The sequence below is a fragment of the Xenopus laevis genome, chromosome 5L, assembly GCF_017654675.1.
Source record: "Xenopus laevis strain J_2021 chromosome 5L, Xenopus_laevis_v10.1, whole genome shotgun sequence".
In the NCBI taxonomy this organism is placed as follows: domain Eukaryota; kingdom Metazoa; phylum Chordata; class Amphibia; order Anura; family Pipidae; genus Xenopus; species Xenopus laevis.
In genome coordinates, this window is record NC_054379.1 from 82,110,470 (window position 1) to 82,254,648 (window position 144,179).

The 144,179-nt window shown below is 37.6% G+C and overlaps 2 protein-coding genes across 4 annotated transcripts; both read left to right on the top strand.

The window, feature by feature from the left end:
• The first annotated feature begins 19,685 nt into the window (after nucleotides 1-19,685).
• On the top strand, nucleotides 19,686-46,595 carry sec63.L (SEC63 homolog, protein translocation regulator L homeolog). Its single transcript, NM_001095073.1, is given in 21 exon segments — nucleotides 19,686-19,864; nucleotides 28,340-28,439; nucleotides 28,897-29,011; nucleotides 29,450-29,562; nucleotides 32,165-32,226; nucleotides 33,191-33,249; nucleotides 33,975-34,025; nucleotides 35,712-35,820; nucleotides 37,839-37,933; nucleotides 38,021-38,153; nucleotides 38,259-38,351; nucleotides 38,457-38,611; nucleotides 39,238-39,385; nucleotides 40,089-40,171; nucleotides 40,683-40,742; nucleotides 41,164-41,331; nucleotides 41,722-41,871; nucleotides 42,516-42,617; nucleotides 42,819-42,917; nucleotides 43,372-43,476; nucleotides 45,073-46,595. Coding segments are annotated over 21 exon segments (2,265 nt in total). The 5' UTR covers nucleotides 19,686-19,740; the 3' UTR covers nucleotides 45,214-46,595.
• Nucleotides 46,596-62,072: 15,477 nt separating this feature from the next.
• On the top strand, nucleotides 62,073-120,581 carry scml4.L (Scm polycomb group protein like 4 L homeolog). Of its 3 annotated transcripts, none has more exons than XM_041562999.1 (9): nucleotides 62,073-62,374; nucleotides 86,245-86,439; nucleotides 96,445-96,564; nucleotides 99,458-99,587; nucleotides 100,517-100,717; nucleotides 108,155-108,349; nucleotides 117,105-117,350; nucleotides 117,854-117,999; nucleotides 119,508-120,581. In XM_041562999.1, exons 2-9 carry the CDS (start codon nucleotides 86,284-86,286, stop codon nucleotides 119,631-119,633), a joined length of 1,320 nt encoding a protein of 439 aa, XP_041418933.1. In that variant the 5' UTR covers nucleotides 62,073-62,374; nucleotides 86,245-86,283; the 3' UTR covers nucleotides 119,634-120,581. The 3 variants fall into 3 exon arrangements, with proteins under 3 accessions (XP_041418933.1, XP_041418932.1, XP_018118821.1); XM_041562998.1 differs by having other exon boundaries at nucleotides 62,074-62,374; nucleotides 117,102-117,350; XM_018263332.2 differs by lacking the exon at nucleotides 96,445-96,564 and having other exon boundaries at nucleotides 62,078-62,374; nucleotides 117,102-117,350.
• The last annotated feature ends 23,598 nt before the right edge of the window (nucleotides 120,582-144,179 follow it).

Consider the following 144,179-nt stretch of genomic DNA (forward strand, 5'->3'; position numbering starts at 1 on the left):
AGTAGAATTACAACAAAATTCTAGCATATTTTGAAAGTTAAGGTTGTCCTAAAAAAAAATATTGTGTTCCTGGGTAAACTTAAAGACCCCCACCAGAAAAGGCCCTTAAAGGGTACCCAAATGTGTAAATTTCCGCACTTCCCTCGCCTTTCCTATGACAATTCCTGCTAGATGGTGCAAAAAACTCTCTAGACGGTCGGCACACGTCAATCATAGTAATCACAGTTGAATGGAAGAGAGCAGCACAACACCAATTTGTTGCAGGTGGGGAGCTTCCCCATTTATTTTTCACCACCAAAAAATCAACGTTTCGGGGGGGTTTTCACCCACCCTTCATCAGGATAAACACACAGTGCACACCATAACCTTATAAAGCCCATTAGGCCACACCCACCAACCACATGTTCCCAAGTTCCTGTGTGGATCCAAATTGAGGCTTGGTACTCAGTCCTGTCCCACCCTCATATGAGGGTCTATTTTGAAGTGTCACGAAAAAGTAAGAATTTTCCTGTTCCTTCGCATGGCAGTGGGCAACCAATGGGATTCATTCCCGTCACGTGACCTAAATTAGCAAGCAATCAATAAATTTGGCTCCCCGCCCCCAAGCATCCATCTCATTTCCTGTCACGCGAGCTCACCCGATGTGCCAGCAGGGTCTCTGGGCTCTACCTGCTGAAGCTCCAGGTCCAGGTACTTTTGCCTGTGTGAGGCCTGTGAGGGTCCAAGGAGGACCATGGCCATGTGTGCCTATCACCACAGTCAGTCACAAAACCTTTGGGTGTGTGCAATAAGTTGGTGTTTGCATCCAAACAGAAAGTGTGGGGCTCTCCTCACTGTGCACTCTGCACTCTGCCAGATAGCGTTCAGTGAAAAATGAGGACTGCAGGTGTATGATACAGAGCACTATTACAATAGATACGTAAATGTTTCTGCAGTCCATTGATATGGCCTTACAGCTGTGTAAGTACTATCATGATGGATATTCTACATTTTATGGTTCATGCACAATTTTAACATGGTGATTCAGGTCTTCATATTCCCTTCAAATACCTCTCCAGGTTAATCCAGCTATTGTCACATCACAACTTCTGAAGTCATTATGATATATCATTCATTACATTGCTGAAGCTCTTCATGGCGGTTCGATAAATTGTACTGGGTTTGTGGCCTTTTTCCATGATTCTATCCTACAGTGTACTCTGTAGGTTATCTCAACTATGCTCAATAGCAAAGTATACCAACACTAATTGTACTGCACTCATGGGTGCAGGTCTCGGCAGGTTATATATATATTAATTCCAAAATATATGAATACTGGATAGATAATGCTGTGTCTTATTATAATGATACAATTAATTATACAACCCAGTTGTACATGGCTAGCCTAAAGTGACATATAGCTTCGTAACGTATAGATTACAGAGCACCTTTGCTGTACTTTTACTAATGTGTTTAGATATTGGGTTATTAATGTATTTATAATCCCTATAATATGACTTCTCGCCATGCAAGGGTTTGGGTGCATATTCGCAGCTAGTGGTATCTTGTCCATTACGCAGTATTATTTTATACAGCACTGCAGTTCACCACCATTATATCATGACCTTGTAAAGTACAAGGCTTATGCATTCAGGAAACTTTGAAATTATAGTCCATACTATGAACCAACCTTGTTGCACAGTTGGTAAAGCGCTGGTCGTTCCCCCGAGGAGTCCAGGGTTCAGAACCCAGTGTGGATACTTTCCCCGACTTTTTGAGTGTTGTCATTTTAGGTATAGGATTTGCAAATATCCTATTACTCCTCTACAGTTATTAATTACTCCCATGATGCAGCTCATTATTATATTATAACGGTATTGCATCTGCAGTTAACCATTTCAAATGTGTACTTAGAAATCTGTTTGTAACGTGGTATTCAAATGATTGCAATTCTTCATTGGTGTTTCAATTCCTAGGCTATCCTACATTCTATTATCTTTACCAGCATTCAACTGGTACTGGCCAGGGAGTATCATTGATCCCACATGATAGCAATGCAGCTTTTAAAAAAGCAGGCATGCAAAAAATGGTGAGTATGGGGAGTTTAAGCGATTAGCAGGAGACTCTGAGAAGCAGACAGTTATTCATTTAGCAAAAATGTTCCTTCCCGTTAATATGTATAAAAATACACAATGCAGTAGGATACTATGATAGTGGGACATATGGTGTCAGGCTAATTAAATTGAGGGTGGTTCACCTAATAGTTAGATATGCATTCTGGAGCATTACAGCAGTATCTTTTCCACAAGTACCAGGTCCATGCTATGCTTGGTCTCCTTCCACGTGGAATGTCTACCATATATTCAGCACTTTATCTTAATTTTCTGTTATGGTATTTGTCACCATACGGCCCTCCTAAAGTGGCTATAAGCTTTCTATGCTATTTTTGATACAATATGTATGGCTACAGCTTTGCTAAGTGAGACCGTTCAAATGTACATGATATACAACATGAAACAAGAAATCTTCATCAGCTATAGTCTGGCTTTCAGTAAGTTAATAATGAGGGTTTTGTCGCAAATTATTGCTGTTCCACAATATTCTCCATTGTAATACTGTGTGTATTTTATTTTACAGCTCACCATCAGAGCGGCGAAGTCTTGATACTAATTGGCAAACTAATAGAATATAAACGATATATCCATTTGCGATGTCATTCTCTTGCAATAACTTTAAATAGTCGGTATGGTACTATTGCGGTATTTCTTGGTAATGCCTACTATTGAGACGTTTGTATATTAATACATTATTATACATTAAGGATAATGAATTACTATTAGATTAATTAATCAAAGGATCATACTACATAATCCTGCCATAGGTCTACCTGGATTTATCCGGTACATATTGGGCTTCTGCATGAACTTGTTAGTATATTGAACTAATAATCTATCTTTATAACAGGTTTAACCAGGGTTCACCTCTCGAAAACTGTAAGTATATAAATGTATTATCCATAAAACGGAGCCCTATAGTACTACAAATATAAGTGGAGTGGTGAGTATGCTACAAGATGGAGTAACATTCTAAGGTATCCTCATATCATGCAACTGTATTGCCATGTCCCTTTTCAATGTTTAATCTCAATGGGAAAACCTATTAACGCTTCTGCAACTGCATGGTATTCTATTGAATATTGTTGAATGTGATTGCCTTCGGTCAATATATTATTGAGTTGAAGTTGCAGCTATCCACAGTACCAAAGTTGATCTTTGAAATAAATACTCTAGTTGGAGGGTGCAGTGGCCTGTATCAGTTAGCTCTCTTGGTTATACCCTCCCTATATATGATGCTTTTGTACATCCCATTGGTTGCCCACTGCCATGCGAAGGAACAGGAAAAGTGAAAATCCTATCATACTTACCGAGATTTTCCTTTCCTGGACTGTAGCATGGCAGTGGGCATGGCTTCCCGACCCTAGTGGGGAGAGCTCTCTGTTTTTAGTCAATGAGATGGATGCTTGGGGGTGGGGAGCCAAATTTATTGATTGCTTGCTAATTTAGGTCACGTGACGGGAATGAATCCCATTGGTTGCCCACTGCCATGCTACAGTCCAGGAAAGGAAAATCTCGGTAAGTATGATAGGATTTTCACTTTTCTTCTCAATAAATCCATTCACGAATGTCCATGTCAAGCATCAGTTAAACATCAGTTAAACAAAAAAAATCACAGTGTAGAAAGTAATGCACTTAGACTACATGGTATACATGATTATATAACATCTTGTGGTATAATTACTCACAGCCAGCGGGGTTTTTTATCATTAGCTCTATCATTTCTCTTCACCCTCTGGCCAGTTTATCTGTGAAAAGTAAAACAGTGTTACAAACTTTTTTTTAAAAAAATACATATTATAAGAAACAATTTAGACTGAAATGTTCATTAAGACCTTTAGGATACAATGTTTCCAGTTTCCAGATCCAGAAAGCCTCCCTCTTCAGTAAAGCTAATTTTTTATCAGTTACATTACTTGGAGACACCCAAACCTCTTCCAAAATTTGCCATCGTATTTGTGAAACTGTGTGTCTTTTCTCAAAAAAATGTTTAGCAAGGATGGTCTCTTTTTTTTACCTTATCCTTAATCTTATTGTCCTCCATTTTCTCTTCCGGCTTATAATTTCTTATGACACTTTTGTGCTCATTAAGTCTTAGCCTAAATGCCCTTTTTGTTTGCCCTATGTAGCCTAAGCCACAGGGGCATTTTAACAGGTAAATCACCCCTTCTGTATTACAGGTTGCGAAGCCTCTAAGTGTAATGGGATTCCCTCTGCTTGGATGGGTGCAGACTTCCCCCTTTATGATCCCATTGCAATGGCTACAATTCATACATGGAAATGTACCCACCCTTTTCGTTTGTTTTTTTGTAATTAGAGGGTTCCTAACATCTGTCCTGGTTAGATGATCACCAATACTTTTGCCTTTTTTGTAAGAGAATAATGGGGCCTCAGTGAAAAGTTTCCCAAATGTTTTGTCATTCTGCAAAATGGGCCAATGTTTTTTTATCACCTTTTTAATCAGGGCACTATGGGGACCATAGGTTGTAACACAAGGAATCCCTATGTTTTTCTGTTTGTCTTTTTTCTTTTCAAGTAAATCATCCCTTTTAAGGGTCGCTACTTCCTGTGTGTAACCTTCCAGTTCTGCCTTACCGTACCCCCTTTGTGTAAACTTTTCAACCAATTCTTTTGCCTGGTTTCTATAAAGGTCATCCGACGACGTCATGCGTCTTGCTCTCATAAACTGGCTTTTGGGGAGCCCCTTGACTGTGCCAATGGGATGGAAACTATCCCTCCGTAGTGTGTTGTTTCTATCCGTTGGTTTCTTGTATACATCTGTGATGAAATTACCATCACAGAAAGTTACCTGTACATCAAGGTAACTTACACTTTGGGGGCCAATGCACATTGTGAACTTTATGGTGTTGTGTACATCATTGAGATATGTAAGAAATTCAGATAAATCATTTTGGGAGCCTGTCCATATCAAAAACATATCGTCCACATAACGTTTCCATAATGCTATATGTTTCCCGAAATGGATATTATTGAGAATATACATGTGTTCAAATTTGTGCATAAATATGTTAGCATAGGCCGGAGCCATTTAGCACCCATACTTGTCCCCTGGATTTGTAGAAAGAATTCTGTGTCAAACCTGAAGTAGTTTTTCTTTTTAGGACAAATTCAAGGCAATCGCAAACAAAATTACTTTCATGTGTTGGTAGATTTTCATTGAGTAAATACTCTCTAGTGCATTCAATTCCTTCCTCATGTGGTATAGAGGTGTAAAGGTCTTTTACGTCTATAGTACACAGTATGGGTGATTGTGACCTGTTTTCAAAAGATTTAATTGTCTGTAAAAATTGTGTAGTGTCTTTTAGACATGTGTCAAGTTTTGGAAGAATATCTTGGAGGTAGGTGTCCACAAAAAGTGCCAATGGTTGTAGTAATGAATTAACACCCGAAACTATAGGTCTCCCCGGGGGATTTTCTAATGTCTTGTGTATATCCTTTTTCTGTCCAGGTTGAGATGTTTAAATTCCTAAGGTCTATTAAGCTTAAGATGCTGTATATGGACAATACTAAACGCATATTCCCAAGGGACAGGAAAGATATAATTGCCAGCAAACTAAAGGGGCATAGCACGTTTAACCCTACGTACACCAGTTCATCACTAGACACCTTTACTAATATGCTCCACATAGACATTGACAAAGGTTTGAACAAAGTCATGAAGCCCAAGAAAAATAATTTAAATTATAAAGAAAGAATAGCCCTACAGAAATTGGAAAAAGATAAAGATTTAATTATACAGAAAGCTGATAAAGGGGGCAGTATTGTCATTATGGATAGAATTAACTATATGAATGAGGCATATAGACAATTGGATAACACTGCACATTACATGAAATTGGATAGTGATCCAACCATGAAGTTAAAAATGGATATTAAATTATTCTTGGAAGATGCATGGCTTTCTGGTATAATCACCACTGATATACAAGAATTGTTGCTTAAAGATAACCCCAGGGTCCCCATTTTTTATATGCTACCGAAAATACACAAGACATTAGAAAATCCCCCGGGGAGACCTATAGTTTCGGGTGTTAATTCATTACTACAACCATTGGCACTTTTTGTGGACACCTACCTCCAAGATATTCTTCCAAAACTTGACACATGTCTAAAAGACACTACACAATTTTTACAGACAATTAAATCTTTTGAAAACAGGTCACAATCACCCATACTGTGTACTATAGACGTAAAAGACCTTTACACCTCTATACCACATGAGGAAGGAATTGAATGCACTAGAGAGTATTTACTCAATGAAAATCTACCAATACATGAAAGTAATTTTGTTTGCGATTGCCTTGAATTTGTCCAAAAAAAAAACTACTTCAGGTTTGACACAGAATTCTTTCTACAAATCCAGGGGACAAGTATGGGTGCTAACATGGCTCCGGCCTATGCTAACATATTTATGCACAAATTTGAACACATGTATATTCTCAATAATATCCATTTCGGGAAACATATAGCATTATGGAAACGTTATGTGGACGATATGTTTTTGATATGGACAGGTTCCCAAAATGATTTATCTGAATTTCTTACATATCTCAATGATGTACACAACACCATAAAGTTCACAATGTGCATTGGCCCCCAAAGTGTAAGTTACCTTGATGTACAGGTAACTTTCTGTGATGGTAATTTCATCACAGATGTATACAAGAAACCAACGGATAGAAACAACACACTACGGAGGGATAGTTTCCATCCCATTGGCACAGTCAAGGGGCTCCCCAAAAGCCAGTTTATGAGAGCAAGACGCATAACGTCGTCGGATGACCTTTATAGAAACCAGGCAAAAGAATTGGTTGAAAAGTTTACACAAAGGGGGTACGGTAAGGCAGAACTGGAAGGTTACACACAGGAAGTAGCGACCCTTAAAAGGGATGATTTACTTGAAAAGAAAAAAGACAAACAGAAAAACATAGGGATTCCTTGTGTTACAACCTATGGTCCCCATAGTGCCCTGATTAAAAAGGTGATAAAAAAACATTGGCCCATTTTGCAGAATGAAAAAACATTTGGGAAACTTTTCACTGAGGCCCCATTATTCTCTTACAAAAAAGGCAAAAGTATTGGTGATCATCTAACCAGGACAGATGTTAGGAACCCTCTAATTACAAAAAAACAAACGAAAAGGGTGGGTACATTTCCATGTATGAATTGTAGCCATTGCAATGGGATCATAAAGGGGGAAGTCTGCACCCATCCAAGCAGAGGGAATCCCATTACACTTAGAGGCTTCGCAACCTGTAATACAGAAGGGGTGATTTACCTGTTAAAATGCCCCTGTGGCTTAGGCTACATAGGGCAAACAAAAAGGGCATTTAGGCTAAGACTTAATGAGCACAAAAGTGTCATAAGAAATTATAAGCCGGAAGAGAAAATGGAGGACGATAAGATTAAGGATAAGGTAAAAAAAGAGACTATCCTTGCTAAACATTTTTTTGAGAAAAGACACACAGTTTCACAAATACGATGGCAAATTTTGAAAGAGGTTTGGGTGTCTCCAAGTAATGTAACTGATAAAAAATTAGCTTTACTGAAGAGGGAGGCTTTCTGGATCTGGAAACTGGAAACATTGTATCCTAAAGGTCTTAATGAACATTTCAGTCTAAATTGTTTCTTATAATATGTATTTTTTTTAAAAAAAAAAGTTTGTAACACTGTTTTACTTTTCACAGATAAACTGGCCAGAGGGTGAAGAGAAATGATAGAGCTAATGATAAAAAACCCCGCTGGCTGTGAGTAATTATACCACAAGATGTTATATAATCATGTATACCATGTAGTCTAAGTGCATTACTTTCTACACTGTGATTTTTTTGTTTAACTGATGTTTAACTGATGCTTGACACGGACATTCGTGAATGGATTTATTGAGAAGAAAATTCTTTTTCGTGACACTACAAAATGGACCCTCATATGAGGGTGGGACAGGACTGAGTACCAAGCTTCAATTTGGATCCACACAGGAACTTGGGAACATGTGGTTGGTGGGTGTGGCCTAATGGGCTTTATAAGGTTATGGTGTGCACTGTGTGTTTATCCTGATGAAGGGTGGGTGAAAACCCCCCGAAACGTTGATTTTTTGGTGGTGAAAAATAAATGGGGAAGCTCCCCACCTGCAACAAATTGGTGTTGTGCTGCTCTCTTCCATTCAACTGTAATTACCTTAAAGGGTACCCGTCACCCAAAAGAAGAATCCTATTTTATCATGTTAGTCAAGCAAAATGAACTTTACTTTACACTGTCTCAGTCTGGGAATTCATAATTATAGCAATTTTATGGACACTGTAATTAAGGCAAGCCTTGCATCATCTCAGAATCTTGTTTGTGCACCAGAATTGGCAGGCCCGGACTTGCGGCGAGGCCGCAAAGGCCCGGGCCTAGGGCGGCATCAATTAAGGGGCAGCATAAGCAATTCTCTTGCCGGAGCACTAGCTCCGAACGGCTAGTGTGCTGTCTTTCGAGAGGGAGGGGGCATAGGAGGACGCCGGCCTCTGGGTGCCCTCAGGGCAAATCCGGCCCTTAGAATAGGGGGCCTAATGTCCATCCCCATGCACTGGCTACACAATTAAATGGTTAAGAGAACTGGGGGAATGTGTGGAGAGCAGTGACATCTAGGAAGTGCTGAATGGAAAGTGAAAGAAATTGCTTGCCCTGCCTCTATGCCTAAGGCATAGAGAAGGGGCAGGCAATATTTGATTGACAGCTGATATTTTTAAATGAGTTTAAAACAGCTATGAATGCTTTAATAAAATAAAGAATTTGGATTTCATGTTTAATTTGAAAAGGACTTTATTTTATTTTATTATACAGCGTTTTATGTCTGGGTGGCAGGTCCACTTTAAAGTGAAAGAATGGTCCAGCAAAAATGAAAGTGAAAGGGTTATACTTTAATTTTGGAAAAACTGTAAAAAATAAAAACTGGAAGTAATTGAAAAAAGTCTTTATTTCTGTTGAACAATCTGAAAACAATTGAATGGAAAAAAAAAGAATTTTGAAGGTGAACAGCCCTTTTATAAAGCACTAATGTGAAAGTTGGGCTGTGTTCACTTTCCACTTTATTTTATAAACAGGGTAATTTGTTTAGAGTTCCCTATCTACCTTTAAACAAACAAACATTTCCCTTATCTAAGCAGCCTTTGAGCAGCTCATTATCGGGGGGCTTCACAGTGGATTGGTAATTAGTTTTATCAGCTGCTCTGCTGTTCTGTGGGACCAGAGGAGACAGGAAGTACTAAAGTGAAACTGGCATCATATTATTCTTTGGTGCTAGAAATAACAGAAACCATAAATATTTCTTAATTAAAACAATATGCAAAAAGTATGTTTAGCACAAGCTCTATTCATTCAGCTAATGTTGCAGAGGGGTGCATACTGTCCCCTGCATGCTTTTAAATATTATCTATTAAGGCTGCAAAGCAAAAGCACAGACAATTACTTTGAAGATGATATATTATACAAATGTGCTTGTATTAGACATCATCCATGCCATGATATTTTTATCAGATATAACGTTGTTTTTGATAAGGTCAGGAAAAGTCGATCATGTTTTTAGATTTCTGCATGAAAGCTTCTAGTTATTTTGGTTATAAAAAAAAAAAATAGAAAAAGCAGTACTCAGCTCTGGTTGAAAGCCTTCTTCTCCAGCTGTTACTGTATAGCTGCTCTGCCTCTCCATCAAAAGCATGGGGGAAAAGGGTCTGAGAGAGGTCATATGGCGGATAAGTGGTTTGCTTTTTACTTTCATTAGCACAAGTGATGGCTACCCATGGATTTCAAATTTGTTTCAATTTGTGCTGCAAGCTCTTTTCAACCAGGAAAAGAGGCTGATTGTCATTGAAGAGCTGCTGCAGTAACAAAGACAGAAGTCATGTAAAAACAGTTTTGACATGTGATCCTCCAGGGCTGATGTCACTAACAGCTGACCTATCATAAGACCTAAACAAGCATGCCAAAAAGACTATTATTGTGCAGTAGCCCCCTGCTAGTTTCTGCATGGAAACAAGCTTTCTAACATAATGGAGTGATTTTGTAATCTGTCATAATACGATAAGCTCCTGAGCCAGAGACTTTGACCCCTCACAGGTATAATAACCCTTTTATTCCTTGCTTTATGATCTTCAGCTTCATAAGTGGAAGAAAAAAAATAATTTCTGCAGCTAATTAGATTGGCTAGATCAAATGGGTGTTTTGTTGTACACAATCGCCAGGCATTATATTCAGCAGTAAAATCTCTAGAGCAAGATTCCTCAGTAAACCCAAATGACTATTTATAGTTAAGAAATTTTGGGATTCTAGCATAAGCCTTGAATTTTTACATAAACTCATTAATTTGAATACATTGTTAAGGATTGTGCAACCATATTAGGATTTAAAAATAAAAAGGTACTGTTGTATCATATTGTTATACAGTTGGCCAAAGATTTGCTTATTCTTTAAACTGCTGGTTTCATTATATATATATTCAGTCTAGACATGGAATGTTGTCTGTATTTGGAATCATTGGAAATGTTGAATTGAATTGAATTTAACAGTGCAAGGAATTAGAGGGATTATTTATTATAGTGAGGCAAAATACAAAAACTTGTGAAAATAGCAATGAATTTCCTATATTTAGTAGGGATGCACTGAATTTCACTCTTTTGCACATACTTTTATGGGGCACACATGTGGACAGCCCATAGGCATCAAAATGCAGGCATCATTTCTAAAAACTGTTCCACTCCATCCGCTAGCTCCCCATCCCAAACAAAATAAGTTACAGGTGCAAGAGGATGCCTGGTTCTGTCATTTTGTTTTATTAACACAAAGATATTACTATGTAATTTAGACTTTGCATTTTTTTTTATATAATCATGTCCACATAACAATAATAAACCTAGTGCGCTTTAGATATTTGGTACCAGACAATAATACAACTGTGATTGGGGGATATGCAAAGAACAGGCAGGTTTCAAACTTCTACATACTCTAGTCTAGAGAAAACTATTTATTAGTGTTGTTGCAATATGATTTCAGCCCCGAGTTGCTGGACTACTGCGTCCAGGATACTTTATCCCTTGGTAATAAATTGGAGTGTTATGGTTGTAGCCTTGCAACATTTTGATTAAGCTACAGCCTTTACACCACCTTAAAAAAGAATAGCAATCTGTTTCATGGATAAATATCCAGTTTGTTTAATGTCAATGCATAGTTCATCGTGTTTATTGTGTTTTCTAATGTTGACATTGGTGTTCTTGTTCAGTGAAATATATAGGAGTATCTTTTAGCACTTTGTTTAACTGGAGTTATGTATTATGTATGTCTTAGCCCAATGTTACAAGGAGCGTTTACATGGCTAACTTAGCAGCAAAGGCTGCAGGACAAATCTGCAAGGAGTAGCCTATCTTGAGAGTTTGCTTTGTACCTTTCTACACAGTAGGAAGGTTGGTGTGAATTTACAAAAATCTGTTGGGCCCTTAGAGCCGCATACACAAATCACTTGCACCTAGCTTTTGATGCTTTCCCTGTACTTAAAGAAACAGTAACACCAAAAGATTAAACTGTATTTAAGTAATTAAAATTGAATGTACTGTTGGGCTGCACTGGTAAACCTGTTGTGTTTGCTTCAGAAAGACTCCTATAGTTTATATAAAAACACTGTTGTGTAGCCATTGGGACAGCCATTCAAAGCTGAAAAAGAAGAAAAGGCACAGGATACCTAGCAGATAACAGATAAGTCCTGTAATATACAATGGGATTCTTCAAATGTATCTGTTATCTACTGTGTATCCTGTGCTTGAATAGCTGCCCCCATGGCTACATAGGAGCTTCTTTATATTACCATATTAGTGTTTCTGAAGCAAACACACAAGTTTGCTTTCTGAAGCAAACACACAAGTGTTGCCCTGCATTATAAACACACAAGTTTATAATGCAGGGCAACACTGCATTATATTGTCATTCCTTTAATGCCTGCCATAAGCAGACAGTGGAAGTGGGCTAACTGTGCAAGTCAGAGTCAGATAGATGCTTAGGCCTCTTCCCATGCCAGGATGAAAAAAACCAAAGCAAAAGGGGCTGCACCCAAATGGATTAAGGTGCTCTTGACACATACTGTTTTGGAAAAGTAGTATGCCCTTCCTCAATTAATGAATGAGTATATGGCTCCCTAGCTGCCAGGGTAGGAACTAGGGGTAGGCAGAGTAGGCACGTGCCTAGGGCGCAAAGCTGAGGGGGCGCCAGGCACGTACCTGCTCTGTCGCCTACCCCGTGTCCGGTCCCGTCTCTCCCCGACTGCCACTGGCGTCTTCCGTGTAAATGCGCTTCTGTGCATGTGCGCACTTTCGCGCATGCTCGCTGGAGTGCACTTTCGCGCATGCGCAGTCGAGCGCGCACAGAACCGGCGCCTTGGGCCAGCCAGGCTGCCTAGGGCGCCTGGCCGGGTTGGCCCGGCTCTGCTAGCTGCTGTTCTAGAGAGAAGCTCAGCTGCTGCTGTTCTAGAGAGTAGCTCAGCTGCTGCTGAGAGACGTTAAATAAATTTATTTGGAAAGTAACAGTTGTAATAAAAGCTAAATACAGGCATCTAATAACACAAATAATGGCTACAGTCAGCAGCTGAAATATTGATTGTGTATGCAATAAGAACACTTGTATTGCTAAACATACTCAAGTTGTGGATTGATTTTAATATAAAAGTGTACAAATATCAGGCTAGTGTGAGCTCCCTGACCAGGGGAGTTTGGACTGTTAGGGGGAGATTTGGGAATAATACCTATTTGCTCTTCAAGATAACGCTGGAAAGTCAGGAAAGTGAGATTTTGTGTGAACAATTGCTATCTTAAATATTCTTAGAACGATAGCTGAATGTCTGATACGTCAATGTTTTCCTAGATCTGTAACCTAGTTACGTTTTTAGGGGAAGGCCTGTCAAAGGTTAGTTCTGCAACATTGGCTTGAACCCAAAAAGACTAACAACCACTGGTCCACAGTATTCAGAGTAATAAAAGTAACTATATATATATACTTCTTATCAAAACAGTATTACATCTATGGAAAGAACCTCTTTTTTGGGGGGAGATCACAAACCCAAACCTATAGAAAAACTGAATCTATAACGTATTTTAAAGGATATGTAAATCAACAAAAAAAAATGGAACAACAAACAGTGAACAACCTCTTTGAATTTTTTAAACCTTCTACTCTGGTTATTAAAAAGTTAATAGTAAAGCTCCAGCATCCACTAATTTACTTAGGATTCCTGTTCCTCCTCTAACCCACGGAGCCCCTCCCTCGAGAATTATTTTTGGCTGTTGGCTACTGGGCATGCTCAGTTCTTCTCAACTCAGCTTACTTAAATGACCCCCAGTCTAGCAGCCAATGAAGAGATGGCATTGCTGGTTCCCATAAAAATTCTACTCTAGCTGTCTACCCCTATTTTTTCACCTAACCTCCTCTCCTGAGCAGAGCTTAACCAATACACTGTACAAGTCAGGCTTGAACTTTGTGCCTGTGTTTTGCACTTTGTTTCTTGCCCTGCCACAAATAATTACCCACTTGCTATAGTATGATACTATAAGTATTTATTCAATCAATTTAAAGTGTTTTATTTTTATTGTAAAAAGTACTATATTGTGTTTGCAGATCAAAAACTCCTAGGCTTTGGGGCCACCACTGCTTATGTGTCACTGCCCTCTCCTGGTCACTTGCACAGAAAACACAATATTTTTAGCTACCACATTTCATTTTATTTGCACTTCTCTCCTAACATCTGTCATTTATCTAAGTACATTGTTTTTCAAAAATGGATGATACATTTTACAATGTATTTTGAACTAAGGCCAAAAGTGAAATGCTTATTGTTTTATTGTTGTTTTTCCTTCATGCATAAATCGAAGACCTATGAAATGTAGCTACATACAGGCTTGCACTTTAATATGCAGACTATTATGATTGGTAACATATACACTACTTATAATATAGAAATATGCATGCATCTTTTTTTTGATTTTTCACAAGAATCTCTGTGTTGCTGGTCTTATTTGGTATAACTTTGGAATATTTACAGTGCACTTGAGGCTATTGTTGAAGCGGAGTGCTGTTCCTGGAGGGAAGCTAGTATTATTAGTCAAGCTGGCACTGTAATACCTACCATATCAGTGCCATATCTTGGAAGCTGGAGTATTCTGGAAGAAACAGGCAAGCCCCCCAATGAAGTATCGTGATTACAGGGATGACCCCAACCTATGTTTCCTTATTGGTAGCCCACAAGGGGCCCAGTTTAGTGAGGGAACTCATCAAACTTGTGAAGGTAGCGCCAAGTGGGCAGGATTCATATTTATGTTTTATATGCTAAAATGTTCACCCCTGTATATAAATAAACTGATGTATATAAATAGACTGCTGAGCTGACTAATACAGTAAACTTCAAAATAACTGATTTTGGGTTCTATTGCAGAGCAAATAATACAAAATATTTCAACTTAAATCAGTAACATGACAACACAAAAAGGGGAAAACAAAAAAAAAAAGAATCAAAGTCATATTTTCCCCGTCAGGTGACCTCCGTTGATCCATCATTTAGACAAGTTTGTTTGAGAATATGGTGAATTATAATATGACTATTTGTGGATAGTATATCACTAACAATGAGCTCCCCTCAGACTACCTTACCAAATGTATTTAAACCCCTTAAAAAAAAGATTGTAAATTGCTGTTCTAAGCACTTTTACAATTTTCAATAATTTTTTCTTTTCATTTCAAGTTTTTTTTAAACTTCTAATACAATGAATTTTCTAACAACAGCACCATCTGCTGGTAAGTTTAGAAGAGAACATCAACTTTTCATTCATTTGTTTTTATGGTTTACATTTCCTTTAACTCTTCTAAATACCTTACTCTTACTCTCAATATATCACTAGAGCAGAAATTAATTGAGATTAACTTTGATTTCCATTGGTCACAAAAGTCAATCAAATATCTATGTATCAAATTTGCCCAATTGCTTGATATCCTGTACGCAGCTAACTATCCTGTTCTAATTACTAAGTTAAAATATCCTCAAATTCATATAAGTTATTATGGTTTGGCTGCATAGCTTCAGTGAAGATAACCCTCTAACATAAAATATGTTTCCCAGATCCACCAATTCACTTAAAAAAAAAAAAAAGACAATCTAACTTCATAAGGAAAAGAAAGCACCCATAGCAGCATAAGGACCACTATTATTACAAACCTGAGAGAGATTAGTGGAATAACAGCACATATCTTTCTCGAATGACAGAGTCCAAAGCTTTTACCAGCCTGTATATGGCCATCTTTAGAAAGCAATTTCACCCCCCCCCCACTACAGCAACAGACCTATTTTGGATCCTGATGCACACCTCCTAACTGCCCCATTTTTATGATTTTGACATCTCAGCCGGCAGTTCCAAATTGTTACTGGAATGTCCTGACTTTCTCTTTGATCTCCTGCACTGAAAAGCCAGAAAAAGATTTAAAATTTCTAAAACTTAATTAGGAGGCATTTGGCACACAACCCAGACTACTCAGTGCCTGCACTTAGATACATTTGTAACTATTTAAGATAAGCAAAGATACAATTGTAACTATTTAAAATAAGCAAGTCTATTGAGGAAACTGTGACTTGCAGCTTAAAGGCCAATTCAACTTCAACTAAAATAACACATAAAACCCGACCCTAAAACTCCCAGAAATTTGTTCAAGCTTTCCAAAGCCTGCCAATTTTTGTAAAATGGATGTGGTATTTAGAGTGTGTGACCATAAACTAGGCTTAGTTCCTAAAATTTCCACCACGATCTGCGCAGCAAATCCTTTTGTTCCTCTTTCTATTCCACAAATGTTGGGAGGTATGCCTATGCAACAAAGGGCCAAACTCAGTTTTATGAAACACTAACTCTACAACTGAAATAAATTCTAATCAGTTATGCAACACAAGCACTTCTAGTGAAATTGAAACATTTAAGCCCTGGATTCAGACAAATTTGACATTGCTGACAATGTTGGCTCCCAGCCATAAGTAGCCATTGTAAAGAAAGTTATAAAATACCTATTAACTAGTTATTTCCGTTCCTGCAAGTTAAACACATTTGGACAAATTTTCACCTGCGAAGGATTCGCCACATTTCACGCTACATTGCCAGCAGTTAATTTGCTACCACTTCACTAATTCACTAAAATGTGAAGCTTCGTCTAGGCAGCCAAACCCTGACGAAGTTTCGCTATCGTAAATTCATCAGTGCGAGCATTTCATAACGAGCCTTCATTAACGTTCGTTTCTGCCTAGCAAAACTTTGTTAGTACACTTACGCTTAGGTCAATGTGAATAGGGCAGGTATGTATAGGTCGTATATATGTCTTTATAAGAGATGTTAGTGCAAATGCTTGAAGTGGCCATTAATTATTAAAAATGTCAGAGGAAGCAAAATAAAGACAAAAGAGATCCTCTAATGTCCTAGACATGAGTCCACTCTAAAACAAATGTGGTATGACCTTTAAATGGTTAAAAAAAAATAATATTTTTATATATATACATACTGTATATATATATATATATATATACACATTTACACACATCTATCTATCTATCTATCTATCTATCTATCTATCTATCTATCTATCTATCTATCTATCTATCTATATCTATATATCTATATATATATATATATATATATATATATATATATATATATTTATATTTAACAGTTACAACTTTTAAACATAATCCCATTTAAAAATATAAAAAAAGGCAGCCTTTTAACTTTTTAAATTACTATTCGGCACACAGTATATGATGTCACTGACATAAGATTGAGGAGGATGTAGCTTCATCTTATCAGTTCACCAGGTATAAACCTGGAGAAGCAGACTCTGGCGAAAGGGGTAACGTAATGGAAAATTCACTTTCGCCTAAGCGAAAAGGGGCGTGAAACTTCGTTATTGATGTACTCTTTCTCTAGCAAACTGTCCTCCATGCCTGTTAGTAAATGAGCGATGTCCCTGCAGATTGAATTTTTGTCGAATTTTCGCTAGCGGAGGTAGGGTTGCCTGTCCGGTTTTGGCCTGGGTCATCATCATCATCATCATCATCATTTATTTATATAGCGCTGTCAAGACGCTCAAAACTTCCTGCCCGGTTTTCCAAATAAGGAAAACCGGCAGGATTCCCTTGATTGACACGGCGATCAGCCAATTGCTGCATCGTTGCCCTGCCCCCTGGTATCACCAACATCACGGCCCTACCCTCTGTCACAGCCCCGCCCCCCTGCCCGCTTCAAAAGGTGGCAACCCTAAGCGACAGCCACTTCACCCTTTAGTAAGTTTGCCCCATAGACTGTTAGAAGGAGCATGTATTTGTGTAGTTTGTCTGTGGTCGGTGGGAGAACTAAAGCAGGGCTAAAATGGATTGGAGCTGGATTGTTTATATGGTGTGATCCCACATCTGTATTGCACCTTTAGCAGTTTTGTGATAAGTTTTGGTAGATCGCATGGATTTTTACTGGAGTTCAGTACTATCTGTATACTAGTTTGATTACCGTTTCTTCATGGTTCAGAGATTTGCATATTTGGCAGAGATTTTATCCCATAGTTGTCTGTCAATATATATATATATATAGATAGATAGATAGATAGATAGATAGATAGATAGATAGATAGATAGATAGATATATATATCATACCTCCCAACATTTTGGAAGTAAAAAGAGGGCCAAAAATTTTTTTTCCGCATGTAGCGCAGCAAATTTTTGACCACACCCCTTTCTGTGGCCACACCCCCTAATTACCATGTTTGTTTTACAAAATTTGGCAGGTTATGAAAGTTTGAAAATATTTCTCCTTATCTAAACTGTATTTTTGTGTCTCAAAATTGTTACAAAGTATCTTATTTGCACCTGTTAACTGTTCTGGGCTCTCTGTTAAAAGCCAATTAAGTGAGAAACTTTGTTTCTTTTTCTGGCGGTTCAGTGCAGAGAAAAGAGGGACTTTCCAGTACAAATGAGGGACTGCGGGTTGAGCTGTCAAAAGAGGGACTGTCCCTCCAAAAAAGGGACAGTTGGGAAGTACGATATATATATATAAAATACACAAAAGCCATTGTAAATTATATCCTTATAAACGGTGAGTTCTGATGTCATCAGTTATAAACGGTGAGTTCTGATGTCATTTCTGTCACGACTCACTGAAATTTGTGTATTGTGTAGCGCACCCGTAGGTGTAGCTTTTGCTGTGTATTAAGTCTGTATGTGACCAGGCTAACACTGCTTGTAGTGTGCCCCAGACCCCCAGTGTACCCGTGCAACTCCCGGTACCTGGAGTAGATCAATGCAGCAGGATATTCAGCCAGACAGTTTCTTTGCAGTAAACTATAACTTGTTTATTAATAGAGAACAATGGCAAGGTCGTAGTTCACAAGCACTTTGATGTTCACAGTAAACATAGAGTAGCTTCAAACAGTAGTATTCCCTCCAGGGGGGCAAGGTGCAGCAGACGGCTAATATTCAATATATATCAAAGTTACAGCAACAATAGACTTGGGGAATAGTTACCACTCTCACTGGGCACTATCCCTCTGGTGAAGCACTAAGGCATGGGTTTCTCAGCCTGAGGTCTTGTATCTTGGCACCGGACTTGATCCTCACCTCACCCACTGTATTCAGCCTGGGGTCTTGGGTCTTGGTATCCTATCTGGTCCTCAACTCACCCACTGTAGTCCCTGCGCTAGTGCTTCAAATACCACGGGGTCCTAACCCCACTATTTCTCCTCGTTGGAGCCACATCTGCTCACTAGCTACCCTGTGCTGACTTTCACTCCTAGAGCGACTATTACTGTAATACTATCACTATCTTACACTTAATTACTTTCCTGGCAGACCTGGACCTGTAGTACCTCACACTGAGGCAAAGTCCCATGACAGACCCAGACCGCATGGTGCTAAACCCTTTTATATTGACAAACAGTGCCATCTAGTGGACAAACTCCATGAACTAATGTGGACCCAGCAAGGGACATAGCTGCCTGAGTTACTAAAGGGCCCTTAAGTGTCCTTTTACCAAGGGGAAATGCCTGAGATAAATACACCCAAATCTCAGGGTCTCTACAATTGTAATAAATAAAGTACCCCCAGTTGCAAAATATAAGAATATTAGAAGTTACCTCGGAGTTCCATGACCTGCATAAAAATACGAGGCCTTCGGCACAAGTCATTATCTCCCTCTGTGACATTTTACTTAAACATACCTCTGTGAGTTTTAGGGCTTGGAAAGAACACAACACAACTACAAAGAAGACAATGTCAGGACAGAGCAGGGATTAACTGTTGAGTAACACGGGGAGAATTGTTTGGCACAGTATATCATTACCCCTCCCAACCCCGAATGCAATAAACGTGAGCTTTGTCTGTTTAATAAAGCTTATACAAAACAGATACACGTCTTCCAAAACGGTTATCGCGAGAAATTCTCGACGTGTGGGCGGAACCCCACTGGAAGCGGTGGGCGGGCCTTTGGCCGTGTAACGGCCTTTGGTAAGTCTGTGACCGGGTGAATCAGTGTTCTGTCTCCCTACAGGCTTCTCGGCATTGCGCCCCGCAAGGAGGTGCCGGGAAGTCGGTGAGACATGGCCGGGCAGCAGTTCCAGTATGACGACAGTGGAAACACGTTCTTTTACTTCCTGACTTCTTTCGTGGGGCTCATCGTCATCCCGGCTACATATTACCTGTGGCCACAGGACAAGAACTCTGGTGAGTGCTGAGCAAGTGCTTTGGGCACAATGGAACGTTCTTTGCTGACCGCGCGTCATAATTGCCTACAGTTCGTTGAATTTCCATTGTACTTGTACAGCTGCAGTTGCCAGCATCTGCTAATGTTCATAGGCTCCGAGGGGATGCTGGGAAATTCATCAATACTTCCTGCTTGTGCCAAAGCATCTCTCCCCAGTCTCTTTATCTATACTCATCCCCTCATACTGGTATCTGTGGCTCTACACAAACAAACTATTTCATTCTTTTTGCCTTAGAATCAGCTACAGATTTGATTTATTTCTCTTCAGAAAACTTGAGCTTTTTGGCAGTTAAAGTTAATGGGATTTGAGATGCCCACTTGCCAACCCTGCTTTGTTGGCTGTTATTCGGTGAACTATTTGCTCCCTGTAATGGAGTTGGCATGTTCAGGGGAATGAAATGACTGGCAAAGGCCATCATTAGGACTCCAGTGTGGTAGACTTTTTATCTATATCTATAGGATATGAAATTGACCAACTGCAGATAAGAAATTATTATTCTGTATCAATACTGGCTGATGCCAGAGTGAAAGGGGCCACTGCTCAATAGAGCTTACAATCCTAAATTAATATTTAATGATAATGGACAGTAAGGCGTCCGCTTGCAGGGAAAGGGCTTAGTAGCTGTCAAGTTCCAGTATACCAGCAGGTTTCAGTAAGGTTAGTAGAACATAGAATTCTTCACTAGTGACTGCAGGGGCAGAAACAATATTGCACTGTTCAACTTAGAGCAACGTTTTAATAGGAAATGGATTAACACAATAAATATAATATTCTGACAATAAAATCATTAAATATATACTTGTTTCATGAATAATTTCGTATGGGCTTTTTCATCCCAGTGTTTTTTTCCTGCTGCCAGAGACACCCCTACCCCCCCCACCCCACCCCACCCCACCAACTTCTTTTCATGGCAGTCGCATGCCAAATGAACATGAAAGGCTCAGCTTATTGAATTATATGTGTAGGCTTACTGCTGTTATTGGAGGGTCCGTTGCTCATGCCCCAGACCTTCAGCAAAGGGGAGTAAATCACTGGAAATTATAGCGACAGGCAGGCACCAATCCAGAACATCAGAAGTAGAATCCAGGTGGCCGTTGTTTAAATATACAAAATGTTATTTTACATTATGTTTAAAAACAGTCGCCTGACGCGTTTCATGTCACCAAGAGACAATCATAGGCTAACTTTCTTTCAACAAACACACAATATTTTGAAGAGGAGGAGCCGATTAGAAGCTACATAAGAGGAGTTTCCAATTATAGGCCAACCAATAGGCTTTCATATATATCATGAACTCTTTTAGCTCCACATAGTATATACACTATGTATAAATACAATATATACAATAAATTACATGATGCAAAATACACACATTGTGAAAAAGGTTTCTTATAATAGACACATTGCAAAATGAGCAAATCTGTTCATATATGGAGACATATTTTGTAAAGAATAAGAATGTGCCAGTGCGTTTAACTCTTTTAGATATAGAAGGAATGTGCGTTAAATTGTTTTGTTTCTGGTTGCTTCATTGAAAATTACTGCAAAAACCCTACTAGTCCCACCCATGTGTTTCACTTCCTTCTGCCACTTTTCCCAGGCTGTGCAGGGCAGCTAGCGGCGCTCCTCACACTGCACTGTAGGATAGGAGCCAATCAGCAGCTAGCCTGACCTGATAGGGAACTGAAGTCTGTCTTTGCTTGTGTGACTGCAGGGCTGTGATTGATTATCCCCCTCCTACTGTGCTTCTGCCAATGACCATGTATATGAGTATACTTTAGAATTTTTTTGGTCTTGATATGCGATGAGAAAGAGTCAAGACAGAAGTACTTTAATGAGCAAAGTTAAAAACTTTGTGTGCCTGAAAGCAGTATGTAATGTTTTGTTAGAAAGACTTGTCTAGAGCAGGTTTACTAAACATTTTAAAATGTTTGAGGTTTTTTGCTTACTGGGGTCGCTATGTCTGTTTCACTCTTGTTAAAAAAAAAATAAAAAGTCAGTGTCATTCTCCATGTCTGACATTTCATCTAACCTTAGGTCGGTGCCTTACGTTATGAGTCACAGTATATCTGTTCTAGTCGAAACACCCTTTATAATTGCCGCTTGGAGCAGTCTCAGTAGGATTTGCTAGGAGAGTTAGAATAATGAAAACCGTTAATACGAATGTGGTATCTTGAGACCAAATGTTCACTAAATCATATAGTGGTTAATACAGTATGATTCATCCTGCTCTTTGTTGCTAGAAGGTTGGAAATACCTTACAATCTTCAATGCTATAGAAATGCAAGGCATACACTTGCTTTTACCTCTTGAATGCTTTATTACATTGACTAATTTCACTTCCTGGTGGAAAGGTCCTGACACCCACAGTATGGATGACAGGACAATGTGTTAATGAATACTCTCAGGTTGTATTCCCACCAAATAAATTATCCTATAGTTGCATCATGTTACTTGCAGACCTCATGCTTTGCTGCAAATGCTTGATCCAGGACATATATCAAATGTTTTATGATTCTTATTCTTCATAACAAAGCTGTGTTCTTATGTACTGTACATAATAAGTATTGTATATGTGGAAACTAGACAAAAGTGGAACGATAGACTGCCCAAGTCTCCATTGCTTAACTTTTGGGGCTTGCAAGCGGGTGATTTTGGCTAAAACTGCATAGATGGCTAGTAGTGGCTACCAGTAAGTATATTATTAATTTTAAACCAGGACTAATTTAAATATAGGGAACTCCATACTGGAGACATATTGAAACTATTGCTTCTTTAGCCATACCTAATTGACTACAGCCAATAGTGTATTTGTTGCTGTTTTTACTACTCTGGAGTAAAGTGACTCTTGTTTTGTGAAATTTCCACATAGTAGTCATAGGTCGTAAACCTACATTGCTGTGAAGCATGGAAATAAAATACTGCTTGTTTGAGCTCTTTGCTTTCCACAATAATGATTAAAAATACAAAATGAGGCGCATAGATGTAAGTGTGGGTGGTTGTAAAACTGTAGAATTTTTTCTTTATAAAGCCAGAGACCTGCCCCATTTTCCTTCTGCGCATGAACTAGATAGTGTACCAGAATAGTTATATCAGGTTTCAGGGATTCTATTTTTATTCTGTGGAGACAATAAACAATATATAACGTCACTGTCATGAAAACGGGACTCTCAACCACACATAACTCTTAGGTTTGGCTGTAAGGGGTTACACTCAGTCTCTCAATCAGTTTACACGCAGGCTAGACTAACATCAGACACCCTAAAACACACCAACACCCACAAAATTAATTCGCTGCCACCATCTATCATTAACTGGCGATAGAAACCTAATGTGACTATCCCCCTGTCTTCTATAACAGGTAATAACTCACACTACAGAAATGCATCAAACACTCTCTCCTATGGTAGATCGTCAGGGTTAGAGCCTACTAGTTCCATAAGCACTCCAGCAGCCAAAGGGTTAATTTACATTCAAACAGTTTCCTGCTAGCCGTACTAGTTATTAAATGTATAAATAGGCAACTTTCCCTTTCCACACGTACAAAGCGTTAATACACTTAGGCACAAGAATTCATATGGGCAATGAGTTCCTTAGAGCACAAGGACAAAACGTTTTAAAATGTATTATATTTAATATTAACAGTAACAGTGCATGTATATAAAAGAATATATAACAAAGAAGACATTCATTAAAAAAGAATTGCAAAAACAGTAAATAAAATAAAATGGAGTAAAAACACGAAGACCCTAGGTATTGTACCAAGTTTCTTGCTGTGTCCTCTGAGGCAAGAGTTAGGAAACACTGGGCATACAATCCACGGGTATGGAGCCTCTTTTGCATGACATTGGGTACTGGGTTTATCACCTTTTTATTGCCTGCTGGGACATTCTCTTCAATACCTTATGCATGAGGTAGGAGTCATTTACAACCCCCTGTAGGGGGGCAAGATTCCCCAATATAATATTGGTACTTGCCAGTACCCAATATTATAATAAAATCATGGGCAGGCTGTGATCCATATGTGGGCGATCTGATTGATACCAAACACTAATGGGGTTGCATGTTCCAGTCCCCCAGGAACCATCCCTCCTAACTGGTGGATATAGGCTGGCCCTGTTTGGTATCATTAGGAAGCATGTGACCTCTTCATAACCAATATGTAAGTTATGAGGATGAGAATCCTATGACACAGGAGATATGGATCCTTTCCTATAATCCATATTTTTCTACTAACTATCCCCCCTGCTGCTCTAGGTCCACAGCTCTGTTCTTTGATCAACTGATCAAAGAACTGACTGGCCCAGCCTCCTTGCCCAAATAGTGTGACTCCAAATTGTCTCAGAAGGCAGATATGGATGTCGCCTTTCCACAGCCCTCTGGTGGGATATGCAGTCAAGTGTCTCTTTGTGAGCATGACAAAAAGTATTTCCTGTGTTAACTCTTGTAATGCCAGAGCAATACTGCCCTGGCATGACCGTCACCTGTAATCTTAATAGCAGTTTCAGCAGTTATAATTAAAAAGGTGAAGGCCAGGTAGTGAGAACTATACTAACTACATAAAATAAAATTACTCACACTTGTAAGTTTGTAGTATGTTTACCTTGATCACAATGGATTGTTTGAACTGTTTGATTTTAATCCTGATGAGGGAGGTATTACAAAAACCTGTGACCTGAGCTGTTATGTGAGTGCTCTTCCAGAGATCTATATAGATGAAAGACCAGCAACGCCAGGATTTCACTTTTCATCTGTGTATTAAAGATGTATATAAGGTATGGGACCTGTTACCCAGAATACTCAGGACCTGGAGTTTTCTGGATAACTGATCTTTCTGTAATTTGGATCATACCTTAAATCTAGTAGAAAATAATTTTCTACTAGAAAATCATGTAAACATTAAATTAACCGAATAAACTGGATTTGCTTCCAGAGTGGATTAATTATATCTTAGTTTGGATCAAGTACAAGGTACTGTTTTATTATTACAGTAAAAAAGGAAATACTTTTTAAAATTTGGATTATTTCATTATAATGGAATCTATGGGAGATGGCCTTTTCATAATTCGGGGCTTTCTGGATTATGGGTTTCATACTTGTAAAACATACCTCTTTAATACACAGATGAATTTCTGGTGTTGCTGTTCAATATATTTCTACTATAACCTTGCACCAGGGCATTGATGAAAGATGGTGTGCTGTCAATTGGACTGATATATATATATATATATCTATATCTATATCTATATCTATATCCTGAATCAGACGCTTGCACTCTGAACCAGTCTTCCACAAACGTCGGTGCAGGGTCAAAGTATTTATGTAAAGTTCAAGAGGACCCACACTCCTTGGTTAGTGAACCAAAAATGTCTTTATTTTTCAAACTTGTGCATCCAACGTTTCGACCCACATTAGGGTCGAAGCAACCAAGTGACAGGAAACAGTGAGAAGTTAGGTGAGTATACAGAGAAGAAGAGACCCTCTGTCCCCCCGGCAATCACCCTTACCTGAAAGCGCACCTTTTGTAGCACAGTTGGAGGGTAAAGTGACCAGAGCGTGAGAGTGCACCAGTCCTTCGTTCCTTTTGCGGTGAGTCATCAGCGCAGCAGCGCCGGTCTGATCACGTGGGTTATGCGTCCTGGTTGCTACGCAACCCCAGCTGTTCCCCGACCTGCATACAGCTCCGGATCAGAAGCGCACGGAGTCAGTGTCAGCACCTCTGCGCAAAGCGCTGAGGGCTGGGCATGGCTCAACAATGCTCGCACTTGCGGTAAACTGCAGAGGGATAGCTAAAGGCTACAAACCAACCGTCCACCATCAGTGCAAAGCACCGACGATGTGGGATGGTTCCACCATGGGGGGCGTAAATCAACCCAGGGGGAAAAAACGCACCAATAGTCCCACTGCCCATTAGACTGGAGGCTCACATCGCGGAACAGGGGTGTCACGCATCACATATAGTTGGCCATTTGGTCGCACAGCGAAACATCAACATACTGCCGGGTACTCTTGCTACCCAATAGGCAGGCAGGGTACTCCTGCTACCCTCTAGGTATACGGGGGCCGATATGGAGGACAGGGAAAACTAGAGAGGAAAGAAAAGGATAAAAGCAAAGTCTGTGTGTGCAGACAGAGTACTGTGTAAGAGATACAGTAGGTAGTACGGTACAGATAATACAGAGTAAAAATACAGAGTAAAAATACAAGTACTGCAACAGGTCTATACATCCAGGGGCCCTAAACCCCCGTCCATAGAGTCCAAGATCCCAGATGTGGGCTATATCAGTTGTGCTTTAATAAGTCATATTCAAGCCAGGGAGGGGAGAATTGAAACTAGAGACTTATATAAAACAACCAAGAGGAAGTGTTTCGTTAAGTCCACGTGGGGCCACTGTATCTAATTTGAAAATCCATCTTGCTTCCATCCTGAGTAGTGCTAAGTCTCTGTCACCACCTCTGTCCAGGGTGGGTTGGTGGTCAATGGCCATGCATCTAAGCATCGGTAGCGAGTGGCCTTTAATTAAGAAATGTTTTGCCACTGGTTGCTGTGCTTTTCCTTCCTTCAAGGCTTTGCTGATGGCAGATCTATGATTTGCGATCCGTTCTTTTAGAGTGGTGCTGGTTTTTCCTACGTAGTATAAACCACATGGACAAGTTATTAAATACACTACAAAAGAAGATGAACAGCTCAGGCGGTGTAAGATCTTGTATCTTTTTCCTGTGTGTGGGTGGGTGGGGAAAATCAGGGCCAGTAAGCAGGCTGCGGCATGTTATGCAGTTCGGGCATTTAAAGCATCCCAGTTTCTTTTGACCAGTAAGCCAGTTAGGTTCACTGCGGGGACCACGAAAAAAATCGGTGCGTACTAATAGGTCTCTGAGATTCCTATCCCGTCTATAACCCACCATGGGTTTGGGCATGTGGTGGAACGTAAGTGAGTCGTCCATGTTAAGCATGGGCCAATGGTTGTTGATAATTGTATTCAAGTTTGAGGAGGATTTTGAGTACATAGTAGAGAACACCAGTGGTGCATTCTTGTCTTCCTTAGGGTTTTTTACCGTCAAAAGGTCAGCCTGTGTGAATTTCAGTGCTCTTTCGAGTTGTTGGCATAGTAGCTGCTCTGAGTATCCTCTCTGTAGGAATCTCTCAAACATTTCTCTTAACTGGGTTATAGCAGTAGTTCGTGAGCTGTTATTTCTTATCACTCGGAGAAACTGTGAGTAGGGAATGCCCCTAATCGTGGCCGGGGGATGATTGCTACTTGCTTGTAGGATGGAATTACGGTCAGTGGATTTTCTGAACAATCTGGTCCCAATCTTGGAATCTTCCAGGTAGATATTGAGGTCAAGAAAGTCAATATTGTTATCGCAGCAGTTTAATGTGCTGACACTGACTCCGTGCGCTTCTGATCCGGAGCTGTATGCAGGTCGGGGAACAGCTGGGGTTGCGTAGCAACCAGGACGCATAACCCACGTGATCAGACCGGCGCTGCTGCGCTGATGACTCACCGCAAAAGGAACGAAGGACGGGTGCGCTCTCACGCTCTGGTCACTTTACCCTCGAACTGTGCTACAAGAGGTGCGCTTTCAGGTAAGGGTGATTGCCGGGGGGACAGTGGGTCTCTTCTTCTCTGTATACTCACCTAACTTCTCACTGTTTCCTGTCACTTGGTTGCTAAGGCCCCTTAGCAACGACTATTTGGCGCCATTTTGTGTGTTTAAAATGGCAGTCTGTGTTTGACACTCTCACCCTGACGAAGATACCTGTGTGGTATCGAAACGTTGGTCCACCTAAATAAACCTTTATGATCGATATCTACTGACCCAAGTGTGATTACTTCTGGAGTGCCGTCATTGGAGGGATTCTGCATGTGTTTAAAGACTGGCACCCGGCCCTTACAGCATTTATGGTTGTGCGTTCCTGCTCGTGTTTATATATATATATATATGTATATGTATATATGTATATATGTATATGTCCCAGAATGTGCCCTACAGCTGTCCGATTCACTCTTTAGTGTATAACAGCTCTAACTTCTTGCTCAGAGACGGATGACAGATGGACATACCCCATCCAATATTAGGAGTTCTACAGCGGATTGCCCCACCAGCCAAATACTAATATATTCTTTTGTAATTATTGTAAAAAGATTTTAAGCTGATAAGTCATCTATGTTTTTATATCCATTATTTTTGCATGTGCTAAAATCTCCATTTATATTAACGGTAATATGTTGTCATTTTATAAAAAGGTTTGAAGTTGACAAGCCATCTCTGTTTTGTTTATTGTTAACATACTGACTTTCATTTCCTGTTTAAATAAACTGATTTTCAGTGTTACAAGCAGTAAGTGCAAGAATGTAATTTAAACTCGATTTCCCTTTAAAGTTCACTAAGTATTTTCTATACTTGTAATTTTTTGTTTTTGTTTTTCTAGAGCAAGCTCGTCTGAAAAATATAAGACATGTCTATAGAAGCTGTTCGTGGTACCAGCTTAAATTAGTCAAGCCACAGAAGAATATAGTTCCCACTATAAAGTAAGTTCTCGTTTGCAAATAATGTTTTGCCATATGGTAATGATTTACATATTAAAGTTATGGTTTACATATTAAAGTTACATTTATGCTCTATATGAAGTCATGTGTGGCTGCCAGGCCAATTAATGTGTTAAAATGGGGGCCTGAGCAGATCCATTGGGAAAGGATCACAAACAGGCCATGACCCAACCTGCCTGATAGACCTCATACAGCATGCATTTGTTCATCCTGTAAGCCAACATATTGTATAGGAAGACATAAAACATCTGTGGTCGCATTTTATACACTGCACTTGTTTTGATGTCTTTACCTCCATACAGTAAACTCCTTCAAGGCTGCCACCAGAAGGGACTCCATGCTTTTGCAACATTTTGAGGTTTACTACCCCATACTAAGCAGCACTGTATTGGTTTTTATATTGTACATTTTTAAATGAATTACTTTGTTTTTCCAACAGGAAAATCATTTTGCTTCTGGGATGGGTCTTATTTCTTTTTCTTGCCTACAAAGTTTCCAAAACTGACAGAGAATATCAGGAGTACAACCCATATGAAGTGTTAGGTTTGGATGCAGTGAGTAATAATTTTCATGATCAAAGTGTTGTATGTTTACGTAGCTATAAAATGGGTAATAATGTAATACTGCCATCAAAATAAAAAATGTTTTACTTTAGCTAAAACAATGTCTAATATTGTGTAAAGTGGGGTAGATGTGGTACAATATGTTTTACTGCTGGAAAGGTTTTATATACTAGTTTATGAGTTTGTTCTGGCATCCTTAATTATGCGCAAAATAAGGAAGTTTCCAGTGCTGCATACATTAAGACCTATTGGCATATCATACAAATTGCAGAAGGGCAAAGTGCAAAACAACAGGGCACATTGCACCTTGCCCTACCAATGTAAATAAACCCAAATATTTTTCAATTCTGTTGACACCATGTTAAAAATTAAGAAAAATTAGGTGCTCCTCACAATTGCTTTTTCTAATGTATAGCTTTTATTTCTAAGGGGGCAACTGTCTCAGAAATCAAGAAACAATATCGTCATCTGTCTCTTAAATTTCATCCAGATAAAGGAGGAGATGAAGTAATGTTTATGAGGATAGCCAAAGCTTATGCAGCGTAAGTAATGTAATGCAGCGCTCTGTGTAAACGTTCAAATACCAAGTTTCTGTCTATGTGGATTTATGTAAGAATATGAACCCTGGGCCACATAGGTGACAGGTAAACAGATTGTTAATAGTGTAGTGTGTGCAACATTTGGCTTTGTCCACCTACCACCACGGACATCCTGGATAGACCAGTTTCCACAGAAGATGGTGTTTGTCAGTGTCAGTTTTCTCGTCCACCAAATAAGAAGGGGGGCGAGATGGCATGTCTGTCATTGCCCATAATGCTACAAGAAATTCTAACTGCTTGACATTTTACTTGATTCCACCAAACTTGATAATACATTTTGAGATTAGTTGGTACAATGAACATATATTTGTAATCACACTTGCACTGAGCCTGTATAGATCGAAAAGATGCTTTCCAATGATAGACTGTCCATTAATATTTAGAGGAAGTTACCAGAGCTCCAAAAAACTGCTGGATCATTTTACATTTTTACAGCAAGATGGAAGTTATCTATTCCCTTAGATCAGTACTGTTAAACTATTGTGGTACAGAGGGACGGAATATTTCTGGCCTACGTGGTGGAGGGCTGATAATGGAAGCCAGTGTTGACCACTCCCCTTTTAAACCACACCCATGTTACCACACAAACTTTTAAGACCATATCCACATTAATGGTGGTGGTACACTTAAAAAAGCAAATGGTTGGTGCTCACTGCAGAGATGTGTGAAAAATGTTAAACCATACCCTTAAATCCACATGCCTCCTCCTTTCCTGTAGATAGCACAGCACCCCCCAGAACATGATTAAACATCTTAGGGGCCCCTAACAACAATTTTCAAATTCTAACAAACCCCCAAAACAAAACCTACCAGGCTCACATCCAGGAAAGAGTATGGCACACAGGCAGCATAGGGCAGGTAGAGTATGGTACACACAAGGACCATAGGGTAGGCAGAGAATGGTACACAAAAGGAGCATAGGACAGGCAGAGTATGTCACACATAGGGAGCATAGGGCAGGCAGAGTATGGCACACACACAGGGAGCGTAGGGCCGGCAGAATACAGCAGGAGACAGGGAAAACTATCAGGACCTTAAGTTGAACAGTTTTTACTGTGCTACATACAGTGGCATCAGCATTGTGTCCCTGTATGTAGCACAGTAGTATGAACTGTTCAACTGAGGTGTGAACAGTGTGGGCACTTTCAATCTGGGTCTGAGGTGTGAAAAATATTGCTGTTCCAGGGTTGAACAATTCAGGAGGATTACAGTTTACTGTCTGAATTTGAGGTGTAAACAATGCAAGGGCCAGTTAATCTCTGTACTGATACCTTTTAAATCTTACACAAGGTAAGCAGACACAGCAGGCAGACTTTCATGTGGGGGGTCACACAAGGGGGGTATCACCAGTTGGACAGCACTGCCTTAGATTAATGGCACACCAGAGTGTTTTCTGTCTGAAATCTGGTGTGTTTCAACATGTATCTGCTGTTTTTTTTGCATGGTGTGCTAATATTGCGTGATAGGGTTCCTTGCGCATTTTATACCACAGGTATTCTAAATGCTTTTTTTGAGTATTTTATCCACATAATGTATATTCTATGTTCTTTGGCATTTCAATGTACTACAGATCATAGACTCTACATTCTGCAACAAGGAGTGGCTATAAACGCCAATAATTAATTCTCCCTTTGTCCCTCCACCCCTAGGTAAGGAACACAAGCATGTAGCACGAGAGCCCCTAGATAGCAGTAGACATATAGAAACAACTTGTTTGCTGCTGTGTTTTCTTCCTGTGTCATTCCCCCCCCCTTGCAGTGTTCACCATTATGGCGACACTGCATCCTATCCTGACTGCATGTCTGCTTGTCTTCTAAAAGTAAGCACAACACACACACACACACTTTTTACACTTGCACACACACAAGTTTTGCACACTCTCAACGCAGGGGTCCCCAATCTTTTTTACGCGAGAGCCACTTTCATGCAACACAAGCATGAAAAAGTTCCTGGAGGTGCCAAATAAGGGCCTTGAGAGCTATATGAACTGGCAACCTATAGGAAGCTCTGTTTGGTAGTAAACCAAAACTTGATACCAAAACTTGCCTCCAAACCAGGAATTAAAAGTATAAAATAAGAACCTGCTTTGAGGCCACTGGGAGCAACATCCAATTGGTTTGTGAGCAACATGTTACTCGAGAGCCACTGGTTGAAGATAACTGCTCTCGGGCATAGTCATACTTGCATACATGCACATAGCACACAATTTTCACAAGTGTCAAAGTGTACACGCACAATTTCTTAGCTCAGGTTGTTCTGAAAAACAATGCATAGTTTTCCTAGATAATCCGAAAAGCCCTCCAGGAAATGCAAGAGCACAAAATCTGTCTCTGCCTATAAACGAAATGTAAAATTCTGCTAGCATTTACACGGTTAATGTATGAATAAGTCTTGATATGGCCTTTTTTGTACTTTTGTGAAAAACAGGAACGACTTGAAGGTTGCTATATCTGTGTGTTTATTCTAGTTATATGTTGCTTTTGTTTGCAATCACCGCTATTATATCCGGTGACATATGTCAAGCTTTTGTAATTTTGTATTGTAGCTTAACAGATGACGAGTCCAGAAAAAACTGGGAAGAGCATGGTAACCCTGATGGCCCACAAGGTAGTGTATGAAATTGCTTTTTTTTTCTTTTTTCTCTAGCTACAATTTATAAGCTTTCATTAGCTATTACATATATATATCTGTTTGTTGACAGTAGTATGCTTATTAAAGAGATGGCTCACTGTCACAGGAAAAAAGCATCAGTTAATAGTGCTTTTAGAATGTTATAGCAATGGCTAATTCTGAGTAACTTTTCAATTGCCTTTTATTTTTCATTTTTTTTTATTTATTTTTTTTATAGTTTTTCAATTATCCACCTTCTTCTGACTTTTCTTTTTCAAATGGAGGTCATTGATCCCATCTTAAAAACAAATGCTCTATAAGGCTGAAACTCCATTAATATTGCTAGTTTTAATTACTCATCTTTTTATTTAGTCCCTCTCCTATTCAATTCCAATCTCTTATTCAAATCAGTGCATGGTTGCTAGGGTAATTTTGGACCCTATCAGCCAGATGCCAAAATTGCAAACTGGAATAAATACTAAAAAATCATCATCATTTATTTATATAGCGCTGTCAAGAGTTTTTAAAGGGGAAACATTGATTTTTTTTAGAGATTTATTATACCCCAAAGCTGCTAAAATTCCAAATCCAAAAATGCTCCCTTCTCAAACCTGTCCAGGACATATAAAACTCAATGGCAGGTGTCCTTGAAGTTGTTTCTTGACATTGTGATCTGCGCTGGATAATTCAGTAAAGTGGAGTTTTTGCATTGACAATTTGATAAAGTCGAGTTTTTGGCGTGGTAATCATTTGACTCGAATTAACGTTCAATTTTGTTGCAACGTCTTTTCACCACTACTTGATAAAATAGTTAAATTTGTAAATGGGAGTTTGGTCGACTTTGTTTTAATAAAAAACTGAGATAAAATTAATTTTTTTAAACCTTTAATTTAAAGGTGAACAACCCATTTTTAAATATGAAGATTATAAAATTGTAAAATATTTTATTCCTGTTCTACAGCTACAACCTTTGGCATAGCACTACCAGCGTGGATTGTGGACCAGAAAAATTCTATGCTGGTAAGAAATTTTAAAGTGCTGTAAACAGGCAACCTACATCCTAAAATGGGCATAGGGTGTTTGGTGAATTGAGAGGACCTTATTTGCACAAAGAATAAGTTTGCCACAGATTAACCAACAAAATGTAGTATGACTGGGCTGTACGTGTTTGGGTAGCAAGGAGTATGGCCAGCACAATTTATTTTTCTCTTTTTGCACAGGGGCCTGTAGATAAACTAGAAATACAATATAAGATTAATGATACAAGGCTTATTAGTAATTACTTAAACTAAAGAAATCTGCATCAAACTTAATTATTTATCAGCCCTGTAGCATTAGCTTTGTGGTAAATTGAACCACCTTTTTGCTATAGATTTTTCCCAACAGGCCCTAGGTCCCTAAGTTATCATTTTATCGGCAGCCCAGAGCAAAGGTAGCCTTATTATGTGGAGCTGCTGTGGCAAATATACACATGGATTATAACTTTTATAGCGCTTATGAATTTGTGGACTGGTACAATAGGTTCAGCTGTTCTAGCCATGTTGTTTTATTCATTGGTTCTTTTTGAATTGAGCAAAAGACCTGGTTATGTGGCTACTTGTAACATAGCAGTGGTATCATTAAATCATTTTTATATTCATATATGTTTTATGTTACTGGTTAAAGCTTTCTCATTTGTATGTATGTGCCCAAATACTTTACTTTTTATCTTAGTTTTTTAATTTTGTTTGATTTTGTATTTGTAGGTCTTACTTGTGTATGGATTAGCCTTCATGGTTATTCTACCAGTTGTTGTGGTACGTATTTGCGAATTCATATATATATATACACACACAAACATCAAATGGAGTCTCTCAGGACTTAAAATAAACTTTTTATATTTAGTAAATGCTACAAGCTGAAGTTTTCGGCCTCTCTGAGGCCTTTCTCAAAGCATAAAAATACACAGCGGAATATGCCTTATATTAACACACTGACGGGAAATAGCTTAGATAATAATGACATGTAACCCTCGTCAGGTGTGAGCGTCGTTGTTACGAATATCACTCAAGCTGCGTCTATCACAGCATCAATTTACATTATGCCTGCATATCTAAAATGCTTGTCAGTTTTTAAACATAAAATAACTACACAACTCCGAAGGAACATATACTATGTAAAATAAATATTACTATAATAAAATAATAAATACAAACTGACACTGTTCTGATTGTAACATATGCTTACTCCTATCTTCTCTAAGTCAGATCATCACTTGTTACAACATCTGTCAAAATGTATCAAACTTGAGAATGGCTCAAAGTGTATACTGGTTGGTCATTGGATCAATTTCTATCAATAAAAATCTAATCTTGTATTACGGGACAAGTGTTTATCCGCCCAACAATCTATCGACATACGCTAAAAAACTTGTTTGTTCCTCTAACTTAATTAACTGCTTAAGTTAGCAAAAATGAAAGCCCAGTTACTGAAACCACCCCATAGGTGAGGAGTGTTATTAGAAGCTTTAAGACCCTTATTAACTGCAACCTCATTGGCCGCTTATAGTCGCTGGGGTGGATAGACCGGTATGGTAACCCCCACCTTTTGCTAATGTGGTTATTGGAAACTCATTTTGACTGCAATGATGAGTGATGTTCAAATAAACTGCCCTGCTAATTCAATCTCTAAAGGAAGTGATGATTCCAATGCCAGTAGTTGTTTTAGTGGAAATAAGAAAACCCTCCCTATAGGTTCACTCAATTCATTTACGGTGATGTAACCAAGACAATAAATGATTTAAGCTGTTCACCCCGTGTAATCACAAATAAAAAAAAATATATATATATATATATATATATATATATATATATATATATATATATAATATATAATATATTTTGTGTAATATGTCGAAATTATAGTAAAACTGCAACCCTCTGCGATGCGTCATGAATACATAAAAAATCAATGAATGTTTACTGAGTCTGCACCCAGACTTTTTTCGAGAGTGCTGGTATTCTCTTGGAAAATATATCTATATCTATCTATCTATCTATCTATCTATCTATCTATCTATCTATCTATCTATCTATCTATCTATACACACATACATATATATATAGATATATATAGATATAAAGATATAGTTAAGAGCACTCACGGGTATTGTGCAAAAGGCTTTTATTGGAGTATTACAATCTACCCCGATGTGGGGGTAGATTGTAATACTCCAATAAAAGCCTTTTGCACAATACCCGTGAGTGCTCTTAACTATATCTCTATGCTATTTCTTGAAGAAGCACCAGGGACTTGATTGATCGATGGTGAGTGCCGGTTTAACAAACTGACTGATATATAGATATATATATATATATATATATATATATATATATATACACACACATACACACATATACATATACGTATGTTTGTTTTTTGTTTTTTTCAGTTGTCCAAGCATAATTTTTTTATATTTTATTTATTTATTGCAATATTTTCAGGGTTCTTGGTGGTACAAATCCATCCGCTATAGTGGAGACCAGATCCTTATTCGCACTACACAAATATATACCTATTTTGTATATAAAACCCGCAACATGGATATGAAACGTAAGTAATGGTGCTAGCAGCAGTTGGAGCTGTGAAGTGGTATTTCCTCACTGAACTGGCATAATATACATTGCTTCAAGATGGCTTTTTAATAACAATCAATATGAGCTGGCACTCACAAAAATTCCAATGTACAGGCCAAGTGTAAATTGTAGAAAAACATTTTATTACACAAAAAATTTAAATAATAAGCCCAGCTCATTTTTTATTCCTGTTAGTCCATTGGCCCTCTAGGAGTCAGGAAACAATTGCCTCCTTCTCTGAGGCAAATTTGAGGGGGTTTTCACCACCTTTCGGAGCAGTTCACATACTTTAAAGGGCATATATTATATCAAAATTGTTTCCCCAATAATAATAATCATATTAATAAAGCCTGCACTTTACCCCCAACATGGTTGACTAGACTGGGAGATCCTTTCCAGTACATGCAGCATAGCACTGGCTTGGGGTAGTTTCTACAAAAAAAAATGGCTTCCCCCATCCAGAGTTGTGGATTGTATTAAGTCGCATCTCCAGTGGAGTAAACAATTGTTCTATGATAGGTGCCATTTAACTCTTTCAAAAATTGCATGGTTAAGAAATCACATAATCTAAGTAATATTACATGATACATTTTGCAGATCATTGAAATATGTTGTTTTACCTTCAGAGAGGGTAGTTGTCAAGCAGGGTTTTAAGCAGGGTATGTAAGGATTTTATCTAGGTTGAGCACAAGAAATTATGTTGCCTGTATTCAGTACACTTAGAGAATTTGCATGTTACCCATTTGGAATCTGTTTTGAAAAGCCCTTCCTGTCAATAATATATTATGTATGTAACTTTATACCAATCTCACATTGTACTCTTCATTGTATTGTATGCGCTGTTAATCAAGCCTTCCCTAACCTTGATCTTTGTCAAAAGGCAACGGCATTCCTTCTCCCCACTGGCTATGTACTTCTGTATACATTTTGGCACATAAGACGATGAATACCAATTCTCCACCAAATTCACTAAAATATTTGAAAAGCCTGTATATATTAAAATGGATGACTTGAGTGTGTGTACATTTCTCAGAATAAAACTTGCCAGAACTTGCTATTTCATTCTTCAAAAGGTCGAGTTTTGCTCATTTTAAGTCCTTGTTGCAACACTCCGATCTGTTAAAGGCAAAGGCTGTTTTGCTTTGTTTTATTAGACACTGTGTTAGGCAGAAAGTGAACGGTGAGAAAATCTTCTGAAAATGGCACTACTTGTATTCCAGTATCAGAACTGTGAGCAAACAGTCCTTGTCTTTATCAGGATAAACATTTTCATTGAACAGGATGCTGTGTTTTTAAGTTCTATAGTTAAGTTAAATCACAGAGTTTGCAGATATTTGATAAACAGTCACACACAAATACATACAGTATGTATTTTCTAATTGTGAAACAGTCACAATTGCCATAACTTCAGTTATAACAAAAAACCCTTCAAAATGTAGGTTATGTCATAAGATGCATGGCCAATTAAACCCTTAACAGAGACATAATAGAATGGTTTTTCTTTTCAAAATAAGTCTTTTGGGCTGATTTATTGAAAATTTCTGCAAAAACCATACTAGTCCCACCCATCTGTTCCACTTTGCGCTGCCTCAGTTTTCAGGCTATGCAGGGTAGCCGGCTGCACTTTACACTGTAGGATAGGAACCAATCAGCAGCTAGGCTGACCTGACAGGGAACTGAAGCCTGTCTTTTCTGGTGTGACTGCATGATTGTGATTGGTTGTACCCCTCCTACTGTGGAAGGGACCGTTAGGACATGCCCACCCTTCATTTAGTTATTGGTCTTGGAAACTGGCTACCAGTGACCCCATTAGACAGCTGGATATAGGAAAGCAAATAATTAAATCATAAACTATAAAAAATGGAGACCTGTAATATACTAAAAGTTAAGTTAAAGGTAAACTACCTTTTAATATGTTTTACTGTACCATTAAAGACGGTGTTGAAAAAGTTCTAAATATGGGTTTAGGTGCTTATTTCGCTTTGTTTTTTGTAGGCCTGATCATGGTGTTGGCTGGGGCATCAGAATTTGATCCACAGTATAATAAGGATGCTACAAGTCGGCCAGCTGATAATATACTTATACCGCAGGTAAGGGATTCAAATCTTCTTTTCTTTGGGTGCAAAGAAAAGTAAGTTATAAAGCAAGGATATTAATGGCCTCTTTTACTTTTCAAGCTAATAAGAGAGATTGGAAGCATCAATCTAAAAAAGAATGAACCTCCTTTGACTTGTCCGTACAGCCTCAAGACTAGAGTTCTGCTTCTGGCACACCTTTCAAGGATGCAGATTCCTGAAACATTAAAAGAAGGTAATGTGATTTTATTTTAAAACAGCAATGACTTGAATTACTTAACTGTGTAGTTTTACCAAATTCATGGGTATGAAGGCTAAAATGTACATCCTGATTTTATAGATCAGCAGTTTATGTTGAAGAAATGCTCTGCTTTACTCCAAGAAATGGTTAATGTAATTTGTCAGCTCATTATCATGGCTCGTAGTCGTGAAGGTAAGAACATTTATTTATTTATTTTTTAAATCAAACATTTTACACACACAACCAAAATCAGTAGAAAAGAAGATATTGCTGACATGTATTTTTCTATATCTCAAGAAAGGGAGCTTAGGCCTCCTTCTTTGTCCTCATTGGAGAACTGCATGAAGCTCTCTCAGATGACTGTACAAGGACTTCAACAGTTTAAATCTCCTCTCCTGCAACTACCATTCATTGAAGAAGACCATTTGAGAAGAGTGTCCAGCCATAAGAAGGTGCAGAACATTTTGTAAAACTTGTAGGAATTTAATTGAAGTTTTAAAATGGGGTCTCCACATTCTGGTAATTTCAGCAGAATATTCTAAAACTAATGGTTGGTAGGATAAAATGATCATTTACCAGCTTGTGATTCATTACATCATATCAGTACTTTTAATGTCTTTTTTCCATTATTAATATGAAGGTAATCACATTTAACAATTGGAAATACTCTTGTTTGTTGAATACTCTCATTTGTTGAACTGAGATATGATTAGTCTTCTACTTATAACACAAGTCTATTTGTATAGCTGAAGAATGAGTCCATAAATTGCTGGTGCTCTATTTGGAACTTCAGCTGCTTTTTGAAGGAAAGTTTCTGCAAATCAAAAAATTACAAGGTGGTACTCACACACCACTGTACTGTAGTATGTGCACTAGCAGACTGAGGGTCCAGAACTGTAGCTCAGATTTTTCTCAGGGAACTAAGATTACTAATGAAGACTTGGTCTGTCAGCAGCTTTTATTGTTCCCTGTATGGCCGCCTTTAAGAAATGGCAAAAGCTTTTTTCAGGAAGTTGTGCATGTTTGTTTATTGCATACTACAGTTCATCACAGAAATAATTTTTCCTGTGATCAACAGTTCAAAATCAAGTCCATTCGAGATCTTGTCAGCATGAAGGAGTCTGATCGCCGCACCCTTTTTAATTTCTTAGAGGACAATAGTTATGAAGAGTTATTGGCTGTGCTTGGCAGCTTTCCACACATAAATATGGAGATAAAGACTCATGGTATGTTTATTTACTAATTGGATTCTCTTTTCCTTTGTATAACTGGCCCTCACCCCAAAATTATTTGCAAATATGTAGTATTTGTGTTTCCTTTTTTTTGTGTTCTTTATCTGAATTTCTGGGTTTGTATTTTGTAGCTGAAGTCATTTTTCCAGGTCTGTCCATTAACTGGCTTTTGCTAGATTCTTTCAGCAGTCAGAACCAGAAGGGCAGCAAATATAAACAGTTGTACTGTACGTATACTGCTGTTAATAGTATTTAATTGTATGAATATCCACTGAAAATGTTTAGTGTATATTAGAAATTTACAGTGAATTACATTTTCTTTAATTACACAAATATTTTTTTCACATAAATTTACTATCTCAGTCATGGTTATTTCTCCATAAAATGTCCCCCATATTTGTAACCTCAGGCTAAGGAAGCACAAAATAACTTATATTCCACTTTTTTTTTTTGTTGGTGTATAATTGATTGTTTTCTGTAGCTACTTTTTTAGTTTTTAACACTTGATATACATATCAATATATCTTTATTAAACATTTCCTTGCTAGTTGCTTCTAAGAGCAGTTACGAGTGAGATAAAACATGAATTGACTTTTCAGTTTGTCATTTTCTACTATTTCCAAGAAGTGAAGCCTAATTATATAGTATTTACTAATATTTACGTCTAATCACTATATTGGCTTTTGTTTTGTTTCAGTGCTAGATGATGAGGATAGTAATAAAATCACAGTGGGTTCTCTTGTCACTGTTTTAGTGGTATTGAAAAGACAGACTATGGCTGTAAGTATGAGCTATATGCTTTTGTACCATTTATCTGTAATTAGTTGGTTTACATGAATTGTTATGTTTTATATTATGTAAAAAAATCTAAGTGGGCATTTTTCCCTTCAGTTTAAAGTGACTTTGGCTAACTCATAATCTGTTACAACATTTACCTGAATGTTTTGAGTACATACCACACAATGTTTCCATGTGGACATTATACTCCTCTCTCTGACTTAAAGATGAATTGTTTATTGGAATGAATTACTTGTGATGTACACAGTGTAATTTAGTTATAAAAACTGTACCATAAACATTATGACAGAATCCCTTTAAGGGAAAAATGCTTTTTAGTGCTATAGAGGATATTTATTTCTCCAACAGGTAATAATTGTAGCTGATAACTTTGTGGCTTAGGGAAGCTATATTTCATACATTGTATAAATTCTAGATAATGTATATTACAGTTTTGTTTGCATATTGCTGAATAGTGTACATAATTGCTGATATTTTTTCTTTTTAAATATAGGAGGTGTTTGAGAAAGAACAATCAACTTGCTCTGCAGAAGATCAGCCTGTTGATGAAAATGTAAGAAATATGGCTCATACATAATCAATGCCTAGGGCATGGCAATAGAGTGAAAAATGAGAGTGTGCAATTTAAGAATAAAGGGAAACTTCATGTTTGTTATTGAGAAATTGTATAACAACAAAAAGAAGTGAAAGAGCTTACCCATCCAACTTTATTGAGAAATTGGTTGTGATGTGCCATCTTTTCTCGAAGTATAATCCCTCTCTATGTACTATGTAAAGTGCTACTTCTGTAGTGCTCAAATAACTAGATTATTTTAATTCCAGATGGTCCAGATGCTTTAGATTTATCTCTTCAAGATACGATATATAATTAATTGGATGAATGAATACATTCATAGGCATACTCCCTTAATGTATTTACTAAGTAGGTAGACTCCTGTTATTGATTTGTTTTTTGTTTTTTTTAAACAATCCAGCAGGTGGAGGGTTGCAAAACGAAAAAGGGATGGCAACAAAAAAATAAAACTGCCAAAAAGTCTTCCAAATCGAAGAAAAAAAAACCGCCAAAAAAGAAACCAGCAGCCCAACCTTTACCCCAGCAAAAGCAAATCAAACAAAAGCAAGCAAATGGAGCTGTTTTAAACGTCAGTGATTTCTGCTTAATCTCTTTACAAATTAGCGTTTATTCATAATATTCATTTTTCTAAACATGAATAGGAGATGAGGGAAAGGCTAACACACACCCCTCTTTCATTTTGAAATGCACTAGTGTCTCTAAAATAGCCCCCATGCATCCATACCTGCACTCTGTGGCAAGCTATCATAGCTGCAGAGAGTTTTAGTTCAACTAGGACCCCTGCATCTACAGATTATTTTTTCAATATTCATTTGAAAAGTTCAAGTTCTGCAGTATTCTTTGTCATGGACATCCTCTCTCTTCACTGCTTTCCTTCTATTGCATGCCATCTTGTCTACCTTTCTTTCTTTAGAGTAAAATTGTGATTTTTTTTTTTTGCCCCCAAAATATTTTTAAGGATGTCTCAGTAAAAGATGATGAAGACGAGGGTTCTGATAAAGGCAGTGATTCTGAAGATGAAGATCAGAACAGGGACTCTCAAAGCGATGGAAGCGATAAAGATTCGGACAGAGAAACGGATGAGAAACATGGAAAAGATGATGAAGCTGTATGCTCTGTTCCTATCATGTGTCTTCTATAAGTTAAAATTTTGGTTAATTATAACTGTACCAGGCAGTATTTTAAAAGTTTGAAATACCATTGCTTGCAGTTTCTTGTTTAAGCAAACTTATTTTTTTTTTAAGGTTTTTCTCGTTCCTGATGGTATTTAGCTTAAATGTATTTAGGATTTTGGTGGCAAAATAAGATTTACATTTTGCTTAGTGGAAAAATCCAGATAATTGTTAATTTACCGGTAGTATATGCAATTCATTGCTAGAAAGGCATGTAATCCATTTTTCGACCCAACAATTTATTACTCGTGACCAGCTCTCTTATCAGGAGGTTACATAACCTGTGTCTCCAGTTCTGATCAGGAAGCCTCCTTACGGTAACTGAAATGTTCGATAATCCATTTCTTTAATGTGATTGCCCTTCAAAGATGTTGTGTTACTGATGTATCAGGCACAGGGAATGCCTGGGACACTGAGACAATATGGTGGCACAGCACTCAAGGGAAATGTAAATGAAGTGCCTAACTACATGCCTCCACCCCAAGTGATTGTGCTGTTTCTTCTCTAACCACTACACAAATGTGATGCTGAATATAGCAGCTTCTGGCTGACCAGCTTATTGATAATCCTTTTTATACAGGAATGGCAAGAGTTGCAACAAAGTATTCAGCGTAAAGATCGAGCACTCCTGGAAACCAAATCAAAGATAACTCATCCAGTCTACAGTCTTTATTTTCCAGAGGTAAATGTTATATTCACAAATTTTAAAATACTCTATCACAATTTATACCTCATATAAACAGTTATAAACTTTCATCAAGCGTAATATATATATATATATATATATATATATATATATATATATATATATATATATATATATATATATATATATATATATATATATATATATAGTTAACAAATTGTTTTTTTTTTTTTTTAGGAAAAACAGGAGTGGTGGTGGATTTACATTGCAGATAGAAAAGACCAAACATTAATATCTATGCCCTATCATTTGTGTACACTTAAGGATCAGGAAGAGGTGACTTGTTCTTTTCATTAAGACTAACTGGATTTTTAATTGTCTGTTAATCTGCCACTTACAATTTTCTAGTTATTTTATAATGGTAATAATCATCAATAACACTTGTTATAAGATCAGTCCGCTTACTTGTGTTGGATCTCTACATATGAACAGATATACAGTTTGGATGTAAAAAGCGTTTCATTTTCCTCACCACCCTTGCTGTAATAGAATAAATTTCACAGAAGCCAATGGGAAATACACGTCACAGACCTACTGGCTCTTGTAGCTTTTTTGTTAAAGTGAGTGAGATGCAGACACAATGCCCAGCAAAAAAAAAAAAAAAAAAACTGTTCTGAAGGGGGAAAACTGTTTGCTTTTGTGTTTAAGATTAAGAAATGCAAGAATGTATGTGCTACCCTTTTATAGATACATGCTTATGTTAAGTTTTTATATGTTCACTTTGTTTTAGGTGGAGCTTAAGTTTCCAGCACCGAATAAACCAGGAAATTATCAATATACTGTGTTTTTAAGGTCAGATTCGTATATGGGTTTGGATCAGATAAAACCATTGAAGGTAATATATGTTATTATAACTTTATAAAATCTAAAATAAAAAAATAAGTATCTTCAGACGTTTCACAAACTCTAGGCAATGGCTTTTGGAAGTTAAAGGGGTTGTTCACCTTTAAATTAATTTGATGTAGGCTGTGATATTCTCAGACAATTTGCAGTTGGTTTTCATATTTTATTTGTGGTTTTTGAGTTATTTCGCTTTTTATTCTGCAGCTTTCCAGTTTGCTGCTTTTAGCAATCTGGTTGCTATGGGCCAAATTGGATAAGAGACTGAAATATGAACAGGAGAGTAATAAAAAATAGTAATAACAATACATTTGTAGCCTTACAGAACATTTGCTTTTTAGATGAAGTCAGTGACCTCCATTTGAAAGCTGGAAAGAGTCAGAAGAAAAAAGCAAATAATTCAAAAACTTTAAAAAAAAAAAAAAAGTCCTAATGAAAAGTTGCTTAAAATTGGCCATTCTATAATATACTAAAAGTTAAGTGAAAGGTGAACCACACCATCAATGTTATCATGGTTTGAACATAAAAATTGTAAAATAAAACAGGCTATAGCTTACAAATTGGAATATAAAATGTTTTTGGTTTTGTATTGGAACCTTTAAAGGAGAAGGAAAGGCTTGCAGCATTTGGGGTGCCAAATGTTAGGCACCCCAAGTGATTGTATTGACTTACCTGAAACCCCCGGGGCGGTGCTCCTATTAGCAGAAAACTGCACCGGCCCGGGGTTATACCAGTGAGCACCACGGAGCGATCCGCTTCTGGCTTCTTCTTTCTTCAAATTTCCAGGGGTAAACGCATGTGCAGTTGAACGAAATAGCTGACTTTTTAGTTAAAGTTCATGTTCTCGTTCTACTGCGCATGCGCAGCCGTGCAAAGAAGGAGGAAGACGGAAGAAGATAGATCCGTGGTGCTGACTGGTGTAGTAGCGGCCCGGGGTTTCAGGTAAGTCAATGGAATCACTTGGGGATGCCTAACATTTGGCACACCCAAGTGCTGCAAGCCTTTACTTCTCCTTTAATAGGGAATAAGGTTGTATATTTTTCCTTGCTTCGTTGAAAATGAACTGTACTAAAATAGAGGTATGAACAATTTGTATATATTATGTATGTAATATACAGCTGTAAACGTTATGAACAGGAAATGCCTCCATTTACTATAAAAGTAAAAAATGCAATAATGATAATATGCCTAGTATTAGATAATCACATGGAAATGAGTCAAAAGGGTCATATAAACTGCAGAGCTCTCTGTTATTATAAGGGCTTGTAAAAGGATTTTTAAAACATAAATATTTTCTTAAGGACTGTTTAGGTTTCAATAAATATTTATATATTATTGCCAAATCAGTTAAAATAGCTTAACAGTACAAATACATATGAAACCGCCTAGACGTGTGCCTTTTGTTAGAATGATCACATCAAAAACCACAAAAAGAAAGGTTAATTTATTGTCCGGGTGAAGACTAACAGTTGGAAAACAGTCTTTGATAGTCTTTAAATTGACTTAAATTTTTCCAAAGTACAAAACGTGGGGTAATTATTTTGCACATAATACATACATAATTTCCATGTATGTATTGTGTTCTTTACAGCTGGAGGTTCATGAAGCTAAACCAATCCCAGAAAATCATCCACAGTGGGACACCACTATAGAAGGGGATGATGATCAGGGAGACAGTGATGGCTTTGAAGAAAGCTATGATGAGGAAGATGATGAAGATGAGGATGATTAAACGGCAGTACAAAGAGACTTGGAAACCTTCATGGTTGTTGTCCTGATATCGGGTTACTCCATCTTACAGAGCCACAGTGTAGACGTACCTGAGGACAATTATTTTAGCTACTGTACCTGTACCGAGTGCTTTGTGTAACATGCTTTTGGAGGTCAAACAAACCTTTGCCATTGGTACTAACCTGGAATGCCCGCTGGCCATGTAATCACTTTGGATAATGAGCGATGCATTTATTCCATCTTAAAAACTTTTTTAAAACCAATTCAATAAAACTGTCCATCTTTGTGCAAAATGAAGAGTACAATGGAAGGTGTTGAATCCTAAACTAGCATCTCCTGAGCTCATTTTGAGTTTGATTAAAATTGTACGACTCCTTTTCTATCATGTTGTTTCCTTTTAAACTGACATATTGCCTTTCAGTTGTTTACTTTTAGCTCCTTGAAGCATGAGGCATTTTTTTTCTTCTGCATTTTGTAAAACAAGTCACATTCCACTTCATTTTAAGAGTAATATTGTACCCCACAACTCAAGTGCTTGAACCTCTCCACCCTCTTTTATTTTCCCTTAAGAAAAGAAACCTTTTATGAAATGACCCATGACTAGTACTAGCAAATCAATGCAAATGATTTGAAGCAAAGGCTCTGAAAGCGGTGGGACCACAAGTAGCCGTATGTTTGTGGATTGAGACCTTTTAGGTTCACACTAAGAGCTAGACGTGCACTTTTGGATATTTTAATGTAATTTAAAATAGAAGGGTCTGTTCTTCGTGGCTAGAAAAGGGGGCGAACATTGCACACAGCCATGAAATATATATTTTGTAATATTATTTATCTACACTACAATTTAGTCTTCAGAACAGTGCCAAGCTACTCTTCTTTTACCAATGTTTTGTATGCGTTGCAACATATGGAACAGTTGTGCTTTCATTTGTGTTGGCTCATTTTGGCATTCTGCAGATGAAACAATACAGGCTGAACAAAAAAAAAACCCTCAAACTGAGAGCTGTGGCTTTGTGTATTCGACCTATGACAGAATCTGCGATATTCCTTATTCTAATGACTGTTTTGCATATGTAAGTGTTCTTTTTGTACCCTTCCAAACATCAGTAAAATGGGAAAAAAAGCAAATTTTTTAACAACTGTACATACCAGGCATTTGAAGTTGCTATACAAAGACAGATGGACCTTGGGTGATTTTTGAGATTACAGAACACATTCATTACACTATAGTTCTCACTAAATGTAGAAATAAGTATAAAACAAGATAACCATGTATAGTGGGAACCTGTTGTTAACTGTGTAATGCTGAGGTGACCTTCACGTGGCAATTCTTCAAATATTTTTAAATTCCTTTAAGCCACTCAATGTAAAAAAAAAAAAAAAACATTTTTGAAAACGGGTCATCACTTTAAATACAAAATTACATTGATAAATTCTTTGTAATGCAATAGTTGCAAATAAACATCAGAAATCAGAATTGGTATCGTGCATCTGTAAGTCGTCTTCCTTTACTTTATTTATTTAGAATGTGCTCCATTAATTAAAGAATTGATTTTATAAAATCAATTCTTTATTGATCTTTATCATTATATATTTTATGGTTCGATTTATATCAAATCATTTGTCGGCTTCCAAGATTCAGAACAACTATCGAACCTAGCGATAAATCTGCAGGGAATCCATCTGCTTTGCCAACCTGACTGTCTCTTTTCAACCTGTCAGAGTCTCTAATGCATGGATGAATTTTCACTAAGGCTAGGGATGGCTAAGCCTTCCCAAACCTGGCTGATAAGAAAGATTCAAGAGGAGAGCAAAAAAAAGAGCTTCACATCCTTTTTCCTCCTCAATGTGTACTGTAGTGATGTGCGGGTTGAGAATTTCTCGACCTAACCCGCCCGCCCGCTCCCGACCCGGGCCCGCTGCTCCCCTTTATTTATAGGCCCGCGCCTGACCCACCCCGCAGTGACGTTACAAAAGGGGCGGGGCAGGCGGAAGTCTATAAATTCCGGCGCTGGAAGCCGGCAGTACTAGGTCGCGGATGAAGCAGGAGAAGAACTCCGCCCGTGACCCGTGCATTTTATCCAGGGTTCAGCCCGAACCCGCGGGCCTCGGGTCAGCCCGCACATCGCTCGTGTACTGCAAGTCCCGGTACAGCCTTAAGCTAGGCTGTTGGAAGAAATTTGAAGCTTCCTGCAGCCTAGCCAATCCCCTAGTGGCAGGACTGGGACTTGCACTTTGAGAGAGAAAAAGCTGCATTTTAGTCTGTGAAAAGACAATGTTATGATACATGTAAAAGGTTTCATTTCTGGTGTCAGTATCTCTTTAAGGTAGGGATGCACCGAATCCAGGATTCAGCCGAATCCTTCTGCCTGGCTGAACCGAATCCAAATCCTAATTTGCATATGCAAATTAGGGGTGGGCGGGAAATCGCTTAACATTTTGTCACAAAACAAAATAGTAAAAAATGTTTTCCCCTTCCCACCCCTAATTTGCATATGCCGATTCGGCCAAATCTTTCAAGAAGGATTCGGGGGTTCAGCCGAATCCAAAATAGTGGATTCGGTGCATCCCTACTTTAAGGGTTGTAATGTTTCATTCAATAAGTGTTGTCCATACATTACATACTGTCTCTAAAAAAGCTACAGAAAAGTCTTACACTCTCTGTGCAAAGTAATATTTTTATGCAGAAATATGGAACCGTGATATCCAGACTAATTTATTTGGAAGTAAAGCATTAAGAGGGTTTAAAATGCTTCCCAGTAAGTTTAGAGAGTCTGAAATAACCCGATTTGGTAAATATATAAAGCAATGCTTCAGTAGCACTGGCCACCCTAGTTCCAACACGCCTGAAATTAAAGTGATCACCCCCATGGGCACCAGTGTTCATGGAGATAAATGTGATGTCTCTTTAACCACCATGTACATTAATTTCCAATTGGATACTGCTTCCAAATGCAGACAAACATAGCAATATCACTAAAGGGTGAATTTTCGCCAGCAAACGATTCCTCGATACTCTGGGCCACTTCGTCCGGTGCAAATTCGCTACCACTACGCTAATTCACTTAAATGTGAAATTGCATTTCAGCAGCCGAAGTTTCGTTATGGTTAATTCGTCCGCACGAGCATTTCATAGCGATTTTCCTCTAGCGTTCAGTTCTGCCTCGCGAAACATTGTTAGTACTCTTAGGTCAATTTGAATAGGACAGGTACATATAGGTCATATAGACATCTTTATTAGATTATGGTGCAAACACTTGAAGTAGCCACTTATAACAAATGTCCAAGGAGGCATAATAAAGACAAAAGAGATCCTCTAATGCCCTAGACATGAGGCCACCCTAAAACAAATGTGCCTCAAATGGTTGGGAAAAAATGTTAACACAAAAATCTTTTGAAGGCAATCCTGCTTTAAAATATGAAAAAACTCCAGCAAAACTGCACTAGTGGCAGTCTCTTTACTTAGTGAATTGTCATCTACGCCTGTTAGTAAATTGCCGATGTCCCTGCGATGGGATTTCTGGTGAATTTTCGCCCTTTAGTAAATCTGCCCCTACAGTATGTCTCCTACTCCACTGTACACATTGTACAAAAGGAAGGTGTGTAGTTTTCCACAATTCTTTGTTTAACCACAGGTATGGGACCTGTTATCCGGAATGCTTGGTACCTGGGGGTTTCCAGATAAGGGCTATTTCTGTAATTTGGATCTCAATACATTATCTACTAAAAATTATTTAAACATAATAAACCCAATAGAATTGTTTTGCCTCCAATAAGGATTAATTATATCTTATTTGGGATGAAGTATAAGGTATTATCATACGATAATCTGTACGTGTATGACCCTCTTTAGTCCATGGAGATTGGCTTTAAGGCCATGGGCCTCAGACTTCTTGTTAATATTATGTATGGTGGACACATGGTGCTATGTTATTTGTGTGTTTTAGCAAAGACAGTTCTCAGGATTGTCTAAGGCAGTCTTTTCTGGCTTTTTGCAGTTGCGACAAATAGAACCATGTGTCATTGCTCTAAGGTCTTTTGGGATGGACTTGTAGCCTTGAGATTGTATGTGCTTTTTTACAAGTTTCCGTCTCATCTTCTCAGACATCTGATTTTTTTCTTGTTCAATGAAGAGCAGACATTTAAAATTGAGCAGAACGAGAAACAAATGAAATTGGATGAATGTGGTTTCAAATATATAAAACAAGGGACCTTAACAGTAGACCCACTTTTTCAACATGGATTCAATGGACTAATGCTTTTTTTTCCACCTTTTCCTAAGGTCACTTACTACAGATGTACTGTATATTGGTATGAAAACCGGTATTCCTTGTCTTTAGCAGTGTTTGCACACCTTTTTGGTATTACTTGCTCATGGGACAGTCCAATGTGCTTGCATTACACAACCTTTTACTAATTAGGAAGAAGCCAAACATGTTTGACCGAACAGAGTCAGTGACTGACAGAATCCAGTCATTAAAATGCATTTCAATAGCTCAGTATGGAAATTGTCAGCCTGCATCGTTTAGTGAAATGTACCCACAGCTGTCTATATGAATACTCGCTGAACAGGTTACAACACTGCTGGGTACCCCACCTATTGCAAGCAGTAGATGGGACACTGCCTGAAGGCCAATTAGGGCAAGATTCAGGGGTTAAAGGGTTGCTGTGGGTGCATGTTTAAGCACTGCTCAGTGATGAGGGAAGCCAAACGAAATCTTTTTGGACACATGGAGCATCACTGTCAGAGGGTTTCTGTTTCTGGCTTTAATATGTAATTGTTAGTGAGGCTGAACTAGATTAAAACATCAGGACTGTTCAGAGACCTTGCTAGATACTACAAGGAATTATCCTTGGGGGTTTTTACTCCAGGATCTGCCCAGGAAGGTGACATTGTTTTGATCAAAAATGAACCACGAAATTGCCTGTACCTTATCACCTTATTTAAACACGACACTGTCTCAGTCAGTTTACTGAGATTAAATTGATGCCTCCTCCTAGACATGGAGAGAACAGACAACTAATAGCTAATATAAATCCATGGTGACAAAGAAATGCTGTTTTTAATGTTTTTTTTAGTAGCTTTAAGGCACAGTTCTACACATGGCTCTTCAGCCTGTGCCCATAGGTGGCACGAAACAAGCAAAGCTATTAAATATGATTGTTTGAGACATAAAACAATAAACTAGATATGTTTTACACTACAAGAACTGTCATTGATCTCTCTACACTAACTGGGATCCAGATACTGTGCCAGCCTGCAATTTCTGCTGTGATTATTTTCTCCCCTTTGCTGAAGGTCTGGGACATGTGCAACTGAACCCAACGTCATTGGTGCTAAGCTTACACCCTACTCCTACACCCTGCTGGAATAAATTCACATATGCTTTAAAGAAAAACAATTGCCAACATGCTAGGAAATCCCTACCTTTCTTATCTTTAGCAAAAATCTTTATTTTTTTTATTTATAAGTCCTGCACTTGCACAATGCAGTGTTACTCCTGTTTTGATGACACTACTAGTGATCATTGGTGGAAAATCATTTACAGTAATGTTTCATTCTCCTCCAAAAAGCAAATTTAACTTTTGTTTTCCCTTTTTTTGTATAACAAAATGCCACATTTAAGCTTTCTGTTCTTTGAAAATAAAATATCCCAAACAAAAAAAATGTCAGCACAGGAGTTGCTGTTTGTTGGTCAAGGGTCTGAACACTTTTTGCATAGTGCTTTAGATAAACTTGATGCAAGAATGCATATTATCACTACTTGCACCATTGCATCAGACTTTTTCTGGCAGTCTGATGTGATGGTGCAAGTGGACGCTTGATTAACTGCACTATTCAATTTTATATACTTACATTGATGCATGCAAATACTTATTTTATATATGAGAGGTTGTTCCAACTGTGCACCACTAGGGTTAACCAGTCCCTTTCTCTTTTACCTTTTCACTTCTTGTACTGGTATCGAGCTAAGGTAGATGGTTACACAATTGTACAAATTGTCATTATTATAGTAACTGAACATACGATTTACTACAATGGGGAATTCTTTTGAGTGACAAATATCAGTTCCGGATTGGGATTCAAATTACTTAACAGAGTCCCAAATAGACCCCCCCCCAACAGCCAAATAGATAGTGACTGTCTATGGCATCTTACACCAAGCCTTTTGCCATTCACCAGTCCAGCCTGCTAGTGCTGTATGGATTTATGCTTTTGGTGGACTCAAAAACATACATATTCTAAGTAATATCACATGGATGCATGCTGGTATATACTAATGTGTTTACCTGCTTTCAGTGCTTCAGCATGCCTTATCTTTTCTGTCATCCCTGCCTCAAAGAAAAGCCACACACAGAAAGTTAGTTTCATAGTACAAGTATCACTTCATAACATTTCCCGTGCTTTTGAAGAAAAGAAAGAGCAATTATGATGTGTTTGTACAATTGTGTGCACAAAGCACTGAGTGAAAAAACCCTCCCTTCAAAGAAACCACTTAATATAGCGTTGGTGAATGGGGATAGGGGCAATGGTACAGAACTGCTCTGTGGTGTGATTGTGTCACTTACTATTTACTGTTATAGTAACAATCTGCATACCAAACCATTGTAATACATGGATGCATGCTGCACAATTGAATGCATTTAATTATATATAAAACGAGGACCAGAATACACTGTACACAGTAAACTATATCAACATGCAGATGTGGGTGTGGCTGGGGAATTTGTAAAAAAGTTTCTGGGGTTTATGACATCATCGGATGCGACCCCGACATCAACAGAAGTTACGTCACATGTATGTACTGAAATGCCACTGAAACCATACTGAGCATGTCCACTTCGTTTCACCGATGTCACTGACGTGTTCTGTCCATGCACACACTGGATTTTTGCCTGCAAATCGTTCGAAATCATCAAATTGCCATAAATTATCAAAAATCGGGAGAATGCATCAGAGTGACGGCAGACCGGAGGACAGAGCAGAATATCTGGTAACTCCCGAAAAAATCAGCCGAGTTGACAGCTCTGCCTTAGTCGGGATTAAGTACAAGGTACCATTTTATTACTACACCAAAGAAGGAAATCATTTTTAAAAATTTTAATTATTTCATTAAAATGGAATCTATGAGAGTTGGCCTTCCCGTAATTCTTTCTGGTTAATGGGTTTCCGGATAACAGATCCCATACCTGTACTGATATGAAATTGCACATATCTATCTTTAAAGGTGAATTATCATTATGATACCAAAATCAGCTCTAGTGGATGTTTAATAAACCTGTTTGTTATTTTATTATAAAAATACAAGGGGGATTGTGGGAGCACTCCAAGGCTAAGTAAAAATGTGTCTAAATACAATGGAAGTGCAACTGATTTGTCCAATTAATCAATGCACATTCCCTGGTCCCCTGTCTCATAAATAATTCAGTATTTATGCAAGTGTGTGTGTTTAGTTACAAAGTTATGATCATAAAATGGTAAGCCACCATACCACATCAAGGTAAACCCCTTATGGTGGTCCCAAACTATTTACCTCTGGTCATAAAATAAAAAAGCTTGTGCCTCCCTGTATAGAAGCTTACCAATGTTATGATTATAACTTTGTAATTAAAAACCCCTGTTTTTGTAAACACATGCACTTGCATATACTGTATACTGAATTATTTATGAGATGGGACCAGGGAATGTGCATTGATTAATTGGACAAATCAGTTGCACGTCCATTGTATTTAAACACATTTTTACTTCATTTTTACTGCACAATCCCCCTTGTATTTTTGTATTGTAGCCATAAGCAGGCTATGCTTCCATGTGGTTTGTAGCACCTCCACACCTGCCCCTTCAACAAATGGTGGTCTCATGCCTTTAAAAATGGGCATTGGTTTGGGCAGTCTCTCTCTCTTAAAAGCCTCAAAACCTAGTGGCGGGGGAGGATCTAGCCCTCTGATTGAAGCTGATGCCAAGGTCAGGAGACACTTGTCCCAAGGAATGCCACTATGCAGGGAAGGGCAAGCCTTTTTATACTATGGTAAATAGTTAGGGACCACTGTATGGGGTTTACCTTAATGCGGTATGGTGGCTTACCAATTTTATGATCATAACTTTGTAACTAAAATCCTGTGTTTTTGTAAACACATGCACTTGCATATATACTGAATTATTTATGAGACAGAGGACCAGGGAAAGTGCATTGATTAATTGGCAAAATCAATAGCACTTCCATTTTACTTAGCCTTGGAGGGCTCCCACAACCCCTCTTGTATTTGTGTTATTTTATTATACCAGTTTTAAGATGTATAGTGGTATATTTATAAAAGGCAGAGTAAGTGTAGAGGAGTAAAAAAGTAATTGGACAAATTAATTTCTAATACTTGGTTGAAACCCCTTTGCTGGCAATGACAGCCTGAAGTCTTGAACTCATGGACATCACCAGATTCTGAGTTTCCTTCTTTTTAATGCTCTGCCAGGCCTTTACTGCAGCGGCTTTCAGTTGCTGTTTGTTTGTGGGTCTTTCTGTTCGAAGTTTAGTCTTCAACAAGTGAAATGCATCAGTCGCGTAACTAGACTCCCATGAGCCCCGGTACAGAAATTTACAACTGGGCCCCCCTAAAGTGATTATTCACCTATGAGTTCACTTTTAGCATGATGTAGAGAGTGATATTAGACAATTTTCAAATGGTTTATATTATTTGTGGTTTTAGAGTTATATTTTTATTCAGCAGCTCTCCAGTTTGACATTTCAAACTAAATATACAAATGAGTCATTAAAAAGTAGCAACAATAAATTTGTAGCTTTACAGAGCATTTGTTTTTAAATGGGGTCAATAACCTCAATTTGAAAGCTGGAAAGATGTAGAAGAGGAAGGAAAATAATTCTAAAACTATAAAAAAAAAAAAAATAACTAATTAAAAAGTTGCTTAGAATTTGCCATTTTATATCATACTAAAAGTTAATGTAAAAGTTACATATAAATATGACATGTAAAATTCAAAATTCACTGTATTATAGTGATATAAGGGATAATGTACCCCTACTGTAAATGACAAGAACATAAGTCACTGAGGGGTTCTGTGACCATATAAAGGCACAAGGCTGCAGGCTGAGTTATACAGGGAACTCTGAGTATCGCTCATGTATTATAAGGGGTAATGTACCCCCTACAGTAAATGATAAGGATATTAGAAGTCACTGAGGGGTTGTTACCATATAAAGGCACAAGGCTGCAGGCTGTACTCATATAAAAAAAATACTATTCAGGCCTGGTCATGCGCTAAACAATTAGGTAATAGAAACAGCAATGTAGCAAAAACATACAGCTAGTTGTAGTTAGGCTACTTAACCCATTTATTCACAGGCAATTGCAGTGACCTTTAGATCCTTGTTTTGGGTATATACAGTTCAAGCTGTTGAAAACTTACATTGGTCTCTTGGTTAGTGCAGCGCAATTTGGCTTTGCATAAATAAATTCATGAATTACAATTTTATGTTGATGTTAAATTGCCTGCAAAGTTCTCTGTGTGGATCTAAAGGATATAGTATGTGAGCTCAGAAAAAGAATAAAAAAATTATAAAATCTGAGAAACTGAGGTACCTAAACTTGTTGCAGTGGGAAAGTAGGCATTCCAGACCAGACGATGGCAAGCCTGCATTGAAAAGAAGGTTTAATCCCCTCTGTACCTCAACACATGACTGCAGACAGACAGATTACAAAAATCTTCTGAAAGCATGTCAGATAATCCATACCTCCCAACATTTGAGAACAAGAAAGAGGGACAAAGAGATGTGCTGCAATTTTGGCCACACCCATTTTATGACCACTCCTCCACAAGTCACACCCATTCCACAAAAACACGCCCCTTTTCCTTAATGAATACTAGTGTAAAAGGCTACCAGGTAGCCCCTATATCCTAATGGTTGTGCTTTCACCACCATGTGAGACCAACAGTAGCTGGCCAGTGGATTTGATTGACAGGAGTTACTGTCATTGAGAGGCTAAACTAGATGTTTCAGGGATATGGATGGATAAAGAGATTATAAAAAGGGGTATAGAAAGACATAACCGACATCTTTCCTTACTGAACAACTGGGTGCCATGCAGGCTGCAGCTAGTTCAAGTTGGAGCAGGCAACTTATTATGGCTGCCCATACTGCTCTCCTGACCTGCCTGACCCTTTTGTGCTTCAGCAACTTGGAATTTGAACTATTCCTCCTTCATATTGCCTGCATGTTGCTTTTCACTGGTATGCTGTAAGATAATGCGCCCACCTTCCTCTCCTGTTGTGCTTTGAACGTCCCAGTCAACTGAGAAGCACAGCCAATAGGCATGCTGGGATCTTACATCTGCAACATGAAGAGCTGTGTTCCGGCAAAGCAATTAGCATTCCGAGACTTTAACCTGCATTTTTACATGCTGGTCCGACACCTATGACTGGGACACTGGATTAAAAAAAAAAATAATTTGAAGATATTGTTCTAGAGCTGTGGGCCCTTAGGAAGTAGAATTGGCACAAATGCACATGATTGCGCCACCAGTGAAGTCACACACAGCGCGCCACTGATGCACAAGTATTTCTGATGCACAAGTATTTTTGATTCCTTTGCTGGGACACAGCTGGCCCCACAAAGGGTGCAGGGGCACTGACCCTGGTGAAGCCACACCCCTGGTAGTTCCACCACTGAAATGCATGCTCAATTGGGTTCAGATCAGATCACTGACTTGGCCATACAAGAATATTCCACTTTTTTGCTTTAATAAACTCCTGGGTTGCTTTGACTGTATGTTTTGGGTCATTGTCCATCTGTATTATGAAACGCCTCCCAATCAATTTGACTGCATTTAATTCATTCTGCTGCTTCTGTCCTGTGTCACATCATGGATAAACACTAGTGTCCCAGGGCCACTGACAGCCATGCACACCCAAGCCATCACATTGCCTCCACCATGTTTTATAGATGATGTGGTATGCTTTGGATCATGAGCTCTTCCACGCCTTCTCAATACTTTATTTTTGCCATCATTCTAGAAGAGGTTGATCTTGGTTCATCTGTCCAAAGATTGTTTTTCCAGAACTGGGCTGGCTTTTTTAGATTTTTTTTTAGCAAAGTCCAATCTAGCCTTTCTATTCTTGATTCTTATGAGTGGCTTGCACCTTGCAGTGCAGTCTTCTCATTATGGTAGACTTGGATATGATACGCCAACCTCCTGGAAAGTGTTGTTCACTTGTTTGGCTGTTGTGAAGGGGTTTCTCTTCACCATGGAAATGATTCTGTGATCATCCACCACTGTTGTCTTCCGTGGACGTCCAGGTCTTTTTGCGTTGCTGAGTTCACCAGTGCTTTCTTTCTTTCTCAGGATGTACCAAACTGTAGATTTTGCCACTAATAATATTGTAGAAATGTCTGATGTTTTTTTTGCAGCTTAAGGATGGCTTGTTTCATCTGAATGGAGAGCTCCTTTGACCGCATGTTCCACATACAAGCACCCCCCCTCAAATCAACTAAAGGGCTTTGATAGACATAACAAAGGAATTGCCCACACCTGCCCATGAAATAGCCTTTGAGGCAATTGTCCATTTGCTTTTGAGCCCCTGAAATTAAATGATTAAATGTTAAAAAAGGCTTTAGTTCTTCACATTTGTATGCAATCTTTTTTTTAACCACTGAATTAAAGCTGAAAGTCTGCAGTTCAACTGCATCTGATTTGTTTCATTTAAACTTCATTGTGGTAATGTACAGAACCAAAATTAGAAAAAGTTGTCTCTGTCCAAATATTTATTGACCTAACTGTATGTTGCAGTTTTAGAGAGCTACTGCTCCCAGCATTCACCAAAATATTATCAAGAGCATGCTAGGAACTTAAATTTTGCAATGTAAGCGCTTCATTTTCACATTAAAGTGTGCGCAGAATGCATCGAAAGCTTTTCCCGCTTCCCCACCTGCCTGCATAAAAATCCAAACCATTAATATGAGTTCCAGGGGGACCACGGCCACCTTGGTCCGGCTGTTTCTAACAGCTGTAGCTAGTAGTGATTTTTCATATCGCACAAAAATCTTGTATCTGTAATTTAATTTCAGCTTTCCATTTTCACAGCTAGATGGATAATTTAGACATGTTTACATCTCCTCTAAACACAAGACATGGAAATTGGATCTGATGACATTTATGCTGGTTGTGCTGCCAGTGTGTAGCATGCAGGGCATCCAGCGTCTTGCCTGAGAGGGATCCCAGTGGGACAATTTATGCGTTTGAGAGGTATTTGTTCCTCCTGGGATGCTTTTCAGGATCAGGCCATGATCCTTTGGGATAGATTCCTAGAGAGGGGCTATGCTTTCAAAGATATTAAAAATGCCTACGATAGGGCAGTACGTTTAGATAGGGAAACCCTTCTACACTATAAACCCAAAATTAAATCCAAAACAGGATATGCCACTTCTCAAACAAAGGTGCGGTTTTGCACCACTTTTAGTAAGGATGCCAACTCAATCAAGAGTAGTGTACGCAAACATTGGGGGATTTTATTACAAGATCCAGTTCTGAGAAGAACCTTGGACAAAACTCCTAGTTTTGTCTTTAGAAAGGGCAAAAGTATAGCCACGCATATATCCAAAAGCTTATACTCTTCTAAAGCCAAGGAAATTGAACCTTCTTGGATTAAATTCAAAGGTGTATATAAGTGTGGGAGAACTATGTGTAAAACCTGTTTAAGTGTGACACCATCTAAAACATTTTCAAGCTCTGTGACAGGGGCTATTTATACGATAAACAGATATTCCAACTGTGTGTCTAAGGGAGTCATATACTTAATTACATGTGAGTGCAAATCCCAATATGTGGGTAAGACTACCCGTATGGCAAGCACCCGGTTCTTGGAACATCTGTCGGCGGTGGATAGGAAGGACTTTAGATCCGCGGTAGCCAAACATATAGTTGAGGAACATGATGGCTATGCTAGGGTTAATTTCCAAATAATAGATTAGCCAGTGCGAGACGTCAGAGGGGGTAATTATGAGACCAAATTAAGTAGGTTGGAGACATTCTGGATATACCATTTGAAAACCACTGAGGATTATGGGGGCCTGAATAGGGAGTGTGAGCTCTCGTGCTTTTGTAATTAAGTTATTAATGACATATTTTAGAAATCTTGGAAAGTATTTACAACAGAGTTCCTACATAACTACAGAGCAACGTGCCATGCAACAACCCAATCCTCTCCAGCTGAATTATTACATGGCAGACAGATGTGCACTAAGTTACATGTTGCAGACATCAAACTTCCACAAACTACTGTGCCTACAAAATCATCTACTGCTGACATTGTGAAATGTCAACAAGCCAAATGCAAGGCTTATACTGACAGAAAACGTGGTGCCAGAGAAGTACACTTTCAGCCTGGATCTTTAGTCAGAATTAAGAAACCAGGAATACTGAAACAAGGACAATCTAAATTTACTACACCACTTGAAATGAGACGCCAGCGAGAACCATACACATATGAACTGTCTGATGGATGCATATGGAATGCAAGTCGTCTTGCTCCTGTTAGATATGACTTTGGAGAAGCTCCATTTGACGAAGGACATTTTTCTACTCCTGACTCCTGACGTCAACTGCAATAGGCCTGAAGAAAGTGAACCTATAAAGCGTACTGAGAGAATCAGAAAATTACCTACATGGACCAAGGACTTTGTGATGTGAAGAATGTATAATATTGTTTTAAAATGCATACTGTTTAATTGTTGCTGTTTATTATAGCAACACTACATAGTTATGTATTTTTTCACATGTTGTTTTTATCAACATAAGACTTTAATTCTAACTACGGACACCTGTGACTTTTATGTCTGGACAATTAACACATTGTTAATGATTGGACATTTGTTCACTAAGGGGAGGAGAGGGTGTGTTTAAAAGGTTACTTTGTATCTGTTGTGGTTACACAAAGGGCAATAAAGACCTGAAACATGTAGTGTCTGACAGTCTATAAATAAACACTTTTCACAGCAGTAAATCTGAAGTGCTCTCCTCTTTCCTACCTATAATTCTGACTTTGGATGTGTGGTACATCTATTTATAAGAGGATTAAAGCATTCATCACAAGTGCGCTTGATTCATCTACCCCTTATAGGCTCGCGAGCCACTGGTTGGGGATCACTCTTCTAGAAGCTAATATATACCAGCTAGGTTTAAAAGCCCAACCATAGATTCGTTTCACCTTCTATAATGATATTTGCCGGGCAGTGCCTGCAAAGCCAGGGAAGTCATAACATAAGAAGCCCATTTTGTCTAAAAAGACTTCAAAAGCAAATGATTGTAGGTTTTCCTCAATCCGTATGAGCTGCTTGAGGAACAACGTCCCTAGATTTTAATACATATATTGGCATAACTATAGAGAAAGCAGACCATGCTGTCACAGGGGACGAGGGGCCCAGACCACAGGGTCTGCTCCCTGTATAGTTCTATAAGTCACCTTCCCCAGTGGCTTGCCTATCTGAAAGCTTGCAGATAGCACGAGCTGGCAGGATGCAGGGGACGTCGGGGGCAGAATTGGGGAGTTGCTGTAAATGTCAGGCACTGCTGAAGATTTTTCACGGGGGGGGGGTGCGCACAGTGTAGTTCCTTCAGGCGCCACTGCATATATATGTAACCCCTTTTTGGCCACCCCCCTGGTGCCAAGGTTGTACATCACATAATTCTTACAGATGCAGGTCCTGAGTCCCCTTTGCAAGGTGAAAGGGTACTGGGAAAACTCCTCTCTGGCAGTGCCTCCACCTAATGGGATCCGGGAATACACCTGCGGGTGGCCCATTAGGAATAACATTCAATACACACTTTGCTTTTTTACATCAACTTTATATAAAGAAAGTGTAATTTAAAGGGTAAGTAAAATTACATTTACATCAAACAATAATGACCCACTCCCCTGGGAACCTGTGGCAGTCCATTTCCTGGACCTCCGTGCCAGGCAAGTCCCGCACTTCTCCATTGGAAGAATCAGAGTCTCAGTCCCTTATCCCCAATGAGTACAATAGGTCCCAAGTAGCACAAGTAGCACTAGCAGCCCAAATACCTCTCCCTCCAGATTTAGTATTGGCTCCCTCGTGGCAGGCATAAACAAAGCCCATATCACAAATGTAAATGTGATGGATCCTCTCTTTTTCTACCCTCCCCTGGGCACACCTTGCCCATGGGATTCACTGAGACTGGTAGGCTCACCCAGAGCTGGAGCAGGCATCCACAGCGATGAATCCATTCTATTAACATATGCAGCTTGTTTTATCCTCCAGACATAGCTCCCAGCACTGTCTATAGTGCGAGCACTTAAGATTTCCACTGCTAAACTACAACTCCCAACACTCTCCGTAGTGTGAGCACACAAACCAACATTTCCAAGCTTGAAACCCGCATGGTGGAGCTTCCAGGCATTGGAGGATCCTGCCTCAGCCTTGGCAGGCCTATGGAACTCCACTTAAGCCTACATTTTGCCAGTTTAGATTCTTTTTCTCCACATGGCTCTCCCTTTTATAGTAAAGTGGTGCAGCAGCGACACCTTGTGGCTTCCTCCGGTATCTGCCATGCTGCTCCAGCACAAGGGCTCTAGCCCCTGGGAAACACCATAGCCAGGGCCGGATTTACATAGTGGGTGCCCCTAGGCCCACTGCCATTTGTTGCCCTTGTCGCCTCCCCTTTATTCGTGTAAATTTTCATCATCTGGACCAGAGCAATGGGGATTTGCGCATGGGAATTTAAAAACTGATTGATTTCCAGCACATCCCAAGTGTTTTTGAACCAATGTGGGTATGGTTGGACAGCATGCCGCCCCCCTAAAATCCGGCCTGTTGCTGGGATCTGGGAAATTGATATTCTGGTTGATCTTCAAACTTATTAGTGAAGCATTAGAAATATGGATAAAAGCAGGATTCAGAAGCAAACCTTGGATGTTTACCCAGGATTCCTGCTACTTTACACTCAAAAGGGAGAGAGTTTCCACAATTCTAATGCACTGCTTTTGTAGAGACCTTCAGAGATGTACTGTATAAATCTCATTCAGAGATATGTTTAAATGGGAATGTTGGAGGGAAAAGACCTGTGGGACAAACTGAGATTTTAGTGGAGATTTTATATAAATGCCTCTAAAGGGTGTTGGAGGGGTATATACTATACCTTATCACCATTCATGCGAGAAAAAAATCCCCAGTCCCTAATGATGAGATTCAAGTGCATTCCATCAATTAATCCCAGTTTCTATGTGTGTAGCACCCAAACATGACTACATTTACATAAATAATCAGCTGCAGAAAAGCTGCCTTTTATGTACATATTTCAGAATTTAGGATTCACATTACATTTACAAATGTAAAATAATTATGCGACAGTAGAAAAACGTTTATCTAATATATATATATATATATATATATATATATATATATATATATATATATATATATATATATATATATATATATTAAATGCATGCTTTTGAATGATTTTCTTCATGCTTGCTCAGTCAAGGACCGAAGCGTAGTATGATCAGGACAAAGGGATGATGTTACTGTCTGGTTTCTATGGAAACAGGAAAAGTATGTAATTTAAACCGAAACGCACATAATATTGAAACTGGGTATTTTAGTCACATTCCTGTTTTTAAAATTGAAAAAGAGTCATTAAATGATGTTGCTTTTTAAATCTTCTTTTCTGAATATGAATTTACTGCACAAACATATTTACTTAGTACAGTCGGTTCCTTTCTTTTCACATGTACAGATATATTTATGTATAGAGACATCTTTTCCCTTACTGCAGCAAAGAGGAAGAGAGGCAGTACACAGGCCTCATTTTCTGCATGCAAAATGTGTGTGTTCTTTTAAAAGCCAGTGGTTGGCTGGTTTTCCGGACATGATGTGGTTGAAGCTGTCATCGTAATGGAAATTCATTGCTGTAGCTATGGTAAATCGAGTTTTCTGCCTGTGCTGAATGCATTAGTCTAATGAGATGTTTGCAGCTGGAGAGCTGAGCTGCTGGAGACTTTCAGTTTGCTAGCAGACAGGGAGAAGATGGCTTTTGCGAGGGTCTGTGTGCATGTGCTGGCAATCATCTGTCCTTCAAATCAAAACAACAGTGATCAGTAAGGAGACTGACAGCTGCTCTGCAAAGGCTAATAGGTAAGGGGGTTGCTGTTACCCACTGGATTCTTCTGCTTCTTCCACTCATCATTTCTATATGTATTTGTGTGTGTGTGTGCATTCATATATAGTTATAATAACATAAATCTGCATGTAGTCAATAATAGTGACTGAAAAGACACAGGTGGATGTGCTTGGATATAAGCCACATGACAAGACATTTATATATTCAAGTAGAATTCTTCTCTGTACAGTTCTAATCTGACTTTTTTGTTTTTTTACATAATCATATATAATGTATATTAATGCCGTTATGATTTCTATTAGTATTATTTCTACTGTGTGCTTAATATAGAAATAATCCTTTTCATTACTGCTTTATAGAGGGGAAATGCTCATATTTACTGTAATATTGCATGCCGTACAATCATTTTTTTCTACATGTTGCAAAAAAGCAGATATTTGTCAGTAGTGCATCTCTAGTTCTGAACCAGTAACACTTTGCCCATTTAGTGTCACTTGTCGTAAGCATCAGTACAATAAGACTTAACAGTATTTCTGTCCCAGGAAGATTATCTCTTTACAAGCAAAGGCGTTTTATTGCAATTTTGTCTCTGCTGCTGGAGACAGTTACTAGACTGCAAGTATATTGAAAATCTAGATAGAATTCAGATTGCTGTTTTGTATTTCCAACCTGTGCCTCTCCAGTTTTCCACTCAATTATATCTCCCAGAATCCCCCATGAGCCTTTGGGTTGGGGACTATAGATGCAGCTTATATGTCTGTTACATTTAAGCCTATAGAAGTGTGTTCATTAATTGGCACAAAGAAGGTGCTGCAGAACGATGTGTGATCATTCTGATCTAAAGTGAGTAGCCAAAAAAAAAAAAATGATATAGTAGAATTGTATTAAAGAGACAGACGTCTGCAAAGCAGACACCACATATCTCATTGTTAGAGCTCATCATGAAACACTTTGCACTAGTGACATGATAAGTATATACCATGATAGAGACAGAAAGCTCTTGTTTATCAGACATCTGTGCAGTTCTGTGTATACTGCAGGCAAAGCAGACTATCACTTAATTACCAACAGGCCATCCTGTGTATCCAAATAAAGGCTGTATCAACATAACAAAATCTGCTGCTTCTCTAAAATTCCTGTCTAGTATAGATGAACAAAATGTACAGCATGTTACATACTGCAAAAGCAATCCCATTAAACTATGTTAACATTTGATTTTATAACATATACAGCTGAAAATTCCTTTGTTTTTTTTATGTGTAACACAAAAAACGTTATATGATTTTTATCTATTGAAGAATTCTTAAATGTATAAAATATCTTATATATAAGTCTGATTTTAAAGGAAAATTATACCCCCCAAACAATGTAGGTCTCTATTAAAAGATACTGAGTAAAACAGCTCATGTGTAAAACCCTGCTTCATGTAAATGAACCATTATCATAATAATATACTTTTTTAGTAGTATGTGCCATTGGGTAATCATAAATAGAAAATTGCCATTTTAAAAAATAAGGGCCGCCCCCTGAGATCGTAAGATTCACTGTGCACACATACAAACCACATGTAAGGTCACATGAGCCAATTAACAGACAGAGTTCTGCCTTTTGCTTCCTCACTTCTTCCTGTTACAGTTAGAGTTGTAGTATTTCTGGTCAGGTGATCTCTGAGGCAGCACAGATGTCACGAAATGGTGGTTCAAGGCAAGAGATGTAAAAGGGCAATATTTATGTAAATATATATTCCAATTTGGTAAGATTCTTTAATATGTCATTCAATTTGATATAAATTATCTGTTGCTTAAGTATTCATTTTGGGGGTATAGTTTTCCTTTAATAAATGCCCTTGCCTGCATCAATTAACTGTGTGTCACACATGCAAGTAATATAAACTGAATATGCAAACTCATGTCTGGTAGCCTAGCAACATAAACAGTCTAATGTGATCTTTCAACTAATGGACTTTAGACCTGAATGTATGGAGCAAAGAAAATGTCACAGGCTTATTCAGAGCAAAGTCATATTTTGCTTCATTGCTATAGCCAATGTAGCCTATATTTTTTTTAGCAATCTGTGACAATAATGTACATAACAAATGATACTGTACAAACTCATACTTACATGAAAATTATAGCATGGAAAAAGCTGATTTCCACAATTATGTGTTGTTGACCAAATAATAAGGCAGCTGTAGATTTGCTACTGTGGAATCTGTAATCATGTAAGAGGATATAGCAGAGGACTTTTCCCATCAGTGGCAACAACAGATTCTAAGGGCAGTGGAAGCATTAGTTGTGTACCCACCAGCAGTCGGTGGTTTGGGGTCACTAAGCCATGGCTTTACTGTCTTGGTTTTGTGATGATGGGGAGCTTGGCCCCAGGATCCAAAGTCTTCCAAACCTCTTATTGCTCATTTTAATATGCTTATTGAAGAGACTCTGCTTTTCGATTGGTCCACCTGCAGCCCCAGTATTCTTAATTCAGCAGTGATCACTCATGACGGATCGGGATTGGTATGGACACATATAATCATTTCCAGTCAACTCTCCCCCCAAACATACATACAGTGCAATAAGTATAACCGTAAACAGTGATAGACTTACTAAAGGAATCATCTTTACTGTCATGCAAAAACATATATTGCAAAATATGTTTTGCATGACAAACAGTGAAACATAGTTTCCTCTTTGTCCTCTCGGTAGGCCTCCTGCTATAATTGGGCAATTGTTGAATTCAATTTCAGTAACCAATGGTTTTATAAAGTGGCACCACTACAAATTATTTTGTCTGACACTCCCCAATTAGCAGAGCCCAAGAAATTTTATGACACCATGACACAATTATTGTGGCCAGCATTGTGCTACTGAGCTTACAGGGACATCTGGCTGGGTTTGATAATTACTGCCCCATTTAATAGGAAAGAATTATCATGTGGGCTCTGTTTGCATTTGTAGTATTAAATTAGATCCTAGATGCAAACAACTTTTTCTCTTTTGTTCAATGGTTCTAGACAAAAAACACAGTTGCCTAGCCCTTACTTCCATTACAATATGCAAAAATATCACTGAAGGTGAAAGTCCCTATATCTATATGATCTATTAATAACCTAGTAAGAAAGTCAATATTTCTGTCCTTGCCCTTGGACATAAAAAAGCTTTCATGTCAATAACAAATTATCGTTCAATAGATATGACCACTTTGACCTTCAATTTTTAAAAGAATAAAATGATTCATATTTCATATAATTAATCTACCTGATATGTAAACACAGATTAAAAAGGGCAGATACAGCTGCAGGCCAATTTAAAACTGCTATAAATGCTATCCTTCTCTGATTTTTAGTTTTTTGCTAAATTAATCCTCATTGTTGGCAGTTATACCTTCTTAACACCTTTACCTTATACCTGTTTAAAGGAGAAGGAAAGCTATGGAGGCATTTTATTGCCAATAGATTAGCTGCAATAGTGCAAGCTAGAATGCTATATTTATTTTGTAGAATGTTTTACCATACCTGCGTAAAAAACTCTAGAAACTCTCTGTTTGCTTAAGATAGCAGCTGCAGTATTAGCTTGGTGTGACATCACTTCCTGCCTGAGTCTTTCCCTGCACACATATAGCTCTGGGCTCAGATTACAGCAGAGAAGGAGGGGGTGGGGAAGAGGCGCAAACTGTGCATGCTCACGCCCAGGGCAAGGAGGGTTAAGCTAAAGGCAGGAAGTCTCATATAGAAGCCCATGTGTACACAATAGAAGGAAAGAAATGCTGTGTTTCTTTTGACAGAGGACTCGGAGCAGCACTACTTTGAGGGTTTACTGGTATATTTAGGTGGACCTTTCTGATAAGGCATACTTAGTTTTAACCTTTCCTTCTCCTTTAACACAAGCAGTTTTAAAGTGCATACATCAAGCACATCTTAAGAAAAAAAAATGAAAAACGTAAGATATATCTTCAATATAGGTAGCTTTGTCAGAAGGTGACCTTCCCATCATGTGCTGATCAAACAGAATATGCCACTTGCAGACTAATGTTTAAGAGATGTTTAATCATATAAAAAATATTCAATGTCTTTTTTGTGAGATTGGTTTGTCTCTCAGTTTGAGTCAACCAGACAAAACCATAAAAGGATGCTTTGATTTAATGAACGTGGATTTCTGTCTCGTAGAGGAAATCTGGATATTGCAGTACAGTTATGGGATCTGTTCATGGAAACCCATTAACCAAGAGCTCCGAATTACAGAAAGACTCCCATAGACTTTTTTTTTTATATGATTTCCTTTTTTCTCTGTATTAATAAAACAGTACTTTGTAAATAATAATTTAATAATTATTTAATTCATTTAATCCTTATTGAAAACAAAATCACCCTATTGCGTTTATTTAATGTTTACAGGATTTTCTAGTAGACTTAACATATGAAGATTCAAATTACAGAGAGATCTGTTATCCAAAAAACCCAGGTTCTGAGCATTCTGCATAACAGGTCCCATACCTGTATAACATTAGGGTAGGCCCAATCCATAATAAAGCTGTCTTGAGTTATTACTATTATTATCCTTTGTTTTTTCAAAATTATTTTTTCTTGGTATTATGCTCAAATTGCTTCTTCTGTTGCCTATAGTGTAGTTTGGTGCCAAGCTCTATTAATAGCGATTACCTGCTCATGTGTTTTAAAAATCACAGTTTATAGATAATATTATTTATTGTTTCATCAGTAACTTCTAAATGTCTCTCATTTCTGTGTGTGACATTACAATTAATTCTCAGCATGGTATTTTAGGGCAGTATTAACTCCTTTCCTTTTCACACGCATCAAGATTATTATTTTTCCTTCCCAAGAAACTTGTGCATATCCTCTTCCTATGTTGCATTAGCAATTACAGCCATTTATTGGCATTCCCATCTTTCCTTGTTTCCCATTCATTTTTTACCTTCACTGCCACAAACTTTAATGCCTTTCCAGTAACCAATTAAAATATGTGCTTTTTTAACCTTAAAGTGCCACTTGTAAGCCACTCTTATTTGGCTAAATTATCATTCATTCATACATTGCTGGGCACAATAATAAGCTGAGAGTTAGGGCTAATAAGAAGACATCAGCTACATGTGCTCTGCTATAGGCACTTGGGAGTCTGGCATTAAACACCTCCCTTAAAGGAAAACTTTACACCAAAAATAGATAGTTAAGCTATAGTTTATATCCTTTTAAGCGTCCTATTAAAGAATATTTCCAAGCTGGAATATATATATAAGTACATATTGCCTTTTAACATCTCTTACCTTGAACCACCATTTTGTAATGGTCTGTGTGCTGCCTCAGCGATCACTTGACCAAAAATAATGCAGCTCCATTTGCAACAGGAAGAAGTGTGGAAGCAGAAGGCAGAACTTTGACTGTTAATTGGCTCATGTGACCTAACTGGGCGCCAGAGGCAACCTGCCCAACTTCTTAGCCCCTCCTTGGGGTATGCGCTGCGCAAAGCCGGATTTACATAGCAGGCACCCATAGGCCCGCTGCTGTTCATCTCCTCCTTCCCCTCCCCTTCCTTTGTGCACATGCTCAAATTGTCAGCATTGGGTCTGGAGTACTGGGGATTGGTGCACAGGAAATCTTAAAAAAAAGATTGTATCTCCTCTGAATCCCCAGTGCTTCCAAACAAATGTGGGTGTGGTTGGGTGGCATGCCACCACCTAAAATTCTGCTGCCCTAGGCCCGGGCCTTTGTGGCCTTTCCACAAATCTGGGCCTGGCACTGTGCAGGCAGAGCGGGGGCACACAAACTCACAAGAGAGGACAGTAATATCTGATAAGTGGCAGTGAGGAGACGAGGGCTCGGAGAAGGGGTAGGCAAAGGTAGAGGTATGTGCCAGGCAACCCCCTCTGTTTCACCCAAAGAACGTGCTTCTTCCTACCCCTAAATCTGGTGCTGGTTTGTTTGTAATCCATTGCTTGTAAAATTGTGATTTACACTGTCTTTTAGCATGTGACACTTAATATCGCTTCACTTCCATCCCTCCTACCATTTCACTTTATTCAAAGCTTACGAATCATTTTGTCTGAGTCCCTTTGAAGCTCAAATGAAATAATTCATAATCTCTTGATGTTTCTGTTTTCATCATCAGTTTTTATTAAAAAACATGATTCTTCTGAAGAGACTACAGTGTCTCATGGAGTCCACAGAGATGGAAAGGGTTAAGGCTTTGTGTTTTTATTTCCTATATGGTTGTCCTGCTATTCTTAGGGCAATATTTATATATAAAAAGCAGTTCATAAATACAATTATCTGTTTTTTAAACTGCATTTTTTTTTTATAACAGTGAGAAGTACAGTATCTGTGTAATAAAAAGTATCTGTGTAATAAAATGTAATTATTATTGGCCATATACACCAAACATTGGCATATTAATGTCAAGGTACATTGTGTAAAATCTACACTAGGAGGGTTACTAATTAAAATGTGACAGCAATTTTGTGCAAAATACATACATTTTTTATTTCAGAATATTTTTGACATCTTAATATATCCTGTTAATTTTGAGTTAGACCAACTAGGGGTGGTGTAAAATTGGGTTAAATGCAGAATACAATGCAAAATACAGTGTATAATGCTGCAAATAAAGACAAATAAGGATTGTATTCACTTATTTTTCCTTGTATGTTCTACCATCGGCCCCTTGGGAACGTTTGGTTCAATACAGTGAAAGCCAGTTCTGGACATATCTATAAATCACAAGTGCTGATACTAATTACAATCTTCTCTTGTTAGCTACTCAGACAAGCCTGTGTTTTGTGAGATATATTTGTGCATTTACTTCTGGAAGTTACCTATGCTGTGCTAGACCATTTTGGACCACCTGTGCATTTTTTTGCAGGATCTGTATCTGACCAAAACCCACAATGCTTAGCAAAACCATATCCAAAACCCCACATTTCTGTAATTTGAAAGCTCTAAATAACAAAAAGTGACACCTTATCTCAATTTTACTAAATTTAAATATGAAGGTTTCTGGATTAGGTTCAGATAATGTTTGGAATATGGCTATTCAGGAATCAGTATTTGAAATAAAATAATATTAAATATGGATTCTGTGTATTCTCAAGAATAAAGTAAAATAAGGAATCTTAAAGCAGCTGATTCCTACGGAGCTTTTTAGTGATAAAATGTGTACTCTTTGGTTTTCTATGAATAATCTACTGTACGTTTGCGTGCAGATTTACTGTAATTAGGCACATGTCAGAGATATATATCTGAAATGTATATTAATATTTCAGTATGTGGTATATCTTTCTACACAGTGCAAATCTACAAAGAAATAAACTTACTGTGTTTATACAGAGACAAACAAAGAGAGAGAGAGAGATTGTAAGGTAGACATGCCCACATAGTAAAGGAAATACACACTCACAGGTTTTATCTTGGTCAGAAAGTTCTTTTAACCACAATAACAACCTGTGAGTGCACATTTGCTACAAGACATGTGCATAATTCACTCTTTGATTCTAGATAGCTAATTTGTTGAAAAGCTATTGTATCATTGGGTGAGCCAGTTGTGCAGCAGGGCATAACTCACATTTGGTTCTTGTCAATTCAAATCAGTGTTATGAAAAGAGCTTTCAGTGATTTATGACTATTTAGAATGTTGTCAGTAATTTATAATTATTAGCATGTTTGGGGTATACCATTTTCTTAAAAGGAGGACATAGAACAAGTCAGACAAGAACAAGTATGCCTACATGCCTTCCCTAGTTTCCCCTCATGAATATAATGCTGGCAAATGGGCTAAAAGTCCCGAGCCAGGGTACAAATGTACAAAATTAACCCTCATGTTTTTTCCATACTTATTTTTTTACATTTAATATGCAGGGCCCTCTTCCTTCTGTATTGATTTGTATGTTTGATGTATACACTCTTCCATTGTACAGCACTGCAGAATATGCGCTTGATAAATACATTGCCATCATAATTATATATATAGTCCGTGGGGCTGCTGCACAGACTGGAAAAAGTTAATGCCGTGGTGCTTACAGTGGTATCATATAGACATTTATAAAAATGCTGTTGCACTCTAGGGACTTATGCAGTAAAAAGCTTTATTAGAATCGACGTTTCGACCCTCAGTGGGGTCTTTATCAAGATATATATATATATATCTTGATATATATATACCGAATCAATCCCCCAATGTCTAATCATTTTCTCACAATCTGCATTTGTCTTTTTGTAGGGATTTGCCTGTATTATATCTCCTTATTTGCAGAATTCTACACAGTAGTCTGCATTCTTTTCTGTGTTTGTTTGTCTATAGGGATATGGATTAGACCAGCTTTATTGTTTGTCTCCTTCGCTTTCTCATTATTTCTTTGAGTTCAATGCTGTCTGTGAAATCCTTTATGCCAGGTTCTATTGATTGTAACAGACCAAGGGTCCTTCACATTGATCATCTGAATCCAACTGTAAATGACCACAATGCTGAGCACATTGCAATAGGCTTGGCCAACCTAGAAAATTCACCTATATCTATCTATCTATCAATCTATCATGCACGTCTCCCCCTAACACAAACCTGTTTTTGGTTTCTTTTCACTTCTTTTCAATCTGCTTTTTTCATATGATTATTTTGACAATTTAGAACTTGATAGTTTTCCAGTGTGTATTGAAATCGGCTGTGTCATATGTCATAAGGTATTGACTAAATTCATTGACATACAAAACAAAAAAAAGGTTATAAAAGTATAAAAGTGTTATTTTAGGTGAAAGTGAAATAGAATTTTGGAACCTTTGTCTAAGATCTCGGTGAACTGCTTGTCTACAGCACAGGATGCGAATCTATAAATAACATGCTTTCCTGTAAGGTGAGGTTGTCTTAGAATGGAACACAAGACATGATCTTTATAACAATTTCTTAGTCAATTTTTGTGTTCAGTGGGGGAAGGACTGTCAGCAAAGAGCACCTTAAAAGAAATACCTATTTTATTCACTGGATTTTCTAAAGCTAGAGTTAATTTTGTAGCTCTTTTCTATTAGAGAACCAGGATACTAAACCAAAATAACTCTTTTACGTACCACATATATAGTCACTTTAAAGCTTCTCAGTACCATTTTACTTATTGAGGTACTTTAATTTATGTAGTTTGCTAAAATTTTAAATGACAGATGTGTAGAACATTATTATATATCAGCTAAAGGCACACCCATTCTCTTTCATTTTTTAATACCTATTAAATGTAACCCTTCCCTTTAAAAAATATGTCTCCTTTTCGGTAACCCCTGGCATAGCAAAAACATGCTTAAAACAGAAATGTCTCAAAATGAATGCAAAAATTGCTTTTCTATGGATGGTTTATTAAAGTAACAGTAACGTTAAAAAATAAAAGTGTTTTAAAGTAATGAAAATATAATGCAGTGTTGCCCTGCACTGGTAAAACTGCTGTGTTTGCTTCAGAAACACTACTATTGTTTATATAAATAAGCTGGTGTGTAGCAATGGAGGCAACCATTCAGAGGAGAAAAGGCTCAGGTTACACAGCAGATAGCAAATAAGCTCTGTCTGTCTAGTGGTGTTATCTGTTATCCATTAGTTAACCTGTGCCATATAGCCGTTTCTCAATTTCCGCCATTGCTACACAGCAGTTTGTTTAGATGAACTATAGTAGTTTTTGTGAAGTATACAGATCAGTTTTACCAGTGCAGGGCAACACTACATGATATTTTCATTACTTTAAAACACTTATATGGTGTTGGTGTTACTGTTCCTTTAAGTAAACCCTAATATCATAGGCACCACCAGTCAATTCAGTTGCTACGATTTTTACCTTGGGCTGGCACTACCCTTTGGGGAAAAAGCAGCCCTGGTCCAGGCATCTTTCTGTAACAGCAACGTGCGATCTTACCCTAATCTTACGCTATTTTTCATAGGCATAAAGGTAGATCTATAATCCACTGATGTTTGTGTTTAGGTATGTCGATACCTTTTTATTAACGTCTAACTTATTAACTTCCACAAGTTAAAAAAACAAATCTTTTTATAAATAAAAAAAAAAGATTGAGTTGAATATGAAATCTCCTCGCCTTAAGTGAGCTATAGATGCCTGGGATTAATTAGAGCGTACCAAGCGTCAATCTGCTTGGATCCCCCGTATATCACAGCCTGCATAGGATTTGCTGTGTGCCAAGTGGGAACTGGTGGAGTATCTTTCTCAGTAATCTAAATGCACAATGTCAAGGACACAATTATGTAAAACCTTGGTTTGTTGATTTGTTATTAAACTCCCCAAGGCTTTCTCAGCAGTTCATCAATAGAGTGTCCTTCCTATTCAGTCAATTATTGTGAAACATCAAGGATCTTTAAGTAGCATAAAAACATGGAAACAATAAGAACAGCTCCATGTACTGCAGATTTACCTTGCCCATCATCAAGGAATCTGCTTGTAAAGTATGCTTAAATTTCAGATGATTCTCAGATGATTCTCATTCCTAAAGCTTTCTACAACTTCTATCCAATTATGCATGCAGTACAATGGAATGTAATTTGGCTTCTGAATTTTTTAAATGCACTAATGGATGAAAGTTGCTCTTATATACCTCCATTTGCACATTACCTTTCTACCTCATTTAAGTTGAATTTCAGGGCATTATTACTTAAACTGAAAATGGAGCAATACAACATTCTGCATGGTGGTGATTGCTTAAAGTGATTCTCTTTTTTCCATCCTGGTGCTTTAAGTTTCTTGTTTACTTTTAGTTAACTGCACTGTATATTGCCATGAGATTTATAGGATTATAATTTTAAGTTTTAATATATACTGCAGTACAGTATATTTGGAATAGATCCCCAAGAGAACAAACCTATAACAAGCTAATAAGATTTTGGTTTCTGATAAATGACCAATGGGCATTTGCAGCTAGCTAATCTTTGCATGAATAATACATAGCTTTTATACAATTATCTAAAAGGAGGTTGCCAAATAATTATTGCCTGAGAAAAGCCAGAAGAGATGTGTGCAAAATGTGAAGCAAGCACTGTGCATGCTATCAGTATATATAGCTTGAATAGCGATGGGCACTGACTGATTAAAGGGAAGATATAAACCCTTTTTGACATGAGCTCATTCAGTTGGGTTTATGTAGAAAAGGTGCATGAACACTCTGAACTTCCAGGATAAATATAAATGCATTTCGTAACACAAACATACCTGATTCCACAGATTTAAAGTATACTACAGTATGTTACACTGACAAACCAATTTCCAACATTACAGTGCAATGCAACCCCTCCTTCACCTTGTTCCATTGTGATGTGATTGAAGTCCCTCTGCTTTCCATATTGGGTGGTGCACAGATTCTCTGGTAATCAGAGGGATTTTAAAACCCAGAATCCCAGTTCCCAATGGAACAAGGTGTGGTGTGGTTTCATTACACTGCCAGCTTAAAGGGCACCTGTCAACTTAAATTGCCTCCCGCATCAAAGTGGCAGGCTAATAGAGCTCACACTCCTGTTGGGGGAAACAATATATATTTTTTAAATTGCCCCTGCTTGTCACAGGTTGCCTGCCCATGTGCAGGCGGCATGTTGGGACACATGCATGCACATAATGACCGAGTGCCAAAATTAGCATTCACGTGATGTCAGATTCAGAGGCTTCTACGTTAGAAGCTCATTATGCGCATGCATGCTATGCAACATGGCTGATCGCACCGGGAGCTCTTTACCAGTGCAGCCAGTGTAGTGCAGGCAGGGGCATTTTTTTTTAAAAGAAAACTATTGTTTCCTCCAACCAGAGTGCGAACTCTATTAACCCACACCTCTGGTGGGGGAAACTATTTTAGTCTGACCCTTTAAGGGGGGAGGGGCGAACAGGTCAGAGACTATCTTGGTTTCCTTTCAGCCTGTGAAATCAAGCATGTATGTGTTAAAAATAGATATAAATTAATTTGTGAAAGTTCAGGCAGTGTTTATGCATCCTTTCTACATAATGTATAAGCTAATATAAAAAAGGGGGTGTATTCTCCCTTGCAATTTGTGCTATTTAAAGTAAATTTTGTAGTGCATATGTATTTTATATAAAATTCCACTGAATGCAATATATGAGGTGGCTCTTTGTTTAGGTGCTAGATAAAAGGCAGCATAGTTAATAGCAACCTTGCTGCAACAAATAGAATTGAAATGTTAATTCAAAGGTTTAATTTTGATTTTATGACACACTTAGGGGCACATTTACCATTGAATAGGCCTAAATTCAACTTCGATTTGAAGTAAAAAAGTTCGACTTCGCCACCTTAAACCTGCTGAATTGCTATGTTAGCCTATGGGGACCTCCTAGAATCTATAGCCAACATTTGGCTACGTTTTTAGAAGTCGAAGTAAAATCGTTTGTTCGATCGATTAAATCATTCGAACCGATTTTACTTTGGCCTAATATGGTCAAATTCGATAAAAAAAACCTTCGACTTCGAAAACCGAAGTAATGCAATTCGATGGTCGAATTTCAAAGTTTTTTACACTTCGAAATTCGACCCTTGATAAATCTGCCCCTGGGTGTTCTGACATTGCCAGACAGGAAAGTCATAGGAATGCTCATTTTTGCATTCCCAAGATTCCCATTGCGAGTGTTTGTCATAGACAACATGACAGCAGCAGTCAAAACTTCCATGTATCATGGAAGTTTTCAATATTCTCTTGGGGACTTTAGAAATTCTTGAACAAAGACAAAATGAATGTTAATACAAAGAGTACAATACATTTACTGTAATTGTGTTTCACTTTTCTTTATTGCAGGGCTTTCCCTGTTTTTGCTGCAGATATAATGCAAGCTTAGCACAAACCTTCAAAGTCCTACATTCCTGTATTCCTTATGTATCTGCCTTTATCTCCACATGCCCTCCCTCCTAGTCCTTATGCTCAACTTGATCATACAGTTACCCCATGAGCTGAGTCTCTGAAATGGTCTTCCATTAGAAAAGCTCCCATACTTACTTTGTCTTCAAACCTCGTTTATAAAAGACATTTTAATAATCTTCCTCTGCAACAACATACCCCTGACTTATGCAAGAGTTCCCCTCTGTCTCCTTTTCCCCATACATTGTAAGCTCTTAGGTGCTGGGACTTAATATCTACTATGCATAGACTCCTGGCACTTAGAAATGTATTCTCACAGCTTCATTTATAATAACTATATCTTTGTTTGTATTCATACCTTGTAAAGCACTGCATACATACTGTACAGTTTGTGGTGCTATATAAGTGATACAGTGCAATGCAATCTGAATTAGATAATAATAGCAGTAGTATTCTATTGTACAGTTTTTGACTCCTCTTATTTACTATGAAAGTAATGTCTCAATGCAGAAGTACATTGTACTATGGATGCAATTGCAAATACTTTACCTAGGTTATCAGTGCTTTTAAGCTTATTCAGTGTTTTTGTTTTGGAATAGCACACAATAGGGGCCAAATTATATTAAGCGATAAGAGCTAAGACTGGAAAACATCTAATAGCCTAGAATGACTTGTCTAATATTGTTTGGTCCAAATACTTCCTAAATGTTGCTTTACTTCTTTTTCCCTTGCCCATATTCAATGAAACCATTATTGTCTCTGCATTTGGGATGAAAAGCTCCCTAAGGCTTCTATGTGGCCAATTCTATTCTCTTCATCCAAATGTAGAAAAACTTTAACAGATCACACCTTATTGATTTGACCCTAAAGGCAAAGCTTTGCTGCTGTGATGAGTTACACTTATGCATGTAGAAACTGGATTCCTAATGGTTAAGGCTAAATTGCCTACTAATGCATAAGCAGATACTATGTCTGCACCCTAATTATACACAAAGCTCTGACATGTGTTGAAGCACGGCCACCAACTCAGCAGTGTGTCAGACAAAGCCATTTGTTTGAAATACTAGTCGTTATATTTAATTTTTAAAACAAACCATTATTAGAAGACTATGTCCGAGCCAACTAATCAGAACTTTAAAAACACAACAGTAATTATATTTAAACTCTAGAGGGAATAGGTTTCCAATTTGTACAGTTTTGCTAACATTTTCATTAGTATTATTTTCCATGATGCAGTTTTTAATGCGCCTGCATTATTTCTAAATGTCCCGGCCATCATTGTTCGTGGGGAGAAATTGTATTGTGATTAAGAGAGTATAATGATTTTTCTTCATTGCTTCTTAATGTGACATGAATAATTAGTGTTTTATTGATGTGTAATCAGTGCAATTGATTGAATAGCTGCATCTTTATTGGGAAAAAACTCACCTTGTAAAGTAGCTCTTGCTTGCAATGAAATAGCTCCTATATTTGATATATATTTTTTCACTAAAGTTTTATACAGCTTAATGTTAAATATGCTGGCAAATAGGCAAAGTAGTATGAACAGAAACCTTTATATCGTTGTACAGCAAAATCTGGCTGCTCAGTGACATTATTGGCTCAGGAGGTTCTTTTGTAGTAGGAACAGGGCAGACAATGGGGGGAATTCACAAAAGTGGAGATGGAGGTTTGTGAATTTGGTGGGAAATCCAACATTTTTATCTCCACTTTATTTTTTCTCAATATCACCACATTTGTGAATTCCCCACATAGTGTTACTGCAGATGAGTTAAAACTAAGTGCAAGGCAACATCCAATCTGGTCAGAAAATGTATGCCGTTTAGAGTAACCACTTTGATGCCAGCACATTTTTCTTTCTTCATTCACATTAAGGAGAATAAAAGGTATAATCATTGGGGGTGCCAAACGTGCAGACGATTAATATTCTCGGCACATTGTATATTTCCTGGGACAGGTTTCAAAACCTTGTATTTGTTAGGAACAACAAAATATAATTACTTATAAATCCAGAATATGTTTTCGTTAAAAAATAATTTGGCTGTGTGCCACCACCCTTCTCATATAGGTTATTGTTTAATTTGTATTTACAATGTTTAAAAGGATTGTTCCATTATTAGAAGATTAATTTGCAGAGCGGGAAGCTGGTCAAAGCTGAGGAGTTACGGCAGACATTGCCTGGAGCAATAAGAGACCTTTTCTAAAGATAAAGGTTTCCCTTGATCACTGTGCAATTAATGTCATAAGACGCTAGAGATCATTTAGTGAAAAAAATGTGTCTGCTGCAAATAACAGGCAAACAAAAACACTAGACTGAATTTTATCTATGGCAGTGTTAATGTATTTCTTTGCATGCCTTTGAACCTAAAAACTGTAACGTGGTATTGTCAAGCATTTAAATTTCTGTGTGCAGGGGCTTTTTACTTGCCAGCTTGAAATGCTTGTAAATCCAATTACCTCCTCAGCCAGGTGCTCGTGTGATATACTGTATTTAGTTGAATATGATTGTTTTAGTACAAAGAGCAGTGTATTCATTTATGTATTTAGTTTCTTGGAATTGTAGCTGACATTTATAAAGCAAATAAAGAATAAAAGCAAAAAAATGAAAATATTTTTGCTAAAAAAGTGATTATATAAATCTACTCCATCCAAAGAAATGCCATAACTTACTTTCCACGTTGCTTAAATAATGCCAAATGCATAGAGACCTTTACAATCAACTGCAAATATATAATAATGATTTGTTGTCTTTTACATTAATATTCCTTTTTAATGTCTTAAACATCACATTGTTGTTTTAATTATAATGTGGAAATATTTCTGCTTTCCTTTTATTTGTGACAATGAAATTAGTCATTCATAACTTTGTTAATGTTGAGTTAAATATTTAAACATACGAATGGCTTCAATAGATGAAACAGTGTCTACAAAAGGGCAATTGAGGCTAATCAGGGTACAAGATTTAAGGTTGTCAATATTTGTATTGCAAAATTGGAGTATGATAGCTTTATATAAATATATGCTGTTTCTTATATATCAGTTTTTTAATGTTTTGATTAAGATATAGTCAACAGACTGAATGTCACTAATGTTTGCATTTATAGCATTTAGTAGCTTTATTGCCAGAACAAATAAAGTATATGGCAATGGATATCTTTGCCTTGTGCTTTGTTTCAGTGGTATTGGGTTTAAAAGAAAACTTGGATGTTTGATTTAGGCCTTGGGGATATTGTATAAATTGGATATGCGGACTAAAAGAGATTTAGTAAATGTACAGTATATCAAATATGTATATATTTAGGAAATTCCATAAGACCAAATCAAATGATTTTTCAAGGTCCTGGGAGAGATGCAACAATGGTTTGTCCATCCTAGATCTGAGAACCTAGATCCACCTACATGTATTATAAGTTAGTTGCATATAGCAGAATGAAAACGACCCAGCCTTGCTCAATTTATTTATTCATAAAAAATGTTTATCCTCTTAAAATGATGATGTTATATTGTTATGGGACCAAAGGTAGCTCATATCAGATGCGTTACGTTCAGCCCAGGAAAGATAAAGCAGAGGGGCAATGATATAATTAAAATAATATATCCGACCCACAGAACAAATATACTCACAAAATGATCTTGCATAATCTTCTTTTAAAAAATCTTTAAAAATGCCTCACAGTCATTACTGACAACCTTTTTGGAATAATATTGTACGTGGTGCTGCACCATTATCTTGCATCTGGTTCCACTAATCCTTACTGCTGCCCTGGTCAGTGGCATGTGCAACAGAGCAAAATCAAGACTGAAAGTAAAAGTCTTTGACCTATGACAGAGCAAAGAGGAGCAATGGCCAAGTGAAGAGGGTCAAGAACTTTTATCAATTTTGGATACATCTGCCCTGGAGTGTTTGGATAGCTTCATTAGATCTGATTGTAAAAGGGATATTGAGTGATTTAAGACTTTTATAAGTCTAATAATATATTGGATTTTTTTTTTAAATGTGAGTCTGCTTTGATGTATCCAATCACTGCTATTAACCTTGCAGTCAGAGTGCTACTTGGAAATAAAACTTTTGTGAGTTCCAGTAATCAGACCATTTATTTATGTGACATAAATGGAATGAAATCATACCAAGGTTTCCATGTATAACATAGCAATGACCTTTAACATTTGAAGCACATTGTATAACACAGTGCCCAAATTGAGGTGGATTTTTTGTTAGATTTTTAATGGTACTTTCACTGATGAAAATACATCTACAGCTGGAAGATGGCCAGATAGTAATGGGTAAAGGATATGGTGACTATTGTACTTAAATTTCTTCTACATTGTTAACTTATCTCTTTTTATGCTAGCTCTGCCTTGGCTAATACACCAGAAAATATCTGAAACCTTTTAAGAGGACATCCCTGTAAATTACACACAAGCATACATTATATTTCAACTCAATTGTATTTTGCATCCAGTACACTGACCACCACATCCTCTATTTACCTTTGTATTATTATTTCACCTTCAGAGTTTTCTTGTACCCAGGGATTTTGATGTTTTTCAGAATGCCTGAAAAACTCATCTCACGCCTCTCCTATTGATGCTCTTTGCAAAGTTTCAGCACAGCTTATACAGTCTGGTTACCAAGGAAACCGCTTCAGCAACCTCATCCCATTGAACACAGACACACACAGCCTATCCTCTGACTTCTGAGCTGTTACCAGTGCAGGAACCTTGGGCTAATTGATTCACCTACATTGCTTATTGATCCACCTGCGGAGCTTACTGATCCATCTTTGCTACTGGTTTATCCACATGTGTTCCTTTGTAGATACCCAGAAGGCTTTTTATTGTTTGTGGGAAAACAGTATTTTAAAGCACTACGGTACATGAAGATTTTACAGGTCTGTCCTCTTAATAACCTCCCAACATAATCACACTCCTAACGTGAAGGCTGCAGCTTGACTTATTAACAATAATATGATTAACATCATAATATAAATTCATTCAATTCAACCATGATCCGTATCTTTTCAGCTCAAACATAACTGCATGTGTACTAGCTGCTTAAGACTGCATTTAGTATGTTAACATAACCTTAAGGGCACCTATCATAAAAAAATTGATATGCATACTGATCCTTTGTCACACACACATATACATAATGGTTGACATGGGCTATTCGCTCATTATGCACATGCATGTGCCCCAAGGCTATCCACACCATCAGATCTTTCCCAATATGAGTAACATAGCACTCACTAGGGTATTTCTTGCATAAATGCTTGTTTCCCCCACTGGAGAGCAGGTACTATTAGCCGACATGCTGGCTTTAAACCATTGACTTCCTTTTTCAAGTCGTATGCCCTCATTCACATAACTTACAACCCAGACTGCAATGCCTATAATTCTTCACTGCCAACCTGGGAATTTTCTATTTATTCCCCAGTCACAGCCTTCCAATCGCTCCCCCTGCCTATCCCAGGCCTGTCTCCTATATATCTACTGTAAAACAATCGAATACTAAACCTACGAGATCTTTAAAGCTGCAAAAATCAGTAAAATATTCCCTGGTGTGCATCTAATCTACTGCATGAAGATTTGTGCTTGAGATAGAATTGATGTTAAGATTTATTTTGTGTCAACAATACAAAATAAGTAAATAAATATGCAGAAAAAAAAATATGTATGAAAATATGTATGCAAAATCCTCAAGGAATACTTTAGAAAAAGCATACATCCATCATGATGACTATTGATCCTAAATGAATATTGATCTTATAATAAGATAACTCTCCTGTTTATTGTTCCTCTTGGAAGTCACTGAACAGCCATCATTTAGTTTAAAGATCATTTTCATGATGGATAATCAACTTGGCTGATGTTTCATAAACTCAATATGATAATATAATATAATAAAAATAAAAAGCATAATATAATAAAAATAGAGGCATGCCTCCAAGTCATTTTAAGGGCTCTAATTTGCATGAAAAAAATGTAATGTGAATGTATCATTAATATAATAATGCAACCTTATGAAGATCAAAGATTATATGTGACACATCATTTGCACACAATACATAGAACTATGGGTAATGAACAGTCGTTTTCAGTTGCAAATTCATTGTAGATAGAAATATACTTCCTTTCTTCTTACTATCAAGTACTACTATTACTATGTGAGGAATTTTTTTGGAACTAGGGACCCGAAGTGAACTGGCTGTTACTCTAGACTAATCCAAAGGAAGCAGTGTTGTTTCACCCTGCCAGATATCTAAATGCCTTTCCTCCTGTCTGTGTTCCCTGCTAACCAGCTACGATCCAGACATTAGCCCTCTTATGGTGCTTTATAAGCCTGTCTTCTCCAACAAGCTGTGCTGGATTATAGTCTATTGCAATGACCAAACCTTACAAATATCCTGTCCAAGTAAGTTCCTGCCCTTATTTCAGCATTGTCTGACTCCCTGTTTGATCCTTGGTCAACTATATGGACTTTGATTGTTTGTTTGTTTTGCCCTGACCCTGTGCCTGTTACGGAGTGAGTTTTGATTGTTGCCTGCCCAGACCAATTGCCTGTTGTTCAGAATTGTTTTCTGTCTGTTCTTGTTTTTTCAGTTTTCCTTAGTTTATTAAATCTCTTTATATATAAGCAGTTATCGTTATACAGTATGTTTTCAGTATCTGTTCTGTTATTATGAATTGCAGATAAATTAAAATACCCCCTTCCTTCCCATAAAAAGGTAATCACTTATTGTAGCCATTGACATTGTGGGAAAAAAGTTATCATTATAATTATCATGCAAGCAGCATGCACAAGAATATAGATACCAAACATGCATATGGGGATTTGAAAGTGAACATTGTATTAAGATATTTGGACCCATGTATTAACACTGGGAAAATTCTACACCTGGGCAGAAGCCCATGGCAACTAGTCAAATGGTTGCTTTATTAACAGTGCACTGCTCCGAGATTAATCCAATCAGTTCCATGCTATAACAATGTACAATGTTCTGTAAAAGGAGAATAATAAAACATATTTAGTTTAATATGATTGATACATTCACTGCTGTTCAGTGCTTTGTTTGCAAAAGCCATGGTTTCCCTTTAAAAATATTTTCTTTTATTAGTACATTTAGGAGGGTTAGAAATTAAATGCTAAGAGGTATTCTACGGCTGTTACACTTGGAATTTTTGGTGCAATGTTTTTCATTTATTGATGTTATTTTGCAAATTCTTAACTAATTGGCAAAGATGCATATTGAATACAGGTATAGGATCGTTATTGGGAAACCCATTATCCAGAAAGCTTCGAAATTACAGGAAGGGCCATCTCCCACAGATTCCATTATAAGTAAATAATTCTAATTTTAAAAAATTATTTCCTTTTTCACTGTAATAATAAAACGGTACCTTGCACTTTAATATAATTAAGCTGCATTTATCCATATTGGTGGCAAAACAATCGTGTTGGGTTAATTTCATGTTTAAATGATTTTTAGCAGATGTAAGTTTTGGTGCTCCAATGGAAAGCCCCAGGTCATAAGCATTCTGCATAATAGATCCTATAACTGAATCTGTAAAATAAAATATTGTAAATGTAAAACCCTCTCATTCAATTACTATCATATTTATTACAATAATAACATTGCACATGAAGATTTTTCCCATAGTCTCAGTGCAGTCTGAGACTGCTAGATTAGCTTCTACCTGGGAAAAGTAGTCTGAAATATCAGTACCAGCAAGACAGCAACTGTTACTCTAGATATAATGCTTATTTCTGAGTTCTAAAGCTGCATTAGGAAAACATGGTGATAAGAATAATCCTCTGCTAAGCGCTGACAGTATGGAACCTGCCTAATCTTACTATTGTATGTAAACTCTTCTGTTCAGGAGAACTGAATAGAGTTTCACAATATTTTGCATGCCTGCCACTACGTTTGGTGTTTGTTAAGGTGGCCATAGACGTAACAATTACGATCTTTCTTGGAAAAAATCTTTCCAAGAAAAATCGTTCATTTTAATACACATGTGTAGAGCTGAATCATCAGATATACAGATAGAAACAATAGAATTCTACCTGTATCTGAAGATTCAGCACTAACAATGGCCGATGTTTGGGTGCATTCAAAGGTTCCTGATCAAAATTTTCTGTCCAGCCAGATCTATGAGCCGACCGATATCAAATCAAGCCGATTTTAGTCGGCTTGTTTCAGAATATCGTACGAAAATTAATTTTGTACATATTATCTGTGCATCTATTGCCACCTTTAGTATGACTCGGTTTCCTACAGCTTTAGTGGTAAAGTCAACAATTCTGTAGGGAACCGCAAAATACAAACCACTGGTACAATACTTCAGTCAAGTAAATTAAAGTGCATTTGTGCCAGTGTTATTGCTTAATTTCTATAAAAGTGTATGTGCAAATCTTTTCCATACAAACTGTTTGTACACTTTAAGGAAATGAAGCAATAACACTGGCACATATGCACTTTAATTTACTTGATTAAAGTATTGCACCAGAGGTTTGTCTTTTGCTCTTCCCTGCAGAATTGTTTTTTAGAGCTTTAGTTGTAGATAGACAAAAAGAAAAAAAAAATCATCAAAAATAGCACATTCTAGAGTTTTGATGGGATACTATTGATGCAAGATTTTTTGTTAGTGTTCCCATGTATTTTATGCCTATTTAGTGAGTAGGTTTCTGCTATAAATACAGTTATTTGCACTGTTGAGGTTTATTTTCTTCTGCCTTCCCTTAGAGTACATATTTCTACAGTTCTCTGAATGATTGATGTTTAATTTCCTAAAGCTAAAGCCAGATGTCTATTCAGTCTACTAGTAAATCAGCAGCCATTGACTGTGTTCTGTGTCAAAAGAGGAGCTGGCTCATATAGGCAGTATGTAACAATTCTGAGTTAAAGCTAGGATATTCACCATACCCCAACTTCTGTGTTTAGAAGGTAAATAATTGTGTAAAGAAAAACAGGATATATACCCATCTACCTTTATGAAATGGCAATACACATAATTGCCATCTTATACTTTTTTATGTCAGCACTATAGATTCTGCTTTTGCAGAACATAAAAGGTCATACTATTTGTTTTAAAAAATGGTAAACATTACAATTTTCTTTCAGATGCAAGTGCACACCTTCTTTTTTGCTCATGTGTGGTTAGGGTTGCATAGAAAAGCAAAAGTTTTTTTATATAGACCCTAGCCTTACTGCATATCTCACTAGGTGACCAAAATGGTGTTGCTGTTGCAATTAGAATGGGTTTTTCTCATCTAGCGGGTTAGTTAAAAGGAGAATGTGGGAAATATCAAATCACAAAGTCTTTGTGGAAAGCTGGCAAATTGTAAAAGCTTACAGCCTGCTGAAGAAGAACAGAGATCAATAATGTACGCTGTTATAACCCCTTTTTGATCTTCATGTAGTATTACATTATTTAAGCCTGCTATTTCCTCCCAGTAGGACTGTTCTTACTCTGAACTGAACTGACCACATGCAGATTTTATAAAGTTAACAACAGGCTATGAAAGGCTTTCATCTGTTTACAGAGCTGCAAATTCTTCATCTAGTTATAACAGTTGGAAAATGATGAATGTATTAAAGGATGAACATGTCTCTTTACTTCATTTTGGATGAAGCATAGGTCAGATAACGAGAAAGTAACTTAGTAGGCATTGCCATAGATAAAATATATGTAAGCGCATGTGGTTTTCCTTGGTATGTGGACAAAAAACCAATATAGGAAGGAAAGACTTAACCAACCAAAACCCTTATAGGTAAATGTGATATCTGCAGCAAAGGGACTGATATACTGTTTAATAGACAATGCTTTATTGTGCTACCCTTCCTATAAATAAAATTATACTGCAATAACATCTTTCACTAAACCAAAACATACACAAAAAGTGATATGACAAGCAAAATACAAAAAAATGTGGATTATCATTATTACAAGTGTTCTTATGTGTATAAACACTGAAAACAATGGCAGAATATTTTTTGATCTCTTATGGCTAACAATTTTTCATAAAAGCATACTACTGACCTTCAATATAAGAGATCACAGTAGGTAAGATGTGTCGAAAATTAATGAGTGGAAGAAACACAAAACTGGGTTGCGGGGAATAATTTGACAATAAAAGAAGATGATGAGAAACTGAAATACTTCACTCTATGGAAGTAAATTTTAGATTTTAACAAATGCATATAGGGGGCACATTTAATAAGGGTCGAAGTGAATTCGATGTGAATATTCGAATTGAAAAACTTTGAATTTCAAAGTAATTTTTGGGTGCTTCGACCATCGAATAGGCCAAATTCGAATTTGACTTTGATTCGAAGTGAAAATGCTTCGACTATTCGACCATTCGATAATTGAAGTACTGTCTCTTTAAAAAACTTCGACTTCAACACTTTGCCACCTTAAACCTGCCGAATTGCTATGTTAGCCTATGGGGACCTCCCAGAACATATAGCCAACATTTGGCTAAGATTTTAGAAGTCGAAGTGACAATTAAATTGTTCGATTCGTTTGATTCGAAGTACTATCGTAGTACGATCGTACAATGTTAAAAATCCTACGAATTCGACTTTGAATGTCGAACTAGCCTATTCGAATTTCGAACTGTTTTGCACTTCGAAATTCGACCCGTGATAAATCTGCCCCTAGGTGTTTTTCTTGTGTCTGGTCCACATGATTCAAAATGACAAACTACTTGTGCTCAATCTGTACTAATGATTAAAGATCTAGGATTAATGAGTTATCTTTGTATATTAACTGAAATAATAGAGGTCCACGTTTTCTCTAATGCTACCCTTCTGCCCTGTATTGTACAGGAATGCTAATATATTATGTGATAAGAGAAAGGTGTCGTTGCCAACTTCACTATGAATAAATGAAGGCTCTTGTGATGAAAAGAGAGACAGTACTTGGTTACTGATTGGTATGAGAAATTAAGGTTTTTTTTAACTCCATGGGATGCTATCCATAATGAACTAGTAACAGAGAGTAAGCATATAACAAAATATTTTTTTTCTTAATACCATGTCCAGGTTCTGTGTTCTCTATAAAGTGAGTGACTATATTAAAAGATGCAGTCTCCAAGAATACCTGGCAGAAAACGAGGAAGACCTCCACTTCATTCAAACCCTTTGAAGATGGCTGTCCATAATCTCTACATTGGTTCAGCTGGATCTATTCCAACGGTAAAAATTCCAAAGAAAAGAGGCAGAAAGCCAGGTTTTAAGGTAATCTTTTCCAATACTTTTCTTAGCACAAATATGTTTAAAGAACAGTTTCGTTTGTTTCTCTTACTGAAGAGGTAGAACTGGTAAAAAGAGGTGTCTGTTCTTCCCTGGTACATTTGCGTCTATAATTTATAGCAGAAAGGAATAATTTAAGGCAGTCTACAGTACAGTTATTTATCCACGACTTTCATTATGACATATTTGGTAATAAATGTTTAACTATGTTGTATGTTTCATATAATTTCAAAAGAAACTCGTTTTATATATTTTTCATTCCTGGGAGTAACTTTTTCCGTGCACAACTTCATAATAAATGATTGGCTGGAAATATTCCAATCAGTCCAATTGTTTCTGCATTAGGCAAATGATTGGAATGAATTTCACTGATGGGATTTTTATGTGCAAATTTTACAGAATCAGCAGTCGGGTCACTGAAACAGCACCATTAAAGGAATTGTTCAGTGTAAAAATAAAAACTAGGTAAACAGGCTGTGCAAAATAAAAAATGTTTCTAATATAGTTAGCCAAAAATGTAATGTATAAAGGCTGGAGTGACTGGATGTCTAACATAATAGCCAGAACACTACTTCCTGCTTTTCAGCTCTCTTGGTTTCCACTGATTGGTTACCAGGCAGTAACCAATGACTTGAGGGGGCACATGGCACATAACTGTTGCTATTGAATCTGAGCTAAAGGCTAATGATTGATTGCAAAAACAATTATGTCCTATGTGGGCCCCCTTAAAGTCACTGACTAACTTAAAGTTATTGGGGCAAATTCACTAAGCGCCGAAGCACCTAATGCTAGCGTGAATTCGCTAGCGTTGGGCATTTTCGTTACTTCGCAAATTCACTAGCGGACACTGGCGTAACTTCGCTAGTGTTACTTCGCACCCTTACGCCTGGCGAGTTTGCGCAATGGACGGAACTACGCAAATTCACTAACGCGCGCATTCTTCTGAACGCTACCTTTTACTCCAGACATTCTTCGCCACCTCAGACCAGGCGAAGCGCAATAGAGTATATAGGGATTGCTTCAAAAAAAGTTAAAATTTTTTCTAAGTCCCAAAAAACGCTGGTGTTTTTTTCTTTATTATGGGTGATAGGTTGAAAAAAATCGAAAAAAATTTTGGGGCTCCCCTCCTTCCCCCCTACATTTCCTAACTCATGGCAACTTAACTATACAGTGAGCACATCTGTAGGGCAAAATAAAAATTTTATTTGATGTTTTGAAGGTTTCCCAGGCTTGTGTAGTGCTGCTACGAATACTTCCATTGAAATTTGAATTTGGTGCCGTATGCAAATTAACCATCACTAGCGTAACTTCGCTTTGCTTGGCGAATTAATGCTAGCGCAACTTCGAAACCTTACGCTACCCCTGAGCGCAACTTCGGATTTTAGTGAATTTGCTGTGAAGCACGGCGAAGCAGACGCCAGAGCAACTACGATTTTTAATGAATGTCCCACATAGAGCTGAAAAGTAGGAAGTATTGCTCTGGCTATTATGTTAGACATCCACTCACTCCAACCTTTATAGAGTACATTTTTGGCTAACTAACTATTTTAGAAACATTTTTTATGTTGCACAGCCTATTTACCTAGTTTTTATTTTTACACTGAACTGTTCCTTTTAAATTTACTGCATTCAAAAATAAACACATTCAGATAAATTGACCACCCCTCTAAAAATAAGAGTTGTGATTTAATGTGCCTGTAAATAAAACAAATATATTTGTTGCTTCAGCATTATTAACATTTTCTATTAAATATGACATTCTATAACATTGCTCCTTTTATAAAGGTAGTTGAACGTTGTATGTCAATTGTGGATAGAGAACTAAAACTGGATTGTGGTTGCTGGGTATCTGACTAGAGATGATACAACTCAATGTACATGCTGTGACAGGTCATTGTCACAATGGGAGCTCAAATAAAGTGAGCACACAGAAGGACTAAATTAGTTTAATCAACAATCTTGGTTGTGTGTTGGCAACAAGGCTAGTTCTAACACTGAATTTGCTAGGTCTTACAGACAGCACTTTAAAACTCTTAGAATACTTTTGTTTAAGAGCATCTGTCTTCATACATTTTTTTAATTATAGTTGACATTTACAATCCTCTCAGGCAGAAGCTCAAAAGAGTGCCCCTTAGTGCTCATTCAGGGAAATGCTCATGTGAATGACTGCACCATGCACCTTGCACAGTGTGAGATGCAGAGCACAGTCTCAGAGAGTCAGCCCTGTCCCTATCACTTTCCATAGGGTAGGTATATCATAATGCAAGTAATATCCAACAAAAGATCTGCAAACATTAAATAAACCCAATAGGCTGGTTTGCCTTCAATAAGGATTAGTTATATCAAGTACAAGGTTCTGTTTTATTATTACAGAGAAAAAGGAAATCAGTTTTAAAAATTTGGATTATTTGGATAAAATGGAGTCTATGGGAGAGGACCTTTCCCTAATTTGGAACTTTCTAGATAAAGGGTTACCATATAACGGATCACATACCTGTAATTTTATCCTTTCCAGCACTGCTCATAACTGTGCTAATGCAATGCAATTTAGTTACTGTGCTTGGCCAAAAGGCACCATAACAATCAAACATAGGCTTTCCTGATCCAGCCATCAATTTACAGCTTTAAAAGTACAACCTACTCTTACTTTATTAGATCTAGAAAATCCTACCTTTATTCATTAGATCTGTGTCATCATCTTCAAATTTAACTCATACCATTGCAACTGGTGTTATAGTTCCTTCTATGTTATAATTTGGTATATACATACAGTAACGTGTGGATACAGATTATGATATAAAGTACCACTGAATAAGTACAGTATAATAAATGTCATTTTGATTTGTGTTCAGAGCCTACATACTGAGAACCCCATATATGTTACTCTGTAAATGTTCGAGCTGGGTTATTTTCTCAATGTGAAATAGTATGAATAGACTCAAGAACAGTTGTCAGTGTGGGAAGAGTAATCTCACACAATTTTTATAATATACTGCCAAAATGAACAGTGGCATAATTATAACATTTTTTACAGCATATTTATATTTCTAGAAAAACAAGGCTTTATGGACTCTGTGGAGAAAGCATTTCATTTTGCTTTTACTGCATGTGATTATAAAATGCACAAATCCTACCTATATATCAACTTGATTGAAGTGAAATGACTAGGAACCTTGGACCTATTTTTCAGTGTCTGCATGCACAATATTAAGCTTACTACAATAAATGTAGTGTAAATGTAGTTTCTGTTCAGGTTCAAGTATGGCACAGCTTTATTTTTTTAATATATGATTATAGTTTTTGTGAATTTTTTTTTAAATAATGTAGCATTCTTTCCAGTTGGGAGGATATTTTCCAAACACAGGTGACCACTAAAAATGGGAATCATCCTTCATGATCAAGTCCATTTTATAGCACACTATTTATTTGATCTAGTTTTTATGTCAACAGCCGTTTTCGGGCGAAGAAAAAATCGATCGAACGATTCGAACGATTTTACAAAAAAATACTTTGACTACTCAAAACTTAGACAAAACTTATAGGAGGTCCCCCATAGGTTAAACAGCAATTCGGCAGGTTTAAGGTGGCGAAGTGTCGAAGTCAACGTTTTTTAAAGAGACAGTACTTCGATTTTCGAAGTTGAAGTTTGTTCAATTCAAATCGAATTTTGGCCTATTCGATGGTAGAAGTACCCAAAAATTACTTCGAAATTATACGTTTTTGAATTCGAAAATTCACTTCGACCCATAGTAAATGGGCCCCTTAATGTTTTGCACTTTCATAAGCACAAGACATTATTATTATTATCATTATTATGAATGAGATTACTGATCAGAATGGATTTACTGTCATTAAACAAAAGACTTCACGTCGGTAAGTGATGGACAGCTAGAATCCTTATCACTGTATATACTGTATATATATATATATATATATATATATATATATATATATATATATATATATATACTAATGCTTTTGCAGCTAATATACCTTGAAGCAGATAAAGATCTTCTCTGATGGGAAGAGCAGACACATCTAGGCATAGTGCAAACTATATATTTATAACAATGTGAAAACCAACTACAACAATTTGTGATTAAGTGGCAACTTACAAGATAACTTTGCTGAAATTGATGTATCAACACATTTTATGACAGTCCTTTCTTGAATTATCAGTTATAACTCACCAGAAAACTCAGATCATAAGAATTGCATATTATATTGCAAATTTCATGTTCATAAGATTTCAACAAATTTTGCAGTTTATACTGGTTTATATTTTTAGGTGGAAACTCCATCAAATTATGATCTGACATTTTTTCAATGCAAGTAGTAGATTTCTATTGCTGTTCTACTTCTGCTTCCTTGGCTTAATTCTTAGTATTTCAACCGAGCCTGTCTTTTAAATTTCTCTAGTCTTATCATTTGGATCAGGTTGTCCTCTTTGGGTTTTTTTTTTTTGCCTTATTAGGCAAGTAGGTGGTAAAATGGAAATTACCCATTCATTTGCTTCTACACATGTAGATATTCATAATGGAAGTCTTGATGGTGAGGACTGATGATTAAAGGGATACTGTCATGGGAAAAACATTTTTTTTCAAAATGAATCAGTTAATAGTGCTGCTCCAGCAGAATTCTGCACTGAAATCCATTTCTCAAAAGAGCAAACAGATTTTTTATATTCAATTTTGAAATCTGACATGGGGCTAGACATATTGTCAATTTCCCAGCTGCCCCATGTCCTGTGACTTGTGCTCTGATAAACTTCAATCACTCTTTACTGCTGTACTGCAAGTTGGAGTGATATCACCCCCTCCCTTTCCCCCCCAGTAGCCAAACAAAAGAACAATGGGAAGGTAACCAGATAGCAGCTCCCCAACACAAGATAACCGCTGCCTGGTAGATCTAAGAACAACACTCAATAGTAAAAACCCATGTCCCACTGAGACACTTTCAGTTACATTGAGAACGAAAAACAGCAGCCTGCCAGAAAGCATTTCTCTCCTAAAGTGCAGGCACACGTCACATGACCAGGGGCAGCTGGGAAATTGACAAAATGTCTAGCCCCACGTCAGATTTCAAAAATGAATATAAAAAAATCTGTTTGCTCTTTTGAGAAATGGATTTCAGTGCAGAATTCTGCTGGAGCAGCATTATTAACTGATTCATTTTGAAAAAATGTTTTTTTCCCATGACAGTATCCCTTTAAGGAGACCCTACTAATGACCAGGGGTGCACTTGTTATCATCCCTTGTGTTTAGATGCCTGTGCTCCTTCCTACCTCGTGATTAATGTAATAAAGAGGTCAATAATTCAGTTAGGACTGGGCATGTGTGAGAGGTTGAAGAGATTTCCTGTGTTGTCTGTGGTTTTGTGCAGAACTTTTGCTGTTATTTAGCAGGTGAGATATACTATAGATCTCCATTGCCTGGATTGTGTCTAGTAATCTTGTTTTATGAACAAAACCAGTATTATCCGCATATTGGCAGAGAAGCTTTGATGGCTTTAGAATGTACATTCCCATGAGTTGTCAATAACACAGTACACCTTGAAATCACAAAGGAATATGACTTTATTACGCTTATATTAGCTGAGATGAGAAATTTTCCAATTCTCAGTCATATACGTTATTGCTAATGTGCAGACAACATATTGCTAAATCACACCTACTGTATATTTGTGTATAATCAATGGCCGCTGTTAGGGCATGAATTAGGCTGCAAATTTAGTTCCCTGGTATAAATTGCTCATGCACACTGTCCAATGAAGAGTGCAATGCGCAAAATATGCAAAAAATGCATGGGAGATTATGCAAATAGAATTCTCTCACTCTCCAAAGAACAGGACAATGTGCAGGACAATGGAGGTTGCATGGCGATTTTACCTAATTATTAGCAAAACTATGTAACATTTAAGCACCATATTTGGCCAGGGATTCTGTGCTTTTTTATCAAAAAAATGTAGTCTTTACCTATGTGCAAGGGGCAGGGGGCAAGACTATATATCATTTATGTATAACATTGCCTACGGTGCTGCTTTAGTATACATTGAAGTAAAGTTTATTTGTTTTCCTTTCCTTTTCCTTAATTTTTGAACTTAGACTGAACTCATAGTTCATATAAACATCAGGACAAGAACAGGACAAAAAGGAGCTGGAGGCAATTTTAGTCTTGTTGTGGCTGAACTATGCCCAAACATGTTGTGCTCAAGTATCTACTTGTATAAAAAAGATTTTTATAGAAAAGTTGTCTCAGTGATAAGCCCATAGCCAGTAAATATAAAAGCAATAGATTTGACTTTACTCCCACTCCTTGTGATTTCTATTTGTAAACTGGCTTTAATTTAGTATTAAAAAAATAAAAGAAATCCAAAACAAAATATATATAGCTTATACAGTATGAATAGATAACAATACATAATACAATAAAACAGGCATACCATCTACAGTATTATCTAGAATGCTTGGGACCTGGCATAAGGAATCTTTCGGTAATTGGATCACCATACCTTAAGTCTGCTAAAAATTATTTAAACATGACACAAACCCAATAGGATTTTTGCCATCAATACATATGTATTTAGATTAGTTACCCCATATAAAATGCAGTTTTATTGTTACAGAGTAAAAAGTAGAATAAAAATGAACTCAAAACTGTAATTCAGAGATCTTTGGATAGCGGGTTTTCTCATATGTGTAGTAACAATTGCACTTGGCTTTGTGCTCCTAGCTTGATCCTTTTTTGTTATTCTTGCCTCTGATTTTTATTTTTTTAAACATTATCCATCTGCCCAGGTCTTTACAGCTCAGGGAATTTCGTTTTGTAAATTGTTTCTCTTTTTATTACACCCACTCTGATAATTCTGTCTCTTATCAATTTTTTTTGGAAATGTCACAGATTATTCACGCAGTTTATTAGGACTCTTCATAAGTAGAGTAACCATGATGCTCTCAAAGATTTCATTACCATGGTGACAAAGTTTAATTTCTAATATCAACATTGGCTCACCGAGGCCTGATCTCCAGGCTACTAAATATTATTCTTGTTGTCTCCCTGAACACTTAGTCTCACTTAACTGTAATAATTAATCAACATGCCAGCAATATGATTCAAATTCAATACATATGTCATTTATAAATTACTTTTTGCCAAATTATTTTGTGAATTACAGTTCTTTGTCCATATGTGTATTGTCCTGCTTTCCTAGAACAGACATAAATAAGGAGAAATGTAATATGTTGCTTTATATCCCTAGGTTTCCAATTAAACCCCAGAACATTCAGAGAATGGCACAGCAGTAGCATTCTGCTATTCCAAGTCTTAGGATATTTGTACATGTTATTTCAAATCTTTCACAGATACTCCATTCTCAAATATTTTATTGAAAGGGACAAACTGTGAGCATAAAAGGCCATGCAATGGTTTTTGAAAGCGTGTAACTACAGTATGCATTTATACAGCAGGGAATCAATTGCATAAAGTTAAGGCTGTTTTTGTTTAGATTAGAAGAAATCCATTAAAAATGCAGCATGTATCCGGTGTTCAGTTATTTTATATGTCTAAAACCTGTGATTAGGGCTGGTTGGAGATTCTAAAGTATAATATTTAGAAGTATTTTCCTTCTCTCTTGGCCATCCATTTGCCAATGGAGGTGTTTGTGCAGCAGGATATCCAGTTCTCATTGAATTTTGATCTATCTCACCCAGGGGCTTTGAGGATGTGGAACACATCAATGCCTGGAAGTGAATTTCTGTTATATATATATTGGTTGAGCAGGCTGATAAAAAGGCACCGTACACATGAAGATAAGCTGCTGATGGGCCAAGTTGGCAGCATTTATTGGACTCTGTATGGCCATCTTTATTTAGGTATCAAACAGAGACAGTACTCATACGATAAAACAATGTGTTTCAAAAGACAACAGGGCAAAAACTCATTGACCCTGGGCAGCACAGGTGATCTTAATGATGAATACTCTCAGCGCTCAGAGATGAGAGCAATGTCTGGGGGTGCAGCGTTAGGGCAGGCATTAAGAACAGGGCTCTGATACATCATTCTATGTTTTTTGGAAAAAGTACTGTGTACATGCCCAATACTTGAATTCAAACTCTTCTTTCTACTGTCAGTCTATCTTTTTGCCCTGATTACCAAAATTTGTTTTGGATTTCACAAATCAAACACACATGTCTCACTTGACGGTGGCCTGCACTATTTTATCCATTGGTTATATGTTTTGTATGTAGAAGCCTTAATAAATATTATTAATATTTTTAATATTGTTGCAAATGAGTAAAGATTAACTCAGGCTTGAAGAGTTATTCACCACATAAGGCTGCTAAAACCCTTTTAGGATAAAACACAAGTGCCTACGGTGGTAAATGAAATACAAGAAACCTAATATTGAATTGTCTGACCATAACTTGTTGGAGTTTGGCTTGGGTTTCAGCTAATACTCATGCAGTTTCGATCAACTTCATTTTAATATAGGGGAAACTATCCACCGATAAGGAGGTGATAGGAACAAGCAATCCTGTACAGAGCAATGGTGAACTTAATCATTTGGTTCATGGCTACGTGAGTAGATTGCTTTCACTTGGCAATCCATTAGTGGGACCAGAGAGCCTACAATCTGCCATTTTGAGCCAAAGGCTGAATCAGTGATTGGCAAGTGTAGCTAAAAGTCATGTGTGGTTACCTTTACTTCCTTCTTCCATCAGACTATATTGTTTACTACATTCTAGCCTTAATCTTGATACTCTTTCCTCTCCTATGTTAACTTTTTATGAATAAAGTTTTCCTCTAGGTTTAGCTAAGCATGTATTTACATAAGGCCTTCCTAAAAACCAATATATTTGCTAGAAATTATATGAAAATCAGCATAACGGGGAACCATTAACATTTCTAAATCACTCCGCTCTCATGTAGTCCAAATAGTGATTACAGTGACAAATATTCAATATGAATTATATTTCTAGACACTGGCTAGATGATATGCAGAAGAGGATAATCATGTAAAACGAGTAATAGGGGTCACAGTACTTTGACTAGATTTATCTCCTTGCTTTCTATTCTATTTCGAAAATTACAATAAGTATTTTATTATTTGCCATATATGTTTGTAGTAACTCAACTTTTATGTAACACACTGGATTAATTTTGAAAATACTCGTATTTTCTTTATGTGCAACACACAATTCATCTTGAGACAGAGTTGAATTACCTTCAGAGTAATTCATTCTGAATTCTTCCATTTGAAATATTCACTGCTTAAAAAATTAACATCCAAGTACCAAACATTAAGCAGTTTAATTTAATTTAAAAATGCACTTTCTCTATCTTGACATATATTGATTCCTTTGCTTCTTAAAATCAAATGATGCAACTGTGCCCATGAAAAAGATACATGCTATTAACTCCGTTATTATTTCTTCATATATTCAAGTAATGAAAATTCATGGAAAAGCATTTAAAAATGAGTGGAAACAGTAATTATATGAAAACCTAAGCCTTGTCCTAGCGCATAGGTTCCCAGTCTTTGGGACTACAACCTCCTTACCCAGGAAGCCTGTGGCAGGTGTTGACTCCTATCATGGAGGCAAGTGAGCCTTAGAGGTGAATGTTAATTTGCTGTCAGCCAGATGGACAATTCTGGCTTATTTTGGTTTATTCTGGTTTATTTTGAAAATACAACAGGATTATTGATCTGAAAAAGTTTCATGCTTCTGTAAAGTTTTTATGATGTGGGGGCCTAGCAAATGTTGGTCATCAAAGGAGAAGCCTAAACCCAAAAAGTGTAGAAACCATTGTCCTGGTTCAATAAAGGCTTCAATGAGAGTGAAAATTGCATTTGTAAATCCATGAAAGGGACTTGACACGAAGAAAAAAAAACATGTAAATAATAGATCAGCACAAATAGAAACAAGTTGTAAAGACTAAAAGGGTGGTGTATCTACTCGGGAACTGATAGCATTGTTCTCATTGTTTTTAGTATATGAGGGCTCCTGTTCCACTGTTCAACTTACCTGATGAAGGGTCCATAGCAAAGTCGAAACGTTGTTTCTCTCTGCATGCCCTCACAATAAATCTTCAAGCATTGCATCTTCGGAGTGTGAGTATCTGGTTTTTATTTAGGGTACACCAGCCTTTTGTCTTTACATGGATTTTTTCATCTAGATCTATGGAATGTTATGTACATTAGAAGCTCAGCCATTGCAGTTTCATAAAAACAATACCTTTAATATTAGCATTTGGGCTCACAATCAAATTAAAGAAGTTTTAACGTAATTTCAATCACTTATACAGATTGGAGACTTCGATTGCACAGACTTTGTGTACGACCACAAGTGCATTCTTTCTAAGATAGACTCAAATGTTAGTGTCCTGATGCCATTTGTTAAAGTGACTTGAGTCTAAATAAGCTCCTTGCACTTCTGTATAGTTGTGTTAAGCTCTATTGTGTCCATCCAGTTTGCTCTGAGGAATTGTGCCCAAGTCTAGTTATTGATGATGGGGATCCTGGAGCTGACAGTAATTCCATGGTTCCTACAGTAAGTTGCATCAAAAACACATTAAAGGGATAGCTTGCAACCTACTCAAAAAAAATTGCACAAGCAATTGTATTTGTTTTGAAATTGTGGTGGATGCAATTCACTGGAAAGTATGTGGTAAACACATGAAGATTTCCATCTGAAAATTGCACATGCACACTGCACTGTGTTTGTAAACGAGTCTTCAGATTTATAGACCTATTACCTATTGTGGTTTAGGTTGACACATCCTATGTTTTTTAGAAAAAGTACTGAGAAATTTTAAGATCAAAATTGCTAAATTTCAACATAGCCATGAACTTTCACTTCAGCTGCAGTTGAAGACTGGCTATCCTATCTATATTCACATACTTACATTCCCAGTGGTTGGATTCAAACTCTAATTTATTCAACTGCCAGTTTAGCATTATACTGCAATCAAATCTCTTTTGGCCCTGGCTATCAAAATTTGTTTTGGATTCTCGTCATTGCCTTAGATTCCAGGAATCAGACACTCATGTCTCACTAGATGGTGGCCTGCACCATTTTAACCGTTGCTTATATGTTGTGTATCTTCAAGCCTTACCAAATTGAGATACAGTATTAATAGGGAAATGAGTAATGTGACACTATGTGACACTATCAATTCATTAATAAAAAGGATATCAAAGGTCTTGATGGTTCACTTCCTCTGCCGGTTTCCAAAAGGTCTGTTCTCCCTCAGACCCGCATACGAATCCAATTCAAAGCTGCAAAGTGAAACCAGCGCTCATCCAGCGCGAGGTATAGGCAAAACAAAAGGGGAGCAAGAAATTTATTCTCATATAGTGTAGTAATTTTTTCATATTTATCAATTCATTAAACTACTTAGAAGAAAAAGGGTTTGTGCATATTATAATTGCAGGTAAAGTTGCTGTACTGTGTTAGCCAGTAAAAATGTTACAGGTCAATCCTTTTGAAATAAAAAAAATAGCAAAAGTGGGATAAAGGTGATACCTTTATTGGCTAACTAATCATAGCAAGCTTTCAGAACATTTTAGTTCCTTTTTCAAACTGATTACAATGAAGCTGTGGTTTTCTCTGGTATATATACAACATTCAGCTCATTTTTTATTTCAAAAGGGTTGACCTGTGCATATTATAAATGTTTGTGTATTTTGTTTTTAAAAGTTTGCCCTAGTTGCATGTCGTTTGAGAATAATTAATCCACTATGAATATGACTTTTTGGAACTCATGATCATGGATCATGATCATGGAGCTGTAAATTCGTCTCGTTATTAGTTTTTGTGTTTTACAACTGTAAAGTATCCTTTTAAATATCTGTCCATTCCTGTTGGCAATATTCCATCTTGATGAATTCTCTACAAACCTCCAGTTTTCCTTTGTTTGAGAAAGGCCAATTACATTTTAATTTAAAACCCTTTAAAAATGTCACAGTTTCTAGGACTGAAGTATTTGTCAACTAGAACCAACTATTTTAGCAATTTTATAATCTTTTAGAATTTTATGTTGCTTCAAGTGGAACTAAGAATGTGACTAAATATCTTCTCCTTGTCTCACACCTGCACAAAGGAATCCAACAAACTATCTTTCATTTGCATGATTCCATACTGTTAAGAGCAAATATACCCATTATAAACCTTCCAAACAGTGATGACTTCTAGGAAGTTTGTGTTTGCATTTGAATAAAATTTTTATGTTGTAAATATGCACTGTAGTACAAAAAGACACTTTGCAACAGCAATGCCCTGGATTGTTAGCACAACATTATACAGTATTGTAGTGGTGTATTACTGTAGCCTAAATTGGGTATATTATAAGTCTAATTGCAAAGGTGGGCTTTGCAAATACACAGACATACATTTTTTGTATTTATCCGTGGTTTTTACACTACTATCTCTTACAAAAGAAAACTGCATGTGTATTCTAGTAAAGAACAACTAGTCAATAATAAACACTTTGCATTATTTTTGGGTCATGAAGCTGAGATGTGACCCCCACTTATATTAATAATGGTGTTAAGAAACACTATTCTAATGCAAGAAATCATAATATTCAAAAGACTCGTCAACTAGTCTTGCTGAACTGCTTTTGAGAAATATGAAGAGGTAAACTAAATCAACAAAGTTATTTAATAGAAGTATATGCTCTAAAGAATGTGTAGATGCGTGATATGATAATGTGAGTAATACTTAACTGTTGCACATTGTTGTAGGTATTGACAGTACCTTGTACATACACAGGCACTGTAGTTACTTACATGAGTAGAGATCTGTAAATTCTTGAAAGCATTATTAATGAAGTAAAGATTGTTAAATCTCCGTAGTCTGTTGAGTAAATGTGTTCCTTTGTTTTATATGGCACAGTATATTTTATGTCATTGCATTCTAAAACACTGACATTGATGTATCTCTTCCATTTTTCACGCTCTCTTGGCAGCTAATAATGTTGGAATGTTAACTTCTGTTTTACAGCTGAAGTCTCGTGTTGTTATGACCCCATTAGCAATTTCTCCTCCTCGCAGCACTCCAGAGCCCGATATTAGCTCTATTCCCCAGGATGCAGCTACTGTGCCCAACTCTGCTGTTCCACAGGCTCTTACAGGTATCCCCTCACAATTCATACATTCTAAGGCTTGAAAACCCATCCGACAGGAAAAACACATTTTTACTAATATATCAAATGTTGCAGTTGTAAATACCTTTTGCAGTGAAGATGTTGTCTTTGCTTCATAGATAGAATGTGAACTTGTATGTGTTAGAAATTGTTATTATGTTGTGAAGTAGCAGCATCTATCTAAATAGATATTTTGCTTATGCCATGATTTAACCCTGTTGGGCTATACAGAAACTTCTCTTTAAAGGAGAAGGAAAGTCTTCTTCCACTTGGAGGTGCCAAATGTTAGGCAACCCCAAGTGATTGTATATACTTACCTGAAACTCCAGACCAGTGCTCCTATCAGGAGAAAACTGCACTGACCCGGGGTTATACCATTGAGCACCAAGGAGCGATCCTCTTCCGGCTCCTTCTTTTTAGTTAAAGTTCAGCTCTTCGCTCTACTGCGCATGTGCAGCCACGAGAAAAAAGAAGAATATGGAAGAGGATTGCTTTGTGGTTTTTGTTGGAATAACCCAGTGCCGGTGCAGTTTTCTGCTGATAGGACCACCGGTCTTGGGTTTCAGGTAAGTATATACAATCACTTGGGGGTGCCTAAAAATTGGCACCCCCAAGTGGAAGAAGACTTTCCTTCTCCTTTAAAGAATACTTTTCACAAGGGTCTCAAAGTACCGTGTCAATAATTAAAAAATATAATAATGTTTTTTTTTTTAATGCTGAATGACTCTTTGAAATGTCACAGGCAATCAAACTGTACCTTAATCTACTGGTTTTATTACAAATCTACTTGATTGGCTTGCATAAATAATGATATCTAAATTAACAAGCTATTGCAACAAAGGCTTCTAAAAATATTACATTCATTTCTTCTTATTGTTTCGTAATTTTTTTTTAACTCTTTCTTTTGGGACTTTCAGTTTGCATATATGTGAACAAGCAAGCCAACACAGGACCTTATCTTGATAGAAAAAAGGTTCAGCAACTGCCTGATCATTTCGGGCCAGAGAGGCCTTCTGTGGTTTTACAGCAAGCAGTTCAAGCCTGCATTGACAGCGCTCATCAGCAAAAAAGTGTCTTCTCCCTGGTGAAGCAAGGCTATGGAGGGGAAATGGTATCAGGTAACCAGAGTAATCATTCATTGCTACATCACCCCTATAAAACACTGGCGAATAGCAGATACAAAGTTATCAACTACAAATACATTTACACTTTCTTGTTGTTTATTTATTCACTCTTATTCTTTTCTTCCTTTAATAAATAATCTATTTTTTAATACTTACCATGCATTTTTAAAGGCACAATAAACATATTTTTTTCCCATAGGTTTTTCCTTGCTTCTAAAATAGTAATACACTGTAAATATTTTTAATCTGGTGACTTGTAGAATTTGAGAGCAGAGAACTGTCTAATGAATAGATTCATTAGATAACCCTCCAGGTTGCATTCTCCTATATTGTTTTTTATTTAAAAGATAGTTAAGTAAACAGCTGTATTCTTATAGCAGTATATATTTTCTTACAGTTTCATTTAATTATGGTACATTCTCCTAAAGTTGAAGTGGTATATCAGGAATATATTGCCTTGCTAAATGTGGCCCCACATCAGTAAAGCCTGGGTACTTTTGTTCTTAAAACTGCAAACATTTTGACTGGGACTTTTGTATAGGTGTGTTTTAAAGCAACAGGCAAACCCTACTACTGACAGCACTTATATAATCAGTGTGAAGTAAACCATGAAAATAACAAGTAATTGTACCAAGCAAGTCTTCTAATAGACTGCAGCATTTCCATTTACTAGGCAACATTAACCAAACTTTTGAGATAAGACTGCTTCTGGCTGCATTTTTAGAGTGTATCTATAACAAATATAAACCAAAGTATTTATTTGGTGTATAGTAACATATGTAAAAACTAATTTTATGCTTTATTAAAGATAAATGCACCTATAATGGTTACACGGATATGGGTCCAGGAATAGACTGCACTATATTTACAGTAACAACCAAAATATAGAATACAATTTAAGATATGCATATCAAAAGACACAGACAATTTAAAAATATCAAAATAAACATAAAATAATCAGCAGAGAGGATTATGCACAAAGGAAAGTCAGATAAAAAAAACTAGCTGAATCATCTGTCGTCTATTCTGTAATCTATAGTTCTTTCTTGCTTACATCTTTTTCTGCCCATTTACAAGCAGTCTGCTGGGGTGTCAGTAAGGACGTCTGAATTATGTCAAGACAATGAATCCTCTTTGTCCATCGCTTTTGTGTAGGTGTAATTTCCATCATGATCTAAATTTGACAAGCAAGCTCCTGAAATGTATAATGTAGGCTTTTAACACTGCACATTTTAATTTCTGAATGTTTTAATTGTAAAAGATTTAATGACTATAATTATTTTTTAATGCTCAAATAAGACATTCACGAAATATTCACGGTTTAATATAATGAATATAACCAAAGAGTATCTTAAAATATTTCACAGGTTCTCTCTCTTATAATCTCAAATTAAGGAGATGATAAGTAATTGAAAAATATTGAATTAATTTAGCCAGTGTGACATTTTTGTTGCTAAATAGTTCAATGAATTAATCATAAGGACTTGCAAATGATTATAAAATAATTGCATAGCATTATAAATGCCCCAAGGCAATAAGCATGAATGTAAAACTGTAGAATGGCATTGGTTGTGGAGGTTCAAGCTTCAGGTAGTAAAATACATGAGGCTCTCCCAACGTTTGAGGACCAAAAAAGTATAGAACCCCTTAAGTGATAAAAGTAGTTGGTCTGATATATGCAGAGGTCTGACTGTTGTCAGAAAATAATTGTGAAGCCTAAAAAAAAGAAAAGAACCCCGCCTATAACCGACAGGATTTTAAAGTTATCCCAATTTAAGGTGTGTCACCCACACCTTATTAATTATCATTACGTATATTTATTAATTCCTGGTATTGTGTGTTGGTCTCGTTTTAATCGATTAAATATAGCATAGAAATTGGTTAAGTTATATTTGTTTTCTTGTCCAATACCGATAAGGTAACAAACCTTTTATCTTTTTACGCTCTCCCAACTTTTGTATTCTCAAATTCACAGCAGAGCAAAATTATATCTTCATGCAACATATAATCAGTTAATGGTTCATTATATCAAACCACAAATAATTGTGTAGGTTACATTTGGTTATATGAGGAAAACAATAATGCAGTTTTGGACTGTGTACCTAAGTGAAAAGACTAACCATTTTTCTAAGCTTACAACTAGTAGTTTAACAGTTTGAAATCGCTATTCTAAGTAGTAATAAAAATCTCAGTTTTGTTTTTGATGGACTGCAATATATAGCAACATAATCATATATCATATATTGAATGAAATGAATATAGTTACATAACATTAGTTCCTATGAAAAAAAACTGTGAAGCAGTTTGGACTGTTTGTCCTAAATTGAAGAAAAAAAAAAAAAAAAAAAGCATATAGCTTACTATTAGTAGCTGAGCTATAAGGGGTTGAAACTTTTAGTCTGTTCAAAGTTCTGCAGGATATTGTTAAATGATATACTGAAAGACATTAACATAATTAAAGCGGTATTTTACTTAAATAATTTATTACATGTTTTGCAGTTTCCAAAAAGGAGAAGCAGGATAATTTAGGATAATGTAGCATTGGTAGTGGAAATTCTTACCAGAGTATTCTCTTGCATCTGTTATTAGGTTTGGAAAGCTGAGGACTGCAATGGAAACTTTTAATTATTGTACCCTCACTTTGATAAGATTCACTGTACATACTTGTTAGAAACTAACCCTTTAAAGGAACAGACACTAAAAAAAAGCCAAAAGGAGTCCGTATAGTTCAAGCAAAGATGATACTTAGTCAAGTTTAATGGCTTCATTATCTGCCGAAAAAAGCAGTTTATTTTAATATGAATTTTTCGGCGAAGCGAAACGGCGCAAATTCGCCCATCACTAGTTGGTAGATTAATGTTAGCAACTACAGTATTTCTTATCAAACATTGTATTGTATTTATATTTTTTTCTTGGATGGTCTTGGATGTATTGGATAAGCAATGCATATTTATAGTAGGTTGAGTGGATGAATCCCATTTAATAGAGCTGACAGATCTTGAGCATACAATATCAGACTTATAAACCATGTACTAAAGGAGAAGAGCAGGTATATATATATATATATATATATATATATATATATATATATATATATATATATATATAAACACACACATACACATTTTCAATGTGGACCAGCACACCGATTTCCTTAATAAGTGAATTTTTATTTAGCCATTATTTATTCCAGCTCATTCAAGAACCTACTAGGAATAATTCTCTTTTGGATCTTGTAATAACTAGTGATGGGCGAATCGGGGAAACTTGCCGCAAATCCATGCCTGGTGTATAAATTCGCCCTTCACTAGTAATGACTAATAATGCTGAACTCATCTCTAGCATTTGTGTGGGTGAGCATTTAGAGAATAGTGATCATAACATGGTCTCCTTTGAGATTCTGTTGCAGAAACACTAAATTTTAGACGTGCAAACTTTGATAGTATAAGGGCATCTCTGCAACAAGTTAAGTGGGAAATGCTTTTCACAGGGTTAAACACGGAACATAAAAGGGAAGTCTTTAAAATCCAGCTTAATAAATATACATGTCAGTATATTCCCCTTGTAAGCAAGGAACACCGTTCCAAAGCAAAACCTTTTTGGTTCAAGTGTTGGTGTTGAGGAGAGTAAGAAAAGATGTGCTTTTAAGGCTCTCAAGTTAGCTGGGACAGCCGAATCATTTATAAGCTACAAGGGGCCAATAAATCATGCAAAAACAGACAAGCAAAAATCGATATGGAAAAGGGTATTGCAGCAAGCAGTAAAAAGAATCCAAAATGATTTTTTAGATATGTAAATAGTAAAAAAATTAAGCAGGAAGGGGTGGGACCCTTAATATCAGAGGGTGTTCAGCTGGTTGATGAGAACAAAACTGTTATTTTTCATCTGTCTATACAAATAAGGAACCAGTTAATGAAGGTGTAACGAATCCTCACCCTGGTGGTCTAGTGGTGGTGTGGTGGGGACGCTCGCCACAACGTCCTGCTCCTTCGTTGCCAGCTTACTAGTGCGCACACACTTCTGTATTTTATAGGCGCATGCGCGCTGGCTTGATTACGTCAGCGCGCAATGGCGCAAGATTCAAATAGTATTTAAAGGGACATTTTTTTCATTAGTTATTGCCTGTGATAGGTTTTGTTCCTGCTTCCTTGTGCTGAAAAGCTTCTAGTCTGTTTTGATTCCTGTGTTTGACCCTGCCTGGCTGTTTGACTACTCTGATCTCTGGAACCTGACCTCGATTCTGCTTAACCCTCCTGATTGACGTTCTGGTTTGACCTCTGCCTGTTATTTGACTCCGATTCTGCCTCATTCCATCTGATTGATTACCCGGTTTTTGACCCTTGCCTGCCTGGCAATTCTAGGCCAGTCTGACCACGAATCTGTCTTTTCCTGTTGTACCGCGACCTTTGGCCTAACTGACTTTAACAACTGTCGTGCCCCTTTGCCTGCCAGAACTTCTCGCCTTGCTCCTCCCGAAAAGTCCAGGTGGCATCCGAGTACGCTGAGGGCTCCTCCCGAAGCCAAAGGCAGTCACACTACTGGTGAAGCCGAGCCGAGACCAGGGAGCTTGGCACTAGTTCTGGTTTAGGGTGCCGACTGTGACGGAAGGTTTCCTTCTTAATAGTCTTAATTCTAGTAATACAACTAATGATGCATGGTTCACACATGAGGAAATTCAAAAGAGGCTAGAACATGTTAAGATAAACAAAGGTCTGGGGCCAGATGGTATTCATCCCGGGATACTTAGCGAGCTTAGCTTTGTGATTTCCAAACCTCCTTACTTAATTTTTCAAGATTCATTGAGGTCTGGCATAGTGCCAAAAGTCTGGCAAATTGCTAATGTGGTGCCTCTATTCAAAAAGGGATCCCGTTCTCAGCTTCAAAACTATAGGCCAGATAGTCTGACGTCAGTGGTAGGAAAACGTATTCACGGGTTAATAAAGCATAAGCTACTGGACTTCATAGCAAATCATAATACTGGGAGTTTGTGCCAGCATGGTTTTATGCGTAATAGATCTAGCCAGACTAACTTATTTACTTCTTATTAGAAGGTGAGCAGGGACCTCGATTCTGGTATGGCAGTGGATGTGATCTACTTAGACTTTGCTTAAGCATTTGATACAGTGCCACACAGAAGGTCGCTGGTTAAATTAAGGAATGTTAGCCTGGAACATAGTATTTGTACCTGGATAGAGAACTGAATAAAAGATAGACTACAAAGAGTGGGGGTAATTGGACCAGTGTTGTTAGTGGAGTACCACAGGGCTCTGTACTAGGTCCCTTGCTTTTCAACTTGTTTATTAATGACCTGGAGGTGGGCATTACAAGTACTGTTTCTATTTTTGCTGATGATACTAAATTGTGCAGAACTTAAGGTTTTATGCAGGATGCTGCCACTTTGCAGAGTGATTTGACTAAGTTGGAAAACTGGGCAGCAATCTGGAAAATGAGGTTCAATGTTGATAAATGAAAGATTATGCACTTTGGCAAAAATTCTATAAATGCAAGTTATACACTAGCGTGTTGGGAGTTTCCTTGACTGAGAAGGATCTAGGGGTTTTTGTAGATAACAAGTTGTCTAATTCTGGGCAGTGTCATTCTGTGGCCATTTAAACAAATATAGGGCATGTGCAGTGCAGTGCAGTTTTGGGCTCCAGTCCTTAAGAGGGATATAAATGAGCTGGAGAGAGTCCAACTGGTTTGAGGGATGGAAGACTTAAATTATCAGAGTAGACTGCCAAGGATGGGGTTGTTTTCTCTGGAAAAAGGGCATTTGAGAGGGGATATGATTACACTTTACAAGTATATTAGAGGACATTATAGACAAATAGCAGGCGACCTTTTTACCCATAAAGAGGATCACTGCACCAGAGGCCACCCCTTCAGACTAGAGCAAAAGAACGTTGATTCCATTTAAAGCAACGTAGGTGGTTCTTCACAGTCAGGACAGTGAGGTTGTGGAATGCACTGATGTTGTGATGGCTGATTCTGTTAATGCCTTTAAGAATGGCTTGGATGATTTCTTGGACAGACATAATATCAAAGGCTATAGTGATACTAAACTCTATAGCAGATTTATCAAGGGTCGAATTTCGAAGTGGAAAATACTTCGAAATTTCGACCATCGAATTGGATTACTGTCGAAGTTTTTTTTAATCGAATTTGGCCAAATTCGGTCGAAGGAAAATCGTTCAATCGTATGATGAAATCCTTCTATTCAAACGATTCGAAAAATTTCATCGAACGATCGAACGATTTTCCTTAGACTTCTAAAAACGTAGCCAAATCTTGGCTATAGGTTCTAGAAGGTCCCCATAGGCCAACAGTGCAATTCGGCAGGTTTAAGGTGGCGAAGCGTCGAAGTCAAACTTTTTTAAAGAGACAGTACTTCGATTTTCGAACTCAAACTTTTTACTTTGAATCGAAGTCTAAGTCGAATTTGGCCTATTCGATGGTCAAAGTACCAAAAAAATTGTTCGAAATTCGAATTTTTTAAACTTCAAAAATTCACTTCGACCCTTAGATATAGATATGGGTATATATAATTTATGTGAAGGTATGGAGGGGTGTGTGTATGAATGCTGGGTTTCATTTGGAGGGGTTAAACTTAATGACTTTGTCTTTTTTCAACCCAATTTAAATATGTAACTATGTAACTTGTGCATCCAAAGTTTCTGGCACATTGGGGCCTTTATCAAGCATATACAGCATATATGTATGTACGGGGTTACATATAAACATTTATATATATATCACTCACATATATAATATATATATATATATATACACATACCATTAGTAAACAACAGCAGATCTTAACATTACAATAGCCTTGGATATAATGCTTGTCAAAAATGCCATCCAAGCCACTCTTGAAGGCATTAAAAGAATCTTCCCCTGGCAGAGTATTCCACAATAGTGATAGTGCGGGTCGGGCTTTTCCCAATTAGAAAATGCCCAATAAGAAAATACTCACTTTATAACCACTCCATGTAATCTTTCAGCCAACTCTTTATCCAAGAACAAAATTTATGTTCCAGGCCAATTCATTTAATTTCAATGACCTACTGTGTGGTACTGTATTAAATGTTTTAGCTTTAGACACCAGTAAGGGCCCTTTGGGGTTCTTAAAATAGAAGACTTATATAGCAATATCAGGTAAAACGTTTATATCTTTTAAAACTAATACTTCAAATTTAAGTGATTTTGAAACACATGGTTACACTAATTTAGGCATACAGTATACTTAAAACATGACCAGATATATTTTTCTTTCTTATAAATGTACATTGTATAACTAACAAAAATATATATTTTTCTTAGTATTATTGATGTCAACTGTAAACATCACTTTTATTTCACTCATAGGGGCAATAGTGGTTTATTCTACTAATGCTAAGCAGCATAAGCAGCTATTGTTTCTTTTTTCAGTTTCTGCATCATTTGAGGGCAAGCAGCACCTACTTAGCCTTCTCGTGGTGAACAGCATTGGTTACGTCCTTCGTTTCCTGAAAAAGCTTTGTCGTAGCCTCATCTGTGACAACCTGTTCAGCAATCAGCCGTTCATTCAGTACAGCACCGCATCAGACAACCCAAAAGAATATGATACAGGGAGGATGGAGTCAGGTAAACAGCATTTTGTTTAAAATTCCGTAATGCCAACATATGATTTCTCCATTCCATATTTCATACTTTTCAATTCATTCCCATTGGAATAAATAGAAAGTGGTGAGCTTTTCTGTGGTGAGCTCTAATTTTCACACTGTGATAAATCTGCCCCTTAAAGGAGAATTCAATCCCCCAACTAATAAAAACCCCTTACCCCCTACCCGCCGTAGTCCCCCCCTCCCTGCTCCCCCTGCATAGGTGTTAACACCTGTAAATGCCCCTTATCCTGTAATTACCCTTCATTGCAGAATGAGCGCAGTGGAACTCATGGGTGCAATCTTCCGGCGCTTCAGTTCTCTTCGGGTCTTCTTCCCCCGGACGCTGCTGGGTGCCATTGGGTCACACAGCTCATTGTCTGAGCAAACAGATTGCTACCTAGCATTAGGTGTTCCTGAAAAAAAAAAAATCCTATTTATTTTGAAAATATTTTATTTGATTTTCATCTGAAAAATCCTAGATTGATGGAGTCAGGGTGTTCCAGCAGTTTAGTTATTGGTTTTGAATTTTAGCTTGTCTGATCTTATTAATACTAATTCTGTTCCTTGTTAAACCCTGGTACCTGACTATCTGTGTACAGCCCAAAGTTCTAATTTCTACTCATGCGTTCTCAATTGTGTTTGACCTTTCTTGTCTTACATAGTAACATAGTAAGTTAGGTTGAAAAAAGACACACGTCCATCAAGTTCAACCTTTGAACTCTATTTTAACCTGCAAAACTGCTGGTTGATCCAGAGGAAGGCAAAAATCCCATCTGAAGCCTCTCCAATTTTCCTCAGAGGAGGAAAAAATTCCTTCCTGACTCCAAGATGGCAATCGGACTAGTCCCTGGATCAACTTGTACTATGAGCTATCTTCCATAACCCTGCATTCCCTCACTTGCTAAAAAGCCATTCAACCCCTTCTTAACGCTATCTAATGTATCAGCCTGTACAACTGATTCAGGGAGAGAATTCCACATCTTCACAGCTCTCACTGTAAGAAACCATTTCCGAATATTTAGGGGGAATCTCTTTTCTTCTAATCGGAATGGGTGACCTTGTGTCAGCTGGAAAGACCTACTGGTAAATAAAGCATTAGAGAGATTATTATATAGTTACATAGTTAGTTAGTTACATAGTTAAATTGGGTTGAAAAAAGACAAAGTCCATCAAGTTCAACCCCTGGCAGTGTGTTGGGAGTTTCCTTAAATGAGAAGGATCTAGGGGTCTTTGTAGATAACACGTTGTCTAATTCTGGGCAGTGTCATTTTGTGGCTACTTAAGCAAACAAAGTTCTGTCTTTCATAAAAAAGGGCATTAACTCAAGGGATGAAAACATCATTATGCCTCTTTATAGGTCCCTGGTAAGGCCTCATCTGGAGTATGCAGTGCAGTTTCGGACTCCAGTCCTTAAGAGGGATATAAATGAGCTGGAGAGAATGCAGAGATGAGCAACTAAATTGGTTAGGGGGATGGAAGACTTAAATTATGAAAATTGAAAACCCAGCATCCATACACACACCCCTCCCTACTTTTAATTAAATTCTATATACCCATACCTATACTAACTATAGAGCTTAGTATCACAATAGCCTTTGATATTATGTCTGTCCAAAAAATCATCCAAGCCATTCTTAAAGGCATTAACTGAATCAACCATCACAACATCACCCGGCAGTGCATTCCACAACCTCACTGTCTTGACTGTGAAGAACCCCCTACGTTGCTTCAAATGATTACCCACTTTATGGGTAAAAAAGTCCCCTGCTATTTGTCTATAATGTCCTCTAATGTACTTGTAAAGTGTAATCATGTCCCCTCGCAAGCGCCTTTTTTCCAGAGAAAACAACCCCAACCTTGACAGTCTCCCCTCATAATTTAAGTCTTTCATCCCTCTAACCAATTTAGTTGCTCATCTCTGCACTCTCTCCAGCTTATTTATATCCCTCTTAAGGACTGGAGTCCGAAACTGCACTACATACTCCAGATGAGGCCTTACCAGGGACCTATAAAGAGGCATAATTATGTTTTCATCCCTTGAGTTAATGCCCTTTTTTATGCTAGACAGACCTTTATTTGCTTTAGTAGCCACAGAATGACACTGCCCAGAATTAGACAACGTGTTACCTACAAAGACCCCTAGATCCTTCTCATTTAAGGAAACTCCCAACACATTGCCATTTAGTGTATAACTTGCATTTATATTATTTTTGCCAAAGTGTATAACCTTGCATTTATCAACATTGAACCTCATTTTCCAGTTTGCTGCCCAGTTTTCCAAATTAGACAAATCACTCTGCAAAGTTGCAGCATCCTGCATGGAACCTATAGTTCTGCACAATTTAGCAAAAATAGAAACAGTACTTTCAATGCCCACCTCCAGGTCATTAATAAACAAGTTGAAAAGCAAGGGACCTAGTACAAAGCCCTGCGGTACTCCACTAACAACACTGGTCCAATTAGAAAATGTTCCATTTACCACCACTCTTTGTAGTCTATCTTTTAGCCAGTTCTCTATCCAGGTACAAATACTATGTTCCAGGCCAACATTCCTTAATTTAACCAGTAACCTTTTGTGTTGCACTGTATCGAATGCTTTAGCAAAGTCTAAGTAAATCACATCCACTGCCATCCCAGAATCGAGGTCTCTACTTACCTTCTCATAAAAAGAAATTAAGTTAGTCTGGCAAGATCTATTACGCATAAAACCATGCTGGCACAAACTCATAGTATTATGATTTGCTATGAAGTCCAGTATCTAATCCTTTATTAACCCTTTGAAAAGCTTTCCTACCACTGACGTCAGACTAACTGGCCTATAGTTTTGAGGCTGAGAACAGGATCCTTTTTTGTATAGAGGCATCACATTAGCAATTCGCCAGTCTCTCGGCACTATGCCAGATCTCAATGAATCCTGAAAAATTAAGTAAAGAGGTTTGGCAATCACAGAGCTAAGCTCGCTAATTACCCTGGGATGAATACCATCTGGCCCCGGACCTTTGTTAATCTTAACATGTTCTAGTCTCTTTTGAATTTCTTCATGTGTGAACCATGCATCATTAGTTGTATTACTAGAATTGGGACTATTAAGAGGGAAACCTTCACTTACTGGTTCCTCATTTGTGTAAATATATGATCCCCTTATATATTTATACATAGTTATATCACCCCTTAACCGCCTCTTCTCTAGCGTGAACATCCCCAATTTGGCCAGTCTTTCCTCATAGCTAAGATTTTCCATACCTTTTACCAGCTTAGTTGCCCTTCTCTGGACCCTCTCTAATTCACCATCACCATCATAATTGAGGTACAGCCCAACCCTAGCAAAGAGCCTGTAGCTGTCTGAGAAATCAGCCCAGTTCTCCAAAAACCCAAAACCCTCCTCCCTAAACAAATCTCTCAGCCACACATTAATCTCCCTAAGCTGCCGTTGTCTTCTTAGCGTTGCTCGTGGTACAGGTAATATCTCTGAAAAAATTACCTTGGAAGTTCTCGTCTAGTTTACAACTAGTTTTTTTAAAATTTTTCTTCACCACCTCCTCTAATTTTGTCATCGGTACCTATGTGTGCCAAGACCACTGGGTTTTCCCTAGCCCCTTCCAATAATCTGTCCACAACCTGCCTTTCCTTTCTTTCACTCCCCCCACCACCCGTATTAGAGCCACTGCCTCCCAGGGTGCTCTGAGAGTCAGCCTGCTCTATAAACGCCAGTTCAGAGCATTCCTCCCCAGAATCTTTAGTCAAAATGGTGAAACTGTTGTTTTGGAGAAGCTGTGGACCAGCCCCCCTACCCTTCTGTCCCTATTTCCCCTTGTAACTGTAACAAACCTGCATCCCTTAGCCTCCACTGCACCTTCTCCTCCCCCCATCTCTTGATTTATGCTCTCTTGTTCCCGGTGAGTGAATGTGACACATATGAATACAGCTGTTCCGCACTCTGCACTTGGTTATTACTGCTGAACTGTATCTCTCAGATAAGGGATGGTTTCAGCTTTCCACTCCTTTTCCTCCCTTGTGTCCCTTCTGCTTGTTAAATTATCCATGGAGGTCTGATTCCCAAGGAATGGAAACCAACAGAAAGATGCGACTCATATAGTACTATTTATTTATTAAATTGTGATGTCAAGATATTTGATTCAAAGTGGCCAGAGGACCTTATACATCCAGATCAGACAGATTTCATGCCTTTGAAGGTCACATATAATAGTCTGACAGTGTTATTAAACACTGTTGATATGGTGCAATGGCAATATTTATGGGTGGTTCTGGAACCCTTTCAGATCATAGGTCCAAGAAGCTGGAGTGAGGCACACAACAGGGATGCCCCTTGTCCACCCCACTATGTGCTTAGGCCATAGTTATTGACCATAAAAATGAGGTCAGTCAAAGGAATTGACAGACTGTGCCATAGCAGGGAGTAAGTAAAAACATCAGTTTATCTGTGTATTGTGCCAACCTAAGCCAATTTGTAAAAGCACTTCTGCGAGTGATTCTTGAATTTGGGGATTGCTTTAAATTAATCAAAATAAATAAGTAATATTTCATTTGATCCATTTACATAGGGCAACCACTCCTTGATCATGGGGCAGCTCCAGGTGGTTCATAGCTTTAATATTCTGATATAGGTATACACAAGAACCCACATACGGGGGATTGAATCTTAACCCAGTGGAAATAAAAGACTGAAATATGGTAGAACCTCACCCTGTCCTGAACTTGCAAAATAAACAGCATAAAAATTATTCTCCTGACTAGGTTACTTTGCTTCTCCCAAAACTGCCGGAGTGCTGGTCATAAAGGTTTAAACAAGTGGATTCTTTGTTTCTAAACATTTTATGGGCTGAGGCATCCCCAGTTGGCCTTTAAGACACTGTGGGTCCTGGTGATAGGTGGTGAACTGGCCCTGTCAGACCTCAATTGTATATTCTTATGTAGACAGCCATTGGTATTTTAGAAAACCAGAAAGGAGGAACCGGCACACAGGAACAATTGCCATAAGGATTAACCCTTTAAGTGTTTATTAATTACAACGTTTCGGGGGCTGGCCCCTTCGTCAGGTGATATGGCAGACAATCTGTACAACCCTTAAATAGCCCAATGGGCCCTCCCACCTTGAAAAATAACCACCAAGGAAATAGATATAGTCCAATATACATTGAAAAAAGTCCAGTATAACAAAAAAAAAAAGTCCAGTATAACAACAAGGATAAAACCGTTAAAAAAGATGAAACTAAATTGAAATGAATTAGTAAATTACAAAAGAAAAGTACATGCATGCCACCTGGTTCATTTCCATCATTGGATGCATTCGAAACTATAGTTTCGAAGTTTAGAAGTAAAAGCCCTCTTACATAAACAATCACATAGGAAACAAACCAATTTTTCCTTTAATGAAAGAAGCTGTGTGAAAAATTTACAAGAAAACGAGCAGATTACCATCTGTAGAGCAGATAAGGGTGGAGGCGCTGTAGTATAGGGATGTCGCGGACTGTTCGCCCGCGAACTAATTCGCGCGAACATCGGCTGTTCGCGTCCGCCGAATGTTCGCGAACGTCGCGCGACGTTCGCAAATTTGGGTTCGCCTTAGCTGGCGCTTATTTTTGACCTCTCACCCCAGACCAGCAGATACATGGCAGCCAATCAGGAAGCTCTCCCTCCTGGACCACCCCCACACCCCCTGGACCACTCCCCTTCCATATATAAACTGAAGCCCTGCAGCGTTTTTTCATTCTGCCTGTGTGTGCTTGGAAGAGCTAGTGTAGGGAGAGAGCTGTTTAGTGATTTGAGGGACAGTTGATAGTAACTTTGCTGGCTAGTAATCTACTTGATACTGCTCTGTATTGTAGGGACAGAACTCTGCAGGGATTTGAGGGACAGTGAGTTTAGGTTAGTTAGCTTTGCTGACTAGTAATCTACCTTCTACTGCAGTGCTCTGTATGTAGCTGCTGTGGGCAATGCTTCTGATTCTCATCTGCTGACTGCTGTAATAACCCAATAGTCCTTGTAAGGACTGCTTTTATTTTCTTTTTTGTTTTTTTTACTTTGCTACTGTAAGAGCCCAGTGCTATTAGTCTAGCTGTGTTGGGGAGTGGGACTGGTGTGCTGCTCCTCCTAGTAGTTCACCACTACCAGCACCAATCAGAGTCAAAATTGTTACAAAAGTATCTTATTTGCACCTGTTAGCTGTTCTGAGCTCTCTGCCAAAAGCTAATTAAGTTAGAAACTGTTTTTTTTCTGGCTGTTCAGTGCAGAGAAAAGAGGGACTGGTGTGCTGCTCCTCCTAGTAGTTCACCACCACCAGCACCAACCAGAGTCAAAATTGTTACAAAGTATCTTATTTGCACCTGTTAGCTGTTCTGAGCTCTCTGCCAAAAGCTAATTAAGTTAGAAACTGTTTTTTTTTTCTGGCTGTTCAGTGCAGAGAAAAGAGGGACTGGTGTGCTGCTCCTCCTAGTAGTTCACCACTACCAGCACCAACCAGAGTCAAAATTGTTACAAAGTATCTTATTTGCACCTGTTAGCTGTTCTGAGCTCTCTGCCAAAAGTTAATTAAGTTAGAAACTGTTTTTTTTCTGGCTGTTCAGTTCAGAGAAAAGAGGGACTGGTGTGCTGCTCCTCCTAGTAGTTCACCACTACCAGCACCAACCAGAGTCAAAATTGTTACAAAGTATCTTATTTGCACCTGTTAGCTGTTCTGAGCTCTCTGCCAAAAGCCAATTAAGTTAGAAACTGTTTTTTTTCTGGCTGTTCAGTGCAGAGAAAAGAGGGACTTTCAAGTACAAAAGAGGGACAGGGGGTTGAGTGGTCAAAAGAGGGACAGTTGGGAGGTATGCAAGTGCCACCTAGCTGTGTGAGCTTTTTCACATTCTGTCTAAATAACAATAATAATTCCGTGTCCGTAAACATCACCTGAGTGATGTTTTTACAGCAGCAATAATATATTCCGTATCCACTACTGTATACGTTGCCCTTGCAGGCATTGTTTTCCCAGTCTTTAACCAAGTGCCACCTAGCTGTGTGAGCTTTTTCACATTCCGTGTCCAGAAACATCACCTGAGTGACGCAGCGCTGTGTCAACAATGTATTTTTCAGATACATTTTTGCCCTTGATCCCCCTCTGGCATGCCACTGTCCAGGTCGTTGCACCCTTTAAAATCATTTTTCTGGCCAGAAAAAAAAAAACCTTTCAACTGGCATGGGTATCCCCTTTGGTTTAGACCCATCTGTAGGGTAATTGGAGCTTCCCCCAGCAGATCAGGTTGTCAAATAGCTAAGGATGTACTTAGCCCACTACAGTATTTGCTCACCCAGTCTCTGTCTATTGTGAATTGCAGCAGATTAAATTATGATAGATATTTTCTTCAGTTGTTTTATTATTTAAAAAAACAGCAATTATTCTACACTGGAAATGTATTGCTATCCTCACCTTAAATTTCTAGAAATAAAAATGTCATTTTTCGCTGTCTAGTCAAAAGCTACCCTATCTGGCTATAGTATGCCCCCAAAAAATTGATTCCATCTGGAGTACAGTTTTGATCTGATTAATATAGTTCCAGTGGTACTCAGTGGACCATTGCTATATCATTCTGATGGATCAGCTAGTGAAGGTTCACTTTGATATATAATAAGCTACAAGAAGAAAAATAATTGCCCATAGTCTTTTATGGGATTTAATATCTCAGACATATGACTGTTTTTGGAGGTCTCAAAGAAAAAATTTAATTGATCAAATTTGTAAGCCAGTTGTGTCAATTTATAGTTCCCAGTTTGATCTGAAATAAATCTTCATTTTGAACTTAGTTCTTCGGTTTCTGCGCCTCATTCTAAATTCGGCAATTGCCGATTCCAGGTATACTAGTACCAATGCACGTGACAACATTGCGCATTGGCATGAAATTCAAATGTTTAAAGGGCTCACGTCCAATTTCTCATTGCCTAACGTAGGTCTACTTTGCTAGTTCCTGGGTGTGATTTTCTGTGTTTGACCTTGCCTATCCCTGATCTTTTCCTGTTTGCCACCTGTCCTGAACTTTGCCGGAATTTTGACCCTTTTCTCGTATTGCTGCTTAATTGTTTACCGACCAGGCCTGTGGCCTTGACTACGCTCCTGCCTCCCCACTTTGTACTGCACCTCCTGATTTGGTTACGATCTGGCCTGTTAAGAAGGGGTTGGATGGCTTTTTAGCAAGTGAGGGAATACAGGGTTATGGGAGATAGCTCATAGTACAAGTTGATCCAGGCACTAGTCCGACTGCCATTTTGGAGTCAGGAAGTAATATTTTCCCCCTCTGAGGCAAATAGGTGAGGCTTCAGATGGGATTTTTTTTTTTGCCTTCCTCTGGATCAACTGGCAGTTAGGCAGATTTAAAAAAAACTTACTTACTATGTTACTATGTTACTATGTGAGCCTGAACATGAATTATGCTGTTGAAACCTACCTTCTGGGATTTTATAGGACTAAAACCTATACAAGCCATATTGGAAAGCAATATAGGACCAGAAGGCCAGTTGGAGGACACAGATTGGCAGCCTTAATAAACATTTAATTTAACCCCAAATCACATTTTATAAACTGTCAGCAAAGGTATCTACAGCTTGTATATTTTGCATCATATAAACCGCAAAATTATTAGTAAATGCTTTCTGAATTGTCATCAGGTACCAACTAACCTAATTTGTGTTCAATATAGTAATAAAAATGCAGTTTCAGTTTTTCACTTGCTTTCTCTCAGCAGAAACAGTAATACCAGAAGATTACTTGGTGGATCCTGTGAACACAAAAAGGTATAACGTGGACCCATCAGATTCTGCTTACAACTATATAGGCTCTGTTTATCCTGCGAGGCAGAACTCTGGAGAAGGACGTCTTGGTGGAGCATCTTGCAACCATCGCTCTTCTGGGGGGCAATCATCTGTGGGTTTAAGACGGCAGGCATCAAGCCCCACGAGTCATGGATCTTATATGGAGGGGAACAGAAGTGGTAAAGTAACATTTATTAAGCATTATATTATTCGATAACTAATAACAGTTCTACTATTTTAGTCTACCTGTCTTTGCTTGCACATTTCCATAGCGAAAAGCAGTTGCAGAATAAAATGACAATGCAGTTCAGTTGAGCGCTACTCAGTATCATAAACACAATTCTAGAAAAATAACAAGCTTAAATAAAGTCTAAAAGGGATTGTGATTTATAGCCCCAATTTAGCAATCTTATGATACTTTTTTTGTTTGGTTTAAATGTATCTTTACATTGTTTATGAAAATATTTAAATTTCCCCTCCTTATACTTTCTAATATAATGCTTTACAGTGGGAAAAAAATAAGTTTATTGCAATCCTTTAATGAAAGTATACCTGGCAGTACATAAAGAGAAGTAGCAGAAAGAAGTAACTGAAGGATGCTGTTGTAGAACATGTCTGGAAAGAGTATAATTCCTTCCACGAATCAGATTTCTTACAGATGCTTGCTGTGTTGTCTTTGCAGCCTCTAGTCCTGTGCCTGAAAACCAGGAGGCGTGTAGACCAATGAGCAAAGACCCTTCTAACTGGAGTGTTGAAGATGTTGTGTGGTTTGTGAAAGATGCTGATCCTCAGGCTTTAGGGCCTCATGTCGACCTCTTTAGAAAACATGTAAGCATTTTGTTCTTATAGATGTAGTTCATTATCAGACATCCTTCCTAGACAAATGAATTTCATTTCACCTGAGAACAAGATGCAAAGTGCAAAATACAGACACAATCCACTGTTGTTGTTTTTCACTTTGTACCCTGCCCCTCAGGTAGCAGAATTGCTGCAGGTCTCTGTATCCTGTTTTGGAGCATAGATACATAAATTCATTTGTCCCATGACTGCAGCACAATTCACATTCAGCAATGCTGTATCCATAAGGGAGACGTGGTCACATGTAGGCATCCCTTGTCCTGTACCATGCCTATCCCCTAACTTATACATCATTCCTACTCGCAAGTTAGAGCACTGGTGGGTGCAGGCTGCATTTTGGCCCTGTACTTAAAGGGATACTGTTATGGGAAAAAAAAATGTTTTCAAAATGAATCAGTTAATAGTGCTGCTCCAGCAGAATTCTGCACTGAAATCCATTTCTCAAAAGAGCAAACAGATTTTTTTATATTCAATTTTGAAATCTGACATGGGGCTAGATATTTTGTCAATTTCCCAGCTGCCCCAAGTCATGTGACTTGTGCTCTGATAAACTTCAATCACTCTTTACTGCTGTACTGCAAGTTAGAGTGATATCACCCCCATGTCCCACTGAGACACATTCAGTTACATTGAGAAGGAAAAACAGCAGCCTGCCAGAAAGCATTTCTCTCCTAAAGTGCAGACACAAGTCACATGACCTGGGGCAGCTGGGAAATGGAAAAAATGTCTAGCCTCATGTCAGATTTCAAAATTGAATATACAAAAATCTGTTTGCTCTTTTGAGAAATGGATTTCAGTGCAGAATTCTGCTGGAGCAGCACTATTAACTGATTCATTTTGAATTTCTTTTTTTTTCCCCATGACAGTATCCCTTTAATTTTCTGTCCTATGTCATTAAAGGTGAACTGTTGTTATGATACAAAATCCATTGAATTGTAAAGGACTATTTAATTTTAATACTCAAATGTTTTATTAATTGAAAACACTTTTAATATATTCAGGGCTGAGTAAGGTGCAAAACCATGCAAAATGTTGCTAACATAAATGCGTAGCATTTAGTATAAGGGTAGGACTACACGGACGTTTTAGGCACGATCCGACACGCTGCGACAAAACGCCGGCATCAAATAGCATGCGATGGAAATAAGGTAAGTGAATGCATTGTCAGATGAAGTCGCAGCATTGTCGTGTTTTGTCGGATCAACGCTGCGACTTCATCCGAAATTTCTATTTCTTACCTTATTTTCGTCGCATGCGATCTGACGCCGGGTGTTTTGTCGCAGCGTGTCGGATCGCGCCAAAAACGTCCATGTAGTCCTACCCTAATTCTTTTTGCAACTAGCACACCTAATTCATTTGATAGTTGATAGTTGAGTTGATAGTGAATTAGGCAGAAAAGTCATATGGTGCAAGGGAACCCTCAAAGACTTTTCAACAATAACATTCTGATATGTTTTTGTTTTATTTTTGAATAACAGGAAATTGATGGCAATGCTTTGCTGCTGCTGAAGAGTGACATGGTCATGAAATATTTGGGACTTAAACTTGGGCCTGCCCTGAAGCTCTGCTACCATATCGATAAGCTGAAACAAGCCAAGTTCTGACAGTACCAGTTGGTACTAGTGTAGTGCTTTCACAATATACGGTACATATTGCCTTATTTAATTAAGAAAAAAGGCCATTCTGATGTTTTTTTTATTGCCACTTTTTGTTGCTTTGGCTTCTGTTTTGAAATAAGCATATTTCCTTCTTATTTATTGAAAAACATTTATAATGTATAACAGCCTGAAAATGATTGTACTAAACGTGGCTGTATTCCTCATCGATATTTGACCATAAAAGCTGGTAAAGTGACCTGATTTGTTTAATCTTGTTTTTTATAGGCATGCAGCATGAAATACAACTGATATATATCACTAGTGACATTTAATATAAATGTTACTATGGCAGCTGCAAAATTCTTTGCCCCATTACTATAGTAACAACAAAATGTCTTTTACAGACAGTGTAAAGAGATTGATGGGTATATTTGAGCAGTTTAATGAGTTTTTAAGTATCTTCTAAAGCCAGTACATAAAAGAGACGGCTTTCTATTTTTTCAAATCAAAGTACTAATATAAATAAGTTGCTACGTGTTCCTATTGCCACTCAGTTTTATGAAATTATAAAAATGCTTCTGGCAGCTGACTGGCAGGGCCGCTCCTGCCATAAGGCAAGGTGAGAACCTTGCTTCAAGTGACATGGAGCAGCCAGTTACCAGGGGCTGCAAAAAGCCGTCCCTGGTAACTTTGAGAGCCGAAATTTCAGTTTTTCAAGATCCGTTTTGCAATAGCGCTCCCTGCACTAGTGATGCGGTCCCCCCTGGACCCGCACCAACGCTAAATGTTAAAAGCGCAGAGCGGGTGGGTGGGGGCAGAGTTGTTGCTGTTGACATTGATTGCTACCATTTTGATTTGTGGAAATGTGCTTTGCCTTAAAGGAGAACTAAATCCTAAAAATGAATATGACTAAACATGCCATATTTTATATACTAAACTTATTACACCAGCCTAAACTTTCAGCTTCTCAATAGCCACAGTGACCCAGGACTTCAAACTTGTCACAGGGGGTCACCATCTTGGATAGTGTCTGTGACACTCACATGCTCAGTGGGCTCTGAGCGGCTGTTAAGAAGCTAAGCTTAGGGGTTGTCATAAATTATCAAGCAGAAAATGAGGTTGGCCTGTAAAATAAACTGATGCTATAAGGGTGATTATTAGATTATCATGCTAGTTGCACTGGTTTCTGTGCTTCCATGTAGTAATTATCTGTATTAATTACTAATCAGCCTTATATTATGACATTTATATTCTATGTGTACTGTATATTTTGAGTAGGTCCCTAAGCTCAGTAAGTGACAGCAGCACAGAGCATATGCAGTGAATCAGCAGAAAAGAAAATGGGGAGCTACTGATATATATTTGGAGGCACAGATCTTCACTGCTAAAGGGCTGTGGTTGCCTTGGGCTGGTACAGAAGTACAGAACTACTTCTTTAGTTAAGCTTTAGTTCTCCTTTAAGACAGTGGTTTCCACACTGGCCTTACTGGGGTGGGGTGGAGCATGACGACAGAACCCTTTCTAAAGAGCAGTTAGGGTAAGTAGTGGGGAGAATGGCTCTTTGCTCTTCAAGATACATCTAAAAGCCCAGCTTGAAGGTCAGTTAGGGTGAAATTTCAGGGAAATTGTGTTTTTCCTGTCCTACTGTAGAAATTAATGACTGATATAACAATATTGTACCATATCTGTGCTCATTTAATCAGCTAAGGGGGATTCTGACAAAAGTTTGGATTTCAAAAGGGGACTTGGCAAAAGGTTGGACCTTCATTTGGGCCTTCAGCTTAAAACTTTGACAGCCGCTACCTTGAGCATTCATCGGCCAGTCAGTCACATGTATTTGTTTATAAACCTCTTGTACTTGCAATATCTAGAAATTCCACAACCACTATTAAATATCTGCATATAATACACAAAACCATGAATATCTTGTAAATTATATCCTTATAAACGGTGAGTTCTGATGTCATCAGTTATAAACGGTGAGTTCTGATGTCATTTCTGTCACATGACTCACTGAAACGTGTGTATTATAATAAATAAAGTACCCCCAGTTGCAAAATATGAGGATATTAAGGTTACCTTGGAGTTCCATGACCTGTATAAAAACACTCGGCCTTCGGACTCGTGTTTTTATATGGTCATGAAACTCCTCGGTAACTTATAATATCCTTATATTTTACAAGAGGGGGTACTTTTTTCACTATATAATCTACAGTCTGGTCATTTCCCTATGGGACCAGACTGTAAATTATATCCTTATAAACGACGCGTTCTGACTTCAGAATGCGCCGTTTCTAACAGTGGCCCCCAGTGCGTCGAAATTTGACGCAGCGTGTCAGAATTTGACGCCGGGCGACCAAAATTTCGACGCCGACCCCCCCACAAAATGTAGATTATAATGCATAATGTACCCCCTACTAGAAATTTATAAAGATATCAAAAGTCACCTCGGAGTTATGTGACCTGCGGCCTCGTGCTTTTATATGGTCACATAACTCCTCGGTGACTTATCTTTATAAATTACAGTACGGGTTACATTATCCACTATATACTGACAGAGTTTTAAGATTTGGCAAAGGGTTAGTAGAAACCAAGGTGGCAGCCCTGACGTGGTGAGATCAGTAGGAATGGATACCTAAAGCCATTCACTTGTGACAACATCTAAGTGACAACCAAGGGGATCAAGATGTGTTTATTTATATATTTCTAGCATTACTTAATTTTCTTTATAGAATAGCCTCAATGTAAAATTCAGTGTTTTATTAAAAAATTAAAATGTAAACATAAATGCATTTTCTTTTAAAAAAAAAAAAAAAGTGCAATACTGGAAATTTGCCAGTTTAAAACAGGCGATGATGGCTTCCTAATAATTTCAAACTGCTTGTGATGTTTTTTTTACCGTTTTAACTATTAACTGTAAAATGTGAAAAGTACACATATCTTTGATTTTGTATAATAGAGTGTATATATGAGCAGTTCATAGATGTTTATGGAAAGTTTAGAAAGGTTTATTCCAGGCTCTTTTTTCTTAATTTTAACCCCCATTTTTGTGTTGGGAAGTTAAAATTAGGATATACTGTACAATATAAGCACATGTAGTGACATTTTACTATCATTTTTAGTAAATAAAATGTAAGCAAAGGGTCAAAACCTTCCAGACACAATTTTTTAGAATTAGTATCATGTGAAAAATAGTTATTACATGTGCATTTTGCTGGGATACGAGTGCCTATTGTAATTGCTTTTCTGTTCCGTATGTGTCTTAGTGACAAACTAAGTGGGCAAAACTATAAACATGCTACAGTCAACAAAACCTGTTGCTTTTGACAGTGTAGAATGCTCAAAAGATAAAGCCAACTGTAAGAGGAACAGCATGAAAATAAACCATACATGTAAATTTTACTTGGGTATGAAAAAAAGCTCATACTGTACATTATGAGCTAGTACTCTACAGATCTAGGTATCTACAGGTTTACTTATATATTAAATAACAAAATATTTAAACACTGGATGGAGCCAATGTGTTTGTCACTCCCCAGTAAGGCAACTCTCTGATCTTGTAGGCCATGCCTACAACTTATGGCCATCTTCCATAAAATTGCACTGGCCTGGGAGAAGGGCTGTATATATTTGTGTGTGTATATATACAGTATATACAGTATATATATTGAGCTTTGTTATACATTAATGTATATGGAATGATTTCATGTTACTGTATCTTTTTTTTGTTTTATTTGCCTGTTTTATATTGTGTATGTGAGAAATAGGAGTAAAATTCACAGCTGTAAATGACAAACTTACAGTGGTAATCTGCTAAAAGGCAAAGGGAAAAGCATTAATCATAACTTAGAAACTGACTACACTTGATAGTAAAATCATGATGGCTTTATTTCTGTCCTGTATTGTCAGTTAACAGTGCATTGTGTTTGTTATTGGAATATGAGAAGAGGCAGTGTGTAATGCTGCCCCAGAGATATACCCTGTCATATCACCCTTTAGACCTTAGATTATCTCACAAATAGTCAAATGGTTTGATTTGCAGGTTATAATTTGCAAAATAGGTTGATCTGCTGAGAATCCTTCTAGATTGCCCAATTCCATCTATAATAATCCTGGCGTCATGGGAGCATAATTGTGAGTTTGTGGGGAGGAGTGATGACATCACGGGGACAGGACTATGACAAGGTGATCAGCAATTGGTCTATCACCGGGTCAGTTTAGGGGATACCTGAAAACCAGGCAGGCAGATTTGAAAACTGGGCTGTCCGGATCAAAACTGGACTGGTGGTAACCCTATCCCTTACACAGCTGATGCACCAGTAACTGACAGGTCAGAAGTGCATGTGAGATTTGCATAACTCACAAGTGTCTCTTTTTCAACGGGACAGTGATGATTTTGACAGCGCAGCCCGCAGTCCTGGATTGTTACTGAAATGTCCTGAGTTTCTGTTTGATTTCCTGCACTGACGCCAGAAAAAGATACAAAGTTTCTAAAACTTAATTACATAAGAGGCTTTTTTTTTTGGCAGAGAGCCCAGAATACTCAGCACCTGCACTTAGATACAAATACACAAATATACAATTGTAACTATTTAAGATAAGCAAGTCTCTTGGGAGGACTGATACTTATAGCTTAAAGGGCAAGTCATCTTTATTATCAAAACTGTAAAAACACATAAAAAATAGGCCTAAACCCCCCAGGCATGTGTACAAACTTTCCATAACCTGCCAAATTTTGTAAAATATACATGGTATTTAGAGGGTGTAGCCACGAAATGGGCATGGTGAAAAATTTGAAAATGAACTAGGTGTCAATGATTCTAGATCTGGTTTATATCATGTCACTAAGATATTTGTCAAAAAATTTCCATTTAGCTTTCAGCACATGGGATTCATGATGACTGGGAAAAGACTCACCAGATGTCCTCTATGGATTGGGGTCCAACATAGTCTTTTACTGGGTATTCCAATGCATATTAGGAGGGATATAAATGAGCTGGAGAGAGTGCAGAGACGTGCAACTAAACTGGTTATAGAGGGGTGTGTGTGTGGATGCTGGGTTTTCATTTTGAGGGGTTGAACTTGATGGACTTTGTCTTTTTATAACGTGATTTAACTATGTAACTAACTATGTAACTTTAATGGAAAGTGTTGCAGGAATTTATGTAGAGGTTATTATTGTCCAAAACTGGGGATGATATCAATAGGAAACAATTTCCAAAGGGCATTGGGCTATTTGACACCAATCACAAAATTGTTTTGCGAAGTCCTCTAATAATTTTACATTAGAATATTTGTAATATATATTATATATATTATTAAACATGAAAGGGTGAAATATATGGTGTTTATTCAATGCAATAGTGCGATCAACCTGGTGCTATCCACTTCCATCTGCAGGAAACATCTAATGGTCTATTACTGTGATTAAAGTGTGCATTGCTAGTTATAGGAAACAGTAAAAGTACCCTGGGCTTTTCTCAGTGAATTTTATTTATTGATTTCTCTGCTGGTGAAATTTGTGCTGAATTGTTCACCTATTGGTATTCATATTTCTTCCCTCTAGCTAGCTGCTGTGAACAGTAATTACAAAGTATTTTTGTTGCCCTGAGCAATTTCCTGGAATTCAGTAGCACAACATACTCTGGTATGGCGTCTATTCTCCAGAAACTCATTTTTCAGAGACCTCTGTTTTATAGCAATGCCATTTTTCATAGAGTCCTATTTAAGTAAAGAATTGTGATTTTTTTAATGGTTTTCCTTTAACTCTGTAGTACAACAGAACATTTTACTTGATAGTAAAATGTTCTATCCAGGCACAAGCAATTTATGTCATATTTATGCATGATCAATACATGTTGGTGCTATAACCTGAGGCCTGAGATTTTACATACTTTTTGTAAACAGCATTTAAAAACAGTTGCTTCACTTGCATTCTTTGGGTACATGCATAAAGTGAATAAGTGAATTGCAATTTAGTGTACGTTTTTCGTTAATATGTACTGTACACAGAACAAAGCACTGAGCATTGGTCTCATTGGATTTCTTTACTCACAATAAGCCATACAATATCAAATAATGATGAAAAGTTTCAAAGTTTCAAAGTTTGGATGTCATACTGGTGAGTATCTTAATAAGAACGGACCTAAATACATCACTGACTGCACTGTGAATGGATATGTTTACTGGTTCACATATTAACTTTATTTAAACAGCCAATAAAAGTTCAATGCAACTCTGAACTGCCATGGTTTATATTTGGGCACAAACATATGGAAATGTCTCTATAATGTCATTCATACAGGTCTTTAGTTTAATATGCTTATTAGCTGCCAATCTTGATGGTGCATGGACCCCTCAATCCTTTTCACCAATCAGTATCTGACATGGGCAGGTGGAAAATAGAGTTGGTTGAGGAAGCAGTCTGCAGGTCCCACTTTATGAGCTATTCAATCAGTGCTGAAAGATCCACACATTTGAAACCATGATACATGGAAAATCTTCCCATTTTTGGCAAGCTTTAGATCTGTTTTAATGCTATTCACTCTAGTTAGCGTGAATCTGCTTTGAAACTCCATATAACCAGAGCTTATATACTTACAGTATAAGCCAAATATGATTGTGTAATATGATGATAATAATAGTGTCTCAGAGTTTATGTACAGCTAATGACTAGATGAGGATGTGCCGTATTAGTACCATGATGAAATGCTACGCAATGGAAATTACGTATTTAGTAGAAAACATCCCAAAAAGAGATATAGGTGACCCCACTGCAAATCTGCATGTGTAATCTCTCTATATATGAACATAAGCCAACATTACACGTGGTTCCGTGCAACCATTTACACAATAGCATGTTTTATATGGATTGTTTCTGATTTTATTATTGTATACACTGTTTAAGATATACGGTACCTTCTATACCATAAACAAACGTGTCAAATGTGCTTTCAGTTTTTCAGAATAATATATTTAATTTGTAAGCTTTAAAAGTGGATTTTGTTGCTGTTTTACAGGCATGGTTTAAATATTGTATTTGTACTGTAAATTGACTGTTTAATTGTATTGTTTCCTAATATTTGCATTAATTAAATTGAATATAACTGGCCTTAATGATTAACATTTTTCTCAAAGGTGACTTTTTACATTTTCTTTCGTAAAGATGCTTTATGGTTATTATAATATTATAAAAACAAACTGTGATTAAACATAAAGCTCTTAAAAAACCATCATTGTCATTTTTTTTAAATATTGCAAATTATTTCTGTATTTCTAATAAAACAAATGCATTTTCTTGGACATGTATCCATTTCTTTTTTATATGAGACATGAATGATGACTATTTGGTGATGACCTCTAAAAAGTTTGAGTGGTCATAATTAGCAGTTATGCACACAGCATTATATGTGTTTGTGTTTTAATTGTTTGTTTTCCCAGTTTTGGTCACTGAGGATGCACATAAATAGAAATATTCTCCTATCTTTACTCGAGCTCTCACTTTTGTCAGGATAGAAGACCAAAGAAGATTTAAATATTCCCCAATAAGTAATGGCTACAACATAATCAAATATTTGATATATAAAATGTATTTCAATGGATAAGTAGGGAGAATAAAATTGGGTATTAAATAATATCTAGTATAAGTAAATTTAAAACAAATGGACTTGCTGAGTAATTATTGAAGACGTTTCACTACTCATCCAAGCAGCTTCTTCAGTTCAAATGACTCGTGTGGGAAGTTCTCGGCAAATAAACTCTTCCACTAATACAATTACAAGGCACATTATAACTCTTCAGAGAGGTGACATCTGAAATTTACAGTGGTGTGATTCTATGGGGTTACTGTGATAGGATTATCAAGGTATCATGCAACTCCTAGAAACAGGTGTTACTTGTGAGAGTTGAATGAGTGTGAAGTGTTCTGAAACCACTACAGATGTTAGAACAGCATTGTATGTAGCAGACAGGTGGTCTCGAAAGGCCCCCACCTCTGTTCATGGATGGTTTCTCCACCTTGACATGAATCGCCTGTTTTACACCTCGTTCAAACCAACGGTCTTCTTTAGCCAAGATTTTGACATTGTAATCTTCAATGGAGTGTCCCTTGTCTTTTTGGTGTAGAAAGACAGCTGAGTCTTGCCCTGTAGAGTTTGCCTTCCTATGCTGAGCCATTCTCTTGGTACCAAGCATAAGCTACTGGAAACAGGCGAGTTCTGATTCTAGATCTTTCCAGTCAAAACATGGAATTGGTGTCCTTTTAAAAAAATCTCAGAATAATAATTTTTTTCAAAAACTCAAAAATTGGAGTTTCTTTTTTTAACCGAAAATGAGTTTTGACCAAAAAAATCAACTCAAAAACCTAAATGGAAAACACAACTCAAACCTTAATAAATCTGCCCCATAGTGCCATCATACTTCAACATGGTATCCAGGGCCGGAACTAGGGGTGGGCACAAGAGACATGTGCCTAGGGCACAAAGCTTGGGGGCACCTTATATGCAGCCTACCCCGAGTCCAGCAAGTGTTACCACATTGAAAAGTGGGTGCGCTCTGTGAAATCGAAGTGTTTTGCGCACGACCACCCACACGCGCGCTTGCAACCAGTTACGCATGAGAGTCCTCGGTTGTGCACAGCTGCAATGGGGACCTAAGTTGCCAATGGCCAGCTGGGTTGCCTGGGGCAACTGACAGACCTGGCCCGGCACTGATGGTACCAAGAATTAAGGGCATGCTGGGAGTTATAGTCTAGAAAGAGACTCGTGAACTGACCACATGCATAGCAAAATAAAAGCTTGTCTTCTGGTAAATGTTTTAGAAATCCTTCAATACAATGCATCTTTTAGTAAGAAGTATCATAATTAATGTAATAAATGCACTGGAGGACACATCACAGAAGGAGACTCTGTAACTGAATGAAGAACACATGAAGAACATATAATTGAAGTCTGACCTCACTTAATACAGGGCTGTATTAGTGCACCCTCAAATATTTTGTTTCAGCTTTTTTTAATGCATAGAAAATTGAAGGATTATAATATGGTAATTTTGTTTACATTTTATAAGAACTTTTTAATTATTTGCTTATTGATAATTTCTTTTAAATGTAGTTGTGGATTTCCAAAATAAAAAAAAACACTATATCTCACTGAAGGTTTAGAAAATGGACAAGTCATTCCGGGACAAAGTCAACCATCAGAGCCTCAGACAAATTCAGATCAAGTTAAACCTTCAGCTCTTTAAAAACAACCAATTGTAAAGGGAGGAAAGTGAACATTTGAAGCATAAAAAATGGTTTGGAAAATTAATTTTATTAAATTGCTAATAAAATTTCACTGCTTTGTGTCATTTTTATAGAGCCTTCAAATGTGTCCGACTTCCTTAGCAATAATCTGAGATCAGTGCATAGTCAGTTCTCATGAATTCCATTAAGCAAATTATTTTGCCCTTGAACTTTGATATTAATCTAGTAATTATCAAGCCCCTTTATTGATGCCCTAAAACCATTAAAGGTTGAAGCCATTTAATGAATAGTATTCCCAAGGAATTCTATCCAAATAAATTAATTTTATCGGGCAATATGTGTGCCTTTTTAATTAACAAGGTCAGATGAGGGGTGGGTTAAAATTATGTAAAACCCAGCATTTTATGCCTGCACATATACTTATAAAAATGTAGATGAATCATGCACGAAAGAAAATTTGGAGATATAAGGGGTCATTTATGACTGCAAGAGGAATAGTGGAACTGCAAAGGTGGCCATAACAGTTGCCATGAAATTTATGAAATTACCTCTTTGGAAATAAATCAGTCATGATTACTGCAATTGTGCTTATTACATATAGTATAAGGATACGACTTTAGTGTATCAATTTTTCATTTTGTGGTTTTATGATATTATAATTAATTCTGTTTTATAACATCTCTCTGACAATAGGTTAAAGCCATTATAACCTGGTGCGTTTTTGATTGCCTGTGTCCAATTCCTGCTTTGAATGCACTTTTGCCAGATTTCCTATTCCTGTACTTAGGCCCCTCAACGCTGTTTAGACTGTTAGAAAAGTCATTACATCTAAATGGTCAGTAGATCATTTGAGTTGTCACCAAGTTGACACACCTTTTTTACCCAAGATGCAAATGCTGTAAGCAACTTTGGCCTTATCGTTTTGTTATAGCCCGCAGTGTGTATTTCCCTTGCATTCCACCCTGTGTTGTGAAGAGCATCTCATTGTCAGCCAATCAGATAACTGTATGACAAGACCTGGGCATGCATAGTAGCACTAAAAGCCACATTCAGTGAAGCTCTCTGTCTCCTCACTGGTGATCTCTGTATCTGTGCTGAACCCACCGTGAGTTTACAAGTTCAAAAAAATGCGAAAACTTGAATTAAAGAAATTCTTGCCTAGAACGACTCCAATTGACTTCTTCGTGAACTTGCAAGTTTTTAGATGCTGGAATTTTAAATTCGAGCTTTTTTTAGTAAATACCAAACATTCAAGTTTTTAAAAATATATTTCAAATTTGTTTGTCTGCAAAAAAACTTAAATTGTGGCATACATTAGAATTCAAAAATTGATAAATCACCCCCTGCATCCGACAGAATTTAGAAAAAGGGTCAACAAGTTTTTGACCCTCCAGTAAATGGGTGAAGGGTATCAGCTAAAAAAGAGCAACTTCAGCATCTACATAAAACAATTTCTGTTCTTAAGAAACAGAGTCTGCAAGCTGTATACAGTATATGGCACTTTCTTTCATTCAGTATTGTGAGGTTCATTGGCACTGCTCAGCTTAAGTTAAGTATTCATTCAGCGCTACTGACATCTACTGGTATAATCCATATCCTCAGTCCTTCAGAAAATTAAATAAACTGTTTATAGAAAGAAAAATATATGACCCATTGTTTCACTGTCTAAAGTTTGTGAAATAAAGAGTGTATGCACACACAAACACATATATACACACGCACCCCCTACACTTGTTCCTGTATTTTAAAAGTTCTGTCTCTTTTCTTAACATCGATCATTCTCTAAATGATTTTCATGATGTGCAAGAGGGAAATTACTATAATATTATGCTTAAAACAACAGCAGTGCTCCCAATAAGTTTATAAGGTTTACAAACCAAACTTTGGAAGGTCCTGTGACAGTTCTGACAGTGTATGAGTGGAATTAAAGATTAATCTAAGGCAGATTGATTGAGTGGTCGTTTGGGCTGTTATCTATTAGTACATTTTTTGGGTCTGAAGAAGATGATGATGAAGAAGAAGATATGGTTTGAAGATACTGAATTTAAAGAACATCAATGATCCAGGACAGTACAGAAGACATAGGGGCATAGTCACTAAAGAGTGAATTGTAACCAGAGACCGCTTCGCCACACTCTGCACCACCTCGACAAGCACAAATTCGTTACCAATGGGAGAAGTCCCAATGATGTGCGTTGGGTTTCAGGCAATACCCCGAAGTTTTCGGGTGAAAATTACGAAAAAAATCGTATGAAAAAGTCCAAAAAAATCTGATTTTTTCCCGCAAAGAGAATTTTGGGAAAATGTAATAATAAATAAGCATAAAAACCCTGAGCGGATTTGATCGGAGTTTGTAGCACAAAATATTGAGATGAATTCAGACTTTGATAAATAACCCCCTAAGTGTACAAATCTCTGAACTTCACATCTATTCAGTTATAAAGTAATAAGCAAGTTATAAGCAAGAAATGAATTCGGTTTTCTACAAATATGGATATTTTAATTTAAATTAACATGGCGCAGTGCCCTCTGCTGTGCATTTATAAGAAAGTTTGCATCCTGGAAACATCTGCATTAAAGGAGATACAATGCTGGATCTATATAAAGTATGTTCACCAAATGTGTTGTGAAGTCAAAATGCACATAATCAATGGTGATAGCCATACATAAAAGAAGAAGAAGAGCTGGCACTCATTACATCAACAGGCAAAAACATAAGGTACATAATACCTTATGCAAATTAAAGCAAAAATGTCTCAATCTTGTCTGTTTCCACAGAGAAAAAAACTCCCAGCAGATGTCATTGATCTGCCTCTTATCTGCCACATCATCCAGACACCTATGTGCCTCCCATCTCCCACCCCTCATAGAGCACTGCCTAATCAATAGTAATTCTTAGGACTGGGCACCTACAATTACATAAGAGCAGCCAACCCATACTTCCCAACATTTTGGAAATAAAAAGAGGGACAAAAAAGTTGCAGCACAAAGTGCGGCAAATTTTTGGCCATGCCCATTTTTTGGCCACACCCCTAAGTACCATGTTCATTTTACAAAATTTGGCAGGTTATGAAAGTTTTCCCAGTTATTACAGTTTTGGTAATAAAGGTGAATTGCCCTTTAAGCTGTAAGAACATTTCCCAAGAGACCTGTTATCTTATATTGTTACAATTACTTATTTGCTTATCTCAAAATTGTTACAAAGTATCTTATCTGCTGCTGTGGCAATTCTGGGCTCTCTGCCAAAAGCCAATTAAGTTAGAAACATTGTTTCTTTTCTGGCTGTTCAGTGCAGAGAAAATCGTGACTTTCCAGTACAAATGAGCGACTGCGGGTTGAGCTGTCAAAAAAAGCGACTGTACCTCTAAAAACGGGACAATTGGGAGGTACGGTCAACCTTTGCCAATGATTATGAGGGTTATAAGTATATTTGATGATTGTGATTCATATGATACAAATACATTTAGCTGGGCTGTAGTTGTGGGCTTACCAACTTTTTTCTTCTTCAGGGTCCAGGCTGGGGCGGGACCCATGATGTTGAGGATGGGGGCGATGATGTAGAAGATGGGACGGATGACATTTCGGGGGTGATTCTATGACATCAGGGCGGGTTTATGATGTGGTGATCAGATTTCCTGATTTGGAGATCTTGACAGGCAGTTTTCACCTGCATTGTCCTTCCAAAAATCAAACTATTCACTGATAGAAAGGTTTTAATACTGTCATCACTAGAACAGTATTAAAAATATTCCAAGAAAACTCTGTCTAAAAGGTAATTTACCAATACACAGGAGGGCCCAGGTCCACTGCTCTGAGCCTATAGTACAAGGGGGGCAGATATAGGAAAAAGGTCAGCAGGCAGATTTTAAAGTTTAATTGGTCTTTGTGTTTTTTTTCCATGGTATACTAACGAATTTTTTAAAAAAATGTTTTTGCAAAATTTGTACCATCAGCCAATCCCAGTTTCTTCAGAGGCTGTAGTGAGATTGGTATGATGTTTCACACATGGTGGACATGCACTAATGCCCTGAGATTTTGGATAAGTTTCCTCATAATGGTATATTCGGTCTTTGGACTTTAGCAAAGGCGTGGAAACAAAAACGACTTCCAATTGATCCAGTTAAGGCCAGGGTAGACTGGATCATGACCAAGAAAAAAATTATCAGCATCTTGCTTGACTCCCATAAGAAATTCTTACTAACCTGGAATCCCTGGATTATATACAGGTATAGAAATGGCGTTCCCCACACCCTTCTTTCTCTATAGTAGGTTTCTAGTAAACAGCAGACAGCCAGTGTAGTAGTGGTACTAATATTATTCTCATTTTTAATGATACTGTTCACCCTGGTTGTTTTCTTATACTATTTATAAGGTTAAACTGTTAGTTATAAAGTTACTGACTGTATGATTTAGCTTAAAGGGATACTGTCCTGGAAAAACAAATCAGTTAATAGTGCTGCTCCAGCAGTATTCTGCACTGAAATCCATTTCTCAAAAGAGCAAACAGTTTGTTTTTTTTAAATTTTGAAATCTGACATGGGGCTAGACATATTGTCAGTTTCCCAGCTGCCCCAGTCATGTGACTTGTGCCAGAACTTTGGGATGGAACTACTTTCTGGCAGACTGTTATTTCTCCTACTTAATGTAACTGAATCAGTCTCAGCGGGACATGGCTTTTACTATAAAGTGTTGTTCTTAGGTCTACCAGGCAGCTTTTATCTTGTGTTAGCAGGGCCGCCATCAGGGGGGGACAGGGGGGACAAGCGTACCGGGCCCGGGCATGAAGGGGGGCCCGGCAGCGCTGCATTTTTTTGAAGATCCGGGCCCCCCTTACGAGCGCCCGAGCCGTACGTCTTGCCTCTTCAGTGCCGAATGCGGAAGTGCCGAAAAGCCGAAGCCGATGCGACGAAAAGACCCGAAGTCACGGAAAAAGCCGAAGTCACGAAGCGCCGAAAAGACCCGAAGTCACGAAAACAGCCGAAGCCGAAGTCCTGAAGCAGCGCAAAGACCCGAAGTCACGAAAACAGCCGAAGCCGAAGTCCTGAAGCGGTGAAAAGACCCGAAGTCACGAAAGGAGGCGAAGTTGAAGTACTGAAGCCATGAGTTCAATTCTACTGAACACCAGTTTGTGTTTTTTTTTTTTTTTTAATCCCCTGGCCACCAATGTATTATTTTAATATTCTATAGGCCCCTGCCACCAATCTTTTTTTTAAAACTTTTGTTTTTGGGGCCCCAATTTTTTTTTAACTCGTAAGGGGCCCCTTGCCACCATTGTTTTTTTTTGGGTTTTTTTTTTAAAAAAAAAATTTATTTTCTTTTTGGTGGCCCCAAATTTTTTTAACTTGTAAGGGGGCCCCTGCCACCAGTTTTTTTTTTTTTTCAAAAAAAAATTATTTTTTTTTTAAATTTTTTTTGGGGCCCCAATTTGTTTTTAACTTGTAAGGGGGCCCCTGCCACCATTTTTTTTTTTTTCAAAAAAATTTTTTTTTCTCCAAATTTTTTTTTTGGGGCCCCAATTTGTTTTTAACTTATAAGGGGGCCCCTGCCGCCAATGTTTTTTTTTTTTTTTCAAAAAAAAATTAATTTTTTTTCAAATTTTTTTTTGGGGCCCCAATTTGTTTTTAACTTATAAGGGGGCCCCTGCCGCCAATGTTTTTTTTTTTTTCAAAAAAAAATTAATTTTTTTTCAAATTTTTTTTTGGGGCCCCAATTTGTTTTTAACTTAGAAGGGGGCCCCTGCCACCAATGTTTGTTTATTTTTTAGTTTTTTTTACATTTTTTTTTGTTGGGGCCCCAAGTTTTTTTTAACAGGGGGCCCCTGCCACCAATGTTTTTAAAAAAAAAAAAATTGTAATTTTTTTTTTTTGGGGCCCCAATTTTTTTTATAAGGGGGCCCTGACCATCAATAGCTTTTTACAACTTGTGTGGGGGGGGGGTTACTTTTTTAGCGCTGATGTCTGTGTGGTCTTTTAACTGCGATGTGGGCGGGATATGGGGCGGAGCTTGGTCGTCAGTGTGGGCGGGGCCCAGGGGGCCCCAAAAATTTTGTTGTACGGGGCCCCGTGATTTCTAATGGCGGCCCTGTGTGTTAGGGAGCTGCTATCTGGTTACCTTCCCATTGTTCTTTTGTTAGGCTGCTGGGGGGGGGGGGAAGGGAGGGGTGATTTCACTCCAACTTTCAGTACAGCAGTAAAGAGTGATTGAAGTTTATCAGAGCACAAGTCACATGACTGGGGGCAGCTGGGAAACTGACAATATGTCTAGCCCCATGTCAGATTTCAAAATTAAATAAAACAAAATCTGTTTGCTCTTTTTAAATATGGATTCTGCTGGAGCAGCACTATTAACTGATGTGTTTTCCCATGTCAGTATCCCTTTAAACTATTATGTGCTACGGACTGCAAAATGAAACAATAACAACATGGACCCGGATGTTTAGATACGAATGTTACCCATGATGGAAAAATTGTCTGTACACAAAATTGTGATAAAATCAATAGAAATAAAGTGGGTGTTGTAAAAAAAAAAAAAGTCCACGCTCTTTCTATTTTTCAAATGTTGGGAGGTATGGTACCCCAGTCCTGTGCATTAGTAGAAAATAGGAGTTCCAGCACAGAGTAGGAAGTAAGCATCTTGAACACTGCCTAATAATTGCTATACCCATGCCTTTATCTTTCCCTCGCCTTTAACAGCGTGGTCAGGCTGCATTAGTGTTCTGTCATTATGAAGTAACAAAATATATTGAAATTAATAATGTACTAGAAATGTCTGTTGAAAAAATTCCAGAATGTCTTGCTCAAAAATCACATTGGCAATAATATTTTGAAATCTTTTTAACTGCTAAACATTTCACAAAGCATAGGAATTATTTTAAATGTAACACTGTTATTAATTATCCTTGCTTCAAGTTCTTGACAAATGATAGTGTCTAACTTGACCTTGCCCATGCAGTAATTATTCGAAGGCGCAATAAAGTAACAGTGGGTGATCCATACAGTAATTGCAAAATAATTTTTGACATGTGTTCAATAAAATAAATAAATTAGTATTCACAATCTGACATATTTGTGAGTATAGTTCATGTTTTTAGTGCCAGTATAGAGTTACATTCTTCTTCGTTTCAAGACATTTAATATGAGCCAAATAAAAAAACATTTGGAAAGCTCAGAAACCCATAAATTACAAGATGCAAATAGTGCCAGAAAGATGGAAACCTAGGAATCTGCCAAGAGTATATGTCATCGTTTCCCGTAGTGAATTTTATGAAGAATGGTCATATTTTTAAATGCAGTGCCATATAATGGTCTATTGAAAATAAAATCCAAGAGCTCTTTAAAGTCAGAATAATATATATATATTTAAAGTTTACACATAAAAGTTACAAACATTGCATCAAAGACTACACATGAGTTTGTAACTCAAGCAAGTGCTAAATTCACAGAGAAATGGTCATAGCTCAGTACACTGTAGAAGCATTAACATGTTTTTAGCCTGATGATATTGAAACAGGGTCATCTATGGTGATATATAATTGGCTGGCAAGGGCAATTCTTGCTTTGCAGTAATTCATTAGAAGTGTTTCCCTGACTCTGACCATTGCGTTGGATTGGTACTGGCTCGCCCCGTGTTGTATTCCAATACAATGCTTGCTTTCTGTCTTGGTTGAGCTAACTGACTTTGGATTCTGCCTTCCTCTTGTGCAAACTGTATTTGACCAGCTCTTAAAACACTGCACAAATAATTTTTACTGCATCTTGACTGTAGTACTTCCATTGCTAAATGCCATTATCTGATATTACTATGAATGCCAGCTCATTTGTTTATTAAGAGTAAGATATTCCAAACACAATTTATATTAAAGCGTATGCACATTCTAAGATCAGTTTACCAGCAACATCTAATGCATACAAGACTAAATACTACTATTTCTAGTTTTTAATTATGCATTTCTCTCTACAGTCTTGTCTTGTTTTTACCACTAAATATTCCTCAAACATATTACCTTTTATAATTTTCCCAACTCTCTATGTTTATAATCTTCTGTATCTTCTTCAACAGTTTTTACAGCATTTCAAGCCATTTCCATGGGGTTGAAATCATATATTGATTTCCTGTCCTCTTCTCCACTTCCTTTGTGCCTCAATGCTCTGTCCTCTGCTGTTCTCACTGTACATTCTTTCTTTAGCCACTTGACTGAGTTCAAATATAAACCACACACAAATTATATCTAACTCTGCTTGTTTACTCTTAGGGACATACAGCAAATCCAGGGGTGTGACATTGTCTTTAGGCTATCTCTAGATAACCATATAACCGCATATCTGAAATCTAGCTAAAACCTTAGCCTTCAACCACCACGTATTTATATTTAAGGCAGAATCATCCAGGCCCACTAAGTTGTCAGTGGGCAAGGAACAAATATCTCACTGGTGGACTCATCCAGCCAATGCAAGACATTTGTGATAGTACTTCCCTTCAGCAGGTGGACTTGAATATAATAAGGAATGCAATAAAGACATGGTCTGTGCTAGCATAAGTAATTGAAATGGTTTTGTTGTATAGATCTACCAGTTATTGAAAGTAGTCGTCTGCCATTTCTGTCAAATACATAACTGGACAGATATTGTCTGCTGCCATCTTGATTGAGTATGCAGCTATCTGGCCCAAAACATTGCCCTACCTCAATACAAGGCTCAGTGAGGACTGATCTGGCAAAAACAGAAAAAAGGGTAAAGTGGTCTGAGGCTTTGCTACTTCCCACAGGTCCTGAGGTTTATGTGATTGTACAGTGCGAACGAACACTAGTGACTGTCTCTTTCGCTAGTGAACTGGCTCCTGCACCTGTTAGTGAATTGGCAATGTGCCTGCAGTTGGTAATGCTGGCGAACTGTCAATAGCGTTAGCCACTTCGTCCTTTAGTGAATCTGCCCCATAGAGATAGATTAAAAACAAAACTGCAGAAAGCAAAATAAAGATATCAAATGTTTACCTTGGCATGATGAACAATAAACATTACAATATCCAGTCGCAGCCTTATCCGGTTATCAGTATTTGCTAGGGAAAACAGCACAATAATAAGAGGAACAGCACACTCGGCTAAGAATCGTCCCCCTTTAAAAAAAACAAACAAAAAAAAACGAATGGGATTTACCACTGTGCACTGTTTTTTTCGAGTGTTAATTTCTGGCACTTTCTAGACTTTATTCCCCCTCCCCAGTAAAGAGTAAAATAAAATGTAAGGAAAAAGGAAGGACGAGATGGGAGAGCAAAAGAGGCAATAAAAGTGTCCTTTGTGTATGTCCTTTGTACAAGGGAACGTGTAAAGTTTTGTTTGAAAAAAATATATTGGAAAAAAATCAGTGTTGTGTTTATTTGGCCATGTTACAGGGTGATTAAAGTGCAAGCTACCATCAGTAAGGGATTTTTTAATACATTTATTAGGTGCCATCTAGGTTTGGAGAGGCTTAGCTTGAAAATCCACCCATGCCGTTGGCCCAGACCTGCTCCCTGCACTGCTGCTGTTTACCTACCTCCCTGACCCTGTAGGAAAAGGTATGCGCATGTGCTCTCATGGGAGAAAGGTGCGGGTTGAAGCTGGGATGGGATAGAGGGGGATCTGCAGCTGTGGGGCCTCGGAGGCTGCAAGCACGGTGGGCCACTGAATCAAATAATCATACAATTAATATAACAGTACTGGTGGAGTTGTTCCTGTGAACACAATGCAACTGGATTCATTTGAAATTATTTGATTTCCATTAAAAATACTGTAACTTTTGCACAAAATGGCTGCAAATCAGAAATTAACAACATCTCAGAACAAAATATATATTCATTTTCAAGCTCATTTTTAGCCAGGACAAACCTTCTGCTGTTTACAGCCTTACCACTAGGGATGTAGCGAACCGCCGAGTATGTGTTCGCGAACGCCGTTCGCGAACAACGGCAAAAAATGCGAACAGTTCGCGAACTGTTCGCGAACTTCGAACATCCAAAAATCGTTCGATTTTAGCAATCGAATGGTCGAATGGTCAAACGATTTTGACGCTAACGCCTATTGGCGAACGTCGCGCGACGTTCGCGAACTTGCGGCGGACGCGAACAGTCGAAGTTCGCGCGAACTAGTTCGCCGGCGAACAGTTCGCTACATCCCTACTTACCACCAGCAGAACCAGGGTCAGGTTTCAGTCCTAGCTCTAATATACTCTTTAGTCTGCAATTGGGTGGTTAGACAGTTTTGATTAAATACACACTAGATGAGGTAGATGATACAGTCATCTATGGTCTTTGTTTTATATCAGTTTAATAGTGGATATGTCTCCCGTGTATGTCACTTCTAGGAGGAATATTTATAGCCATTGTTCATGACAATTTCCAACTAAAACAGAAGCATGGGACAAACAACTGTAGAAGAAGAGGAGCTGGTTTTACATTGCAGCCTTGGCATGAAGGTCTTTTCATCTCTGTGACACTCGATATTATGACATTCTGCAGGGGCATGCTATGAAGATACGGTATAACATTTCAGAAAAGTTATGCAGGGCAAAATAAAACTTAAACCGTGTTGAAATAGCAAGCTAATGTCAGACGGCTGGCTAAGTCACAGAGTTTCAAGGAGTCGTATAATATTGTTTTGCTTTTAAGAAATATCTTTCAAAAATAAATGAATTGTAAACCACAGTAAATTGTGCCAGTCTAACATCATTATATATTTCTCAGGGAGATCTACACTGATGGGAAATTATGTACTGCCCCATTTTGTTTCAGTTTTTATTTTAACCTTATTTATGACACTATTGATATGTGGTAAATGGATTCCACTATTATCAAGACCATTCACTAATGAAACATTAACCTCATAGAAAAAAAGTCCAAACAAATTGCCTACTGTATGATAAAAGTATTTTTCACCATATTAAATATTTAGAATCTAGACCAAAAAAAAATAACCTCTATACTGTACATACTGTTCATTGCATAGAATTACAAGAACACAGTCAATTTTAAAATAAAATCTATTGAGTGATCTGTACATATAAAGAAGCCCTTTTACTAGGCTGGGTGGCTGAGATTATACAGTACACTGTAGTTATTTTTAGACACAAAAGTGCTAGTTAGATAGAACAAACAGGTAAGTGACAATGTAAATAATAGTTTGGTTGATTCACTGGTTGATTATCAGTGAAAGTGGCACACTTTTGGGTAGTGTAGGTCCTCAGTAGCAGAGCAAAAAGTAAAATTGAGTTATAAAACATATTTTTCTACTGTGCTAACTTTGGCAGAGTGGTTCCGATTTGCTAGGACACTAGAATTCCCGGGGGCTACAGTCCGAGTGGACCTAAGGATATGAACATTTCCATCAAATACCCACCATAGACAAAACAACACAATAACATTTAGCTTATTGCATCGAATATTTGTGAAAGTGGGCCTTTATTATTAGTTTCATTGGTGGCTTTCAGCTCAGCAATGAATCCTGTGATATTAACCTGTTTATAACATTGTGGCAGATGTTTCACTGATGGTAAATAAAACAAGATACAGATCGAGTGCTGCTTACAATCTTGTCTTGTTTACAGGGCACACAATGTATGTGTCTATGTTTGAAATATTGGTAATACTACACTCACGTCGCATAAATGTAATAGTGCATTAGAAACATTATACCAGATGAATGCAGAATGGCTTAGACCAAGAGACAGGAATCAACCATATGTTTGAATTTGTCTGTCGAACTATGGTAAACATATAGCCATCTTCCCCAATTTTTTTATAATTTTGTTAAAAAGCCCCTTACTTCATATATAATTTAAAGATTAGTAATGTCATGTTAACAGGAATCAAAGAGAATGAGAAAAGGAAAAATGACTTCATACTTTGATTTGATTTTTCTTTCCTGGCTACTAACAATGACTGCTATGCATGGGTGAGCCCCTCCAGCAAAAAGCGATCAACATGACCTATAGGTAACATTTAGGGGCCGATTCACTAACTTCGAGTGAAGGATTCGAAGGTAAAAAACTTTGAATTTCGAAGTTTTTTTTGGGCTACGTCGACCATCGAATGGGCTACTTCGACCTTCGACTACGACTTTGAATCGAAGGATTCAAGCTAAAAATCGTTTGACTATTCGACCATTCGATAGTCGAAGTACTGTCTCTTTAAAAAAAACTTTGACCCCCTAGTTCACCATCTAAAAGCTACCGAAGTCAATGTTAGCCTATGGGGAATGTCCCCATAGGCTTGGCTAACTTTTTTTGATCGAAGGATATTCTTTCGATCGTTGGATAAAAATCCTTTGAATCGTTCGAATCGAAGGATTTAATCGTTCGATCGAAGGAATAATCCTTCGATCGTAAGATCGCACTATTTGCGCTAAATCCTTCGACTTCGATATTCGAAGTCGAAAGATTTCAATTCCCAGTCGAATATCGAGGGTTAATTAACCCTCGATATTCGACCCTTAGTGAATCAGCCCCTTAGTGAATCGGCCCCTTAATGTACATTTTAAAAAGTCGTTTTTTAGTGTCACTTTTTTTAGTATCACTTAAACCTAATGAATTGCTCTGTTTTCTAAGACATTTGATGGCAGAGCAGGTTGGATTTCATCACCTGCATTGCGCTACCTGCCCCTCTAGGACACTCCTTATCCTACTCTTGGGGCATCTGTCTTTAATCTATCTAGTGAAAGCCACCAGTCTAATTCCTTTTTTACCGCCTGTTCCATCACGGTCATCTGATCCATAATCCAATCTTTCCACAGTCTAAGAAAAGATATTCAAGGAATTCTCAAATGCCTTTCGACCCAGGCCCCCAATCCTATAGATGCCGACACTGAGCCCAGCAGCATGCACTTCCTTACTGTTATCTGAGCTCCCACGAGACACTCCCTTACGTGAATCGGAATCTTCTCTGTAGACAGGGATACCTTCCCACCAACAAAAGGTCATGCAAGTAGTGGAACAATCCCAGACCTTCTAGAGGCAGGACTGCTACCAGTGTGGCCATAACACTGGAAGCCGTTGAAGAGATCAAACAATAAATTGGAAATCCTCTAATGATCTAATATGACTCTCCAACTTCCCGTGAGTTTCTTGCCAGAAAGAAAATTAATATGTTCCTTTTCCATGGTGCCACCGTATTTTGCTTTTGTAGTTGTCAGATGCACTCTCTCTCATAGCCTCCCATTTTTTATTTTCTTGAGGAACTGAAGACTGAATAAAAGTCTGTCTTGAAGCGTTTGAACTCCAATATGTAATCCTGAAAAATTAATTGTATGATCCATTGTACTTTGATGGGTTCCACCTTGAGGCTCCCAAATTCTCTTAATGAGCCTCTAACACTGAACCCCTGGGCAGGCGCTCCTTCAGAAATGTTTCTTTTTAAAAGACAAGCCCCTTCCTCTGGACCATGTGAAATAAATATCTAGATTGTCCTCCTTTCCACTCGAACTGCCTGAAAGACTTGTTTCTATTCCAAAAGGACTGACTCTCTGTGAAGGTGCATTTGGTTCTAAAATAAGCCTTGCCCCTGGACAACGGTTTCTTTTTCTTAGAGGAAGGAAGAAACTGACTTTTGCCTCCTGAAGCCCTGGAAATTATTTCTTGAAATTTCTTTCCAAACAAAGTCTGTCCTTGGAAGGGCCATAAGGAAAATTTTGATGGGGTATCTGCTTTCAATGGCTTCAGCCACAGCTTGTCTCACAGCTTTTATCAAAGGAGACACAATAGACTCATCCAGAGAAGACAATGTACTCACCAGCACACACTGGCCATTGAAGCTATAGCTTTGCCTGACTATCAATGTCTTCTGAGGGATCTGCACCCTCCTGATAAAGGAGCTTGCCCCAAAACATTACGTCACTTGAATTTAATAAACATACAGGGTTTATCCACTTGTAACAGCCTTGTTGTGCAAGTTTCCATCCAGAGAAGAAACATACTATTCTTCTGCCAGAACTCCCCAGATTATCATATCCTGATTGACCCCCACTAGCTTCACCCTCAATCAGAAATGAATCTGGCTGCTTGACTGATTTTATCACAGGCCAGTATTTTTGCTTTCTAAATGGCAGATGATTGAGCAGCCACCATCAATCAAGATTTGCCTAGCTTCTTTTTAGGAAATGTTACTAGATCTGGAACTCTTATGTGATGAGGCTACGGTCTGAGTTCTATTCACTCTAGATTTTTTCTTTCTAATAGGAGTTAGGGCAACACTGCAAAACAATAAACAAAGCAACAGAAAATGAATATAACAGAAAATGAATATCCCAAGAAGTGTTTTCTTGTTTACTTTCTACCACTGGATGCAGTATTTGTGTGTGTGTGTGTGGGGGGGCAGACTTTGGATCAGATTCCATCCTACCAAGTGTGAAGGTTTTCCATTGAGTATCTTGAATGTATCGGAAGATCTATACTGTCTGAATGCAGTGAACAGATCCACTGCCATTTATTTAATAAACAAGTTATTTGTTTAGAGCAACCCGCTGGACTGCTGTTACTAACAACCTGGTTGATCTGTCGAGGAGACATACAGGATCCACCTCAGGGTAAGATGCTTAAAGGGGTCAACATACAGTACACTGCAGGGAGTTGCCCACAACCCAAGGGTATCTGGGATACACTGGCAGCAATCACACTACTTAAACACCATTCTCAGGCCTACCCACAGGTGTGCTACAGTAGTAAAAAGAACAAATCAGGAGATGTTCTGGCTATGAATTGACAGACAGCAATCATATCAAAGTTGTGTCCGACAAATATTAGTGACATTCACCCACTGATATCGTCAGATAGGCAATACATGCAGAGATATTATTGTTAGCTGGCAGAAATCAAACCTGTTCGATCGACTAAATGACCAATTGCCATGGCACGAAAATCTCACAAAACAAAGATTCATACCACTTTATCTTTGTGTCTATTGCCAGCTTAAGGCAGTGAGCCTTCTGGTGCCGCTTTTTGGACGGAGTGCCGGGTTATTGATCTGTCTCTCTCTGCAAAGCACAACTCTAGCTGCAAGTGGTATTAGAATGAGCACTAAGGGGCACGCTATTGCACATTTGTCCTGGGGATTTTGAACCCTCTTTAGTGCTTACCTTTTCAGCGCTGGAGGGAGTCCAGGTGGGCCACATCACTGGTGCAGAGAAGAACCGAATTTAATAATCATGGGGTACTTGCCTCATGTCATTGTAGTGCAGTGTAGTGTAGGAAAATGTAGTGCAGATGCAGTGGCAAAAAGTGCCTGTTTTTACTCTGTTTTTTGCACGTTCTGTTAGAGATAAGTTTAAAAAATGTGAAAATTAAATC

Excerpts from the sequence above, each read along its gene's own strand:
- scml4.L (XM_041562998.1), top strand. The coding sequence starts at position 86,284 with ATGCAGTCTCCAAGAATACCTGGCAGAAAACGAGGAAGACCTCCACTT. Across the intron at positions 100,718-108,154 it reads TGGAGGGGAAATGGTATCAG|TTTCTGCATCATTTGAGGGC; the intron begins GTAACCAGAGTA and ends TTCTTTTTTCAG. Across the intron at positions 108,350-117,101 it reads TACAGGGAGGATGGAGTCAG|CAGAAACAGTAATACCAGAA; the intron begins GTAAACAGCATT and ends GCTTTCTCTCAG.